General features: G+C 47.0%; 6 protein-coding genes, 1 non-coding gene and 1 pseudogene across 17 annotated transcripts; 5 read left to right on the forward strand and 3 right to left on the reverse strand.

The window, feature by feature from the left end:
• The first annotated feature begins 8,757 nt into the window (after nucleotides 1–8,757).
• LOC113910161 lies at nucleotides 8,758–9,141 on the forward strand (annotated as a pseudogene).
• Nucleotides 9,142–9,718: 577 nt separating this feature from the next.
• On the reverse strand, nucleotides 9,719–19,500 carry LOC113909992 (purine nucleoside phosphorylase). The gene is made up of 6 exons (XM_027571717.2): nucleotides 19,321–19,500; nucleotides 16,039–16,208; nucleotides 12,199–12,302; nucleotides 11,825–12,000; nucleotides 11,512–11,702; nucleotides 9,719–10,737 (listed from the first exon to the last, which is right to left on the reverse strand). The coding sequence occupies exons 1-6, from the start codon at nucleotides 19,329–19,331 to the stop codon at nucleotides 10,520–10,522; spliced, it is 870 nt and encodes a 289-aa protein (XP_027427518.1). The 5' UTR covers nucleotides 19,332–19,500; the 3' UTR covers nucleotides 9,719–10,519.
• On the reverse strand, nucleotides 15,072–15,221 carry LOC113910825. Its single transcript, XR_003516304.1, has one exon. It is a non-coding gene; the product is annotated as a U12 minor spliceosomal RNA (small nuclear RNA).
• Nucleotides 19,501–39,808: 20,308 nt separating the features above from the next.
• On the forward strand, nucleotides 39,809–43,578 carry PIP4P1 (phosphatidylinositol-4,5-bisphosphate 4-phosphatase 1). 2 transcript variants are annotated; one of them, XM_027569348.1, is made up of 7 exons: nucleotides 39,809–40,275; nucleotides 40,597–40,787; nucleotides 41,158–41,264; nucleotides 41,704–41,809; nucleotides 42,013–42,065; nucleotides 42,167–42,257; nucleotides 42,736–43,578. In XM_027569348.1, exons 1-7 carry the CDS (start codon nucleotides 40,113–40,115, stop codon nucleotides 42,877–42,879), a joined length of 855 nt encoding a protein of 284 aa, XP_027425149.1. In that variant the 5' UTR covers nucleotides 39,809–40,112; the 3' UTR covers nucleotides 42,880–43,578. The 2 variants fall into 2 exon arrangements, with proteins under 2 accessions (XP_027425149.1, XP_027425150.1); XM_027569349.2 differs by having other exon boundaries at nucleotides 39,809–40,254.
• Nucleotides 43,579–43,666: 88 nt separating this feature from the next.
• APEX1 (apurinic/apyrimidinic endodeoxyribonuclease 1) lies at nucleotides 43,667–46,770 on the reverse strand. 2 transcript variants are annotated; one of them, XM_027569347.1, is made up of 5 exons: nucleotides 46,724–46,770; nucleotides 46,265–46,390; nucleotides 45,877–46,061; nucleotides 44,702–44,894; nucleotides 43,667–44,432 (listed from the first exon to the last, which is right to left on the reverse strand). In XM_027569347.1, the coding sequence occupies exons 2-5, from the start codon at nucleotides 46,320–46,322 to the stop codon at nucleotides 43,915–43,917; spliced, it is 954 nt and encodes a 317-aa protein (XP_027425148.1). In that variant the 5' UTR covers nucleotides 46,323–46,390; nucleotides 46,724–46,770; the 3' UTR covers nucleotides 43,667–43,914. The 2 variants fall into 2 exon arrangements, with proteins under 2 accessions (XP_027425148.1, XP_027425147.1); XM_027569346.1 differs by having other exon boundaries at nucleotides 46,693–46,760.
• Nucleotides 46,771–46,890: 120 nt separating this feature from the next.
• LOC113908836 (O-sialoglycoprotein endopeptidase) lies at nucleotides 46,891–52,465 on the forward strand. Its single transcript, XM_027569345.1, has 12 exons — nucleotides 46,891–47,091; nucleotides 47,309–47,431; nucleotides 49,301–49,420; nucleotides 49,604–49,779; nucleotides 50,267–50,362; nucleotides 50,498–50,547; nucleotides 50,694–50,772; nucleotides 51,334–51,399; nucleotides 51,513–51,603; nucleotides 51,842–51,917; nucleotides 52,017–52,115; nucleotides 52,258–52,465. The coding sequence occupies exons 1-12, from the start codon at nucleotides 47,046–47,048 to the stop codon at nucleotides 52,295–52,297; spliced, it is 1,062 nt and encodes a 353-aa protein (XP_027425146.1). The 5' UTR covers nucleotides 46,891–47,045; the 3' UTR covers nucleotides 52,298–52,465.
• On the forward strand, nucleotides 51,890–73,952 carry KLHL33 (kelch like family member 33). 6 transcript variants are annotated; one of them, XM_027569340.1, is made up of 6 exons: nucleotides 51,890–51,917; nucleotides 52,017–52,115; nucleotides 65,283–66,038; nucleotides 70,076–71,000; nucleotides 71,116–71,283; nucleotides 71,389–73,952. In XM_027569340.1, the coding sequence occupies exons 3-6, from the start codon at nucleotides 65,291–65,293 to the stop codon at nucleotides 71,939–71,941; spliced, it is 2,394 nt and encodes a 797-aa protein (XP_027425141.1). In that variant the 5' UTR covers nucleotides 51,890–51,917; nucleotides 52,017–52,115; nucleotides 65,283–65,290; the 3' UTR covers nucleotides 71,942–73,952. The 6 variants fall into 6 exon arrangements, with proteins under 6 accessions (XP_027425141.1, XP_027425143.1, XP_027425142.1 ...); XM_027569342.1 differs by lacking the exons at nucleotides 51,890–51,917; nucleotides 52,017–52,115 and adding exons at nucleotides 57,351–57,805; nucleotides 58,460–58,519; XM_027569341.1 differs by lacking the exons at nucleotides 51,890–51,917; nucleotides 52,017–52,115 and adding an exon at nucleotides 57,351–58,519.
• A 10,295-nt stretch (nucleotides 73,953–84,247) lies between these two features.
• Nucleotides 84,248–121,208, forward strand: TEP1 (telomerase associated protein 1). Of its 4 annotated transcripts, XM_027570722.2 has the most exons (55): nucleotides 84,248–84,306; nucleotides 87,027–87,797; nucleotides 88,887–89,069; nucleotides 89,378–89,512; nucleotides 90,242–90,403; nucleotides 90,827–90,988; nucleotides 91,310–91,387; nucleotides 93,362–93,486; nucleotides 93,676–93,833; nucleotides 97,101–97,210; nucleotides 97,720–97,810; nucleotides 98,044–98,230; nucleotides 100,562–100,730; nucleotides 101,362–101,520; nucleotides 101,700–101,777; nucleotides 102,756–102,886; nucleotides 103,191–103,250; nucleotides 104,156–104,314; nucleotides 104,914–105,090; nucleotides 105,314–105,434; nucleotides 106,029–106,153; nucleotides 106,415–106,528; nucleotides 106,623–106,740; nucleotides 106,899–107,093; nucleotides 107,212–107,387; nucleotides 107,486–107,642; nucleotides 107,756–107,935; nucleotides 108,364–108,456; nucleotides 108,753–108,885; nucleotides 109,039–109,189; nucleotides 109,442–109,575; nucleotides 109,796–109,884; nucleotides 110,149–110,263; nucleotides 110,691–110,931; nucleotides 111,130–111,253; nucleotides 112,109–112,233; nucleotides 112,360–112,459; nucleotides 112,672–112,827; nucleotides 112,973–113,185; nucleotides 113,443–113,596; nucleotides 113,699–113,911; nucleotides 114,501–114,661; nucleotides 114,901–115,014; nucleotides 116,181–116,288; nucleotides 116,655–116,787; nucleotides 116,882–116,958; nucleotides 117,065–117,197; nucleotides 117,337–117,473; nucleotides 117,619–117,743; nucleotides 118,805–118,948; nucleotides 119,090–119,189; nucleotides 120,123–120,228; nucleotides 120,334–120,539; nucleotides 120,659–120,763; nucleotides 120,983–121,208. In XM_027570722.2, exons 2-55 carry the CDS (start codon nucleotides 87,051–87,053, stop codon nucleotides 121,103–121,105), a joined length of 8,070 nt encoding a protein of 2,689 aa, XP_027426523.2. In that variant the 5' UTR covers nucleotides 84,248–84,306; nucleotides 87,027–87,050; the 3' UTR covers nucleotides 121,106–121,208. The 4 variants fall into 4 exon arrangements, 3 of the variants coding, with proteins under 3 accessions (XP_027426523.2, XP_027426526.2, XP_027426527.2); XR_003515754.2 differs by lacking the exon at nucleotides 120,983–121,208 and having other exon boundaries at nucleotides 120,356–120,539; XM_027570725.2 differs by lacking the exons at nucleotides 84,248–84,306; nucleotides 87,027–87,797 and adding an exon at nucleotides 87,820–88,148.
• The last annotated feature ends 3,227 nt before the right edge of the window (nucleotides 121,209–124,435 follow it).

A 124,435-nucleotide genomic window follows, 5' to 3' on the forward strand; every position in this document is an offset into this window, starting at 1 on the left:
TGCTTCAACACTTCAAGAATACACCTCGACAATTTTTTTTTTTTTTAAGATTTTATTTATTTATTTGACAGAGAGAGACAAGCGAGAGCAGGAACACAAGCAGGGGGGAGTGGGAGAGGGAGAAGCAGGCTTCCCGCAGAGCAGGGAGCCCGATGTGGGGCTCGATTCCAGGACTCTGGGATCATGACCTGAGCCGAAGGCAGACGCTTAACGACTGAGCCACCCAGGCGCCCGACAATTTCTTTTTAATGGAGGTCCTCACAAACTGAGTGGAATCTCTCTGTTCTAGTCTTAACTCTCCAAAGCTGCACAGAATAAATTTTATTCTTCTACATCGGTATCAACAACGCTATTCAGACAGATGACTGCTCCTCACTGCCCCATTTCATCTCCATTTGCCATCAAGCTTAAGTCCCTTCATACCTTTCATATTTGAGCTAAACATGTGATGTGTTTCCACACAATAACCCCCACAAGTCATTCTCTGTAGATGCAAAGGTACGGAGATGAAAGTCCTGAATCTGAGTCCTGGATTAGCCATTTCTTAGCTGTGTGATGGTGGAAAAGTCAGGTGACCTTTCTCTAAGCCTCTCTTTTTTCATCCGAAAAGTGAAAATGAGAATAACATCAGTGATATTTACTAATGGTCCCTATAAATATCAAAAGGAAGAAAGACAAAGAATGTGAAATCTTTTGTGGGCTGGAAGGTCCTGTGTACATGTTACATGCTGTGGTTATTCACATTCAAGGTCAGTCATAGCTGGGGTGTCTTCCTCCCACCATAGATTAGGTCTTGGCTTTTTTTTTCTTTTCTTAAAATTTGTCCACACACTTTGGACGTCAGCATCAGCGTTTCTTTTGGAATGATTGTGGCAGTGATTACTCCAGGGGAATCGGGCTGTTTATAAAAACTATGGTCCAGCCTCAATTTATAAAAAAATGCTTCACCATAATAGCTACAACTTCCCTCTCTACTGGCCATTCCTCCACACTCAGTCAAACCATGTTTCTCACTTTATAATTGCTTCCTTCCCTCCACATCTCAAAGCCTGGCCACATTTTTCTCAAGTATGTCCCAAAGTCTGGAGACTGTGGGGTCTCTAAACTGGATTTGAGTGTTGAGGTTCCGAGGAGGACAGGTTGCATTCCCTTGAGTATCTTTGAAGACTATGTGACAGAGTCATTACCTGGCAGGACCACCTTGCAGAACCTTCTCTGCTGCCCTCTTATGTAGAGGTATGAAGTCAAGCCAAGCTCCCAGGGTGGACTCCTTTCCTTTCACTATCAAGGGACCCTACTGCACAACCCAGTTGTAACTGTACTGTCGTGTAACTGTAGCAAGTCATAAGGCACTGTATCAATAATCAAGTAAAGGTCCCATTTAACTCCCAGACAATAGTACAACCCATCTTGTCGCCTCCCTCATTATACCCAAGGCCCATTGGATTCTTTCCATTTCAAGATGTCTCCTATCATCAAAAAAAATGATTTTTTAAAAATTTTAAGCCCCTTGCCTTGACCCCCACATCCTTCCTCCAGCCAACCACTTCCCTACACTGCAAAATTTCTCAAAGGGTTTGTACATGTTGTCTCTACTTCCTCATCTCTCATTCTTTCTGATGTCCCCTCCAACCATGATGTCATCCTTGTTGCTGCACTGAGACTACTTTTCAAGCAATGACCTTGACCACTCTCTTCACTTGCCCTCTAAGATAATCCTGTTTCTGATTTTTCCTACTACCTCACTAATGGTCATTCTCAGCTCCTTTGCTGGATCCTTCCCCTCATCCTAATTTCTGTCCCTATATGATATCCAGATCATTTGCTTTAATGCCGTCTATATGCTAATGACTTCCAAATTGATATGTCTAGCTTACATCTTTCTTTGATTCCAGACTCATTTATCCAACTGCATACTCCTCATGTCCACCTGGAGGTCTAGGCTTTTCAAACTTCACAGCTGTAAAAACAAATTCTTGATTACCCACCCAGATTGTTCCACTCTTTTTCTTTTAATTGTTATATTAATCACCATACATTACATCATTAGTTTTTGATGTAGTGTTCCATGATTCATTGTTTGTGCATAACACCCAGTGCTCCACGCAGAACGTGCCCTCTTTAATACCCATCACCAGGCTAACCCATCCCCCCACCCCCCTCCCCTCTAGAACCCTCAGTTTGTTTTTCAGAGTCCATCATCTCTCCTGGTTCGTCTCCCCCTCCGATTTACTCCCCTTCATTCTTCCCCCCCTGCTATCTTCTTCTTTTTTTTTTTTGTTAACATATATTGCATTATTTGTTTCAGAGGTACAGGTCTGTGATTCAACAGTCTTGCACAATTCACAGCGCTCACCATAGCACATACCCTCCCCAATGTTTATCACCCAGCCACCCCATCCCTGCCACCCCCGCACCACTCCAGCAACCCTCAGTTTGTTTCCTGAGATTAAGAATTCCTCATATCAGTGAGATCATGATACATGTCTTTCTCTGATTGACTTCTTTCACTCAGCATAATACCCTCCAGTTCCATCCACGTCGTTGCAAATGGCAAGATCTCATTCCTGTTATGGCTGCATAATATTCCATTGTGTATATATACCACATCTTCTTTATCCATTCATCTGTTGATGGACATCTTGGCTCTTTCCACAGTTTGGCTATTGTGGACATTGCTGCTATAAACATTGGGGTGCATGTACCCCTTCGAATCCCCACGTTTGTATCTTTGGGGTAAATACCCAGTAGTACAATTGCTGGATCGTATGGTAGCTCTATTTTCAACTGTTTGAGGAACCTCCATACTGTTTTCCAGAGTGGTTGCACCAGCTTGCATAAACTGTTCCACTCTTTTTTTTTTTTTAAAGATTTATCCATTTATTTTTGAGAGAGTGAGAATGAGAGAGAGAGAGTACATGAGAGGGGGGAGGGTCAGAGGGAGAAGCAGACTCCCTGCTGAGCAGGGAGCCCGATGCGGGACTCGATCCCGGGACTCCAGGATCATGACCCGAGCCGAAGGCAGTCGCTTAACCAACTGAGCCACCCAGGCGCCCTAAACTGTTCCACTCTTAAGGGTCTCATCTCAGTAAAGGAAAAATTTTTGGCCTGCTGTATTAGGCAGGCCAAAAATTTAGGAGCAATTCCTGATTCTTCTCTTTTTATCACACTCAGTTCCCAATAAACTAGCAAGTCCTATCTGCTCCATCTCCAAAATATCTCCAGAATCTGACCTATTCTTACCACCTTCATCACTACCACTGGCAGAAGCCCAAACTAACTTTTGGCCTTGTCTACTGCAGTTAGTCCCCTATCTGATCTCCCTACTTCCATTTTTGCCCCATACAAGTGATTTCTTAAAAAATATTTCATTTATTGGGGTGCCTGGGTGGCTCAGTCGGTTAAGCGACTGCCTTTGGCTCAGGTCATGATCCCAGGGTCCTGGGATCGAGCCCTGCATCAGGCTCCCTGCTCAGCACAGAGCCTGCTTCTCCCTTTCCCTCTCTCTGCCCCTCTGCCTACCTGTGCTCTCTGTCAAGTAAATAAATAAATAATATTAAAAAAATGTTTCATTTATTTATTTGAGAGAGAGAGCATGAGCTGAGAGGAGGGGCAGACAGAGAGGGAGAAGCAGGCTCCCCACTGAGCAGGGAGCCCAACCTGCACTGAAGGCAGATGCTTAACTGACTGAGCCACCCAGGCACCCCTTAATGGTCATTGATTTTCTACAAAGTAGGCAGTGAGGATTTTGTTTTTGTTTTTTAAGGTAAACCAGTTAAAAATCCTTTCGGTAGACTTCATGCTCAAAATAAAACCCAAACTTCTTACTGTGCCCTACAACACCTGCTTACATCTTCAACCTTACTTCCCACAATTTCTGTTGTTCACTCCACTTTAATACCATGGCCTTTTTGATGCTCCTAAATTCTAAGTCTCTTTGGACCTTATGCTAGTTGTACTTTCTGTTTCTACACTCTTCCCTAATCATTGCATTGCTCACTCCCTCATTTATCCAGGCCTCTGGTCAAATGCCAGCTCCTCAGGAACGCCTTCCCTGCACTAACCCACTTGAAGTATCTCGCCCCTTTATTACTTTCTTTTTTAAAAAAAATAACCTTCTGAGTTTATTTTACATATCATAAAATTCACCCATTTCAAGTGTACAATTCAATGCCTTTAATAAGTCATTTTAGGGGTGCCTGGGTGGCTCAGATGGTTAAGCGTCTGCCTTCGGCTCAGGTCATGATCCCAGGGTCCTGGGATCGAGTCCTGAGTCGGGCTCCCTGCTCCTTGGGAGCCTGCTTCTCCCTCTGCCTCTCTCTCTCTCTCTCTCTTTCTGTCTTTCATGAATAAATAAATAAAATCTTTAAAAAAAATCATTTTAGTAACTCAGTGATGCACCCATCACCATAAATCAGTTCTGGAACATTTTCACCCCCTAAATAACATCCCTTATGCCCATTTCATTTCCATTTTCACCTTGAGCCCCAGGAAACCACTATCTACTTTCTGTCTCTACAAGTCTGTCTTTTCTGGACATTTCATATAAATAGAATCATAGAATACATGTTCTTTTGTATCTGAATTATTTTACTCAGTAGGTTCTTGAGGTTCATCCATGACATGACAGTGTTTGTAGTTTGTTTCTTTTTCTAGCTGAATAGTATTCCATTGTATGGATATATATATTTTGTTCACCATTTGTTTCATTTTTTGGTTATTGTAACTAATGTTGCTGTGAACATCTGTGTGTAAGTCTTTGTGTGGATGCAGTTTTTTTTTAAACATTTTATCTTATTTTATTTAAAGATTTCATTTATTTATTTGACACAGAGAGAGACTGCGAGAGAGGGAACACAAGCAGGGGGAGTGGGAGAGGGAGAAGCAGGCTTCCCACTGAGCAGGGAGCCCGATGCAGGGCTCAATCCCAGGACCCTGGGATCATGACCTGAGCCAAAGGCAGATGCTTAATGACTGAGCCACTCAGGCCCCCCCATTTCTCCCTCTCCCTCTCCCTCTGCCTCTGCCCCCCATTTGTGCCCAAGAGTCAGATGCTTAACCGACAGAGCCATCCAGGCACCCCAATTCCTACTAATCTTTTATTGTAAAATCATTAGCAGGAGCTCAGATAGAAATAGTCCAAAATAAAATAGGAAAATGGAAGGCTAAGGCCAAAATCAAATAGCCAACAGACAAAATGGCATAAAAAACATGAATAAGGGCACCTGGGTGGCTCAGTTGGTTAAGCGACTGCCTTCGGCTCAGGTCATGATCCTGGAGTCCCGGGATCGAGTCCCACATCGGGCTTCCTGCTCAGCAGGGAGTCTGCTTCTCCCTCTGACCCTCTTCCCTCTCGTGCTTTCTATCTCTCATTCTCTCTCTCTCTCAAATAAATAAATAAAATCTTTAAAAAAAAACAAAACAAAACAAAACAAAAAAACATGAATAACAGGGCGCCTGGGTGGCTCAGTTGGTTAAGCGACTGCCTTCGGCTCAGGTCATGATCCTGGAGTCCCGGGATCGAGTCCCACATCGGGCTCCCTGCTCGGCAGGGAGTCTGCTTCTCCCTCTGACCCTCTTCCCTCCCGTGCTCTCTATCTCTCATTCTCTCTCTCAAATAAATAAATAAAATCTTTTAAAAAAACCATGAATAACAGAGAAGACAAAGAAAAAAGAAAAAGAGATTGGCAGTTGAGACAGTAAGCTTCCTATAATGAAAAAACTCAGAATGGAAGTGAATATGAAAACCAAATGGAAGGGGTGGGGGAGATCTTTGACCTAAATACCAGGGAATAAGGATTCATTCCAAACAATATCAAATCTAATTGAGCCCAAAACTAAAAATCTGGCAAAAAGGTTAAGGACTGGAAATTTTCCATTTTCATTAAAGTCCAAATCTACAATAACAGAAACACCAGGCAGAGAGCCAGTGTTTGTTCAAAAGATATCCTTTAGAAACACAAAGTAGTTATGAAAAGCAGATGCCAGTTTACAAAGAAAAAAGGAATGCAAATCTAAGCCAAATCAGATTTAGACAGAGGACACAGCACAGAAAGAACAGTTCTGCTCTCCCCCACCTTCTTGTTTTAAAGGGATGTCAGGTGGTGTTATCTCTGGCTCCTAATGGCAATCAACAAATGGACTGGGCAGTGGCTAAAGAACATCAAGGCCATATTCCTCCTTTGCTTCTAAAAAACTTGAGGTGACAGATGTGTATCCTTGACAGAGCCAACCTAAGTCATCAAGAAAGCACACTAATATACGATGCAAAACGTCTCCAAGACATAAAAGAAAATAACAATCTCTCTCTCTGACAAATAAATAAAATCCTAAGGGGAAAAAAAAGAAAATAGCAAGATGCAGGACAACACATATAACGCATTAACTTCCATGAATAATAAGAGGCAAAATAAGAACATGTATTTGCATTTTTTTTTTTTTTTTTATAAATCCTGGAAGAATGCACAAGAAACTATTGAGTGGTTACCAGTGAGGTGGGGAAGGAAAGACAAGACAGATGGACAGGATGCGAGGGAAACTTCATTGTATGCATCTTATGGTGCTTAAGTATTTAACTATGTGCTCAAAGTTTTAATCTAAAAAAAGTGAAAACCACTAATTTGACTTAAGTTTATATTTTCATTTCTAAATTGCTTGTACTTTTGCCTTTACATTTTATTTTATAACAGTGTATTCTTTTAAGCACTACAAAAGACCAACCTGATTAAAAATTAAATAATGCCACCAAGATGGCATTGTATTCAGCTAGCTTGGGGTGAAAGTGTTTCTACCATCAAAACAGCCCTTTCTGCTTCCAGTTTGGTTTCTATCCATCAAAACAGTAGCATGATTTTCACCCATCAGTCCCTACCTAAAAAGCTTCAATGGCTGGCCATTTTGCCTAAATGTTTTCACCCCTCAGCCTGGGATCAGATCCTTGAACAATCTAGCCCAGTCCCACCCTATCTCCCACGGCTCCCATTCAAGATTTCTTTAATCTTGCCATTTTGTTCTGTTCAGTGATCAAACATTCCTCAATTTGCCTGCATGGAGTGTCTTCCGCTGTATCCCCTTTACCTATTTTTCCTGTGAGGCCTAACTCAAGTCTCACCACCCCTTCCCACTCCCCATCCCCTGCTGGTTCTCTTTGAATCCCTGTAGCACATTTTATCATTGGCACTTAGCATATGCTACTTTTCACACATTATTCCTTTTTCAAAAATGTTCCAAATGGTGACAACATAGGAAAAGACTAAAAGCAGGTGTAGAGGGCACAACTGATTCACCTTTTCTTTTATGCATGTATCCTGTCTCCCATTTAGATTGGAAGCCCTTTGTCTTTTTACTAATTTACTTTATGGTTTTTAGGACAATACAAAGTACATGATTTTTTTTTAAAGATTTTATTTATTTATTTGAAAGACAGAATGAGAGAGAGAGAGAGCACATGAGAGCGGGGAGGGTCAGAGGGAGAAGCAGACTCCCCGCTGAGCGGGGAGCCCGATGCGGGACTCAATCCCGGGACTCCAGGATCATGACCTGAGCCAAAGGCAGTCGCTCAACCAACTGAGCCACCCGGGCACCCCAAAGTACATGATTAATAAACATTACTGGTATTGATAAAGATGACCATGATAAGGCCAGGGCAGAAAGCCTGCCTTGAAGTGTATGTTTGACACCTATCCTGAGATCCAAGAAAATCCAATTTGGCAGGGGGGGAACCTGGGTGGCTCAGTCTATTAAGCATCTGCCTCCGGCTCAGGTCATGATCCCAGGGTCCTGGGATTCCTGGTTTCGAGCCCTGTGTCTGCGAGCCCCGTGTCTGCATTAGGCTCCTTGCTCAGCAGGGAGTCTGCTTCTCCCTCTCCCTCTGCCCCGCACCCACTTCTGCTCTCTCAAATAAATAAATAAATAAATAAATAAATAAATAAATAAATAATTTTTTTTAATCCATTTTGCAGGCCCCTCTAGGGAGCAATAGTCTCATCACAGGCTGTTTTCAAGAATTACCCTTCTCTGGGTGCTCTTCCCAGACCTGTCTCCCTTGACTTGCTTTTATTTTCTTGCTCACCTAAACTGATACATTCAGTTTGAGTTGAGTTGGTTGGCATTTTGACGATACTTGAAAAAGGCAGTGTATCTATGCAATGGAATATTACTTGGTTATAAAAAGAAACAAAGTACTGATACACGCTACAACTTGGATGAACCTTGAAAACATGCTGAGGAAAAGAAGTCAGATACAAAGTCCACATATTCCATATACGATTCCCTTCATATAAAGGTCCAAAATACTTCTATCTATAGAACAGAAAGTAGATTAGTGGTTGCTTGGGGCTAGGGAGTGTTGGGGGCAGAGTTACTAAAAGGTACAAGGTTTCCTTTTGAGTTGATGAAAATATTCTAAAATTTACTGTGGGGATGATTACACTTACCTGTGAAAATACTGAAAGCCATTGAATTATTTACTTTTATTTTGAATTATTTACTTTAAATAGATAGATGTTATTGTATGGAAATTATCTCAATAAAGCTGCTTTTATTCTTAAGATGTTATTCATTTGAGAGACGGGGGCGGGCGGCAGAGGGAGAGGGAGAAGCAGGCTCCCCGCTGAGCAGGGAGCCTGATAGGAGGGGGTGGTCTCGATCCCAGGACTGGGATTATGATCTGAGCCCAAGGCAGACACTTAACCAACAGAGCCACCCAGGTGCCCCAATAAAGCTGCTTTTAAAAAAGAAACTGAGGTCCAGGTCGAAAATGGCGGCGGCGTCTGTGTCCCGGCTCTCTGGGCTGCTAGGTCGGTCCGGGGCACAGCTGGGGCGGTCCATGTCGAGTGGCGCCCACTGCGAGGAGGGCTCAGCTCACATGTGGAAGGCTCTCACCTACTTCGTAGCGCTCCCTGGCGTGGGTGCTGAATGTCTTCCTGAACTCGCGTCACGGAGAGCAGGAGAGACCCGAGTTCGTCGCCTACCCCCATCTCCGCATCAGGTCCAAGCCCTTTCCCGGAGGAGATGGTAATCATACTCTATTCCATAACTCTCACGTGAATCCACTTCCAACCGACTATGAAGATGAATAGAGAGAACCTGGACCACCACCCAGTGGGGACCACAGCACTGCTTTGGACCATGACTCTGCACACGGACCACAAGTCTATGGGACCTTAAGCTCACCTTCCTTACTTGGTACCAAATGATGACCAGTATACTGATCTTCCATCCCTTTGCTTATGGCAGGAGATGGCTTAAATAAATAACTTAGATTGGTCAAAAAAAAAAAAAAAAAAAGAAGGAAACTGAAAGGGGCACCTGGGTGGCTCAGTCGTTATGCGTCTGCCTTCAGCTCGGGTCATGATCCCAGGGTCCTGGGATCGAGCCCCGCATCGGGCTCCCTGCTCCACGAGAAGCCTGTTTCTCCCTCTCCTGTTCCCCCTGATTGTGTTCCCTCTCTCGCTGTGTCTCTCTCTGTCAAATAAATCAATAAATCTTAAAAAAAAACTGAAGGCATTTTGTGTTAGTGTTTTCTCTCCAACCCATACACCTTGAACTTGGTACTCTAGTGAATTTAGAATACTCATTATATGTGATTAAATAGTACTTGCCTATAGTATAGCTATTATCCTTATCATACCTTAGTTTTACTATAAAGAATGTAGTTTTGTTTTGTTACCATGAGGGTATATTTAATGTCCCAACACGAATATAATAAACACTTGTATAAAGTCAGCAAATCCTATTTTTCATACTTTAACTTAGCAACTGTGGAACAGCTGAGACCAGTGAAGCAATTCAGATATTCGTGAGAGTACAGACAGGGCGTGAAACAATCAGAAGGCAAAGGCCAGAGGCAAGACTGGTCTGAGGAGAGGGGCCCTCTTGCACCAGGCGTTAGCCCTTCCTTCTTTATCTTCTAACATCTGTATCTTTCATCCTTCCGTGCATTCACACACCACCTCACCAGTTCTTAGCTGTTTGTCTCAGAAGCAGATAGTCACACAAGACAGGGGATCTCAGTCTTTCATGCCAAACTCGGCCTGTGCGCCTCCCCTCATCCCAAACTGCACAAAAAATATATTAGTTCATCTTTCTTTTTATTCTCAAAATAGGGTAATACAAAACTTCAAGGGGTATCGGACTGGGCTAGCCCTCGTGTGGGCTCTAGTGCTTTGGAGGAGGCAGAACCGAGTCCCCAGGAATGTGAAAGCATTACATCAAAAGGACAGCAGTAGCTACTGGGCCAAGTTCAACAGCCCAAGTCACACCCAGGCATAGGCACAGCAGGGCTTGGGTTCTAGCTCTTGGGCTGGGGGAGGAGATGATAACTGCTTTGAGATAACTGAGCAGCAGAAGAGCCAGTGCAGAAGGGTCTGGTGGAAGAAATTGGGAAAGCTGAAGGATAGTGATATTCCTCTCTTTCCCTACTACTGAAGGGCAGAGGCAGGTGACCCCAGCAAGGGGCCGAAGTATGTAGTAGCTACTTGGATCCCATTATGGAGAGGCCAGACCACTCCAGGGCTGGTTAGCTGGCTTTGGCAGGTGGTGGAATACTGGTCATAAGAATAGAGACAAACTGTTCCAATTTTTGTGCTGCTTGTCTCCCAGCCTCTAGTACTTCCTCATGATTGACCTTCTCCTTGGCTTCATAATCCAAGACGACTTTGTTAGTGATGAGGGAGAAGCCAAAGACTCGAAGTCCACAGTGCCTTGCAACTATAACTTCTGGTACCGTGCTCATGCCTGATGAGGAGAAAGAGGAAATCAACCATCAGGATCCTCAAAGGACTCTTCTTCACCCTTTGGCCTCATCTCCATTCCTTACCTCACTGACAATGTAACATCTCAAAAAATCATCCACAGAGGGGCACCTGGGCAGCTCAGTTGTTAAGCATCTGCCTTCAGCTCAGGTCATGATCCCAGGGTCCTGGGATCGAGCCCCACATCGGGCTCCCTGCTCGGCGGGAAGCCTGCTTCTCCCTCTCCCACTCCCCCTGCTTATGTTCCCTCTCTCGCTTATCTCTCTCTGTCAAATAAATAAAATCTTAAAAAAAAATCCAAAGTAGCAGCTAATTTCCTGTCCAGCTTAGGTTGTTCTGTATTGCTTCAAAGAGTTGGGCCTCAGAGGGCCTTACACATTACTTAAAATATTATCATTACTTCTACATCTGTTTCTGGTCATTTTGAAGTCAGTTCTAAGGATGCAGCTCCATCTTCCAGCCAGAGGTACACAAAGTGGCTATAATACTATTTTTTAGAATAATCCTTAGAAATAGTATGGAATCATGGATGGGTCATTAGCATTACAGCTATTAAAGCCCTAAGGGCTGGGTGGGGAGGTTTGATGCTCCCAACACATCAAATCTCAACACCTTTCAAATCAGTTTAACTCAATCTTCCCTTAAGTTAGATCCTCTCTCAACTTACCATCCAGGTCTATAATCTTTGACCCCTTTCCATCCCAATTTTTACCACGTCCCTCCCTCTTCAAGCCTCCAGCCACGTTCCCCTTCTCACCAACAGCATCCGCGCCCAGCTTCTGCAGCAGCCAACATTCAGCCACAGTCTCAAAAGACGGGCCTGCCAACATCACATAGGTGCCTTCCTTCAGCTCTCTCTGCTCCCCCATCTGTTTCCAGGCCCTGTGAGCGTTCTGCCGCATATCCCGGTCATAGGCATCGGACATGGCAGGAAAACGAAGTCCAAACCTAGGGCACAGGTTGGAATCTCAGGTTATTGCAACCACATGAGCCGTCTCCTGACTCACAGACAAGTCCTTAAACCCTACCCAGCTGTAAAAAAAAAAAAAATTAAAAGGCAAGATACATACCTTTCGTCATTGGGCCCTATGAGAGGGTTCACACCACTGAAGCCAGGAAAGTTGATGTGATCACGGATCAGCATGATATCTCCAACCTCAAACTCAGGGTTGAGTCCTCCAGCTGCATTGGTGACCACTAGGGTGTCCACGCCCATAAGGAAGAAAACCCTCACTGGGAATGTTACCTTACAAGCCCAAGATAAAAGATCAGAAAGTGTTCTTTAAAATTTCATCAATCCACCCACAGATATGCAAGATATAGATCAGGAAAGAAGAGAAAGGAGGGGACCAAAATCTATCTAGCCCAGGTAGCTAGGCAATAAAATAGGACGGAGAACTCTCCCCCTTCTTCCAGATCCATCCAAGCTATGCCCCTGATTTACCTTCCAGATCGGGTAGCCTTCATACATGTGGAACCTGCCCTGCATCATCACACAGGCCTTGCCATTCAGGAACCCAAACACCAGTCGACCAGCATGACCAGGCACTGTAATGTAAAATAGAAAGGAGAAAGAATGGGGTGATGCTTTCATAGAACACATATCCATTGAGCACCCACTACCAGCCAACTCACTGCGCTCAACATGTGAGGCCATAATTAAGCCAAAGAAACATTATTATTATCTCTGCTTTCAGAAAGTTGAAGTCTGGTGGAGACAGAAATAAATCAATCATAAGCCTACAAATAAGTATATAAGTACATCCTGACACTGGGGCTATGTGAAAGTAAGGATGTTCAATGTGAACCATATATCAAGGCAAAGGAAGGAGAGGTTTTTTTAAAGAAACTTCAAAAGAATGAGAAAGCCATACTACAAGAGAATGAAAGTGAGTAAAAAATAGAATAAGCGGATAATAATAATTGCAGTGAATGTAGTCATTACAGATCACTTTTCCAAAAATTTTAAAATTCTCAAAATGTATAATCTTATTTCTTACTCTTAACTAAACCATGTGCCTCCTCACTCTTGAAAGGGAGCTCATGGTATATTCTGGCTTCCTAAAGAGACTACTGAACGGCGGGCAAAGGGGCTGAGTTTGGACCCATCTAAGTCTCCTCCATTATGACCCACAGAAGAGTCCTGTAGGAATACATGCCACTGATGGCGCCTGCATGTAGGAGGGCAAAATAACTCTCCACACAGGACATAAGAACCACTATTACCAGTTCCCTTCTCTAGCATTTCTCCTCTAATGGACCGGACCACCTATCCCAGAGGGAATGTGTGGTGTGAGAGAGGGACCCAAATCAAGAGAAAGAGTTGAGGGATGGTCGGAGACAAAAGAGCTTATTAAAAAAAACTGCCAGTGGGCGCCTGGGTGGCTCAGTTGGTTGAGCGACTGCCTTCGGCTCGGGTCATGATCCTGGAGTCCCGGGATCGAGTCCCACGTCGGGCTCCCTGCTCAGCAGGGAGTCCGCTTCTCCCTCTGACCCTCTTCCCTCTCGTGCTCTCTCTCATTCTCTCTCTCTCAAATAAATAAATAAAATCTTAAAAAAAAAAACTGCCAGTAATAGAGCAGAGATAACAGAGTTAGGAAAATGAAAAGTATAAAAAAATAGGTCGATAAAGTTTAAAAATTAATCCACTAATCACTTAGTGCAGCACCCTTCTTAGGATGGGAGAGGACAGGCGGAGCCAATGTCATTGCTATCTCCCTTAGAAAACTTTTTTTTTTAAAGATTTTATTTATTTATTTGAGAGAGAGAGAATGAGAGATAGAGAGCATGAGAGTGAAGAGGTTCAGAGGGAGAAGCAGACTCCCTGCTCAGCAGGAGGGAGCCCGATGTGGGACTCGATCCCGGGACTCCAGGATCATGACCTGAGCCAAAGGCAGTCGCTTAACCAACTGAGCCACCCAGGCGCCCCTCCCTTAGAAAACTTTGCCCTCACTCTCTGTCTCTCTTTTTTTTTTAAAGATTTATTTATTTGAAAGAGAGAGAGAGAGTGTGCGCACAGGGGGAGAGTCAGAGGGAGAGAGTCTTAAGCAGACTCCCTACTGAACACCAACAGGATTCTTGGGCTCCATCTTACAACTCTGAGATCAGACCTGAGCTGAAACCAAGAGTCAAGGGCTCTGAGCCACCCAGATGCCCCACCCTCCCCCTCTTTTTAATACTTCTTTCCCCAACCCCGACTCCCACCTCCCTGCTCTGGTCTCCCAATCTTGCTCCATAGGGTTTGAAAAATATCTGTGCAGGGGCGCCTGGGTGGCTCAGTCGTTAAGCGTCTGCCTTCAGCTCAGGTCATGATCCCAGGGCCCTGGGATTGAGCCCCACATCGGGCTCCCTGCTCCGCGGGAAGCCTGCTTCTCCCTCTCCCACTCCCCCTGCTTGTGTTCCCTCTCTCTGTCAAATAAATAAATAAAATCTTTAAAAAAAAATCTGTGCAAAGTATTAACTCTCTGGAGAAAAGGGGAAGGTAGAAATTTATTTATTTATTTATTTTTAAAAATTTTATTTATTTGACAGAGACACAGCGAGAGAAGGAACACAAGCAGCAGAGGTGGGAGAGGGAGACGCAGACTTCCCGCCAAGCAGGGAGCCCGATGCAGGGCTTGATCCCAATCAGGACCTGAGCCGAAGGCAGACGCTTAACGACTGAGCCACCCAGGCGCCCTGGTAGAAATTTATGACATTAATAAATAAACCAATGGATGTTAGTTATCTGAAAATTAATAAGTAAACCAAATAAACTACCCTTGCCCTTATTTTACCTGGCCTCTCCGCCCTCCCCTCCCTTTTTCCCCAGAGGACTGGCTAAGGCCATTAACCTAAGGTTCATGAACCATAGGTAAAAATACAGTTTCATAGGTGGTAAATAGAAAAATGTCAGTAGGGGCGCCTGGGCGACTCAGATGGTTAAGCGTCTGCCTTCAGCTCAGGTCGTGATCCCAGCTTCCTGGGATTAAGCCCCACATCAGGCTCCTGGCTCAGCGGGGAGTCTGATTCTCCCTCTCCCTCTGCCTCTCCCCCGCCCTGGCTCATGCTCTCTCTCTCTCTGTATCTCTGTGTCTCAAAGGAATAAATAAAATCTTTAAAAAAAAAAAAAAAAAGAAAAATGTCGGTAAATTAAGAGATTCAGCCAACATGGGAGAGTAGTGAAGGGAAGTGCGGGCTGCTCTGGGGGTTGCCCACAGGGGGCCCATAAACCCCGGAGTTAATCCAGTTTATTACTTATAGGAAATAGGCACTTCCCAACCTCTGGGAGTCGCGATCTGCTCCTGCTCACCCCGCTATCACACCGGGGGACGAGCAGGGGCAGATCGTGACTCCCAGGCTTCTCGCAAAGTAGGCAGGTCACCTTAGAGGCAATCCTTACCCGCTCAAAAATTCATCTCACATTAGCAGTGAGGATTCGGGCGTCACCTCAAATCGTTATTTTCCTTATTCATAAATTGAAGGTATGGCTCTCTCCCCCTTTTTAAGTAAACTCTACCCCCAACATGGAATTTGAAGTCCCAACCCTGAGACCAAGAGTTGCATACTCTACCCAGTGAGCCCACCAGGTACTCCCTACCTGCCTCTTTTCTAAGGGGTAGACTTAGAGTCTTCTAGCTGCTATTAGGATACTGGATATGCTATCCTCAGATCCCACAGAGCTCCATGTGCATAGAGGCCATCTGCTACTTTCCCCCTCCAAAGGGTCAGTGTGAATCAGGTCTTGCGCAGCCATGCATTATCTGTGTATTCTGTCTACAAGAACATGGCAGTCTGTGTGTTCATTTATTGCTGTGCACTCGTGTGTGCCTTATCCTGGGACGTGAGCTAGAGCTGGGGAGATTGGGAATGGCGGGAAGACATAGAACAGGGCTCGCCTGACTGTCCCGGGAGGTTACGGGCACTTCTTTTTCCATTTAATCTGCAGACTGAAGAAATGAGAGGGGCTGTGTAGATGTGGTGACTACATGGTGTGTGGCGGGGAACAGCACGGGAGTGAGGTGCTGCAAAGCTTTATGGAGTTCAGAATCATTACAGCACTGGAAATACGTCATCATGTGTTACTACTACCGCACACATACCCGTCTATTATGAAATTTCTACTGGGGGGATTTCTAAAGTCATTCTGATTCGTGGTGGTCTTTTTTCCCCCCTCTCATAAACAAGCTGTCTTGAGTCAAATGCTGTACAGGCCAAGCGGGTGCAGGCACGAGAGAAGCATGCCTTCTCATCGGCATCCCATCAGTATCCTTTGGTCCAATCCTTCACTGCCCCCCGCCAGTACCTGTACTTCGGGGAAAGTTTGGAATCTCGCTGTAGTCAAAGCTCTGGCTGTCAGTTAATTTATTAACCAGATTTCCTAACCCAGAGCCACAGATGACTGCCACTTGAGGTCGGTGCTTGGTGTGGCACAGAAGCCATTCACTCGTGTTCTGATAATCATCATACGTAAATCTAGGAGAAAAGTAAAATCAAGGTAAGTTTCTCTCCCAACCCAAGGGCATCACAGACTGATGACCTTCAGTGCAGAAAGGCTGGGAGGTGTGCCGGGGTGGTAGGGCACACAGAAGCTAGCCAAAAAGCTGCCCCAGAGAGGAGGATCCTTGCTCTCAGGAGGCACCACACTAAGCTCATCCACCCACCCACTCTTCTTTCTGAATCAGACCCACCGAGAAAAGACTGCTGGGAAACTCCCTCCTCATTCCAGAGCCTGGCAAAAGTTAATGATACCTATGTTTCCACCTCCCAGCCCCAACTTCAGTTTTGCTATCACTGGCAGGTTTATTATCTCTCTTAATGGCAAAGATTTATTTATTTATTTTTTAAGATTTTATTTATTTATTCATGAGAGACAGAAAGAGAGAGAGAGAGAAGCAGAGGGAGAAGCAGGCTCCCCACTGAGCAGGGAGCCTGATGCAGGAGTCGATCCCAGGACCCTGGGATCATAACCTGAGCCGAAGGCAGACGCTTAACCATCTGAGCCACCCAGGCGCCCTTAATGGCAAAGATTTAGAGAGGAAGGGCCTATAGGGTCTACAGAGAAGTACAGTGAAATAATCAAATCAAGGAGGCTAAAAGGGTCGGGTTTCAGGATTAAGACCTTCTTTAGGGCAATGACAAGCCCAATGCAATTCTCCACTCAAAATATAATTAAGACTACCCTGAGAGCAGGAATAAACCCAATTTCCTTTTGGACCCTTACCCTCCACATCCTCCCTCAAATACTTTTTTTGGTTAACCCCCCCCCCCAAAAAAAGGCAATGGGAACACTCCTAGTAGAAATCTATGTGCCAGTTAGTACCCCCACATCCATATTTCTGATACACCCAGACCTAATACAGACCCTGTCATATATAACTGCAAAGGGTAATTCAAGACCAGCGACCAGGTAAGCACAAAAAAGCAGAACTGGTTGTCAATGGCTGAAACAGAACTGACTGCCTCAAGTTTCTCGGCAGCAGCTGGTTAAAAATACAAATTCTAGAGCCCACCCCTAGAGATCCAGAATTCTGGGGAGAGTCCCGAGGACCTGTATTTTTTACAGAAGTGTTAGGTAATTCTGATTCAAAAACCAGGTTTAGTTATTTTTGGTCTAGAGGAAAGTTGTCTTTTTAAGCAAATAACCTGTGTTTCAAAGTCTTTCCTCAAGTATAAAGCAAAGGAACGTCATCAGCCCCACCTACCTTATAGGTGCAGTTTGAAAATGAATTAGAAACTTACCTGTAAGTTCCAAAGACCTTAAGCTCCACAAATCAGTGTTCAGGTCCACAGTACTTGAACCTTTTTCCCACCTTCACCCCTGCCAGTGTTCTCCACCCTGCTCTCTCCTATCTCCCTTCTCCTTCAAGGTTCTTTGCTCTTTAGAGACCTAACCACCGATGCTTACCCAGAACCCATACGTCCCCAAGAACCAACTCAGAGTTTTTCTCACAATTCCAATCCAATTCTCAAACACCCATCTGGAAAAACCAAAGACTGGGGGAGAGAGAGCGGGACTGAGATGTGACAAGAGCTGAAGACAGCTAACCAAACCTCCAAAGGAAATCCTTTCCTTCAAAAGCAGAGGCTTTGAAACCAGATGACTCTACAGTACAACAGGCTACCCTCAGGGAAGTAGTTGGGTAAAGGGACGGGGGTGGCGACAATGGAGCTGGGGCCACAGGATGATGCAGAGAAGCAATGAAATGGTAAAAAGTTAATCAAATAGCATCCCCAAGAGATGCAAAGGAAATGAAAGAAGTGAGAAGCCCTGGATACCTAGCATATCTAGCAACAGCTTATTCAACTTCTTCATGGGCCATCAGTCTCCCAAAAACACCCTGGATCCTGGTGCATCCAAGAGCTACCTACCATGATCCCTAAAGCCAGTGACTTGGAATGGGATTTCTGGAACCAAAGCAGACAGAAGAGTTTTCAAAGGTGTGAAGTGAGAGGAATGCGCAATCTTTTGCTCAGTTCAATAAATAAGGATTTCCTTCTCTCCTTGGAGACTCCATCCCCAACTTATTTAAAAAAAACAAAACAAAACTGGGGCGCCTGGGTGGCTCAGTCGTTAAGCGGCTGCCTTCGGCTCAGGTCATGGGGATCGAGTCCCACATCAGGCTCCCTGCTCGGTGGGAAGCCTCCTTCTCCCTCTCCCACTCCTCCTGCTTGTGTTCCTGCTCTCGCTGTCTCTGTCAAATAAATAAATAAAATCTTAAAAAAAAAAAGAATATGGAATGCCAATTCACAAACATGTTAAAAAAAAAAACTGGGGGGGGGGGGTGGGCGCCTGGGTGGGTCAGTCGGTTAAGCGGCTCTCTTCGGATCATGAGGCTCAGGTCATGATCTCCGGGTCCTCTAATCGAGTCCCTCCTTGAGCTCCTTACTCAGCAGGAAGTCAACTTCTCCCTGTCCCTCTCCCCTCCGCCCTGCTCCTGCGCGCATTCTCTCTCAAATAAATAAATAAAATCGTTAAAAAAAATTTTTTTTTAAATTTTAAGTAGGCTCCACGCCCAAGGTGGGGCTTGAACGCACGACTCTGAGGTCAAGAGTCACATACTCTACGGACTGAGCCAGCCAGACGCCCCGACTCCAACTTATTTTAATTGAATCTCCAATTCGGAAGGAAGGGAAGGTGTTGTGTGAGACTTCAGCTATCTCTCCTCTGAATGAAATCTGAAATCTCGCCGCTTTACCTAGACTCTACATCCGGAATCTGTGACAAGCACACGGGGTGGGAAGACCTCTTCCCTGTATGCGTGTCGGGGTGGCTGGGGGATATAGGGAGTAAGCCTACCCCCCGACACCTGAACCTCAGTGCGCGCGCACACACACAAATACACCAGCTCCTACACCATACTACACGGGTCCCCTTCCTGCTCCCATGACGCCAGCCCTGCTCGATTCCTGCCGCCCCACTACTCTGCCGCCCTGCCCCGACACCTGGCTCCCCGCCAGGCCTCTCTGCCTCTCCCGGACACTCGTTCCCCCTCTTGGCCCCTTGGGGGCCCGGTACCGGCCTTCCAGGTCTCGGTGACAACCATCCCCCCGCCCCCAGGTTCCCCGAGCCGGGTGCCCGCCTCACCGGTTTTCCATGGTGCCGCCGCCGCCGCCCTCTCGAGGAGCCCGCCCTTGGCCTCTAGGATCCGGTCCGCTCAGCCGCGCTGCGCAGAGCCGTACTGGAGGCCGGGAGCGCTGTGCACAGTGTATGCACAGTTACTCGCGGCTGGCTTCTAGCCCAGCCCCGAGTCCCCAGCCAATGGCAAACGAACACGCAAGCCGGCCCCCATCTCCATGGTGACACACCCAGATTCAACTGCCCGAGGCTGGGCTAACAACTTAATCTGAGTTCTTTCTGACGCTGGAACCCGACTCGGACCCCACCCCACCCCCTGGAGGCTTCTAGCACTGCATCCCTGCCCTCACTTCCGTTTGCAAGGCCGGGGTTTCCCTGAAGGAAGCCTCTGCGAGAAGAGGGCTAGAAGCCGGAGGAGAGCCCCGAAACCTTTTCTCTGTAACCCCATTCCCGGTTGTGTCTAGAGCAAACCGCGAGATTTGAAAATACAAAAATTTAAACCTTATATCTTGCAACTGCAGAATAAAATTAAGTGAGCCCGTGTCTGAGTTGTGTCAAACAAAATTTGCAATGAGGCTGCAAGGCAAACACAAATTTATTTGGGGTCTTAGGAACTGCAATTTGGAAGACTTGGATTCCGGAGGAAAACCAAATTGTTTTCCCCTCCGCTGAGGCGAAAAGGGTAAAAAAAAGGCGGGCGGGGGGGCGGGAGATTCCAAGAAGACTTACATAAGTTGTTTTGCAAAATTATGATTGGCCAAAAGAGTGTAATTTCCGTTGAATTTCCAGTTTGCCTTCCGGGACTACAAGAAGCCAAGATGTTGCAGTTTGGTAATGAACTATAAAGTTTAGGCTCTGTGCAGAGCCCCATTTCCCTAATAGCTTCCTGGCTCCGTTTTTCCTGATAGGAGTGATTCCGTTTCAGATTTTTCGCTTCATATTTTTCCCTTTTGATCAAGATCTTTCCTTGGAAAGCATTGATGATCAACCATAGGATCATCTGTTGTCCACCTAGCTCAGAAGGTTCATTCCTAAAAGGTCATGTCCCACAGAGGAGGGAAAGTGAAATGTTATGGATGATGAATGTCAGGGAGAGCATATAGTCACAGCAACAAAGAGGTTTTCAGGAAGCAAGTCTTAGACATTGTCCTCATCTTAAAAGCCCATGGAGTTGACTTGTCTTCAGGGATTGCCAATGGATAGCTGTGGTTGATCATTTTAAGCCTTTGTGTGACCATAATTTCGACATCTTGGATGGCCAAACAACAGCGAGAAATACAAAGCATCAGTAATTTAATTATAATTAAAAAGGAGCACACAAGTATAATAATAAATATGATTATTTGTAATCCAGATCTTAGAAGGGCTTCAAGTCCTATGGGAAGTCCACTGAAAAGGTCTGAAAACTTAAAATTAAACTGACTTAGAGGGCTGAAAGAAACTCCTTTTAACGATGGCAAATTTAAGTATTTTGGTGGTTTTCAACTGAGCCTGTTTGTGAGGTGCAGCAGGAAGTCTTAGGGATGGCACAGACTCCTTGAGCAGCCCCAAGTAATCCAAAGCTCTTCCGTTGTCTAGTACAAATCAAGCAAGGGAATCTAGAGACCTTTGCACTTTAATGGCCCTAGCAATGGATCTGGCTATTCTATTAACAGTCCAGGACAGATTCCATATCATGACCTCATTTGCAGCAGATCCTGCCAGAAAAAAGGATCCCAAAATTCCAAGGAGATCCATTCCTTCATTAGGACTGTATCCTGTGGGAGGTCACAGTCCTGAGATTGTCTACAGCGATTGTCTTCCTATTTGGAGGAGTCATCGTCTGGGTGGTCATTTATAATGGATAGAGCTCTCTTGTTTCTTTCTTTTTTAAAGATTTTATTTATTTATTTGACAGAGAGAGAGAGAGAAAGAGATCACAAGTAGGCAGACAGGCAGGCAGGCAGGCAGAGGGAGAGAGAGAAGCAGGCTCCCTGCTGAGCACAGAGCCTGATGCGGGTCTGGATCCCGGGAGCTGGGAATCATGACCTGAGCTGAAGGCAGACACTTAACAGACTGAACCACCCAGGTGCCCTGAGCTCTCTTGTTTCTTTGGTGAGTGTCTTTAGGGCAGGAGAGATCCCTGTGACCAACTGAAATACAGTGAAGGGAGAAACTGCATATTCTAGGAGACACTGTCCTGTCATTCTCTGACTATCTATGATGAGGGAGCAGAAGGCAAGCTGAGGACAAAGCACATGCTGACACCCCACAATGCAACCGCCCTTCCCCCAGGTGGGATCTGTGTGACGTTCCTCAGGCACTCCTGGCTGCCCTAAAACTAGGGGGAAAGGGAAAAACAAATGGCTAACTAATAGAGAATACAGTCCTGCAAGACATGAGTCTCCATCAGTTTACCAATGTCTTAGTGATTTACAAGATAAAAGCATTCTTATCAATAGCCTAACTCCCAGGGACCCATAACTCAATTTCCTGGAGCCCTAACATCACCCTCCCTTCCTTGAGTGATGTGGGAAACCGAGGCAGGAGGGAAAGTAAACTAAATTTCTTCATGACCTGAAGCCCATTGACAAGGACCTGAGAAGGGCAGAGTATGACATTCCTCCAGGAAGATCCCGTCTTAAGGTTGATGCCTTACTAGAAGGAAAAACAACCCTAGCTTGACAGTAGCAAGGCCTGTAGCATCCTGAGAGTCTTCTTTAGCATATCAAAGTCCTTTTGGACACCTCCCTTTTTCCTTACCTCCCCCAACTGCCAAATATATAATCAACCATTCCTCACAACCCCGGGGCAGTAGATCTTTCTGCCATGGATCCTGTTCCATTGCTTTCATAAAATCACCTTTTTTTGCACCATAGACATCTCAAGAATTCTTTCCTGGCCATTGGCTCCAGACCTCACCAACATTCAAAGACTACATCATCTAGGCAGTCAGATGTCCAAGGTTGCCCCTTGTAGGCATGGACAAAAAATATATCCTGTGGGAGCGCAAAATATTTCTTTTCAAGTCTGATTATAGACTCATCTGTAGGTATGGAAGGTAAGACAGGAGAAAACCAGGGGTCTATTTTGTTCAAGCAGCCAGATAACTGCTTCTTTTTTTTCTTTTTTAAGATTTTATTTATTTTTTTTTAAAGATTTTATTTATTTATTTATTTGACAGAGAGAGACACAGCCAGAGAGGGAACACAAGCAAGGGGAGTGGGAGAGGGAGAAGCAGACTTCCTGCTGAACAGGGAGCCCGATGCGGGGCTTGATTCCAGGACCCTGAGATCATGACCTGAGCCAAAGGCAGACACTTAACGACTGAGCCACCCAGGCGCCCCTTAAGATTTTATTTATTTATTTATTTGAGAGAGCGAGAGAGAGCACATGAGAGGGGGGAGGGTCAGAGGGAGAAGCAGACTCCCCGCTGAGCAGGGAGCCCGAAGCCGGACTCGATTCCGGGACTCCAGGATCATGACCAGAGCCAAAGGCAGTCGCTCAACCAACTGAGCCACCCAGGTGCCCCGATAATTGCTTCTTTTGATATCAAAGCTTAGTTGACTCTTTTGCAAAGGAGGGTCTTACAGCCGGAAATGTCTATTGGAAAACCAGTTGGGCTCCCATGTGTTTTTATGAGCCAAGTATAAGTGGCAGGTAATTCTTGAAGAAATTTAGAACAGGGATGGAGGGTGACTTTATCAGTGAGTTAGGCCAGTAAAATGAGATCCCCAGTCACTATGAAGTTCAGAGGGGACTCCCCAGGCAGGAAGAGTCTTTTCTAACAATATCTTGCTTACTGCTCTAGTGGTGGCTCTCCAACATGGAAATGACTCAGCCTACTGAGAAAACATACAAATCATTACTTATATCCTTGGGAGGGAGGCAACTGGCCTAAGTCGATTTGCTATACCTTGAAAGGTCCAGAAGGCAAAGGAAAATATCCCACATAAGTATGAATAGGCTTTCCAGGTTATGCTTTGGGCAAATCTGACAACTCAGGTATACCTGTGAGGTAATTTTTTTAAAGATTTTATTTAAGGGCGCCTGGGTGGCTCAGTTGGTTAAGCGACTGCCTTCGGCTCAGGTCATGATCCTGGAGTCCCAGGATCGAGTCCCAGGATAGAGTCCCGCATCGGGCTCCCTGGTCAACGGGGGGGGGGGGTCGGCTTCTCCCTCTGACCCTCTTCCGTCTCGTGCTCTCTATCTCTCATTCTCTCTCTCTCAAATAAATAAATAAATCTTTAAAATAAAGATTTTATTTATTTATTTATTTGACAGAGAAAGAGCGAGAATGGCAGGCAGAGAGAGAGGGAGAAGCAGGCTCCCCGCTGAGCACAGAGCCAGACGTGGCTCAATCCCAGGACCCTGGGATCATGACCTGAGTCGAAGGGATGCTTAACCGACTGAGCCACACAGGCACCCCTGATAATTTTTGGTGATGACTTCTAGTAGTATTGTTTACCCCATGAGACCACCTAATCAGTTTTCTAATGTGTCAAATCATACACATGATTTGACATATACAGGACCTATCTCTATAGGCAATCAGTGAGAATGAGCTGATTGTTAGGACCTATCCATAGATTTCATCTGGGTCAAATTTACAACATTGTTCTGCCTATTTCTTTCTAGTTTGCCAGTTAACTGTGGGGCTTCTTTTTTTAATTTTTTTTTTAAAGATTTTATTTATTTATTTGAGAGGGCGAGAATGAGAGAGAGAGAGCACATGAGAGGGGGGAGGGTCAGAGGGAGAAGCAGACTCCCTGCTGAGCAGGGAGCCTGATGCGGGACCCGATCCCAGGACTCCAGGATCATGACCCGAGCCGAAGGCAGTCGCTTAACCACCTGAGCCACCCAGGCGCCCACTGTGGGGCTTCTGTTATTTTATCTTTTTGATAGCAAATTCAGGAGACATGGAAGTTGCAGGTGATAAGTAATAAGGTAGGGACTGACTTAAAGCAGCTGGGTTAGTAGCTGCATCAGCCAAATGATTTCCTTTGCTTTTCTCCATGTTTGCCATAGAGTGTCCTGGAATTTTAATGACCGCCAAAGATTTGGGCAGTTGGATAGCATTTAAAAGATCTAATACATAAGAACAATTTTTTATTTTCTGTTCAGAAGCCAAGAACCCTCCTTTATTTCCAGAGCATACCAAAACCATGAGCAACACCAGAGGCCTATCTACTACTGGTATAGATGTTAGCAGCCTTATCTTTACCTAGAAAATAGGCTGTAGTTAGTGCCAGAAAGTTCTGCCTGCTGAGCAGAAGTGGCCTCTGGTATGGGTTTAGTCTCGATGGTTTCAGTTAAGGATATTATAACATCGGGGCGCCTGGGTGGCTCAGTCGTTAAGCGTCTGCCTTCGGCTCAGGTCATGATCCCAGGGTCCTGGGATCCAGCCCCACATCGGGCTCCCTGCTCGGCAGGAAGCCTGCTTCTCCCTCTCCCACTCCCCCTGCTTGTGTTCCCTCTCTCTCTGTGTCTCTGTCAAATAAATAAGTAAAATCTTTAAAAAAAAAAAAGGATATTATAACATCATTGGCTCAGTAGTGACTGGTTTCATCCTTTAAGTAGGATCTGTCAGTAAACCAGATTAATTCAGCATTCTTTTTTTTTCTTTTTAAGGATTTTTTTTATTTATTTATTTGAGAGGGAGGGAGAGAAAATGAGGGAGGGAGGAGCAGAGGGAGAGGAACAAGCAGACTCCAGCGCTGAGTGTGGAGCCCACTCCGGGCTCAGTCTCACGACCCTGAGATCACGCCCTGAGCTGAAATCAAGAGTCAGACACTTCACCGACTGAGCCACCCAGGCGCCCCTAATTCAGCACTCTTGAGAGGCATTTCCTGTTTATCAATTCAAGGGGTTAAAAGTTGGTCAGTCAGCGTTAAATGGTTTTCATCACTTGGCAAAGGAAGAGTGGCAGGGTGTAAAGTGCTACAGGAAGCAATGGTCATACTGGGTGGCAGGGGAGAGAAAGAATTGTTTAGGTTAGCCTGCCAGTAGATAAGAGCTGAGTGTGTGGAAAGTAAAGCAAAGCTTCCAGTGAGCTGGGCACACAGATGGTAAGTGGAGAGCCTATCACTGTTTCTGTTATGCGTTGTAGCAAGTTGGCTAGGCAGGAGTGGCAGTTGCCCTTACTCAAAGAGGGAAGCTCCTAGCTACTGGATCTAATTGTTGGCTCTAATATCCTATGGACCTGTGTTGATCCCCATGGCATTAAGTGCACCATTTCCCTTTATTTTGTGGACAAAAAGGAAAAAAGGCAACTTGTAGTTTAGGTGACCCAATGCAAGTAAGTCATGAAGGCTGTCTTTGATAAGGCTTCTTGGGTCTCTTTTGACCAGATGAGAGATTTGGTCTGATTAGCTATTAGAAGAAAGTATAACCACTGGGCTATGGGAAAAAAAAAATTTAGAATCCAGTCCCCGAAATCATCTGAGCTGTCTTTTTGTATTGGGGCAAGGAAAGGTTAAAAATGCCCTCACTCCCGTCTGGATCTAGAAGGAGGCCATGATCAGTAATTAGATGCCCAAGTATTTAACTTCAGGTTTGCAAATTGGAGCTTTTCTTTTAATACTTTATGTCTCTCTTTTGCTAATTCTCAGAGGAGGTGGAGACTATCCTCCAAGGATGCTTCCTTTGAGGGGGAACAGAGGAGGAAATCATCCACATATTGCCAAAGGGAGAATTCTGAAGAAAAAAAAAAAAAAAGGACATCAGCACTATCAGCCTTCAGAATCTGAGAAAAATAGGTGGGGCTTTTGGTATAGCCCTGAGGCATAACAGTCCAGCTAAATTGTTGATTTTTTTTTTATAATAGAGCTTTACTTAGATTTTATTTATTTATTTGACACAGAGAGAGAGAGAGAGAGAGAGTGAGAGTGCGTGCACAAGCAGGGGGAGCGGCAGGCAGAGGGAGAGGGAGAAGCAGGCTCCCTGCAGAGCAGGGACCACAATGAAATGCGATGTGGGGCTCCATCCCAAATGAAGGGCTCAATCCCAGCATTGACTGAGCCACCCAGGCACCCCCAAATTGTTGATTTTCCCATGTAAAGGCAAACAGGTATTGGCTTTCAGGGTCACTACAAAGGTCCATTACAGTGAAGGTTGTACTTTCTGGAGATATGGCTGAAAGTAGGGTATGAGGATTTGGCACAACTGGGTGCTAGGGAATAACTATATATTTGATAACTCTTAAGTCCTGAACAAACCTCCATCCTCCTCCATGGGGTTTTTGTACAGGAAGGATGGGGGTATTACAAGGGCTTGTACATAGAACAATTAGGCCTTGTTTCTTTGTTTGTTTGTTTTGGCATTGTTTAATATATTCCTCAGTTATGGGCTTGATTCTTTGAATAGCCTCTGTATTTAATGGATATTGGTAAATATTTGGCAGAGGCTTTCTTTTATCCACTAGAATTTTTGTAGGTGGTGCCGAGTGGATGTGGCCTTGGTCGGTGGCATTTTTTTGCCCAAAGTTCCTGAGGGATAGAATCTGGGAGCCTGTTAGGTATATGAGCTATGTTATTAAAGAACACATGGACAGGGGGCGCCTAGCTGGCTCAGTCGGTGGAGGTGGAGCATGTGACTCTTGATCTCAGGTTTTTTTTTTTTAAGATTTTTTTTTTTAATTTATTCATGAGAGACAGAGAGAGAGAGAGAGAGAGAGAGAGAGAGAGAGAGAGGCAGAGGGAGAAGCGGGCTCCCAAGGAGCAGGGAGCCCGATGCGGAACTCGATCCCAGGACTCCAGGATCATGACCTGAGCCGAAGGCAGACGCTCAACTATCTGACCCACCCAGGCGCCCTTGATCTCAGGGTTTTAAGTTCAAGCCCCACTCTGGGTGTAGAGATTACTTAAACGTAAAAAGAATCTTAAAAAAAAAAAAAAGGGTAAAGAACACAGGGACAGTAACCAAGATATCTTCTTGAGGTTTTTTCATCAGGTTCAAATGTAAAAATATTTCCCTCTTTTGGGAAAAAATATATGTGCCTCATGGGCCTCAAGGAAATCTCATCTTAAAGGATGAATAGCTGCTGAGGGACTAAAAGGAATTGGCGAGTCCCTTGGATGAGTCCCATCTGAAAAGGGACTGGTAATGATTTTAAAACAGTTATAGGTATATTAGAAACTCCCACCATTTGAGTAGTTCCAGTACTCTGGGGAAGAGGGTAGGGGAGGCGGGTGGGGTTAAGGACAGACAGTGTTGCCCAGTGTCTACAAGCTCTGGTCTCCTCATCTCCCACAGTGAAATCTATCTCCTCCAAAGGACTGATCTGGAGAGTGGAAGAATAAACAAACCAAAACCCTGTGGGGCTCCAGAGCAGCCCTAATATTGAAATTTGGCTTGTTTTCCTGGGAAAGTTGCAGTGAAATTTGAGGACTAATCATCTTGTCATAGCCTCTCAAGTTTGAGACAGGCTTTTTGCAGTAGTGGCAATCCCTTAGGGGTGATTTGCCTGGAGGGTTTTGGTAAGAAGGTTTAGTCAATTGCTGTTAATTGCAGGCTCATAACCTGGGTTGCTTATATTTGAGTATTTAGGGCTTGGGTGGGTTTCCTTTTTGTAACGTTTTGAATAGCCTGCCAGAGCTTGCCAGTGGTAATTAACTGGATCATGGGGTTGGTTGCCTAACAGCCCAGTTAAGTTGCAGTTTTTTTGATTTGAGTTGCAAGTTCCTCTTACAAACCTTCAGTAAAAGCAGAATTTAACAGAGTGGAAGTATGATGGTCAACTTTTTAAATGCCAGATGGCTGTTCAAAAATTTTCTCAAATCTTTCAAAATAATAAAGAGCCCATTCATTAGATCTTTGGACACATTTTTGAATTTTTTTTTCAGTCAGTAGTATGGGGGAAACCATTAGGAATCTTTTTGTGGAGTCTTTTGGCTAATTTTGAGGCTTCTTTCATGCCTAAGGCCTTTGTGTGGGGAAGTCCAATAAAGACTCCTTCAATCCCCCTTTTGCATCCATTCTCTGGCAAGTTTTTCGCCTACTAATATGTGAAAGAGCTGATAAGAGAAAAAGAATCCTGGCTTGTAAATTTGGACTACAATCAAGAATTCTCTAGCAAACCCAACAGGGTTTTCTTTAGGGTTGGGGAACTGCTTGGTAATAGCTCAGCGTTCAGCTTTAGTCCAAGGAGAATGAGACCTGGGGCCCTAAAATGTCATCTCCTGGCTTAATTTTAAAAGGGGTACATCGTGGGACACCTCTGTGGCTCAGTTGGTTAAGCGTCTGCCTTTGGCTCAGGTCCTCAGGTCATGATCCTGGGATCGAGTCCTGCCTTGGGTGCCCAGCTCAGCAGGGAGCCTGCTGCTCCTTCTGCTTATGCTCTCTCTCTCTCTCTGACAGATAAGTAAAATCTTTTTTTTTTTTTAAGATTTTATTTATTTGACAGAGAGAGACACAGCAAGAGAGGGAACACAAGCAGGAGGAGTGGGAGAGGGAGAAGCAGGCTCCCTGCGGAGTAGGGAGACTGATGCGGGGCTCGATCCCAGGACCCTGGGATCATGACCTGAGCCCAAGGCAAACGCCCAACGACTGAGCCACCCAGGGGCCCAAATAAGTAAAATCTTAAAAAAAAAAAAAAAAGTGTACCTCCTGAGGAGCCTCCAGATAATCATTATAGAAAGGAAGTTCAGCAAGCAAGGGAGATGGATGGTGGGTAGATAAGCAGGGGTGGAGCTGATGGAGGGAGGGATGGAGCCGCAGAGGATTCTTCTAGTTTAGTAGGTCTCTGAGACATTCAGAATTTGCCTTAGTTTGGAATTAGTATCATGGAAAGAAGCAATTTTTGAGTCATTAACACATTTTGAGGCCTTGAAATACTAATTAAAATAAGCTTCCTATTCGGGTTGTTGTTACCTTCTATCCTTTCTCTAATTGATTGCACAGATAAACTAACTTAGGAATCTTGAAAGAGCCCCAAGTTGGCCAATTAAATTTTAAATCATTCCGGGTAATCATTGTCCAGACAGACAGGAATTTGCAGGATGAGGGCCCATAATTCTCATACATAAAACCAGCAGGATTTCCAGAAGGCTGCCCAGCAGCCTATGCCTCAGAAAGCCAACTTCCCATTTTCAGGAGAAACTGAGTACTCACTCGGGCCGCAGAAATGAGGTCCTGAAAACAACGGCTGGCCACAGAGGACACTCCAATAAAGCAGAACCTCAAACTGGGAAGTTCAGATTACAACACAACTCAGCAGATTCTGACTGGGACCACTGGGGAGATGACGGGGCACAATGGACCATATAAGTACCTTATTCGAATCCATGGTAGAGCCAGAGGAGGGAGTGAGACACTGCAGGCCCACTTCTGACACCATGTAATATCAAACAAAATTTGCAATGAAGCTGCAAGGTAAACAAAAAATTTCTTTGGTAACATCCCAGTATGATGCGAAAAGGATATTCAATCATTCTCTTGCTTTGTTTCCAAGTTTGGGATAATTTTTCTTAAGAGCTCTCTTTCATTCTCCCAACATGTCCCAGTTCTGACAGTAAATTACATGGCTACCAAACGTATAGCACATCACAACATATTCTCCACCTTCCTGGCTTCCCTTCTCTTGACATATTCTTATCCAGGTTTATCCTTTACGATGTGGCACCCAGAACCAAAAACTAAAAATCTCCACATATGCCTTGAACCATGCAGGCTACAGAGTAATTCGGACATCCCATCATTTCTTTTTTTTTTTTTTTTTTTTTTTTTTTTTTTAAAGATTTTATTTATTTACTTGAGAGAGAGAGAATGGGAGATAGCACGAGAGGGAAGAGGGTCAGAGGGAGAAGCAGACTCCCTGCCGAGCAGGGAGCCCGATGCGGGACTCGATCCCGGGACTCCAGGATCATGACCTGAGCCGAAGGCAGTCGCTTAACCGGCTGAGCCACCCAGGCGCCCCATCCCATCATTTCAATACTATCTCAGCATCACACATGGAATGAACAAAGATCACCTTAGTAGCCACATGGTATCATTGGCTTATGTTGAGCAACTGAAATCTTCAAAGTCTTCTTTATCTAGAATGCTCCTTTTGTAAATATATTTTCCAAAATGCTGAATTTACTCTTCCTGACACATAAAATTGTTCCTCTCTTTTGCATTTTCTTCCACCTATGCGTCTCCTTCTATTAGAACTCAATTAATATTGGAACTCACCAGACTTCTAATATGCATTACTTCTGTTTGGCAAATATTGCTTATATGTTTTATAAAACAAATTGATGGGGGATGCCTGTGTGGCTCAGTTGGTTAAGTGTCTGCCTTCGGCTCAGGTCATGATCCCAGGGTCCAGGGATTGAGTCCCGCATCAGGAAGGAGGCTGCTTCTCTCTGCCTGCCGCTCCCCCTGCTTGTGTGCTCTCTCCCTCTGACAAATAAATAAGATCTTAAAAAAAAATAAATCAAACTGATGAACCATCCCTCTGTAACATAGAGTATGGATCCTAAATTTGTAAACTCTTTGAACCATGGCAATTATCACAACCTACCTACCCCACAACCCAGGCAAACTGTACCACAGCCACCTAAAGAGTAGCCTCATCGGGTACTCAGCACCTGGGCCATGAGTCTCCAGTTGCCCCATAGCCCTCTGTTTCGGGCACACTTTTGTTGGTTTTGCCTCCTAATGGCCACCCTAGCTCTGATGCTCAGTTATTTGCTCCTTGTTCCTGGCTTCTGATCCACTTCTCCTCTCCTGAATAATATTCCAGCCCTCTTACAGATCCATGGATAATGAGCCCTTCTTCCATCGGACCCCAGGTACTTCTGACTCCTGCCCTTTCAGGCCTGCAGACAAGCTTGGTGTGTCCCCTGCTGTGCTCTCCTCTTGATAATCCAGGAATAGTTGAGGCAGGCAGAGGATTGCCAGAACCTGTATCAGTTGAAATTCAAGGTCATGAAAACTACTCCCACCTTCTGCCGATTTCCTTTGTGAGAACTTCGCCATCACATTCTGAAACAACTTCATCCCACCCCTATCTCCCAACCTCTGTATCCTTTAGTTCATCCTCCAGACCAGAGCCACTGCCTGATTTTGTTAATAAAGTTTTGTTGAGGGTTGCCTGGGTGGCTCACTCAGTTAAGCATCTGCCTTTGGCTCAGGTCATGATCTCAAGGTCCTGGGATCAAGCCAAACCCCACATCAGGCTCCTTGTTCAGTGGGAAGTCTGTGTCTCCCTTTCCCTCTGCCCCTCCCCCCTCCTTGTACACACACACACACACACACACACACACACACACACTCTCTCTCTCTCTCTCTCTCTCTCTCTCTCTCTCTCTCTCTCTCTCTCTCCCCCTCTCTCTCTCTTTTTAAATCTTTTTAAAAAAGTTTGATTGGACTATGCCAACACCCCCCAAAAATTTATTTGGGGTCTTAGGAATTGCAATTTGGGAGACACAGATTGGGAGAAAATCCAAACAGTGCTCTGCTGATGGGTGAAAGCAGAGGGTATCTAAAGGCAAAAAAAGGAATTCCAAGAAGGCTTACATAGTGGTTTTGAAAAATTATGATTGGTTAGAGTCTGATTTCTGTTGAATTTGCCGCTTGCCATCTGGGGCTATAAGAAGCAGAACACTGCAGTTTGGCAGTGAACTATATTTAAAAGTTCATGTTCTGTGCAGGGGTAGACCTGCATAAGCCCCAATTTCCTGGTGGCCTCATGACTCCAGAGGTGCTTTCTTGACAGGATTGATTTCATTTCAGGTTTTTCCCTTCCGAGTTGCTTCCTGGACAAAGAAACGGTCAACCCTAGAAACAGTGCTGACCTGGAGGTTACAAAATTTGGGAGAACATCAGATCTAAACCCAGGCCCATATGGGGAGAAGAAAGAGTCTCAGGGAGAGAATTCCTGGATCCTTAAAACAAACAGAGAAAGGATGGGGATGAGGTGGAGATGCGGTAGGGATGGGAGGGGGAAACGCAGACAATCTGTTCATTGACAGCATGATTTTTTTTTTAAAGATTTTATTTATTTATTTGAGAGAGAGAGAATGAGAGATAGAGAGCACGGGAGGGAAGAGGGTCAGAGGGAGAAGCAGACTCCCTGCTGAGCAGGGAGCCCGATGTGGGACTCGATCCCGAGACTCCAGGATCATGACCTGAGCTGAAGGCAGTCGCTTAACCAACTGAGCCACCAGGCGCCCTGACAGCATGATTTTAAATGATGGATAAGATTAGTCCTAAGTAAAAATCAGCCCAAGGAAATATTTATCTATATTTGATTACTGAAAGTGTTTTTAAACCATTCCAATTTACAGAAAAGACAAGATTATAACATGATCATATTTAAGAAAGTACAAACTGAGTCGATCAATTTTAGGGACTCTGTCTAAAGTAAGTGTATGTAAACCAAAAGAAGATGGTCTGCAATAAATCTACAAAAAGGCAATCGGGGACAAGGCTCAATCTTCTGTAGCATTTCTTCAGTGTCATGTGGGGAAGAGTCTGCAGTATACATATATAAATAAACATCTTGGGCACCAAAGAAATGTACTGTTATATGACAGGCAAGGAGAGTTTACCAGACTGCTCCTTGGCCAGGGTGACATAACCTTTAGAACTTCACAAAATACTTTATTCTGAATTCAAGTTCAGCAACCAACCCCCAGTATAATCACTTAGACCTCCAATCTCATTGGATTCACCAGTGGCCCAGAGAGGAGTTTACCCTATGAGATTCAGCACTCCTCCTCAGACCAATCTTTATCTTGTGGTCTATCCAACAAGAGGGCCCAGGCTCCGGGTTTGCATCAAACCCTACCTTGAATCCCAACCTGCCCCTAACCTTGGTTGGTTTACATCCCTTACTGCTTTCCTCACAGGTTTTTGACCTTTAAAGGGTATAGACTAGACTCAGGCATTTTGAGTGTGTATATCTGCTGCACTGTGAATATTGTTGTACAGTAGATACTTAACGGTTGAATATATGAAATGTCTGGTATTTCTCTTTAAGCCATCTCAAGCCAACTCCCCACACTCTTCCTTTATACCATTTTGATCTGCTTTCAACATCCCAGGCCAGACATTCCCAGTTTCTCTGTTTATAGTGCACTTAGTATCTCAGCAATTTTTTACAGCACCTGTAGGTCAAAATAAATACCTAACACATCTACTTTTTAAGTATCTCATTCCTAACAACTTAGCAACCATTTGGAAAAAATAATACACACCAGTTGAAAGAAAAAATATATAAACAAGTACTTGTTTATATATTTTTTTCTTTAATAACCACAAATAATGATTAAGGGGATGTGTGTGCCTGTTGGGCACTGCACAACTTCTCAAACCTTGGAATCCAACACTGCTACCCTCATTACCTCTTCGGGGCTGATTTTCACACAGTACTTACTTTTTCATCAGAGGGACCTCCTAAAACCCAGCTTCACAAAGATATTTTGTCATCAAAAGGACTGTTGCAACAATCTAATGTTCATATTATGAATTAGTTTGAGCCAGTAGTTTGCATAGTATACAAGAGATACTGAATGCGGCTGTGTTTTCCTTAAAAATTTAAGACATCCCAGGGCGCCTGGGTGTCTCAGTCGGTTGAACATCCCACTCTTGGTTTTGGCTCTGGTCAGGATCCTGGGGTTGGGATCCTGGGGACCTGGGATCGAGCCCCATGTCTGGGCTCAGCACAGAGTCTGCTTCTCCCTCCCCCTTTCCTCCTCCACGTGCTCTCTCTCTCCCCCTCAAATTATAAAATCTTAAAAAAAAATTTTTTTTTAAATATCCCATGGTATCCCTGAGAATTTGCACCTTGGCACAGTTTGGGAACTATGGCCCCAGTCACTCCATGCCCACCTCTATTCCTGAGTCTATGTAGTGTAGATGAGTAGACTGTGTAATCAAAAAAAAAAAAAAAAAAAAAAAGGTGTAGTAGGAATGAAGTTGTGCTAGTGCTGGAGCCTAGGCCTAAAGATGTCTTACAACTTCTCCTTTCACCCTCTTGAACCATTGCCCTAAGTAACACCATGCTATAAAGAAGCCCCATCATTGGTACACCTGGGTGGCTCAATCAGTTAAGCATCTGCTTTTGGCTCAGGCCATGATTCCAGGGTCCTGGGATCGAGCCCCGTGTTGGGCTTAGCAGGGAGCCTGCTTCTCCCTCTACCCCCTGCTCATGCCCTCTCTCACTATCTCTCCCTCAAATAAATAAATTAAATCTTAAAAAAAAAAGAAGCCCCATCAAGCCAGCACATACTGTTGCTAGACATGTGAGTAAGGCCATCTTGGACCATTCAGTTATTTCCAGTCACCCACTGTGTATTCATGAATGAACCCAGGTGAGACCAGTGAAAGAACCATCAAGCCAACACGCAAAAACGCAGGAAAAAACACATATCACTTTGTTTGGGGGTTATTCATTATGTAGTAATAGACAACTGAAGAGCAGAAGACGTATTCCTCTCCTCCATGCTGGTAGGGTTTTTTCCTACCTCTTTTATGGCCCTTCTCACAAATTACTACCTTGATTTCTGGGTATGTATCTTCTGACCACTACCAGACTGTAATATCACTGAGGGTGAAACAATTTATTGGCCTTAGAGTTCTCCTAAAGTACTATACTCAGAACTGTAGGTAGTAGATGATGAGTCCATTTGCAGAATAAGTAATGGCTCCTTGGAATTCAAGTCCCAAAGGAATTTATTATAAGGCAGTTTTCATTGTGAGAGCACTTAGAGAGCCACTGTCCTTCCTTAGTTCTGTCCCACATGTATATGGGTGGAGGTGAGTCTAGCATTGAAAGGGATCTCTAACAGGACATATTCAGGGATTATTCCATCATACCTTTCGTCAGTGCCTCACATTCCTGTCCAACAGAACATGCTTCTCATTGGTTAATATTTATGTCTCCTTTTGCTTCTCCAGGCACACATCCCTATATATAACCTAAAATGAAAACATCACCAAGAGCCCAAACTACTAAAAACATGAGCCATTCTACTCATCCATCCCTTTAGGATCCTTAGTACTCCATCCCCCTCTCCTTCTCTCACACATTTTCATAAAGATAAAACTAGATTTATTTTTTATTTTTATTTTTTTATTTCTTAAATATTTTATTTATTCATTTGTCAGAGAGAGAGAGACAGAAAGAGCACAAGCAGGGGGAGCAGCAGGCAGAGGGAGAAGTAGGCTCCCCGCTGAGCAAGGAGCCCGATGTGGGACTCGATCCCAGGACCCTGGGATCATGACCCGAGCCTAAAGCAGACGCCTAACCGACTGAGCCACCCAGACGTCCCAAGATAAAACTAGATTTAAATAACACCAAAGGAGGTCCATATGCACCCCAATGTTCACAGCAGCAACGTCCGCAATAGCCAAACTGTGGAAAGAGCCGAGACGCCCTTCAACAGACGAATGGATAAAGATGCGGTCCATATATACAATGGAATATTGCTCAGGCATCAGAAAGGATGAATACCCACCATTTGCATCAACATAAATGGAACTGGAGGGGATTATGCTAAGTGAATTAAGTCAATCAGAGAACGACAATTATCATATGGTTTCACTCTTATGTGGAACATAAGGAATAGCACAGAGGAGCACAGGGGAAGGGAGGGGAAACTGAATGGGAAGAAATCAGAGAGGGAGACAAACCATGAGAGACTCTGGACTCCAGGAAACAAACTGAGGGTTACAGAAGGGAGGGGGGTGGGTGGATGGGGTAACTGGGTGATGGGCACGTGTTGTGATGAGCACTGGGTGTCATACGCAACTAATGAATCATTGAACATTCCATCAAAAACTAATGATGTATTATATGTTGGCTAATTGAACATAATAGAAAAATAAAATAGACACCAAATATGGCTTTGGTGAAGGTGGAGAGAGTCATAAAAGGACAGGTTTTGGAATGTAAGTGTAACCAAGGTACAAATAATGAGTGCTGCTCCACTCTAGAGTGAACATTTGCATTTGTGTGCCAGGAATACTAGAAAGAGCTGCAGAGTGGCCTGTCCCCCTGTAGAGCTACAAACCCTTCCCCATTTTGTATCCAGAGGTTCCTTAGTTCATTAGGTGTCTGTGGGACCTAGCTGGTGGAGGGATACCAGCATCTAAGTAGAAGCTGCCCTGGGAAAGTTGTCTAACAATCAGAACCCAGGGGAAGTCTCCAGCCCCTGTAGCAGCCACAAGTGCTAGACAGCAGCAATTCCTTTATCATTATATATTTGGGGTGGGTTGTACTTCCTTCAATATTAGGCTCAGTGGAGAGGCTTCTGGCTAAACTGGCCATGGTCCTTGGAGTTGTCTTTTCAGTTCCTTGTTGCCTCCCAGATGGAAGGCAGTTACAGTTTGAGCTATGACCTGGGGAAACCCCAGGTGTGGTTTAGACTCCCATAGAGACCACATGAGATTGGAAAAGGAGGCTGGTGGGGACACTGTCTGCAAAGGTTGGGTTCGGAGGTTACTAGTAGACATCAGAGTTCTCCTTTGGTTTCTGGGAAGGGGGTAAGGTAGAACCCTCATCTGAAGGGTTCTTCAGAAAAAGGCAGCCATTCCAGCATTATTTCCAGTCAAGGAGCCTCTACATTTAATAGACCTGAGCTAAAATGGCCTGTTTGGGGGCGCCTGGGTGGCTCAGTCGTTAAGCGTCAGCCTTCAGCTCGGGTCATGATCCCAAGGTCCTGGGATTGAGCCCCGCATCGGGATCCCTACTCGTCAGGAAGCCTGCTTCTCCCTCTCCCACTCCCCCTGCTTGTGTTCCCTCTATCGCTCTGTCTCTCTCTGTCAAATACATAAATAAAATCTTAAAAAAATAAATAAATAAAATAAAATGGCCCATCTGTCTCAATCAGATTTTTACAATGACCATGAGCTGGAACCATCTCCTTGTACCTCCCAGTAGTTCTTTTTCCTATGACAGTGGGGTCCTTCCCAACTGTACTTGCTTAATTAGAGGAAATTACTTCAGTAACATCTAAAACAAAGACAATCTCTTTAAGGTGACTCACTTTTATTCTATCATCCATCATTAATCCCAGAATAATAGTCTACTCATCCTACACACACATAATTAAGGAAATCCTCCTAATTATTCTTTACATAACAAGGGGTCATTCACCTTGACTACTGACCCTGCCCAACTTGAAACACCTAACAAAGTTGAAAGAACAAAGTTCCCTAAGTGGGGGGGGGGGGATCCTACACATTTTATCTCTGTCTAGGTACCCATTTAGTCGAGTACTTTGGTAGACTTGAAAATTGCAGGTATCCCCTACTTTTTGCAAGTTCAAGATATGCCACTTTGGTTTTATGAAAGACCTACATTAGTACAGGTATACGTCAAAAATATTGTGGGTTCAGCTCCAGACCACTGAAACAATGAGAGTATCACAATAAAGTGATGCAAGTGAATTTTTTGGTTTCCCAATGCGTATAAAAGTTATGTTTACACAATACTGTAGTCTTTTAAGTGTGCAATAGCATTATATCTGAAAAAAGTACTTACCTTAAATACTGCTAAAAAATGCTAACCATTAATAAAAAATTAAAAAAAACCCAAAGATACATACCTTGTCATCACTGTCTGCAAAAGAAGATACAGATGGACATAAAAATTTAAATGTAATATATTTTTGGAACAACATGGCCTAGTTGGAGATAGAAAGATATAATCCAAAGGAGGTGAAGCCAACTCAAATGTGCATTCAAGGAGCATAAAGAAGTAATTTAATATTCCTAGGATCTGTTTCCACCTAACAAGCAGCTGAGAAGGGAAAAGCCCTTGGTATACGGACCCAAAATATTTCTGTAATGAGGCTTACTCATTTGTTAACAAGTAACTCATGTTTTTGAAAATTTCAAAATGTCATAATTTATTAGTGTTGCTTTTGGAAGGATTTCATGAGGCATCCAATTATGAAATAAAATTTCCCACCTGGTTGAGAAAAAGGCTAACCCATCATCTGCGCTTTCAGCAAGTTGTAATCACTGATCACAGATCCCCACAACCAACATAATAATAATGGAAAATTTTGAAATATTGAAGAATTACCAAAAGGTGACTCAGACACGAAGTGAACAAATGCTGTTGGAAAAATGGCGCTGATAAAGTTGCTTGACACAGGATTGCCACACCTCCAATTTGTAAAAACCGCAATACCTGCAAGGAGCAATAAGGCCAAGCGCACTAAAACAAGGTATGCCTGTAAATGTTTCCCTAAGAAATCTGAAGAGGATTTTCACTTTAAAAAAAAAAAAAAAAGCAAAATAGCTTTCACTGTTTTGCCCCGAGCTCCGGTGGAGGCAGTACGCCTTGGAGAAGGGAAAGTGGCACCACCCAGCTCCTTCCCTGGGAACTACACTCAGCATGAAGCCGCCATAGATTTGAATTGTGTCTTTGAACATCTGTGCTTTCTTTCTCCATGTATTTTGTTCATCTCTTAACAAAATGTGTCCTAAGGTATCAGAAAAGCCTAAGAGAGATTATTTTTCGGGTTTGGGACCACTCAAAAAATTTTCCATAATAATTAACGGTAATTGTTTCTTCCCTTTATTCACTTCAGCTGAGGAAAGACTTCATAGGACTCTCTCCTTTTCGGATATGGGTGTATGCGGGGAACTTGTAGTCTTATCAGCTATGCAAGTTGAGTATGGAGGAATAGGGATGAACAGGAGGGTGAGTAGGATTGGCTCTATGTTTAAACGCCCGAGCTGCTCGTGAGCTTTTCCAGTACTTGTCAGAATAATCTCCATTAGCAGTATCCTGGTTGGGGCGAAGTTGTGACTAGTCTAAAAATTGTCTCATCTTGTCAAAGTAATTAAAAATATTCTTATACTTAATTGGTTAACTCATTCAAAAAGCACTTATGCATACGTATTTAGGATTGGGAGGAGCCAAGAAATTAAGTTAAACATGAGATATCCTTGTAGTGGTAGATCCAGACTCATTAAAAAGGTAATTTCATAACCAGGGATGGGAGTGGGAAGGTGGAGTCTGCAGGGCAGGTTCCTGGAGAAGCCAGGCTTGGGTTCTGTTCCAGAAGTGACTCCAGCGAGAAAGGTTGGGTGATAACCTTAACGTTTCAATCCATTTCCTACTGGTACACCTTTACTCCAACTTTTTACAGGTTCTTTTTTTTTTTACAGGTATTTTTACAGGTTGGTTACACGCCGTCAACCTATCTCCTTTCGCTACTCCGCCCAAGCTCCGGCACTTTCACTGCCCGCTCTTTCAGCCACGCCCCCTGCTTCTGGACCTAAGTTCGGACCAATACAGTTGCACCCCACGGGTCACGGGACCAGAGAGGCCAGCCAATTGGAGACCAACTATAACCGCAAAGAGGAGATGTCTTTTAGTGGTACCTTTGGACCAATAAGGAGCAATGATTATGCACCCGCCCCGGGCGCGTAACGTAGGACGCGCGGCTTCCTGAAACACGTGACCAGTGAGCTGAAGCAGCCTAGCCCCACCTCCTGGTCTGGAGGTAACGCGATGGGCCACGCTTCCAATCGCTCGCAGAACCTCTCGTCACGTGCAGTGTTTGCAGGCCCAGCGGCCTCCGGGAGGCCATGTGACAGTTGACGTTACCGCGGCGCTCCCCAATGGAAAAAAAGAGCTGCCTTGGCAGGACCAAGAATTGATTTGTCGCCACTAATAACAGCACGGCCGGGGCGGGGATAGCTTATCACGTGCTTGCGGGACGGAATCGGGCGGGGTAGGCCACTGGTTGCGGGGCAAGCTGGGCGCGAGGCGCGCAGGCGCCCTGGGCACCCGGTAGCGGCGGCGGTGGCTGCGGAGACGGCAGCGGCGAAGAGAGCCGGATCCTTGGCCGAAGCAGGAGGCGGTGGTGGCGGCCATGGCGGCAGACGGAGAGCGATCCCCGCTGCTCTCCGAGCCCATCGACGGTGGTGCCGGCGGCAACGGATTAGTGGGGCCAGGCGGGAGTGGGGCTGGGCCCGGGGGAGGCCTGACCCCCTCCGCACCACCGTACGGAGCCGGTAAACATGCCCCGCCCCAGGGTAAGCCGGGGTGGGTCCGAGGTGTTCCCGGGGGTACTCTTGAGACGCGGGAGGGGGCGGGGCCCAGGGCGGAGGCGGGGCTTAAGCGCCAGGTGCGGAGCAGTTGCACCTGTGACTGGGTGAAGCTTTCTTCCTTTCGCAATTGCTACGGAGCTTGGGAAAGGAAGGGGCTTCTGAGGAAGCTGATCGAAGCACAGATTATAAGAAGCCCGCCGAGCTAGGTCAGAAGGGTTGAGGACCAAAAAGAGTTCCCTGACCCTTTGGAGCATCAGTGGGGGTGTCTGCAAGTGATGCCACCCTCCTTTATACTTTCCTCTCCAGCATTTCCCCCGTTCCCTGAGGGACACCCAGCCGTGTTGCCTGGGGAGGACCCGCCCCCCTACTCACCCCTGACCAGCCCGGACAGTGGGAGTGCCCCCATGATCACCTGCCGAGTCTGCCAGTCTCTCATCAACGTGGAAGGCAAGATGCATCAGCATGTAGTCAAATGTGGCGTCTGCAATGAAGCCACTGTGAGTTACACAAATCTATGAAATGGGCCCTTTTTCCTAGATCCTCTTTCTGATCCCTCGATTCTAGACCCTTGACCTTCAGATGTTAGCCCAGTGGTAGTCATGAAACCCCGGTTTCAGTTTCAGGAGTCTCACACCGCCATTTCCCCAGAAGCCATGCACCAAAGCTAATGTTTACCGTCCTGCACCTTCACACCTGGATACTTAAGTCTAGTCTTTATTTGCAAATCTCATGCTGTATGCTTTTCTTTCATCTCTCTGTCCTGGCTAAGACCTTATCTCTCTGATCTCTCCTCAGAAGATGTTTTTGGACGAATTGGAAGGGATTGGAATTAGAGGTTTGCTTACAAATGTCCTCATTATTCTCTAGCCAATCAAGAATGCACCTCCAGGGAAGAAATATGTTCGGTGCCCCTGTAACTGTCTTCTTATCTGCAAAGTGACTTCCCAACGGATTGCCTGTCCTCGGCCCTACTGGTAAGAGGCATAAGGTGGGGAAGGGCGTCAGTGGGAAAAATTGGAAAGCCCTAAAAAAGTTGAATATTTGCAGAGATGTAAAGGTGAGAGAGCCGGGTGTTTATTTAGAAGGAGAAAAGACTGCAGACCATTGTACCTTTAGAATGCTATAGCCATCTTTCTCATCTCACAATAAAAAGATTGGGATGAAATGGTGTCTTATAGGAAATAGAGAGTCTAAGGGGCTGGGTGAATTATCGTGAGATAAAAGGGAAATTAGATACCTGAAGTTTAAGCAGTGTTATTCCTCAATTCCCTGGAGGTAGTGTTGGGGTGGGGCGGGCTACATTACATGGACAGAGAAGTAGAGGAATTTAGGAGTGGGGGGTGTGAAGGAGGGATAGTGTGGGAACCTTTAGGATTAAAAATTATTTAAACATAGTCATTTTCTCCTTTACAGCAAAAGAATCATCAACCTGGGGCCCGTGCATCCAGGACCTCTGAGTCCAGAACCACAACCTATGGGTGTCAGGGTCATCTGTGGACATTGCAAGAATACTTTCCTGGTGAGGAGTATTGGGAAGCCTTGGGAAGGAGGGGGAGAAACAGAAGTAATCATAAATGTATTTCTGAGTTATGATAATGAATCCTAAGAAGGCTTGTTCTAATTTCCCTTATGTTCCATTTCCTACCCTCCCCTGCCCCAGGGCCTTCACTGGACATGACCCTGCTTCTATTAATTGGTTTCTCCCTTTTTTGTTCTCCATAGTGGACGGAGTTCACAGACCGAACTTTGGCCCGTTGCCCTCACTGCAGAAAAGTGTAAGTGATTGGAGAGTGGCATTGTTGAGCTAGTAATTGTTAACATGTTCAGCAAAACCTATAGGGCCATTGCAAACATCCGTTCATTTGCCGCCCCACAGGTCATCTATTGGGCGCAGATACCCACGAAAGAGATGTATCTGCTGCTTCTTGCTTGGCTTACTTTTGGCCGTCACTGCCACTGGCCTTGCTGTGAGTAACCTTGATCCAACCCCTCTCGTTCTTCAGCCTCATCTCCACAGCCTAAGATTTGGGAAATGGCTACCCTAAAAACAGTGAAAGAAACTGAGGGGTTTTTGTTTGTTTTGTCTTGTTTTAATGTCTAGGTGAGCCGAAGTCAAAGGTAATGGATAATTTTCATTGTTACTATGGGAGTAAACAGCCGTCTTCTTTATGCAGAAGATAGGGCAATGGAGAAGTGTGTTAAATTAAGAGTTGCTGTTAGGAAATCTGGCTCACCTGTCAGACACTAAGAAAAACTGACAGATGTGTGGGATTGTATGACTTATGTACTTGCCTAGGGGAAGGGAGCAGAACTGGGCCTTTAAGAAGGTCCCTGAAAATGGATACGCATGGATAGGGGACCAGGGATTGAAGCTTCCATTCTGTACTGGGGTTTCTGGAAAGTGGTCAGAAATCAACAGTAACCCCATCTTTCTTCCCTCGTCAGTTTGGCACCTGGAAGCATGCACGGCGATATGGAGGCATCTATGCAGCCTGGGCACTTGTCATCCTATTGGCTGTGCTGTGTTTGGGCCGGGCCCTCTATTGGGCCTGTATGAAGGTCAGCCACCCTGTCCAGAACTTCTCCTGAGCTCCACAACGACCCACAGACTGTGCCTGGCCCCTCCCTGGTGGGGACAGTGACACTACAAAGGGAACTGTGGTAAAAGGCTCCCTCGGCTTCTGTAAGGAGAGCCAAGCAGCTGCCTTCCTTTTCCCTGGGGAGAGGTAGGAAGGAACCAGGCCCTCAGGTTTGGAGGGGTAGAGAAGACCACTGCTGGCCATCTGCTTTCCTCCAAGGGCTGCTGTGTTTAGGGTGAAATAGGCACAATGTTGCCCCTAAACCTGGGTCCTAAAAGAGGGTTCTAGCCTTGTCCTTCCTAATATGCTCCCTGAGAGCCATTCCTGTCCCTTAAACATTCCAGGGCAGGGTGGCTGTGGGTAGCCCTGGGGGTTCCCTCCCTCTTGTGCACCATTAGGACCTTGCTGCTGCTATTGCACTTCACCAGGGGCAGGCTCTGGCCTCAGTACCCTCAGTCTCCTCTCCCCCCATTCCGTGTCCTGGGGGGGTGGGGTCAGCCGCTGCTCTGTACAGAACCACAGGAACTTATGTGTATATAACTATTTAATGTGGGGTATGTTCCCTTAGTCCTGTATTTCCCTTAATTCCTCCTTCCAACCTTACCCCCTAGTTGCAGTGTTTAACTGGGCTGGGTAGGGTTGCTCTGTCTTGGGGGAGGGAGGCTAGGGATTCATCCTGTGCTTGTAAATAAATAAGGTCATGACTATCCTTTTCCAGTTGTTTATCTTTGTATGTGAAAAAACAAGGAGGGGAATTTGTAGCCCCACAAAGGGGTAGAATACAAAGACAGCAAGGCTGGAACTATGGCTCTTTATTTTCATGTGGACAATTCAAAGTCATCAGTAGCTTTTGTTTAATGTAAAAAAAAAAAATTGGGGTTTAAAGAAAAGCATCAGTAGGAGCCTGGTTGAAGGATTTTTAGAAGGGAAATACAGTGCAGACATCTCTAGAGAGCATTTTTAAAGAAGTTTAGGGAGGTTAAGTTTTAAAGCTAGCTTGGGGCCAAGGCTTATTTCCCAGGTTTAAAGTAATTTGGGGGCCGTGTCACAGTGCTAAGTATAGAGTGATAGGACAGTGGTCACTGCCCAGGGCCTTGGAACGGATCTTGCTGTCACACAATGCAGGTAACAGCGAGTGAGACAACAAAAAGTAATCAAGGCGCCAACCAACATTTTTGGATCGAGCATTCATCATGTAGGTCCAAAAGGTATAGGCATAAGCTGTGTTGGGGTAGAGGTGCCGGAAACTGTCAGCCAGTGGCACAGCCTGTAGTAATTCCCCAAAGCCTTGACGCTCTTGTGGAGTGAAGCCAGCATTCTTTTTGTTTCCCTTGGGGTTGCGAAGGTCAATTTCTTCATGAGCCACATTGAGGTCCCCACATAGCACAAGGGGCTTGCGGGAAGCCAAACCCTTCAGGAACTTGCGAAAGGCTTCATCCCAGCGCTGCCGGTACTCCAAGCGTACCAGACCTCGGCCTGCATTAGGTACATAGGCTGTTACTAGCACAAACGTGTCAAATTCAGCCACGATCACTCGGCCTTCCTGATCATGTTCCTCCTCACCTACAGAAACGATGAAACAAAATCAGCATAAAAAAGTGTAAGGGGTGCCTGGATGGCTCAGTTGTTAAGTGTCTGCCTTCAGCTCAGGTCATGATCCCGGGGGGGAGGGGAGGTCCTGGGATGGAGCAACACGGGAGGCCTGCTTCTCACTATCTCTCTCTCTCAAAATCTTTTAAAGTACAAGAAAATGGACAGTAAAGAAACATTAGGGGCTGGAGTTGGGTATTAGCAATTGGTTTGGAAGAGTTCAGGGATTAGGAGCATCTCACCAATGCCATAGGAGACTTTGAGGGGGCACTGGCGGGAGAGCAGGCCCACACCACTGTACCCTTCCTTGTCTGAAGGAGCTGACCAGTACTGATGGGATAGTCCAGGTAACTCTTGAAGTTCAGCTGGTAGTTTGTTCTCCGAACATTTGGTCTCTTGGAGGCAGAGGATATCTGGGGCTTCTTCCTTTACCCACTGTGAGTGAAATGAGAAGTAGAAAAAGTACTGTCAATTCAGACATTTACTGAAGACTCTGTGCCAAGTACTAGAGCTACACTGCTTAGACAAAGTCACTGCTTAAGTTTAAGAGTCTAGTAAGCATGGGGTGCCTGGGTGGCTCAGTCGGTTAAACGTCTGCCTTCAGCTCAGGTCATGATTTCAGGGTCCTGGGATGAGCCCTGGGTTGGGCTCCTTGCTCAGTGGGGAGTCTGCTTCTCCTCCGTTTGCCCCTACCCCGCCTTGTGCACTCACTCTCTCATAAAGTATTAAGAAAAAAATCTGGTAAGCACAACATCTCAACAACTGGAAAAAGATAAATGTTACATTCAATACTGAAGAGATTGTATTTTTTCATAGGCAATAGATGACACGTTAAGATTTTTAAGCAGTATTTTTACAATTTTAAGTAAACTTCGGGCCACATGTGGGGCTCCAACTCATGATGCCCCAACTGAACCAGCCAGGTACCCCTAAACAGTAGTTATTTAAATGAGAAATATACTGGAGATGAAATGAAACAAGTCCAATAATAAGGTTTTTGTAATATGCTGGGGAAGAGATGAAGCCATTAATTAAAACAATGGAAATGGAGTTGAAAAAATGGACACTTCAGAAATACAGTAGTTCTGGGGCGCCTGGGCGGCTCCGTCGTTAAGCGTCTGCCTTCGGCCCAGGGTCCTGGGATCGGGCTCCCTGCTCTGCAGGAAGCCTGCTTCTCCCTCTCCCACTCCCCCTGCTTGTGTTCCCTCTCTCTCTGTGTCGCTATCAAATAAAATCTTAAAGAAAGAAATACAGTAGTTATAACTTGGTGAAGCCCCCTCCTTTTAACTCTTACACAAAAAAACTACAAAGGAAAAATAAAACCTACATGGGACTAAAATGGGAAAAAAAGGTGGTTAAATCACAAGATCATGCAATACTAAAGAATGTCCCTTCCCACTCCCTGTATTCCACTTACATCTAAACCTTTCTTCTTAATCCAGGCCCGAAGCCCATCCACATTCCAGGAGCAGATCTTGAGGGTGGCCGATTTACCATTGGGCGAGGTTTTCTGATCTGGGGGGTCCTCATACAGGACTGGCCCCTCTCCTGCCTCTTTTTCGTTTTTCTTTGTTCCCACCTTACTCTTCTTGGCTTCTGGCTCTATAAGATAATATACATTGATAAAAAGTTGACAAAAAGCAACTTTGATCCCATTTACTATAGACCCACTGAGAGCCTAAAGTTGCTGCGACTTTACAAACTGCAAGAACACAAAGTAGGTTCCCACTTCCCGTTCACCGAAGGAATCGGAAACACCCCCTCCCGGCAGTCTCTAGGGAGAGGGGCTCATTTCGTTCTCTTACCAATCTTGGGTTCTTCCCTGTCTTCTGCCACAGCTCCCTTTTTCCCACGCTTCGGCATCACTGTAACGAATGCCCTCCTGAACCTGTACCACGTCGCCCACCGAAGCAGTATTTTTACCGCGTTACCTGCAGACGAGAGGCCGTGAAACCAACTAAGGCTGGAGAAAGACTCCTCCCTCGGGCGCCCCGAACTAGGTACCACCTTTCAAACCATATTATCTCTGAATCCTTTCCCCGCCTCCAGGCACCACAGGCCCTCCAGCCCCTCACCCACAAGACTAGATCATTTCAGGGTGCCTTGAGCCGTCCTCGCGAGATCTGCCCTCCGGCCAATCGAGGGCCTTAATTTAGGGTTCTGATTTAGGCTTGCGAATCAGACGTCCAAGAAGCCCCTCTGCTGGGCAAACAAGAGCAACCCTGTATCTGACCTGCTCGGGACTCAGCCTGGCTCCTCCTTACCCGAGCACAAAGAGTCGTGCACGCTGTGCCCCACGTGGGTAACTGGAGTGGTCACGTGACACGAGGCGATCCGCCTCAGGTGGAGGAATGCGTGTGATTGGCCTGTCTGTGACCACGTGACTGAGAGGCTTGGCCTTCCCTGCTCCCCTCCTCCAAGTCTCCAAGGGACTGAAGGCCCCAGCCTTTCATTCTTGGGCTGTTTATCGGTGTGCCAGATGAACGACTCATTCTGCCACCCCGACCGAAGATTCCCAGTGCTGGGCAAGAGGGAAAAAAAATCAGTGGAGATGTCTGGGCTGAACCACTGGAGAGAAGTAAAGGAATGGATAGGAATATAAGGAGCAGATGCCGGCTCAGCGTCCCTGGCGGTTAGGAGGACAGGTTCTTGAAGGGGCCTTGACGGGGGCGGGGCTGGCGCGGGCGCGCGACCCGCGGGAGTTCTCTGGGGGTTAGTCTGGGGCGCGCTGGTGCCCGGCACCTGGGGCTTGTAGTCTTTCTGTGCGTTCCGGAATCTGCGGCCCGGCGCGGCCTGGTGAGGGCTCCCCGGCTCCGGTGGTACCTAGCCCTGCGGTTGTTTTCTCCCAGGCTGGGCCATGCCGGTGGTGCTGGGGTTTGAAGGCAGCGCTAACAAGATTGGTGTGGGAGTGGTCCGGGATGGCACGGTGCTGGCGAACCCGCGGCGGACTTACGTCACGCCTCCGGGCACAGGTGCGTGTGTGGGCAGCTTAGAGTTCACCGCGCGCTTCTCCGCACGGCAGCACCTTCCATCTGCCTAAACGCTAGCAAAGTAGGGCGTGGAGCGCATTGTCCCCTCGTAGAATTTTTGATCCGAGTCTCTAAGATTTATGTGACAGTATTAACATCACAAGGCTGATGATTAGAAGAGTCGCAGGCACTTGGACCTGTATCTTCTGGGTTTGTTTTGCTTTTATTGAGCGCCTTTTATATGCTAATCGGCTGCTGGATACAAAAGTAGATGTTACTAACTGCTATAGAGTCGGACATACAAGCAAAACTTTACAGTAGGAACAGTTTAACGTAGATGCAATCAGAATTATCTAGAATGAGAAGTGTAAAGACTTCCACCTTGGGGGTTAGGAACAGCAATATTTGTATTCAGTATTTGGTTTTGGATTTACGTTCCTTACTCTTTAAATGTAAATAATAATACCTGCATTATTGGGTCTTGAGAGATAAATGAAATTACCAAACATATTACGGCTTTTAACAAATGTTATTTCTAAGTTATTAGGTTGTATTTTGTCTACCCTCCCTTAAAATCCCTGCATATGAAGGAGAAGACAACTGACTAGCTTATACCTGAAAAGCCTCCCTGAACAGGTGGTGTTGTGACAGGTTACTCGTTAGAAAAAATATGTATCTTATGTTTAGCACTCACTCTTCTAGGCATTTTGGCACCAGGAATACAAAGATAAATAAAATAGCCAGTGTTTTATGATGCTCATGGTAACTGGGAAGCTACAAATAATTTTCTAATTCTTATATATCTAATACAATGTTTAAAGTATAATCATGTGAACATGCATGGGGTTTGTAGGGTCACAGAGATCACTAAAGGGTATTAGGCAGGTATCACTCGAATTGAGTCCTGAAGGCTGAGTAGGAGTTGGGTATGAAGAAGGGCATTTCTTTCTTTCTTTCTTTCTTTTTTTTTTTTAAAGATTTTATTTATTTATTTGACAGAGAGAGACAAAGCGAGAGAAGGAATACAAGCAGGGGGGAGTGGGAGAGGGAGAAGCAGGCTTCCTGTTGAGCAGGGAGCCCGATGCGGGGCTCAATCCCAGGACTCTGGGATCATGACCTGAGCCGAAGGCAGAGCCACCCGGGCACCCCAAGAAGGGCATTTCTGAGAGCCGATAAGCCTAGCCGAACAGGCTAGAAAGAGTGTATCTGAAAACTTGAAAGACAAGATGCTTGAGGAGGGTGAGAGGGACTCTTCTACACTGTGTAAATGTTAAAAACAAAATAGCCAGTTGTTTTACCAGGAAAATGGGTTTATTCAGGAATAGTAGAGAATTGCAGTTTGGATCAGGGAATCTATGGCAAAACCATGGACGAGTCTGGAGAACGAGCAAAAGGGGTAGTTGGGAGGGGCTCTAATTTTTAAAAAGTCCATTGATGGGGTGCCAGGCTGGCTTAGTCAGAAGAACATGTGACTCTTGATCTTGGGGGTTGTGAGTTTAAGCCCTATGTTGGATGTGGAAATGACTTAAATAAGACTTTAAAAAAAAAGAAAATCTTAAAAAGTCCATTAAAGTAAACTCAGAATTCCAAGTGTAGTGGCTTTTTATTGGCTGGAAAATCTCTTCCTCTTGCTGGGGTGGTAAGTTATAGGCTTCTTCCTGTTGGGAATGCAAGGTGTGTTTTCTTCCCATTGGGGTCTGCAATTGAGAAGGAGTGGTAGGGTGTGAAAGCTTCCCCTTCTGGCCTCCTGACTCCATTTTAGATGAGATTTCTTTTACTCTGTTTCACAACTACTTAAACAGCTGCTTTTGACTTCTACCTACCTTTGCTATAGAAAAACCCTATGATCTCTGACCTGTGTCCATCTCCTAGGATTCCTTCCAGGTGATACTGCTAGGCATCACCGAGGTGTTATCCTGGACCTGCTACAGGAGGCACTGACGGAGGCTGGATTAACCTCCCAGGATATTGATTGCATTGCCTACACCAAAGGTATAACTGGGAGAGTGGTTGACAATGGAAGACTATACCTGGAGCTTGGCTAGGTTAGAATAGCCCGCTGCTCTCCTCTCCTACCACCAGTACCCCTACTTCACCTCTCACATCCCTTACTTTCCCCAGCTCTGGTTTTCCCATTGTCCATAGGATTCTGACTCCCATTTCTGTCCCCCCTAGGCCCCGGCATGGGTGCCCCACTGGTTTCTGTGGCTGTTGTGGCCCGCACTGTGGCCCAGCTGTGGAATAAACCATTGCTGGGCGTGAACCACTGTATAGGCCACATTGAGATGGGCCGCCTTATCACTGGAGCCACCAGCCCAACTGTGCTGTATGTCAGCGGAGGAAATACACAGGTATTTGGAGTACTCCATCATTCCCTCTTAATTTCTAAGGCACTGTACCAGCAACTTTCATGTGGTACCTCAGTGGTGGTAACTGCAAGAACAAAACTGGGCTCATCTGAACCTAAAATGTTATACGCCAGAAAACTCACAAGAAAGTTTGTAGTATTGTAGATTTGGGCAGGATGATCACAATGTTGGATGGCATTCATTCATTCATTTATTTATTTATAAGATGGTATTCATTTATTTGAGAGAGACCATGAGCAGGGGAGAGAGGCAGAGGGAGGGGAATCTGCTCTGGGAATCCTCAAGGTACATATAGGCTTCTGAGATAAGAGCTATGAGAAAGTACCTATTCGGGGTTTGGGTGAGTTCTTTTGTTCCATTTTTTATTGGAAGCTGCAGCGGCATATTGATCCTCTGCTGTGTTCTTCCCCAAAGCCAAATACTCCTCTTTACAGACTTGAGGTTTCATGGACATCCTCATTACCCTTAGGTGATTGCATATTCAGAACATCGTTACCGCATCTTTGGGGAAACCATCGATATTGCTGTGGGTAATTGTCTGGATCGTTTTGCTCGAGTGCTGAAGGTAAGCCACGGGGGCTAGAGAAAACATAAGGTGTGGTTAAATTCTGGGGAGCCATGGAAATGGAAGTAGAAAGTAGTAAATTAGCTTCTTTTGCTTCCTGGATATCTGACTCCTTCCCCTTTTTCCTTCTGCTAGATTTCCAATGACCCAAGTCCAGGCTACAATATTGAACAGATGGCAAAGCGGTAAGGGGTTATAAGGTGGAAGGAGACCGACTGGTGGGGCTTCAGGGATTTCCCTGTATATACAGTAAGGAGGTTTGGGAGGACTTTGGAAGGTGAGCAGCCAGCTGACTAGAGGCTTAGTGCCTTATACACTCACTCCCACATAGAGGCAAGAAGCTAGTTGAGCTGCCATATACAGTAAAAGGGATGGACGTCTCATTCTCGGGGATCCTGTCTTTCATTGAGGTGAGTGTGGGACAGGTGAAGAGAGAGCACTGTCATGCTTTTCAATGAGGCATATCTGTTTTGTTCACCATTGTATTTCCTGCCTATAGTTTAGTTCTGGTCTAGGTTGGATGCTGAATAAATTCATTTAGCAAATATTTATTAAACATTTTCTGTGTGCCAGGCACTGTTCTAGGCAATAGCAGTACAGGATAGAGCAAAATAAAAATCCCTGTGTACTTGGAGCTTACGTTCTAATGAGGGAGGGGGGTGACAAAGAAACAAGCCGGGGGAAATAATAAAAAGGGTCAGCTAGTGATAAGCGTTATGGAGAAAGTTAAGCCGAGTAAGGGGTTGGGGAATTGTGGGTGCCAGGGCAGGCATTTGTAATTATTGAATCCCGAATGAATGTTGCCCGTTCTATAGCTCAGTGCCAGTGAAGAGCAAAGTGTGATGTAGACACACCGGTAAGTTGAATTGTGGTGAGACACGGTGATCCTCCAGGTGCACTAATTTTTGCTCTCATGTCATCCCCAAACCACAGCTCACTGTTTTATTTATTTTTTTCATCTTTAATTATAGGATGTAGCCCAGCGGATGCTGGCCACAGACGAATGTACTCCTGAGGATTTATGTTTCTCTCTGCAGGTAATGGGATAAAAAGCTGGGAGAGAAAGTTGGGACTGGAGGAGCTTTTATATAGTAGAGCAGAACTAAGCTGGCCTCTCCTCTGGTGTTCTCATTTTATCTGTCGCCCACAGGAAACTGTGTTTGCAATGCTGGTAGAGATCACAGAGCGAGCCATGGCACATTGTGGCTCCCAGGAGGCCCTCATCGTGGGAGGTGTGGGGTGTACGTATCATTGAACTGTGTCCCTCTTTTCCTGTTCTTGGACATTAGCGTCTCCCTCCTGCTAGTCTAAATCTCTTAAGGGTTTGGGGAAATTAGAAGTTTCTGCTTCCCAACCCTTGCTCCCTAAACCCCTACTTCATCTTTGTAAGTAGACACACATGAGGTGTGTTTGAGGTGTACAGCTGAATCATGCAGAAAGGGTTAAACCAAGCCAACCCAATCCCCTCCCTCTTCATAGGTAATTTGAGGCTACAGGAAATGATGGAGACAATGTGCCAGGAACGTGGAGCCCGGCTTTTTGCCACAGATGAGAGGTAAAGGTCCTTTCCCTTTCTTGACTTCTTCTTTTTTTTCTCCACTGACTATGATTCTCCACCCGCGAATTCCAAATTTCTTATCTTTTTTCTTCCCAGATTCTGCATTGACAATGGAGCCATGATAGCTCAGGCTGGCTGGGAGATGTTTCGGGCAGGGCACAGGACCCCACTCAGTGATTCTGGGATCACACAGAGGTGTGTACCCTTCTGGAGGGGGTAGATAGGATTATATGGGAGGTAGGAAAAAATCAGCAGGGAAGAGGGTCCAGAATCATGAGGGTAGAGAGGAAGAAACTAAGGGGTAACTGTCCACCAGGGTTTCTGTGTTTTTTCACAGGTATCGGACAGATGAAGTAGAAGTGACCTGGAGGGACTAATGAGGTTAACAGGATCAGAGTAGATAGTGCCCTAAGTGGAGCCTCCAGGAACTTGGGCCTTAATCTCTATCCTGAGCTGGGTGTCCTGGCAAGGCTGTGGACTCCTGTCTCCCATCCTTTGAACCTCAAGTTGACTCAGCAATAAAATAAAATATTTTTGGTTTTTTATGTTGGTAATTGGCTTGTGTTACTCAAGAATGATACAGAGTTGGCCCTGGATAAATTCCTGTTGATGGGGTGAGTGGATGAGGAGGCAGGGGTCAGAGCAGGGCCTTGGCTGACCAGGGCTGCTGCTCTGAGCTAAGACGGACAGGACATCTTAGATGCTCACCTAACATCCCCATAATAATAGCGTTAGCATTACTAGTACTATTTTAGTGTCCTGCTTTGTGCCAACTGCGTTGTGTTTGTCATCTCATTTACTTTCTCTGAAGTAGGTTCTCAGGACTTGCCTCAAAATAGCCTGGAGCCAGGTCTCATTCTGTACTAATTTATAACTGAAGAGCAAAACTATTCCTCCTCCATGCACTTACTCCTGCATACTCCTCCATACACTTCCAGGGGCAGGCTCGTGAGGGTGCCCCGAATCCTCCTGCCCTGTCACAGCTGCCGGAACTAATGTCATCATGGCCTTTATCTTGTCAGTCACCACCAGAAGTCCCAAACTACCACGTCACCTCCCAGCTTTGCACTCTAATAACCATTACTCTCCACCCCTTTTCTGTTCCTCCTGAAATTCTTCTGTGCTCTCTGGAACTAATAGCTGCTTATTAATAAAATTACCTGTATCCTCAACCTCTCTTCTGAATGTTCTCTTTACGTTCCTGCTCAGAGCCCCGGTGTCTCCTGAGGACTCTGCTTCTCCTACCGCCTCTAGTGGTGCCGTTTTCTCTCCCCCACATTCTCTGTACCCCTGGCCCTGGAGGTGGTGGTGTGGGTGTCCTCATTTTTAGTCATACTATATTCAGTCCGTTCCCTCTCATCCCTGTCACACCTTAGCTTTGAAACGTATCATTCTTTTTTTTTTTTAAGATTTTATTTTATTTTTTTTAAGATTTTATTTATTTACTTGACAGAGCACAAGCAGGGGGAGTGGCAGGCAGAGGCAGAGGGAGAAGCAGGCTCCCTACAGAGCAGGGGGAGCCCGATGTGGGACTTGACCCCAGGACCCCAGGATCATGACCTGAGCTGAAGGCAGTAGCTTAACCAACTGAGCCACTCAGGTGCTCTGAAACACGTATCATTCTTAAGACTATACCATGCCACAACTGCTCCTGTCAGATCTCAATTTTAGGGGCGTCTGGGTGGCTCAGTTGGTTAAGCATCTGCCTTCGGCTCAGGTCATGATCCCAGGGTCTTGGGATTGAGTCCCTTGTTAGGCTCCTTGCTCAGTGGGGAGTCTGTTTCTCCCTCTCCCTCTGTCCCTCCCCCTCGCTTGTGTTCTCCCTCTCTCTTAAATAAATAAATAAAATCTTAAAAAAAAACAAACCCAAATCTCAATTTTAGTACCTGTATGGATCATCCTTCTAATACTCTGGTCTCAGCTGTGTGCTCCTCCGGTGATCTTGTCCTCCGCCCCCACTGCAGCTACTCATTCCGTTGGTCCTAGTCTCAACCTGCAGCTCCTCCATATCTCGATCTCAGACATCCCTCCTATCCTTTCAGCTCATTCCCTTTAGTGCACTGAATCTAACAATTCTCTTTATCAGGCCCTGCCATCTGTTGATCTTCCTTTCCACTGACCTCATCCCCTACGTGTCTTCATTTCCCTCCAGCTAAACTCCAGTCATGAGCACTTCACTACAAACGCCTCACCTCCTTTGTCTTTCTTTTTTTTTTTTTTAAGATTTTATTTATTTAGGGCACCTGGGTGGCTCAAGACGGTTAAGCATCTGCCTTCAGCTCAGGTCATGATCCTGCGGTCCTGGGATCGAACCCCACATCGCTTCTCCTTCTCCCTCTGCTGCTCCCCCTGCTTGTACCTCTCTCTGTCTAATAAAAAAATTAAAAAAAAAAAAGATTTTATTTATTTATTTGACAGAGACACAGCGAGAAAGGGAACACAAGTAGGGGGAGCGGGAGAGGGAGAAGCAGGCTCCCCGCGGAGCAGGGAGCTTGATGTGGGACTTGATCCCAGGACCCTGGGATCATGACCTGAGCCGAGGGCAGTCGCTTAACCGACTGAGCCAGCCTTTCTTGTTTTTGTCATGCTTCAGCTCTTCACATACTTGATTCCTAGAGCCACGCAGCTGAAAGGGCTAGCGAAAAACAGGCTGACTCGTCTTACGTTAAATCCGTCATCCTAAAACTTAGGCCACCTTGCAATATTCCCTAGTCCTTTCAGTTGCTCTCTTTCCAATAACCGTTTTATACTCTCTGTCCCCTCAAATCTATATCTTTCCTGATTCTCACTCTTTGGCTCCTATTTTAGTGAGAAAGAAGCAATCAGAGAATATTCACGAGCTCCCACCAGTATATCTAGCTTTTTATATTCCTGCTCAGAGAATGTACTTATTTATTCCAGTATTTATTCCAATGTACTCTGCTTTCCCTTCTGTTCCTGTATTAACAGTATGCTGTTAATACCTGTTACTGTATACTCAGTTGGGATTTATTTTGCTCCCCTGAGGACATTTGGTTGTCACAACTGGGAGACAGGGCTGCTGGGTAGAGGCCAGTGATGCTGCAAAATACCCTGCAGTGTACGGAACAGCTCCCCACACAAAGAATTCCTTAGGCTAAAATGTCATTGGTGTCAAGGTTGAGAAACCATGCCATAAACAAACTGTCCATGCTCCTGTCCGACTACTTTTTTTTTTTAAGATTTTATTTATTTATTTGAGAGAGAATGAGAGCCAGAGAGCACGAGAGGGAAGAGGGTCAGAGGGAGAAGCAGACTCCCTGCTGAGCAGAGAGCCCGATGTGGGACTTGATCCCGGGACTCCAGGATCATGACCCGAGCCGAAGGCAGTTGCTTAACCAACTGAACCACCCAGGCGCCCCTGTCCAACTACTTCTAAGGTCCATCCCATCCTCTAGCCTTTCAGGACATCTCTCAACAGTTCTCTCTCCTCTTCTGTAGAGTCCATATTTCCCTTTCTTTCCTACATCTTCTCAGCACACAGTTACGCTTTCATTTTCCTCATCTTAAAACACACGATTACCTCTTGAGCCCATTTTCCCCTTTCAGTTGCTTCCCATTTTTCTGCTCCATTTTATAGCAAAACATCTTAAGTTGTTCCCAGTTCCTCTCAGCCAACTCCCTATGAAGTCCACTCCACCAAGGCTGTTCTTTTTTTTTTTTTTAAAGATTGTATTTATTTATTTGAGAGGGAGGGAGAAAGAGCACACGTGTACATGAGCAGGGGGAGGGGCAGAGGGAGAGGGAGAAGCAAACTCCCCGCTGAGCAGGGGCTAGATCCCAGGACCCGGAGATCATGACCTGAGCCACCCACCAAGGCTGTTCTTATCACGGTCACCAATGACTTCACATAGCTAACTCTAATGGCATATTCAGCTTCATCCCGTGTAGGCGATCAGCAGCGTTTGACACTCCCTCTTTGAAACATTTTCTTTACTTGGCTTTAGGACACATTCTCTGGTTTGCCTCCTCGCTTACTGACTGCTCTTTGTCTCCTTTGCCGCTTTCTCCTCATTTCCACAAGCTAGTAACTCTAGGGTTCAATCCTTGGACCACTTCCTTATTTACACACACCTTCAGTGATTTCGTCCAGTCTTATACATTAAAAACCATTTCTTTTTTTTTTTTTTTAAGATTTTATTTATTTGACAGAGACACAGCGAGAGAGGGAACACAAGCAGGGGGAGTGGGAGAGGGAGAAGCAGGCTTCCCGCAGAGCAGGGAGCCTGATGCAGGGCTCGATTCTAGGACCCTGGGATCATGACCTGAGCCGAAGGCAGGCGCTTAACCAACTGAGCCACCCAGGTGCCCCACATTAAAATCATTTCGATGTGGATGACTGCTAATATTTTAGCCTTAACCTGGACTTCTGTTCTGAATATCTAGCTGCCGATTGGCATCTCGACTTGGATGCCTGATAGGCATCTCAAATTTGGCATACACAAAACTGAGCTTTTTTTCTCCCCATCTTCATGCTGCGGACTTCCCTATTTCAGTGAATGACAACCCCATTTTTCTAGTTGTTCATGTCATTGTTCATGTCAAAGCATGCTGGTGTTATCTTGCACCTCTTTTTCATCTCATCCAATTCATCAGATCACACCGACTTTACCTTCAGAATATATCCAGAATCCTGTTTCTTAACTTCCACTTCTGCCACCTTGGACCAAGCCAGAATTCTCTGTCTCTGAGATATTGCAGTAGCTGGTGTATCTGCTTCTCCCACTGTCCACTTAAGGTCTGTTTTCAACACGGCAGCCAGAGTGAATAGTGTTACTGTAGAAGCCAGATTATGTCACACTGCTGCTCAAAACCCTCTGTGTCTTTCTATATTGGAGTAAAAACTAGAGTCCTTCAAAGGCCTGTGAGACCCTCCATGATCTGCCCTGCCTCTCTCCACTTACTGTTTTGATCTCATTTCTTGCCACTCACCTTGTTCACTCTGCTCCAGCAACAGTGGCCTTTTTGTTTTTCCTTAAACACTGAAGATGTGCCAACCCCTCACGGTCTTCGTACTTGTTGCTTCCTCTGCCTTGAAAGCTCTTCAGCTAGAGCTTGTTCCATCAGTCTCATAATCTTTGTCTTTGCTCAGTGTTTTTTCTGTTTCTAGTGAGGCCTTCCTGACAACCCTACTTCAAATTACACTCCTCCAGCACTTTCGAGCCCCCTTCCCTGTTTTATTTCACTTCATAGCACTTACCACCTTTTTTTTTTTTTTTAAGATTTTATTATTTGACAGAGAGAGATCACAAGTAGGCAGACAGGCAGGCAGAGGGAGAAGCAGGCTTCCCACCGAGCAGGGAGCCCGATGCGGGACTCGATCCCAGGACCCTGGCTTCATGACCTGAGCTGAAGGCAGACGCTCAGCCGACTGAGCCACCCAGGCACCCCTACGCTTACCACCTTCTAATCTAATAGTTTTTTTTAATCTTAAGTTTTATTTGTGTTTGTTGTTTGACTCCTCCCATTAGAATACAAACTCCATGAGACAAGAGATTTTTTTTTTGTTTTATTCATTGCTGTGTAATTTCCCAGTACTTAGAACAGGGTGGATATTCAGTTACCATTTGCTGAACGAACAGATAAATTGATGTGGAGGTAAACCAGAGATAAAGACTGTTAAGTAAGAATTGGGCCAAAAGATAAAAAGAATTGGGATTATATGCACTTGGGAAAAGAGTAAGTTTCTGGTTACTTACTCTTTTTGGTTAAGTAGAAAATGCTGATAAACACTTTCTTCAAAAACAAAACAAACCCACACTTTTTTCATTGACAAAGGATAGACCCATAAATGGGTTGAAAATACACTAAGACATGGACGTTTACAATCAAATTTTGGGGTGGAAGATAGAGTGTTTGGGATACAGGTAAAAAGATAAATTCTTCTTGAATATATTTGAGAACAAGAATGATCTCTGCCTCTCTAGGCTTGGGGAGTTAATTTTGTAAATGGGAATCAAGCATGTTATTATGTAAAAGCCTTGGGCATTTATTTGTAAGTTTTTTTTAATATTATGGGATGGAATGGATCTTGGAGGGAGGACCTTCTTTAGCACCGTAGACCCAGCTGGTACTGCTTAGTAGGAGACTTCTTTCTTTAGGGAGCTTTGGGCTCTTGGCTGAGGCTTCTCAAGATAGTCTTCACAGTTTTATAAAACCAAGAGACTAAAAGCATGGCTCCTTGAGTCCTAAATGGTGGACTTCTCCCCCTAGCTCAGTCTCTCCCGAGTCTCTTATTGGCAGTACAGGGTCAGTGTGTCCTGCTGATTTCCACGAGTGAAGGCACTGGGGGATTGTCAGGCCCCTGGACAGCATCCAACTGAATCATATATAGGGCCCCAGGGCAGGCTGATTAAAGGATCTGAGAGGCTCCTGTTACAGAAGGCAGTGTGAGGAAGGGAGCCTGTTCTTCAGTTTGCCTAGCCATTGGACTAGCTGTACCCCTGGGATCTTTGCTCTGTGGTTTGGAATTTCCTCCAACTCATGACTATGAGGGCAGCATCTTGGGATTATTGCCGTAGGACTTCATGAAGATACATGCCACTCAGACTACACGATTAGGAAGAATGAGCAGAGGAGAGGTGAGTATCATGGTCAGTTCCTACTCTGGGACATTTTCCCCACTTGCTGGCCTTGTTCCTGAATACCTGCTTTTGATTTGCCTGTAAGTCCTGCTCAGGCATGTAGCCTGAAGGAACAAGAATGTTGAAAGAAGTACATTTAGGGTTTCCCCTTTGGTGGTTCTTCTGCTCCTCTGGTATAAGGCCACCGTATCTTCAAAAGCCTTTCGGCTGCAGAAAAAAACCCCAGATTCAGCAAGGAACAGAGATCAGCTCCTCCCCACCCATTGGGGGATTTTAGAGAGGATTTTAGGGAGAAACCAAGAATACTAGGCTTTTCCATCTCACAGCACAACGAGGGAGGCTGGGAACCTTGATTCCTGTGGCATCTGCTCTGCCATGGAGCATCCTTCCCCAGGGAGGCCTACTTTGTCTACCCTGCCCCTCCTGGATTTGGGGGAGCTAGTTTCCTTTTATGGCTAGAGCAGGGATTGAAAACTCAAAAGCCTGTAAGAACCAGACATATAATATCAAAGACTGAAGTGGACCAGGTGGGAACCCTGTGGCAAACGGAAGAATACGTGCCCTGTCCCATGGGACAGCAACTTACTTGGCTCCAGCTGAGTGTGTCCTTTGGGATGGAGGCCCCAAACTACCAGATGCATGTTAAATATTGGTAATCAATGTTAAAAATTGTAAATTCTGTACAATCTGAACTAGTGCAGGTAAGATCCAGTCCAGAGGCCACCAGTATTCAATCTCTGGTCTAGAGACTCCCTCACCAGAAGTTCTTGACATGGTTCTGCACATTGATCAAGCTTACTGAATAGGATAGTGCCATGTGATAGATGCCCACCTGGACCGAAGAGCTCCAGTTCACATCTGCTGAGAAAGAGGGTGCAGGATGACTAGAGGTGGGGCCTCATTTCTCAGGCAGGAGAGGAAATGAGTTACTGTTGGTAGTGCTGGGTTTCTTATGGGCGTCGGCCTTGTGCTGTATCTCACGTCCTCATTCCCTCACCTGCCTGCCCACTTACCAGGTTTCTTGTAGAATGTGTAGAGCAGTGACAGAAGGATAACAACATAGCAATGAGTGCTGCCCACCAAGTGAGAAGGAACATGGTGAGCAGGCAGAGCGGAGAGCCCAGGAGGGAGAGCCAGGGGCTGTACCAGTGGAAGAAACGGCACCAGAGTGCAGGGGATGGTGAATGCAGCCTATCTCTTGTCCAAGCCTCAGTACCATCCACTCTTGCACCCCAAGGGTGCTCCTCCAACTCTCCCACGTCCTCCCAAACCAGGGCCTGACCCCATGCTAACACATGCCCACACTAACCAGGCAACCACGTAAGGGAGGCATGGAAACAACCAAAGTTGACAAGGGCATAGGAGCAGAGGAAAAAGTTGGAGATGATGGGGCTGGTGTTCACATCAGCTTTGGGAGAGATGAAAGGTCAGGGGGTCGGTCTTCAAATGAGTCATGGGTTTGAGGTCTAGAGAGATAAGGACAGCAGATTCTGGCTTCCTTCCCCCATACTCTAAAGCCCTAAAAGTCAGAGGTAGGGCAGTGAGGGGCACGAGGGGAAAGGTGATTCATGAAGGCCCGTGTAGGGGTGGAGGAGGAGCACTCACTGATAAGGATGAAGGGGCAATTAAGGAATGTGAGCAGAGGGCCTCACAGGTTCATGTTTCCTGCCTTAGCCTTTCCCAAAAAAGCCCATAACTGGGTACAGTTTGTTCTGGCGCAGCAACTCTTTTTTTTTTTTTTTTTTTTTTTTTAATTTTTATTTATTTATTTGAGAGAGAGAGAATGAGAGATAGAAAGCACGAGAGGGAAGAGGGTCAGAGGGAGAAGCAGACTCCCTGCTGAGCAGGAAGCCCGATGTGGGACTCAATCCCGGGACTCCAGGATCATGACCTGAGCTGAAAGCAGTCGCTTAACCAACTGAGCCACCCAGGCGCCCATCTTTTTTTTTTTTTTTAAAGATTTTTTTATTTTATTTATTGACAGAAAGAAAGAGAGTACAAGCAGGGGGAGCTGCAGGCAGAGGGAGAGGGAGAAGCAGGCTTCCCACTGAGCAGGGAGCTCGACGTGGGGCTTGATCCCACGACCCTGGGATCACGACCTGAGCCGAAGGCAGACGCTTAACGACTGAGCCACCCAGGCCCCCTGGCGCAGCAACTCTTAAGAGGGCATGGCAATTACTGGGGAACAGTCCCTGGAAGAGGGAGAATGATTGCCTCCTCCTCCTCTCGAGAGGCAGGAGGGAGTGAGGAGCACAGAGGAAAGAGCTGAGGGAGCTTAGGGGTCTTAACGGGCAGAACAGATGACAGTAGAGTGCAGTGGGACGCCTGGTAATATGGGATGGGAAAACAGGGGAGGCAGGTGGAAGAGAGATCCCCTCCCCAAGTTTTGCTTGATGTATAGGCGGACTTTGAATTTTGCTCTGTGAGCTTGGACTGTCTCTTACATCGGCCAGCCAGTCATCTCCACCTCCCTACATCATCATCTACCTCCTGGTTGCGGAGAACGGAGCCCTCTTGTACTCCTCCTCCTCCAAAAATTATACTCTTAGGATGGCCCTAGACTCTACCTACATTTTCTCCTTTTCCCCCCAAGCCTCTTGGTAAGATACCAACTAACCTGGAAGACTTTGGGTGTTGAAACAAAGCAGGAAAGGGCAGAGGACAGAATGGCACTGAAGATTCTGGGCAGACATCAGGGGGCTAGAGGCAGACACCGTGCTCAGTGCATTCCACTCATGTTTTTACCTAGCTTTCCCACAAGTTGTTAGACATATTAAATTTTATCCTGTCTTTGCAGGTTTTACCCCGCCCACATGAATCCCCTTAGGTCATTTTTGTTTTTTGAGCATCTACTCTGTGCCAGGCAATGGGCTAGGTAGGATTTACCTCTCTCATCTTCCCCTTTGGTTCACTCACCTGGTGGTGATCAGAGAGGGCATATAGGCAGGGCCCTTGTTTTGGACAACTGTGGAAATCCTAGCCGTACTGATACTCTGGCCCCAGGCAGCTCCCATTCTGCACACCCATGTTAGTCCTATTTCCTGGATCTTCTCCAATCATACAGGAGCCATGGGAATGAGATTGGGAACACATTCCTTCGTGGGGAGAGAACCACATCGCAGAGCAGTAGGACTATCTAGGTACCATCAGTGCTGAAGGGCAGAATGGAAGTTTGTATGTAAGATGGGAGGGGGGGAATGCCAATTTTTTTTCCTTTTTTAAAAAAGATTTTTATGTATTTGAGAGGGAGAGAGCCTACGAGGAGGGGGGAGGGGCAGAGGGAGAAGCAGGCTGCTGAGCAGGGAGCCCCACGCAGGGCTTGATCCCAGAAGCCTGGGGCCATGACCCAAGCTGAACGCAGATGCTCAACCCACTGAGCCACCCAGATGCCCTGGGAATACCAAATTTGATAATCAAAGAACACCACACAATTTTTTAGTGAAATGAGGTATGGGGAGAAATGGTGAAAGGAGGTGAGGGGCTACCTGCATGTAAACTACTTCTAATGTGATTGATGAAGTCTCTTGCTCATTTCATCACCTATATCCTCAGGCCTCAGAGAGGCAGAAAGCAGGGTTCCAGGTCATTCTGCACAGAAGGCTGGAGTGGAGGGCCTTACCGCTTGTGGCAGAGATCCTCAGGTAGGAGAGTGTGTCCACGTGATGGCAAGGATATAGCTGTAGCAGGGTCCTGGAAACAAAAGTGGAATCATTAGTAGTAAGAGAAGGGGGCAGATGACGAGTATACTCCATACCAAGGGGAGGTGACATTCTGAGGCATGCATCCCTTTAATACATTTCTCAGCCAGCTTCCCTGGTCTCACCTGGGTACTCAAAGAAGCAAGTGGCTTGTCAGCTGGGGTTTGTGAGGAGGAATATTCTAGCAGATAGTTGATAAAAGAGAGGATTGGGGGTTGCCTAGGTGGCTCAGTCAGTTAAGCATCTGCCTTGCATTCAGGTCATGATCCCAGAGTCCTGGGACCCAGCAGGAGAATCTGCTTCTCCCCCTGCTCCACCCCCGCCCCTGCTTGTGCTTGCGCGCTCTTTCAATCTCAAATAAATAAATAAAATCTTAAAAAAAAAAAAGGAGGGGATCAGGAAGATCATTTGGAGAAATACCATGAGTGACAAAAAAAAAGTGGAAGAGGAGAAAGAACTCCTCCTCCTCACTCTATTCTCCATCCTCTTAAGTTCCCTTTCCCATCAGCCTCTTCCCAGAAAGGAGTCTGGCTAAATGGGTCTTTTTCCTTCTTGCCTCAAATTGTAAAATTTCCCTTCCCTTGCCAGAGGGGTGGATCTCAAGATTGTAAATATCTGAGATTTCCATTTTCTGGAAATGCCATTTCCTGGAAATGGCATTTCTCATCTGATAGCCTTGTCTAGTGCTCATCCCAGCAGATCCCTAGAATGAGTCCTTATTTTTCCCTTAAAGAGTTGACATATGGGGTCTGTCCCGGCAAATCTGTCCATTTTCAGGTTGGGTCTCTGAGAACCTGCTCTGCCAGCTACACGTGCGTGCGCGCGCGCGCGCGCGCGCGCACACACACACACACACACACACACACACACACACACACACACACACTTCCACATCTCCCCACATTTGGGTCTCTGAGAACCTGCTCTGCCAGCTACACGTGCGTGCGCGCGCACACACACACACACACACACACACACACACTTCCACATCTCCCCACATTTGGCCCTTTCCAGATCTGTCCAGCTCTCAACGGCCATCCCCTCAGTTACTCTTACCCCCCACCTTGACTCCCTGGCCACTGCCTTAGACATCCACTCCACACTGCCCATTGCCAAGCACAGAAGAATGGTCATGGTCACCATGCCCACCAACCCTAACTTATTTTCCAGATCTATGTTAGGTAGGTGCACCCATGCTCCCGGAAGGGCAGCACACAGAGGTAGTGGGTTACAGAGACTTTAGTGACTGATTTGATGCCTCCACCTGATTCTTAAAATGACTTGTCCAGGCCGGAGTCACAAAAAGTACAGGCTGGTGGTCATCGGACTTGGGAAAAGAGCGTATCAAAGGAGGGAATGAATATTACTGGGAGCAGGTTTGAAAAACACCTCTGTGCGGGGCGCCTGGGTGGCTCAGTCGCTGGGCATCTGCCTTGGGCTCAGGTCGTGATCCCAGCGTCCTGGGATCGAGCCCGCATCGGGCTCCTGCTCAGCGGGAAGCCTGCTTCTCCCTCCCCACTCCCCCTGCCTGTGTTCCCTCTCTCACTGTCTCTCTCTCTCTGCCAAATAAATAAAACTTTAAAAAAACAAACAAACAAAACATCTCTGTGAAGCCTGCGTTGTGCCTAGTCAGGGCTCATTAGCCAAAGCGAAGATGATCCAGGTGGAACTGCCAAGTGCTGGACCCAGGCTTCTTGAAACAGGAAATAGTGCCACTGAGAGGAGAGGAAAAAGGAACCCATCTGGTCTCACCCCTCCCCCACGTGAACACCACCCTCTCACCCAAGTGTAAGGAACAATCGTGCTTAGATCCCCGGTTAAGTCAGCCTGTCGGGTCAATCTATCCAGCCTGGACCAATCTTTTTATTGGCCAGGGAATCCACCCCAGCAGCCCCCAGCCTGTCCTGCTTTCCAGGGAGAGGGGAGAAAAGAGGCATTGCTGTCCCAGTCCCTAAATTCCTTCCTCGTGAAGGTACCTAGAACTGCAGCAAAACCCCCAGATTTAGGGAGTCTCAGAGTAAGAAAGAGGTGTTATCCTGGGTAGAGGGAGCAACTGTTGGTGTCCTGCCTCAGTGAAAATGTTCATGGCCCCCTAGGACTTTGGTCCCCCCAGCAGTGGAGATCACCCCACCTTCTACAGTCCTCATCCCACAGACCTGGGTGAGGGTTAGACTCACCCCGACTCTCTGAACACACAGGGTTTGGCTTCTCTTCCTCACCACTGACCCCACCTCGGGAGGGAGGAAATACTGAGCTGCGGGGTGGATCACCTGTGGTGCATAGTCCTGACCCCTGCCCCCTCACCTGTGCCCTGGGTGGATCCAGCCTGGTTATGTGTGCATATCATGTCAGTACTGTTCCCTCAAGGGTCTCAGCTTTATCGTGCACAGGAAAACCAATAATCAAAGCCTAGATCTGACCCCAAATACACCCTTCCCTCTTCTGGCCCCATGCTCCCTCCGGTCTGCGCAGACCAGACTGCCTTCCCCCTCCCCCGCCAGACCCGCTCACTCCCCCAGTCACATCCTCCTTGGCTTCTGAATTTGCCTCGCTCAGCACAAGGACGTGACCTACAGGTGGAAGGGAGGAGGTCATCTCGGGACGAGGCCCAGGGATTGAGTGTCAGAGTTTGGGCACCCGGAGCCCAGTCCTCAAGCCCGCCAGCACCGGCTATAATTAGGTGGGGCCACTGATGCGGTTAAGGAGCAAGTTCCCTCTGCCACACGGTCTGGGTCCGAAGCTGAGAAGGTTCAAGTGAGAGGAGGAACGCTGGTGTTTCCGGAGGGTGACTATCGGAATGGGATGGGGGCAAGCCGGGTGGGATACTCTCGGGGTACTGAGTCCATACACAGGCTTCTTGTATGCTTCACCGCGCTTCGTGAATCCCAGAGTTGGGCAGTATAGCCTAATGGCTCGAGCCTTGGGATGGGGGTGGGGAGTGGGGTTTGAAGTAGGGAGAGGGGCTGTCATGTCACTGGGCTGGAGGCAGGGGTTCCTCCGGCCTCTCTGGGTCCAGCACTGAACCCCTCCTCTCTTCCCTCTGTTCACCTGCGGCAAAACAGCCAACTGGATGATGAGCGTCTCGGGCTCTGCACATCGTCCCTCTGACCCGGGGAGCGTCTCTCTTCCTGCCCAGAAGGACCGCCTTGGCCTCCCTTTATCCGACCGGAGAATCCCCTCCTGGCCTCCTTCCCCAGACGAGGATCCCAGTTTGCCCCCTTTTCCTCTGGAAGAGCCTGTCCCCAGGCCTATGGCCCCAGGGAACCTTCCGTCGCCAGCCTTGTCCCTAGAGGAGGAAGAGAATGAAGACGAAGAAGACGCGGCAGAGCCGGAGGGACTGCACAGCGAGGAACATCCGAGCCAGTTTTTCGCTGAAGCACAGCGGCTTCGGGAGCAGAGGTTGTTGCTGGACGAAGAGGTGTCAGTTGGGGGACGAGTATACGGGGTGCATCGGGTAATCTTGGCTGCAATTAGCAGCCTTTTCCGAGACAGGCTGCTGGGCGGCAGAAGTCCACGACAGCCCCTCAGCCTCAATGTGGCCGCCAGGGCCTGGGAGGCCGTGCTGACCTTTGCATATGAGGGGTTGCTGGGCCCTGCCCCGTGGGGAGATGTGCTGGTCGTGGCCGAGGCTCTGGGAGCACCCCGGGTGAAGGCCGCAGCCCAGGGGAGACGCAAGGGGGCTGGAAGCGCCAGGGAAGATGAAAAGCAGCCCAGCCAGGGAGAGGAGCTGAGGGAGAACCTGCGTAGCATCGAGCTCCTATACAAAGAAGGCATCGGGTGTGACCTGGAGCTGGAGGCAGGCGGCTGCCGGCTGCGAGGTGAGGACGTGTGGGGCATTACCTTACTGCAGGTTCAAATATGTGTGTGCAAGCTGCAGGTGGTTTGATCCCTACCACAGCGGTTTTGATCCCTGCCGCAGTCAGAATTTCCGTGGGGGTGGCCTTTGGTGCCTTTCCTGACCCACTGAGAGGCATGCGCAGCTGAGTTGTTTTCCTGGGAACACTGACAGATTTAAGATGACCCCGTGGCTTTCCCTGGGGCCAGGAACAAGAAATTTCCAGCCAGCTGGCTGATGTTAGGAGTATAGTCTAAGCCAGGAGAACAAGCAGAAAGTGATTGACTCAAACAGGGATTAACCAAAGGCCCTTCTTGGCATTTTCTATTTAGGATACAGGAAAGCCAGAGGAATATGGTGGAAAAACTCACCATGTGTCCTCTCACCTAAGGATGCTTGACACCATGGTAGATACGAGTCCTACAGCTAACGAACAAGGTCTGCTTTTGTTTTGCCACAATCTTTTTTTTTTTTTTTAAGATTTTATTTATTTATTTGACAGAGCCACAGTGAGAGAAGGAACACAGCAGGGAGAGTGGCAGAGGGAGAAGCAGGCTTCCCGCCGAGCAAGGAGCCCGATGTGGGGCTCAATCCCAGGACCCTGGGATCATGACCTGAGCCGAAGGCAGACGCTTAACGACTGAGCCACCCAGGCGCCCCTGTTTTGCCACAATCTTAAGACCACCAGGACATGGCACTTTGAAGTTAACTGTGCTCATCACCAGGAAAGCTAAGGAGGGTTGAATAAGTTGAGTGTTACTCAGATTCTACTAACTTAATGAGGTACTGGGGTCCAGGAATTTTTACACACCTCATCTCTTTTCATTCTCACTGCAAACTAGTGAGGTGGGTACCATTATTCCTAGATGCAGGGTAAGAGCGGTAAACTCAGAGATGTTAACTGGTGAGAACCAGGATATAAGCCATTATTCACTAGCCCAGTCTGCTTTCACTAGGCCATGCATTCCCTCCTAAGCAACCAAACCAAAGACACAAAGGATCTGACAAATGGGAGTTGGAATGCAGGCACATACAAATTTAAAATTAAAAGATACTGATTCAGAGATTGTCTACTTCAGCTTGTATACTGATAAAGAGAACAGACTTCAAGACGTCCAAAGTCACATAGCTACTGCTCATTAGAATGACTGAAACCCAAAGTGCTTCTGGGACTCCCAGAGGAAAAAGCATCTTGTCTTAGCTTGGACTGCTTTTTTTTTTTTTAAAGGATTTTATTTATTCATTTGAGACACAGAGATAGAGAGAGAGAGAAGAGAAAGCATGAGCAGGGAGAGAGGCAGAGGGAGAGGGAGAAGCAGGCTCCCCGCCAAGCCAGGAGCCCGATGCGGGGCTCGATCCCAGGACCCTGGGATCACGACCTGAGCTGAAGGCAGACACTCAACCATCTGAGCCACCCAGGCGGCCCAGCTTGGACTGCTTTAACAAAACATAGACTGGGTGGTTTCACAACAGAAATTTATTTCTTACAGTTCTGGAGCCTGGAAGTCCAAGATCAGGGTGCCCCTATGGTCAGGTTCTGGTTAGGGCTCTCTTCCTGGTTTGCAGAGGGCCACCTTCTCGCTGTATGCCCACTCGGTGGAGGGAGAGTTATCTTGCTCATGCCTCTTCTTATAAAGGCAGTAATCCCATTCACGAGGGTTCCACTCCCATACCTAATTACCTGCCAAAGACCCCACCTACAAATATCACCACACTGGGGACTATATGGCTTCCACATATGATTTGAGGGGAGGGGAGACATAAACATTCAATCCATAGCAGGTCTCTAAAGTGCTTGTTATCATTTCTGATAGTAGCAGATGGAAGGGGGATTTACAATTTCATAGTTATAAAATTCTCTCTAGGGTTTGGAATTTAAACATACTCATATCCCTGCTTTCATTTCCCTAAGAAACATTCCAACTTAATGGTGGAAACCTGCCGGGTAAAATTCTAAGGGAATACTGATGAGTAGGAGGGAGAATACAAGTGGCTGTGACCCTTTCCCGGTGGCCCTGAGCTGTAGGTTGGTTGATTATATGGCAACTGAAATGGCTTACCTGCTTTGATGAATGCAGATTTTCTCAGGCAATATGTACTTGAAAGCTGTCACTGATAATCACTTCTTGGGAAGCACCGAGGCGCTACCGACTGCTTAAAAAGACAATCACCTGGGGGCGCCTGGGTGGCTCAGTCGGTTAAGCGGCCGCCTTCGGCTCGGGTCATGGTCCCGGCGTCCTGGGATCGAGCCCCACATCGGGCTCCCTGCTCGACGGGGAGCCTGCTTCTCCCTCTCCCTCTGCCTGCCTCTCTGCCTACTTGTTCTCTCTCTGTATCTCTCTGCCAAATAAATAAATAAAATCTTTAAAAAAAAAAAAGACAATCACCTGTCCTTTGAGAGAGACCAATGTGCCACAGTTGGTCAGAGCAGCTGGGGGTTCATAAGCTTCCCCAGGAGTTCGGCCCTGTTAGCTGCCTGAGAGGACTTCCAGCAGCATTTCCCCCTTTTTGGTTACGAAGCACTTCAAACACGCAGCAAATTAAGAAAATATTATGAACACTCAAACACCCATCTCCCAGAGTTAACAGTTAACATTTTTATGATATTTGTTTCGTCTCTTTATTTTAGTTATCACTGAAGTTTAAATCTGTGGCATTTTGCTGACAAATACTTGGGTCTGTGTCTCTTTAAAAGAGGACATTACCATAATACCTTCCTCATGTCTAACAAAATGAACAGTAATTCCTTAGTATTACCTAGTCCACGTTGAAATTTTTCCACTTGTCCAAAAAAATGTCTATTTAGCGCTGGTTCATTCAACCCAGGACCCACTCAAGGACTATGCTGTGCTCAGATATATGTCTCTTATGCTTCCTTTACTCTTGTATGGTCCTCTCTCTCCCTTTTTATGATTTGACTTAATTGAAGGAACAAGATTAGTTATCTTAGAATGCTCCATTTTCTAGATGTGTATGTGTTTTCTGTCATGGTTTTAACTTGTTCCTTTAGCCTCTCAATTTCCTATAAATTTGAATTGAGAGCTAAAGGTTCAATTAGATTTAGGTTAAATATTTTGGTCAGAATACTCCATTCTGGATGCCAAATATCTCAAATTGAGTTGCATTGGGAAGCATATTAGTTTAGGGAGTTAGTAGCATTTGTTAACCGGATAGTTTCAGTGTCATGAGGGCCATGCAGACAGGAAGGGCACTGATAACGCAAGTATGCCCCTTGCAGCCTGACATCAGTGCCAGTGGGTGGTGAAGATCAGCTCAGACAGCCATGGAATAGAAAATAAATCACTTCCTTTCTCTAGGACTCAGTTTCCTTCTCTTAAAAGGAGTGATTGAAGAGGATGATTTTGAAGGCTTCCAGTTTAAAATTCACGACTCCAGGAATTGTACTGAGATGGGGGCAGGGTGCAGAGAAAAGCTGCACACGGGAAATCTTAAGCAGGAGATTGCGCTTAGAGGAGGTTAGGTCACAGCCATTCCTGAGTGTGGTACCATTTTCCAAGTAAAACTGGACTAACAGAATGGCTGAAGCCAGTGGCTCTTACAATGGCAAAGGAAAGAACTTTATTTTGTGCACGACAGAGACGTATATAAGTTGCACATTGGTCTTTGCAGTTTATTTTTTTGTGCCCCCTTTTAACAAATGCTGTCTAGAGCATCTACTCAACTTGATTGATCAAGGCTCTTTTTCCAGTTGACCTGGATCAAAAAAACTGAAGCAGTGTTTATCACGGTGTCTTCAGGCCACTAACATGAGATTCATGCAGGGTGCTTGAAAATGTTAAGATACAAATTTCTGGGGTCTCCATCCACACCTACTGAGTCAGAATCTCTGGGGGTGGGTCCCTGAATCCTGCATTTTAACAAGCACCCCGTGGTATTCTGTTGCACACCACAGTTTGGCCTGGGGCCTTGGGTGGTGGGCCCAAGTTGGGGGTGTGAAGCTGGGATTGTGCCTGGCAGTTTGCAACACTCTGGATTCCCGTCTGCTTCTCCTTCTTGCAGTGCACCGAGCAGCCCTGGCCTGTGGCAGCGAGTTCTTTGGCGCCATGCTCCTGAGTGGGATGAGGGAATCCCAGGGCACAGAGGTGTCTCTGCACACCATCTCTGCCCAGGACCTGAGACTCCTCGTCTCTTTTGCCTACGCGGGTGCTGTGCGGGCAGGGTGGCCAGGACTACTGAGAGCTGCCCAGGCTGCGGTGCAGTACCAGAGCTCTTCTTGCCTTGCTCTGTGCCAGAGAGCCTTGGCACGGGGCCTGAGCCCCGCACGTTGCCTGGCCCTGTTCCCCATAGCTGAAGCCCCTGGGTTAGAGAGGCTCTGGAGCAAAGCCCGTCACTACCTCCTCACCCACCTGCCTGCCGTGGCTTTGTGCCCCACTTTCCCTTCTTTACCGTCTGCCTGCCTGGCTGAGCTCCTGGAGAGCGATGAACTACACGTACAAGAGGAGTTCGAGGCCTTCATGGCCGCGTGGCGTTGGTTAGCTGCCAACCCCGAGACCCAGGAGTCAGAGGCCAAGGCCCTGCTTCGGTGTGTTCGCTTTGGCCGCATGTCCACCAGGGAGCTGCGGAGGGTACGGGCCGCTGGGCTGCCTCCACCCCTGCCCCCAGACTTGCTGCATCAGCTCCTGGTAGAAGCTGCTGTTCCGGGTCAAGAGAGGCGGAGGGAGCCTGACCAGGCACTGGTAGTGATTGGCGGGGATGGGCTCCGATCAGACATGGCCAGAAGACAGCCCTCCCGAGGAGTGTGGTGGGCCCGGGCCTTCTGCTGCGGCACGGGACTCGTTCGAACCGTGGAGTGGGGACGGCTCCCTGCTCTGCCTGCCCCAGGGCGCTTCCGGCATGGGGCTGCGAGCCCGGCAGGAAGCCAACTCTACGTGTGTGGGGGACAGGATTTCTACGGCCGCTCCAACACCCTGGCTTCGACTCTCAGGTATGGGCCCCACAGAAGAGCAGGCCCCAAGGTGGGCAGCTGAGGGAAACCGTTGGCCCGGCCACCGACAGAGTCCCAGGGTCACTCTTCTCTTCTTTTGTTCTGCTGTGTCCAGGTGGGACCCTGGTCAAGAGGACTGGGAGGAGATGGCGCCTTTGTGCCAGGCTCGGAGCTTTTTTCCCCTGGTGGCCCTGGATGGACTACTTTATGCCCTGGGTGGCCGAAATGGTGATGTTGCTCTCAACTCTGTGGAGGCCTATAACCCCGAGCTCAATGTCTGGAGGTGAGCAGGGAAGGGGCTGTTTCTAGACATCGGGGAAGGACTAGGGGACTTGGAAGAGAAGTCGAAGAGGATTTTTGCCTGATCACGTGCCCTGTTCTCCCTTAGGCCTGCACCTGCCCTTCCGGCACCACGCTTTGCCCATGCAGCTGCTGTTTTGGAGGGCCGATTGTACGTGAGCGGAGGCTGCAGCGGCACTGGCCAATACCTGGCCTCACTGCTGCACTATGACCCCAAGCTTGAGAAGCCAGGGACACTTCTGAGCCCTATGGGGGTACCTCGGGCTGGCCATGTCATGGCTGCTCTGGGTGGCCGGTTGTATGTAGCAGGTGGGCTAGGCGAGACGGGGGACCTACTGAGCTTTGAGGCCTATGAACCGAGGACTGATAGCTGGACTCATCTGGCACCTTTGCCCTCCCCCCATGTGGGGGCTGCAGGTGCTGCACTGCAGGGGGAGCTACTGGTGCTGGGGGGCTACAGCCACCGTACTTATGCCCTCTCCCACCTCATCCATGCTTACTGTCCTGGCCTGGGCCGATGGCTCTGCCTGGGAACTCTGCCCAGGCCTCGGGCTGAGATGCCTGCCTGCATCCTGACGCTGCCCACTGTGCAGCACATAGCTTTGGTTCCCACACGGCACCAAACCAAACCTGCTGGGTGAGTGGGGAGCAGCAGTGGATGGGGGTGGGGGGTGGAGGAAGGGATCAGAAACATCATGAGAGAAGGACAGAGATGATGGGGGGAGAAAGAGAAGGCTTTATTCACGATAGCATTTTATTCCAGCACAGTGTTTTATAACTGACAAACTGCTTTTGTATATATGATCTTCATTGAGCAAAAGGTAGCTCCAGAATTCCTGGAAAAGGCTGTTGGAGAGGGGGAAGCAGCTGAATGCCTGGATATGGCGAGGAGGCCCAGGAGCCACTCTACAAGGTTTAGGGACCCTGACACCGTTGTTGGTGGGGCAGGTGCATCTGGCTGGGAAGATAGTTAAGAAGGTCCAGTAGTCAATGTGTAGGGGCCATGAGAGGACAGTCAGAAAAATGATGATTCTGACTCATGGATCAAGATGAAAAATGTGGAAAGGCCACCCTTGAAAGAGTTTGAGAAGTGTGGGGGAAAGGACTGTAATTGTCACGCTCTTCCCTTTTTCAGGACTTGCTCCTTTCTACTCTCTAATCCCTGGGACACCTAAGCCCTCTTGGCAATATTCTTTCTCAGGTAACTTGCAGGCTCGGTCCGGCGTTTCCTCAGCCCACGCGCTGCAGGCTGCCCCTGAGAGCCTCTTGGCAGAAGCCCTTGTCCCCACCCGGCGCTGCACAGGGGCTTGAGTCGCCCCGGTGAAGAGGTGGGAGTGCTGCGTGTGGGGAAGAGGCGGAGGGCCAGGTGAAGGAGTGAGGCGTCTGTAGTGGGAAGGGGGTGGGATGAGGTTTGAGGGGTGGGGTGGAAGAAGCCGGAAGCCTGGCTGCCTTCTTTCCTTCCTTGGGGGTGGGTTCAGGGGTCAGGATTGACAACAGGACAGTTGCTGTGTGAGGTCCGACCTCAGTTGTGAGAGGAGTTGTCAGAGGAGGCCGCAGAGAGAAAAAGTGAGAGGCAGAGAGGACTCAGAAAAGGGTTTTCCCTCTTTTCTTTCCCTTTCCTCTAGGGTTTTTAAGATCCATTTCCCTTTTCTTGGCCAGGCAAAGTTAAATCAGATGCTTCCTCTCCCCCTTCCTCCACCCTGTTCTTCCTTCCTTTTTCCCCCTTTTTTCTTTTCACTTCTCCCTTCTCCCACACAGTGACCTCTCACCTACTATGTTCCAGGCACTAAATGAGGCCCTGAGGACACAGAGATCAGAGAGCTCCTGACCAGCAGGTGGACTTGTCAGTGGACTTAGGAGTATGGCCACTTATCTCATCCTTCTTACCCCTCGCTCTTAGAGGTATGACAGCGCAGACAAGGGAGGAGTGAACTCGGCCCAGGGAGGGCTGCTGCTAAGGAAGTCATCATCAAATGGGTGTAGTTTGAGTTGGATTTTGAAAACCCCTTGGAAACTGACCAGTCAGAGAAGGAGGAAGGCATTCCAGTCAGAGAAAAGAGGCAAGTGGGACATGTAGTGCCCTGTGTCTCTCTAGCAAAGGAGAAGTCAGTACTCCAGAGGGTCCTTCGGAGGCTTCTGCTGCTGTTGCCAGCCCACCCTCTTCTCTGGAGCTTTTCTGAAGACAGTAGCTTTCACTTAATTGTATATTCCCTCCATTCACAATTCCCCTAAGTCTTTCCTGTCTGGTATTTCCATTTCTGAGCAGCTCAGGGCAAAGAAGGGCCAGTTCTTTGTATAGGTCAGTTTTCTATTACCATTGTTTATTAAGATTCTCGTGCTCCTAAGGGTGAGATAAAGGAGCCTCTCTTGTACCTTTCTTCGTCCTGGCCGGGAGGCGCGTGACATACTTTTGTTTATATTTTTGAGATTTCGTTATTAGGTTCTTTTTCCCCCCGTATCTCTCTGTTTTGGAGCGTAGATGAACATGAGGAGGGAGAAGTGGGATATATATGAGCAAAGGGAAGAAAGATTGAAGAAACCAGAGAAGAAGGAATTCGAAGGTCCTGAGGAACTGTGAGGGTTGAGTCTCTAGGATGAACTTCTGTGAACATGTTCTTTGCGATTTGTAGGCAAAGACGGGCTTAAATAAAGGTTTCATCATTATCGAATGATTCTTGTATGAGTTTCTTTATTATAAAAGGCATGTAAAAGTCTCCTGTAATTTGGCTCCTATCTCCATCACACTATTGAAACCACCCTCCCTCATTGTCACCATGACCTGCTTGCTTCTCACCGAATAATCTGAGGCCATCCTCATTCTTCTTCATCTTTCTGCAGGATTGACTGGCTTAAAATTGGCTCTTACCCTAAATATTTCTCCTCCCCTGGCTCCAGAGAATGCATTCTCCTGGGCCTTCTCTTATTTCTCCAATCCAAAGAGGTGGCAGAGGGGGTGCCTGGCTGGCTCAGTCAGAGGAACATGTGACTCTTGATCTCGGGGTTGTAAGTTCAAGCCCCATGTTGGGTATAGAGATTACTTAAATGAATAAATACATAAATAAACTTAATTTTTTTTTTAAACCCAAAGGGGTGGCAGAAAGCTATATTGTCCAAAAGGGCATGGCTCCATCCCAGGTGGAGCTGACAGCCAAAGGTCCAAAAATATGCAGATAAGAGTAGTTAGTTACAGAAGTCTCTAGCTTTCATTATTTAGGGTTTTTGTTTGTTTGTTTGTTTGTTTGTTTTTAAATGTAGGCGTCACACCCAGAGTAGAGCCCAATGCAGGGTTTGAACTCATGACCCTCAGATCAGGAGTATGTGGCACAGTCTGGATAATGAAGAGGAAAACTTTTTATGAGAGCAGTTTCCAGGTGACATATCTTTACATGAGGACCAAGAGGCTGGCTTGGACAAGCATCACAGTTTAGGCCTATAGGCAGGAAAGTCTTAACTACTCTTTCAGGGCCATAGACTATATTCCAAATCCTGGCTACCCTCTGGGATCAAGGGGCTTTATGTGGAAGAGTATGAATTTATCACAGTTCGTGGTAATACAGGACAAAATTACATACACACACACACATATATATGCAGGGATATATGTGTATGTCACTAGCAGTGAGATTATAGTCTTTTTTTCTCTAAGAAATAGGATGTTCATGATATTATTGTTATAGCTGATAATTTAAGATGTAATCACCTGTATTTCTGATTAGAATAATTAAAAGAAAAGTGCAGCTTGAAAGTGTACTGAATTAGAATCAGTCACTTGGGTTCAAGCCCCAGATCAATTGCTCCTTTGGTAATTGTGAGTCCCTTAATCACTTTGAATGGCAGTATCTTAGTTCATAAACTAGGGATCATACCTGTACCATAAACATCATAGTGCTAGTAGAGTCGTGAGCTCCAGAGCTTGAGATAGTCTTAAGGACCTCTAGGCAAATCTGGAACAGTATGCCCTGGTAGCCTGTAAACCAAGTTCCAAGGCCACATCCTTTTTGATCAGTGAACTAGATGATGTCAAACAAGATAGTCAATGTGCTCTACAGTCCCCTGAGACCATGAGTGCCACACAGAGGGTTACGAGGTATATCCCCAGCTACTCTGGCCTAAAATTGCTCCTAAGATAGGGGTGTGGGTTCATCTGGACTCTAGCTAGGGCCAAGGCATTTAGAGGGTTAGGGTCTCCTAGCTATATACCAGCTTGAGTAATCATCGGATAAGAAATGTGAACCCCAATGCATACTTTTCAAGCAAACTGTCACTGATGAAAGCCAACTCTCTCGTAACAAAGTAAAAACTACTTGTTTTATAGTGCTTGCTATGTACCAGGCAGTGTGTTAAATGCTTTACATACATTATCTCATTTAAATGTCAATACAACCCATAAAAAGTGGATGCTATTATTATCCCCTTTTTACAGATTAAAAAAACTGAAGCTTAGAGGAGTGAATTTATTTACCTAAGTTTACATAGTTTGTAAATGTTGAGTGTATATTCAAACTCAAGTAGAAGGATTTCAAGCCCACTGTCTTTCTTTCTTTTCTTTTTTTTTTTAAGATTTTATTTATTTGAAAGAGAGAGAGAGAAAGAATGAGTGGGGTGGGGAGGGGCAGAGGGAGAAAGAGAAGCAGACTCTCTGATGACATGGGTCTCCATCCCAGGACCCCGGGATCATGACCTGAGCCCAAGGCAGACGCTTAACTGACTGAGCCTTAGGCGCCCCTGAGCCTGCTTTCTTTGTTATGCTACCTCTCCAGTGTAGATCCACCTCCAGGGAGTGGTGCACTTTATTCATGAAACTCATCATTGGAATCTACAAATGGGAGCAATTAACAGAGAGGCTTAGAGACATAGTCCTGAGGAGTCTGATATACAACTGCTGTAACACATACTAGTTGTGAATTTCAAAGAAGCTCAGCCAGAGCAAGGGGCTCTTCCTCCCAGTAGTTTGTTTAATTTGCTAGGATGTGTTGAGCCAGGGATTGTTATGAGTACAATATATCAGGTGAAACTTTTCAAAATAAAGGACCTTGACTGGCCCCTTTATCTTATCATCTGGACTTACTGCAGACTCAGAGACCAGTCTCTTACTCAGTTCAGGGTTTATGAGATTATTTACCTTATTTTCTTCTGCAGCCTAGGTCACACAGCTCATCAATAGCAGAGCAGAATTTAGACACAGATCTGTTGGACTCCAGAGTGCACATTTAGTTACTATACTATACCATCTCCACCCCCATCTTAGATTACTCTAACATAGTGGCCAAGTATTCCACTCTTCCTGGGACTATCCTAATTCCCATGTTTGATTTCATTATTCCTACAAGCCATTAAAAGATTCCCCTAAGTCCACTATTTTTACATCCAAAGTTTACTTTGAAATGCCCCACCCACCCAGAAGCAGCACTCAAGTCCTATGTGAGATCAGGTGTCCTGATCATGTTTTTAATATGATTACTTCTTTGACATGAGTCTGTACGCCTCAGGCAGGTCCCATCTTCCAAGACTTATGGACTACTGACATAATCTTTTAATGTGTTCATGAAAAGGGCCTCCAGGGGCACCTGGGTGGCTCAGTCAGTTAAGTGTCTGCCTTCGGCTCAGGTCGTGATCTTAGGGGCACGGGATCAAGGCCCACATCAGGCTCTCTGCTCAGCGGGGAGTCTGCTTCTCCCTTTCCCTCTGCCCCTCCCCTTGCTCATGTTCTCTCTCTCTCTCAAATAAATAAATAAATAAAATCTAAAAAAGAAAAAGAAAAAAGCCTCCAGGGCAACGGTTCATTTTAACAGTGGCCTTTTGTAGGCAATAATGCGAAAGACATGTCAAAGGGAGCAGATTACTGTGGCCAAGGTCTGGACTGGGAATCAAGAGACTTGTGTTCTAGTCCTAGCTCTTTCTCTGACTGACTATTTCAACCTGGACAAGTCATTTGAGTACTTTGGACTGTCAAGTGAGAAATTAATGAGTAGTTAGGAAAGTAATAACAGCTGTTTTTCTCCAACTGCTAAAATGTGGCTAGCAAGCTATAGGCAAGATTGTCCAGCCCTGTTTAGAGCCTCCAGGATAACTGATCCACAGCACGGACTCCTCTTCTCAGGCCCTCACAAGGAGCAGTGTTATGGGATGCAATGCCAAGTGCTAGAGTACCTGGCTATAGTAACTTCTGTAGTGAATTTGGGTAAGTTTTTGTTAGGGCTGCATATCTAGAATGTGGCTACCCAAAATGGCCTCTAACCACTTGTGTAGTCTGTTCAAAGACATGTTTGCTAATATGCACAGAGCAGGTGTTGAAGTTACCTATTAAGTGAGTTTTAGACAGCAGGGATTATTTAGTGCTAATACTCTTTAACAAATATCCCAAGACGTCATGAAAGTCGATATTATATTTTTATGCAAAAGGTGGAAGAAGGTGGAACAATATATTAAGTCTGTTCACTGTCTTCTGTCAAGACCTCTTCCCAGTACCCCTCTGTAGGCTGGGAAACAGGTCCACTTCCCTGACCACAGTGACTAGACAGATACTAGGGCACAAGGGTGGGAAGGAGTGCTGAATCTGATAGATCACCAGAGTGTCTCCTTGGATTTGTTGACTACAACTCTGGGGCTGTACAGCTATTAGGGAAACATGACTTGACTGCCTACATCCGAGAGGTTGGTTTGGATGCTGATTAATTTGATGTCAATGAATAAATATTTGTTGAATGAATGATGAGGGATTGTAGCCAGTTCCATAGATATGAAGCTCCTTATCCAGGCAGAGATGCTTGCCACATGGATTGGCATTTACTTTAGCTAACCTACCTCCCAGGATGAGCAATTCTACTACAAGGAACTATTGCACAAACCAATGTGTTACGAAGTGATTTAAAAGGTTTAAGGACGGTGGATTGACTACTACAATGTAATACGATGTAAACTAGCCTTAAATGTTGCAGGTCTGGTGTTCTAATTATCCAATTATGCACAACAAACTACCCAAAACTTAGTGACTTAAAACAACAACTATTTTACTATATTTCTCATGATTTTATGTATCATTGGTTTCACTTAACTTTAGGGAGGGTTTAGCTAGATGAGTTTTCTGTTCTATGTTCATTGATGGAAGTTACTTGGTTGTATTCAGCTGATCAGTGAGCTGGCCTGGAGTGCCCAAGACAGCTGGGTTCACATGTTTGGTGCCCTGGTGGGGGTGGTTGGAAAACTAAGCTCAGCTGAGATTGTTAACTGAAGCACCTGTATGTGACCTCTTCCGTGTGGTAGTCTAAGGGCAGTTGAACTTACTCGGCAGACTCCAGAGGGAGTATTCCAAGAGTCCTGGATGGAAGGTGTGAAGTGCCTTTGACCTAGACTCAGAAGTCCCAGAATGACACTTCTGCAACATATATTGGTCAAGCAAGTCACCAGGTCATCCCAGATTCAAGAAGTGAAAAATCAGACCATTTCTCAGTGGCAGGAGAAGCAAAAAAATTGTGTCTACTTTAATCTGCCATACCTGGTAAGGAAGACTAGGCAGAGAGGGAGGGCTTACAATGGGAATCATCCCTTGAAGGAAGGTGAAGAGAGGTGTTAATGTTAACAGGCCAGAGACCAAATGCAGGGTTGTTTTGAGTTAGAGGAGTCAGAAGGAAGAATGCCCTAAAGTTCTTGCCACCTGCTGATGTGGCTTTCAGATGTTCCAGAAGAGCTGCTTAGGGATGTCAGGTGTTACCGAATAAGTGCTTGTCCATGTATCACAACTTGCATGATGTTTCGAAGTTGGCAGTAGTTAGACTGAACAGAAACACAAGCTGTAAATCTAAAGGTTATTATTCACAAAAGAGAACAAATCCATTGAAACCGGTGGCCTTTATATTCCCCAGGCTTTCACTCCTCTCAGCTTCTTATCAGAGGAGGCCCGGCCTTCCCAGTTCAAAGTCCTATCCCTCCGGAAGTTACTCAAACTCCCTTCCCCACATAACCCTGTAGTTTGTTCCCTAGTGGAATATAGCATGTCTCATAATCCGCCTATTATTTTTGTGACTTCTGCATGTGTCTGTCTCCTTCTTGAGATCGTGAAACCTTGAGGAGAATGCATGTTTTATACATTTTACAGGCTATCATTTGAACTTGGTAGATGCTTAACAGATTAAACAATATTTTAATTGAAGTGTAGTTGACATATAATATTATAGTGAACAGGTGTTTGTCGAATCAAAATGGGGGAGGACAAGAAGTGTGCAATAAAACAGATGAGAAGAGATGAACAATTTTCATAGGTGGTAGGGCCCTTAATAAAGGGGCTTCAAAGGGTTGAGAGGATGGCAGAAAGGAATCAGCCTGGACGCTACAATCTGAAGAAAGGTTGCTTCAACTCAAGAGAGTGGCTAATTTAGAAAAGCAGGACTCAAAGGAACAAATATTGGCAATGTGCATTTACAACTGTCCACTGGAGAGAAAAACTAAATTTGGACTTTGTAAACTTTTTGCCAGTCGAGAGATTTTCTGTTACAAGGCAGAGATAGTTTATCTGGCTATCTCAAAATCCAGCTGAAATATCTCTTAGGGATTGGTCAGTGGCTCTCTAACTGGGACAGACTCAAATTGGGCCCAATAAATATAAAATATGTATATGAAATTCAGGTGTGGCAGGGGCTTTCCTTATTAAACTGCAGTAGGGTAGGAAGTTACTCTCTCTCCATCTGGGGAATCACTCTAGACCAGTGGTTTTCAAAATGTGGTCCCAGGATCAGAGATCAGAATCAACATTACCTGAGCAATACTTGTTAGAAATGCAAATTTTTCGGTCCTATCCTAGATCTACTGAATGAGAAATTTTCAAGGGGTGGGGAGGGTGGTGAGCAGCAACCCCAGTTTTAACCAGGGGTTATTAAACTTCAGTGTATATCAAAATCACCTGGAGAGCCTGTTAAAACACTAGTTGCAAGACCTTGGCCCCAGGATTTGGGTATGGAGACTCCAGGGCCCATTCCACTTGTCAAGATTAGTGCTTCTCAATGTTTAATGTGAGTGGGAATAATCTGGGAATCTTGTTAAATTATAGTTTGTGATTCATAGGTTGGGGGGGAGGCTGAGAGTCTGTGTTTCTAACAAGGTGACGCTGATGATGGTGGTCTACAGCCCATAGTTTCATTAGCAAGACCCTGGCGCAGAGGTTCCCAAACTTGTCTGCACATTAGTATCGATCTAGGGAGCTTCAAAAATTACTGGGGTCCGAGTCCTACTCTGGAGACTGTGATTTAATTGGTCTGGGTTGTGGCCTGGGTTATGGAATTTTTAAAAAAGATTTTATTTATTTATTTATTTGAGAGAGAGAGAGAGAGAGAAGAAAAGACTGTGTGAGTGTGTGTGGGGGAAGGGTAGAGGGAGGGAGAGAGAGCATCTCAAGCAGACTCCCTGCTGAGAGCAGAGCCTGCCACTGGGTTGGATCTCATAACCCTGAGATCATGACCTGAGCCAAAACCAAGAGTTGGAGGCTTAACCAACTGAGCCACCCAGGCGCCCCCGGGTTATGGAATTTTTAAATTATCTCCAGTGGTTCCAGTGTTTAGGCTTTGCCGGCCTTGAATTTCTTTGTTGCTACAGCTAACCAGAAAGTAAACTCTAGACATTCCTAGTAAATCAGGAAGTGGGGGTCCCTGTTGCTATTCTTCGTGCATCATTAGTGTTCTCTGATCTGAGGCTTCAATGCTCATTGGATTAAGTTGGAAGGGCTTGCATATCTTGTTCTTTCACTGGTAAGGCAGATAGTTCCCACAGAGAGCTACAGAGGAGGAGGCCTTGAGGTAGGACAATTATCTAAGGTATCTCCCTTATTCCAAGGGGAGGAAGCCTTGGAGATTTAGGCCTTCAGAAGGAAGTCATATGTGTAATCCACTCTTTTCCTCTCTTATTTCCTTCTCAGTACGTCACCATTGCAGTCTTCTTGCAGGACCTCTTCTTTCCTGTTTCCTGTTTTTTGTTTTGTTTTGTTTTGTTTTCTCTTTTTTTTTTTTTTTAGAGAGAGAGAGAGAGAGAGAGAGAGAGTGCTTGGGCATTAAGGAGGGCGGGGACGGGCAGAGAGAGAATGTTAAGCAGGCTCAATGCCCAGTACAGAGCCCGACCCAGGGCTCCATCTCATGATCCTGAGATCATGACCTGAGTGAAGTTAAGAGTCGGAGGCTTAACCGACTGAGCCACCCAGGCGCCTAATGGGTTTCCTAGATCTGGTGTTCCTTCACCAAACTCTTCTCTTTCCCCTATAGACGGACCTCCAATGAGCAGAAATGCACCTAGGGAGTGGATTCAAAAATTTGTGGAGGCTTTTTTTCTCTCATAATTATTAGAGTTATCTGTAGACATTTAATGGGCAGGATTAATGTCTAGCCAAGATTGCTAGACATTCAGCAAATGTGCAGGGCCCTCCCACATAATAAGGGACATGCCTCCATCACTGACAACTTTGAATGATTTGCCAGTCACTCATGTAGTTGAAAACTCATTGTAATTAGGGATCTGATTTTATTTTAAATATAATCATAAGGCATCTTATATATGGTTTAATATATCCTGAGCTTTCCAGGAATGCCACTACTACAAATATCATGGGATGATCACACCTTGTTTTTTCTAAAATTTGCCAGAAATTGTCATTTTGGAAAATCATGCCACATCAGCACCTCTATTCATGGTATTTGAATCACCATCGTAACGTCCCCATATCATGTTGCATTTGTAGTTGTTACAGTCAAGGTAGTTCTATATAGAGCTGCATGTATCTGAGTACTACATTGTCTTCTTGAATGTTGTGCCCAAATATTTACATATATAAACACATAGTATTTTATTTATTTAAAAAAATTTTTTTTTATTCATTTGAGAGAGAGAGAGAGACAGAACACAAGCAGGGGGAGAGGCAGAGGGAGAGGGAGATGCAGACTCCCCGCTGAGCTGGGAGCCGGAGCCCTGGGCACTGAGAGATCATAACCTGAGCCAAAGGCAGATGCTTAACCTTCTGAGCCACCCAGGCGCCCCCACATAGTGTTTTATAATAAATCATCTTCCTTCTATTCTTTTATATCTCTTTAGATATTTTATAAATTTTTAAATTGTGTGTGTAGGTAAAATACATTTTTTATACATTGTAGTTCATCATTATAAAGGTGGCGTAAAAATATTTGTTATAAGAAAGGCGTGTTGGGACTGATAAGGCAGGTAGCGAGGGAAGCATCTAAGGAAAGAAACTGGAATCTGGCTCAATAATTTGAGAAGATAGGATGCCCCCAAGTCAGAGCTGAAGCTCAGGTGTTTACCTGAGAATGAAGGGTATCTCCCTAAGGAAGGGGATATTTTCCAGAAGACAGATAATCTGTCTTACCCAAGGTAAGCATATTTCTCCTGCAACTATCTGTTTGGCTCTGCTCTTTATGAAATGGTAGTAGCAATACCATCCTAAAGGTCACTTGTCTCTTTTCAGAGCCTGGTCCTACCTTCTGGGAAAAATTCTGCTTAGCCTTTCAGGATGGCTCCATATAGATTCCTTGTAATCCACGGCTCTCTCCCAGGTGGACATTGGCACACTCTCAGTTCCCTCTGCCTTCATTATTCCATATCTACACCTGCTTACAGGCCACTGCCTTTCACCTGGTTACAGACCATTAGACTTTCTCTCACCTTTTATTTCCACTTTCACCAAGTAACTTTAGGAGGAGTTAAAAGTCCAACTATCTTTGACACCAAGAGAAAAGGATCCCAGATAGGTAGAGAACATGCCAAAGTCCTTCCCAAGAAACGGAGTTTGAAGATGCAACAGGAGAAAGGAGGCAGGGGTGGGGGGTGGGGAGGAGGGACTGGAGTGGGGCGGGGACTAAACTCAGGTCCCGGAGAGGCTGCAGCGTCCTCTACGGGTTCTGATCGCGGCCGGCAGTTCAGTTCCCCGCGGCCCGGTGCTCGCTGCCAGCACTGTGGCCGCCGCGCCCGGGCCGCGTCTCCGCCCGCTCCTCCTCGGGCTTCCACTCTTCCCACTGGCGGAGCTGAGACCCCGGCCCCGGCTGCCTGCTACCGAGAACCGTCAGCCAGCGTCTTCAGCCCCGTGGGTTCCGGGGACGGTCCGGGTGCAGGTAGAAGCCCGCGCGGGCCCTGGGTCCGGGGCGCTGGGCTCGGCAGCGGGGAGCCGGCGGGAAGGGCCTAGCGCGGCCACTTCGGACGCTCGGGAGAGTCGGGAGGGCCTAGCGCCGGCAGGGAGCCTCTGCCCGCCGCGTCCTCCCGGCTGCTCGGGACGGGGTGTGGGTGTGAAAGGAAAAGTGGGGGAGCCGGCGGAGACCGTGAGGGAGAGGGAGGGGCGGGGGATGCAAGGACACGGAAGGAGACCCAGTGAGAATGAGTCACTCCTCTGCTCTGTGTGCTTCTTGGAAGGGAGAGTGGCTGCCACTACCGAGGAGTAGGTGGTGTGCGCACTGCTTCTAATAACGGGGTGTGCTGAAGCAGGAGAGAGTATCAGCCAGCTTAAAAGCGGGTGTAAATGTGTTTACCCGGCAAGGTCTCCAAGATATACTAAGTGCAGAATAGTGTCTAAAGTGTGGTCCTCTTTGTGGAATGCAAAGAAAACGGGGGGGGGGGATAAACTTGTAATTGTATATGTATAGAAAAGTGTCTGAAACTGTTCCTTCAGAACTGTTAGCAGTGATTATCTCTGGAGAATGGAACTGGAGATGGGATTTTTGCTTTTCGTTTGTAGTCCAGCTGAATCTCCCTTCACAAACTCCAGGGTGCAAAAAAATATTTAACTGTATTTTTCTGTTAACTTAGTTTTTATTGTAAGACTTTTTAAAAATTTATTTTTTTTAAAGATTTTATTTATTTGTCAGAGAAAGAGAGAAAACAAGCAGGGGGACCAGCAGGCAGAGGGAGAAGCAGACTCCCAGCTGAGCAAGGAGACTGATGGAGGGACTGGATCCCAGGACCCAGGGATCATGACCTGAGCCAAAGGCAGATGCCCAACTGACTGAGCCACTCAGACGTCCCTATCGTAAGACTTTTTGTTTTATTTTGCTTTGATATATCTTGAGTCAGTTCTGAGATTTCCCACTCCTTTCCCTAGGGGCTTATATAGTACAAAGACCCGAGGGAAGTGTATAGGAACAGAGGCCATCATTCTTGTTGTAATTTGTTCACACTGATGCACTAGTGTCTGGTGAGATATCATTGTCTTTTCTAGTTTTGGATTGTCAATCTATTCAAGTCTTCTTGGAAGTGTTCTGCATTCCTGTCCCTCAGCTCTTGTATATTAAGATCTAAGTGATTGACTTAACAATGTACTTATTCCTAAAGTACTTAAACATAAATGGGAGATAAGCACTTGTCCAAATAAGTAAATACATTCCTAATGATATAAATTTAAGCATTTTCTCAGGCAGAGGTTCTTAATTTGCAGTTAATGGGGATTCTAGGAGATCCATGAATGGATTCCCTGAAAATTGTGTGCAAAATGGTATGTACTCATGTTTTTCTGTGAAAAAGTTATACAGCTTTCACCAGATTCTCAAAAGCCTCTAAATCCCACTGACGAGGCATTATAGAGAAAATGGTGAACAAAGTGAAAAGGGTCTCTGTCCTCAGGAACTTACAGTCCGGTGGGGGAAAGACAAACAGACAATTACAATGTAAGAAATGTGTTCTGTGATAGAGGAGGTTTGCTGTTGGTGAGAACATAGAGAGAGCCACGTATATTAGACTAGGGCTGCCTGTCAGCAAAGGCTCCTTAGAGGAACTGACTACTAAACTGAGGCCTGCAGAGTGGCAGGAAAGTAGAATTTGGACTGCTAAAGGGGGGGGCTGGGGAACAAAGTGCTCTTGGTAGAAGGAAGAGTGTTTTATTTTTTTATTTTATTTAATTTTTTTATAATATTTATTTATTTGAAAGAGAGACAGCAAGAGCGAGAGGCGGAACACAAGCAGGGGGAGTGGGAGAGGAAGAAGCAGGCTTCCCTCTAAGCAGGGAGCCTGATGCGGGGCTCGATCCCAGGACCCTGGGACCATGACCTGAGCCGAAGGCAGATGCTTAACGACTGAGACACCCAGGTGCCCAGGAAGAGTGTTTTAGGCATCTGCCTGTGTGAAGATCCTAAGTCAAGAGATACCTTGGCAATTCATAAACTTAAAAGAGTGTGTATGACTGCAGTTTGATGGGAGTAGCAGTAAGAGATGAGGCTGGGAGAGGATCAAAAGTCAGGTTGTGTGTGTGATGCTGGCCATGCGGAGGTGAACCAGACAGAGGAGCTCCCTGACTCTCAGGGAGTTTTATTTTGGTAAGGAGAAACAGGAAACAAGTAGGCAAGTAAGCAAACAAAATAATTTTTTTATCATGGTAAAATAAACAAGGTGATGTAGTAAATGGTGGCTGGGGTATATACCGAGGAGCTGCTTTAGACAGATCTTCATACTGTGTGCCACATGGTTAGGAGGGTTTCAACAAAGGCGGTGGCCGGCAGAATGGAGAGAACTGGATAGATTTGAGAGACATTGAGGGAGTAGAATCAATAGGATTTGGTAGTTTACTGGATGATAATAACAAATAACAATAGCTTCCATTTATTGAACACTTACTAATTACCAGGCACTGTTCTAAATGCTTAATACATTTTTATTTATTCCTATAACAACTCTATGAGGTAGGCATTTATCTCAATTTTGTAGATGAGGAAACTGAGGCACAGAGAGTTTAAGTAACCAGCCCAAGTAAATTCTGGGTCCCATCAGGATTCAAACTCAAGTCTATTTCACTCCATATCCCTGTAAGGAGACTGGGGAAAGGAGAGGGAATAGAGTTGAGGAAGAGTGGGAGAAAGGATACATTTGGGGTCTGGAGTTTTGGGTATCTTTGGGTCTTCCAAGTGGAGATGTCCAGTAGGCAAATGGGTAAATGAAGATGAAGCTCAGATGAGATCTAGGTCAAAGAATAAATTTGTGAGTTGCCAGCACAGAGATGTTATTTGGCGCCTATCCTGGGAAAGTATACAGGATTAGAATAGAATTCTAAGGAGCTTCAGCATTCAAGCGATAGTGGGAAAGAGCCTTCATGAAGAGGGGGTCAGAGATATGAGGGAAACTAAGACAGTGGCACCAAGGCAGCCAAAGAGAAAAGAGAGTTTCAATGAAAGAGTGAGCAACCGTGTCATATTCTGCTTGAGAAATGAGGTTAGATAAGGGCCAAGATGTGCCTGTTCTATAGTAACAAGAATGCCGTTGGTTAACCAAGAGGACAGCCTTGAAAGAGTAGGGAGGACAGAATCCCATTTAGTTGGTTGAACAGTGAGTAGGAGGCAAGGAAGTTGAGGTTGGTGAATATAGACATCTTGATCAAAATATTTGTTTCTCTAGAGCTAAGAATCTAGAGTTCACAAGTGTGACCCCTATACTTAGTAGGAATCACGTTAACAGCCCTAGGAGGCTCCTTTACCCCTTCCTGAGGAGACATGTCCTTTTCGTCTCCAGCACTTTTTTTTTTTTTTTAACTTCTCTGCTCTTCAGCTTCTGCCTTATCTTTTCCCTACTCCTCTCACTTAGAATGCTCCCTGCATTCTCTCTGTATAATATTTTCTTTATACATCCTTAGAATGAACCCACTCCTGGAAAAAGAAATATTGGTTGTTTCCTGTCTGCTGGTTACTGGCATTACCAGGAGGACTATGGGAAAGACATACTCCCAGTGCAGCCAGGAGCTCTTGACCTGTCTTTCTCTCCTTCTAGGCATATACTGGTTGGGGTCCAGCTATGGAGAAACTCCATGGGCATGCGTCTGCCCACCTGGACTTTCTCTCCTTAGAAAACCGGTGCCTGGCCACACTTCCTGACCTGAAGACCATGGAGAAACCACATGGGCATGCGTCTGCCCACCTGGACATTCTCTCCTTAGAAAACCGGTGCCTGGCCACACTTCCTGACCTGAAGACCATGGAGAAACCACATGGGCATGTGTCTGCCCACCCAGACATCCTCTCCTTAGAAAACCGGTGCCTGGCCACACTTCCTGACTTGAAGACCATGGAGAAACCACATGAGCATGTGTCTGCCCACCCAGACATCCTCTCCTTAGAAAACCGGTGCCTGGCCACACTTCCTGACCTGAAGACCATGGAGAAACCACATGAGCATGTGTCTGCCCACCCAGACATCCTCTCCTTAGAAAACCGGTGCCTGGCCACACTTCCTGACCTGAAGACCATGGAGAAACCACATGGGCATGTGTCTGCCCACCCAGACATCCTCTCCTTAGAAAACCGGTGCCTGGCCACACTCTCTGTTCTAAAAAGTACTGTGTCCACCAACCCCTTGCTTCACTGTCTCCAGAGAGCTCACCTGGTGCAAGCTGATCTGCGTAGCCTGAACATCAGCAACTGCCCACTCTCTGAGCCTCCAAACTGGAGGGCCCAGGGCCTCTCTGAGGGGCTAGGCTGTCCCAGCTGCCCCAGGGCCTTGAAATCCGTCTCTGCCACAGAGAGAGCTCCTGAAACAGCTTTGGTAATAGCTCCCGGCACTCATCCTGACTCCACCCATGTCTGTTGGATACTCTAGTCCCGAGCCTTTGGTGCCACAGTTTCCCCTCTGTGCTGCTCTGTGTCTGTATAACTTCTGTCCTCAGAGCTTCTTCCTGAGGTGCCCTTGACTCTTGGGCTGTCTTCTTCAGCGTCATTACTTTTATTGCATATCAGGTTCAGATATTCTGGACAACAGAGCCAAAACAGGCCCTGTCCTTAGAAAGCCTCTGCTCAGGAGCAGGGGCAGCATGATGTTGCAGTAGCAGCCAATCAAGCGCTTTTAAGATCTTATGTCAAGCAGGAGATGCATCTGCTATACCGTGCCCACTTCCCTGTATGTACACATGTAAACGTATGTCTACTTGTACACATCTATACAAACACACTTAGCACACAGGGCAGAATCAGTAGACAAACACACATTCCTTCTGTATGGACTTGGGATTCAGACTGAGGCAAAAGCTATACTGTCTCGGCCAACTATAAGCCGTACAATCTTGGCCAAGACTTAACCTTTTGAAGCTTTGATTTCTTCCCCTTTAAAATGTGGTCAATGAAAATCTATCTCAGAGGGTCATTGTCAGGATTACTAGTGCCATCTTACATTTGTTTAGGGTTTTGCAATTTGCAAAGAGCCATATATATATTATCCGTTTAATCTTCTAATGACACTATTAAGTAGGTAGTAGGAAGTGATGAAGCTGAGACTCAGAAGTTAAGCAGCTCACGGTTGCTGGGGGATTGATCTGGGACTTGGCTCTTTTTCTTCTGAATCCAGAATATCTTAATAGTATCAGAGGTGTGTTGTGAGGGGCCCCAGGCTCCTAGGCTGTGGCATCAGTAAGGAGATGACAGCAGGGGAAGATCCCAAAGCGTCTGAGCAAAGGCTCAGAAGGTTGAGTTGGGTGTGTGTGACAGTGAGGTGTCACTCTGTCAGCCAGGAGAGGTGGATGCTGGCGTGTGAAGGGGGAGGGAGGAGGAGTTTCGGTGCTGGAAGATAGATGTAGACTTCCTGTGCCTGGGGTCTGCCTTCAGATCTGTCTATGTGATTAATAACTGCCACTGTCCTCAGGGTCATTGTTCCTCTTCAGAAGAGAAAATGCCGGAAGAGAAGGAATGGGTAGAGGTTCAAATGCCTTTTTATAATCTAAGCTTGGGAGAGGAGGAAAAGGTAGAGGAGCCTGTCCTGAAGCTCACCGCCGGGGACTCTGAATCTCATCCTGGGCCCACTGACCAGGCCCTTAAGGACAAGAAGGTAAAAGTTCCAGAGTTGGGGAGAGGTTGATGATGGTGGAGAGAAGGGTGTGAGGTGGTGTGGAGGGGTGGTGACTGAAGGCTGAACCAGATCCCCTCCACAGATGGAAGGGGAAGGAGGGGGCATCACCCAGCTCTTATTTCTCACTCCCTAATCACCTTTTCTAACCTTGCAGTTGGGCAAACATCTTTCTGAATGTGGGGTCATTTCTCTCTGCTCTTGATTTCGTAAATCGGCCTGAGTGGGTGCCTTGAGTTGGTCCTCATTACCTCTTTCATCCTTTCTCCCCTCTCTTTCCTGATTCTCAGATGGTTCTCATAAGCTTGCTGTGCTCCACTCTGACATCAAAGGTAAACACAGAAGATGCAGCTGACCTGACCTCGGGTATTCTCTTTGAAGTCTGTAGTGAACTTGCCCCCTTGGAGCCTGAGTTCATCCTTAAGGTACTGTGGTGTGAAGGAGGGGATGGATGGGAATGGGAAGCTGGGAGGTAGGAACTGTGGCCATGCTGTGGGAGGAGGATGGTGGCCAGCTTGGTGGGAAGGGAGTAGCATCTCTGGGTGAGTCTGAGGGCTGGTCCCTGGGGTTCTCTGAGGAGCAGGGGAAGATGAGATTGGGAAAGAATATACTAGGGCTCATTTGTTTAGTAAGTACACAGGCTAAGTACACAAAGCTAGGCCTTGAGGGTCATTTCAACAGATATAATGAAACTTGGATCTGGCTTTTAAGGAGCTTATGATATTGTTAGGGAAGCAGAACACTCCCAAGTATCACATAAATGCAAATGGAGTAGTAGGTAGTGAATGTTTCAGAAGCAGAGAAATGGTGGGGGAGTGTTCTCTATGAAGCTTTGGAAGATGGCAGGTTTAATCAGCAGTTTGAACCCTGGGTAGTTTTCAATAGACCTTGATGGTGGGAAGCCTACTATGTACCTGGTTGACTTGGGAGGTAATCAGTAGACTCAGAAGAAGCCATGATGCAAAGTTGGATAAGGGCTAGATTATGGGGGATGTAGCATGCCAAGCCAGGAGGCTTGCGCTTTCTATTTTATAGACAATGTGAAGGGGTCAGGGAAGGTTTTATGCAGGCGGATTAGGCGAGCAAGTTAGTTTAGGACATGATGCTATGGAACAAGTGGCTGAGATGCCAACTCTCCCCACCCTGTGCCCTAGGCATCTCTGTACGCCAGGCAGCAGCTGAACATCCGGACTGTGGCCAACAAAGTGTTGGCCATTGCTGCCTTCTTGCCACTCTGCCGCCCCCACCTGCGACGCTATTTCTGTGCCGTTGTCCAGCTGCCTTCTGATTGGATCCAGGTAGCCCAGTTCTACCAGGTATGGCACTCCGTTCCCTGAGCTTTGGCTCTTACTGGTTGCCTCTCCTTTGCTCATTGCATCCCCGTGGAAAATTCTCATCTAGTTTCGCTTCCCCTCCGCTGTCTTCAGCTTTGCTTCCCAGACAGGACAGCTTCTCCCCGGATCAGGTTGGGTTGCCCAGTAGGGAGAAGACAACTGAGAAGAGCTGCACCACAGTTGGAGAAAAAGTGGTCTTATTCTGGACCTCGTGTTTACGATGTAGGAGATGAGAATCGAAGTCTGCCAACTGGCCCAGGATCATGGAAATGATCACTTTAGAGCTGGGGCTGGAAACCACCTCCTTCTTCTCTGCTCTCATTTAACCCCGTGAAGTAGTCTGACCTTGTTTTAGAGGGTTGGTTTGTGTCTCACTCCTGATGGTCTTTCCTCCCTCTCTGGTAGAACCTAGCTGGAGGAGAGGAGGACAAGCTGGTGCCCTTGCCTGCCTGCCTGCGTGCTGCTATGACTGACAAATTTGCCCAGTTTGATGAGTACCAGCTGGCTAAGTACAACCCTTGGAAGCACCGGGCCAAGAGACGCCCCCGCCCGCCTCCCCGCCCTCCAGTCAGTCCCTGCTCAACCTGGTCATTCATAGGCCAGGCCCCTTCTCTCTGGAAAGGCGGGGTCGGGGGGGGCGGTCAAAGGAACATGCTGACCCTGGGGGATTGCACACTAAGCATCTTACATGTTCCTTCCACCAGAAATAAGGGAGTCAGAGAAAGGCAGAGGAGCCGAGTAGAGCTCAGGAGGCAGCGAGGGCAGGGCCTGCCTCTTTCTTGGCTGGCTTCCTTTTTGGTAGAGATGGGCTTTTGGAAAAATTGGAGTGGCTCTCTCCAAGGATGAGTTCCTTTTCCCATTTTGAAATTGCTTCTCCTGTCCCTACAGAAGACAGGGCGCCCATTTTCTGAGACACAAAAATATTTGCCAAGGTACCTTAGGCCTCTTAAAGATGAACAGAAGAAGGTGAGTGCCTTGTTCTGGGGTTCCATATGTGCATGTAAAACCTTTTCTGAGCTGATATTTAGACATGGAGTTCCATTTGGTTTAGAAATACTAATGGTTGGGGTGCCTGGGTGGCTCAGTCGGTTAAGCGGCTGCCTTTGGCTCAGGTCATGATCCCAGGGTCCTGGGATGGAGCCCCGCATCGGGCTCCCTGCTCGCAGGAAGCCTGCTTCTCCCTCTCCCACTCCCCTGCTTGTGTTCCCTCTCTGGCTGTCTCTCTCTCTGTCAAATAAATAAAATCTTAAAAAAAAATACTGATGGTGTGGTACGCACATGCCAATTTCCTACCTGGCGAGTTTTCAGTTGTGATTGTAGGGTCAGGTTTGAGAGCACTGGGAAAGGCTCCTTTTATATCCCATTTTGCTCCCCTTGGTATTTACTGACAGACGGCATGTCCAGCTGGATAAGTGAGTTAAAAATGTATGAAATAGGAGCACATGGGTGGCTCAGTTGGTTAAGCATCTGACTCTTGATTTTGGCTCAGGTCATGATCTTGGGGTCATGGGATCGAGCCCCGTGTGTTGGGCTCCTCACATAACAGGGAGTCTTCTTTCTTTTTTTTTTTTAATATTTTATTTATTTATTTGACAGAGAGACAGCGAGAGAGGGAACATAAGCAGGGGGAGTGGGAGAGGGAGAAGCAGGCTTCCTGTCGAGCAGAGAGCCCGATGTGGGGTTCGATCCCAGGATCCTGGGATCATGACCTGAGCCGAAGACAGACGCTTAACGACTGAGCCACCCAGGTGCCCCAGCAGGGAGTCTTCTTGAGGTTCTCTCTCCTCCCTCTGCTTCCTGCCCACCCCTGCACATACACACACTCTGTCTCTCAAATAAATAAATAAATAATGAAATATCTACCTTCCATAGGAGGTTTTAAAACCGCACCAAACCTTTTGCATTAATGACAAATAAGGCACTGCACTTTGTGGTTAAGAACATAGAATCAGGATTTAGACCTGGGTTTGAATCCCTCCACCAGCACCACTTGCTGGCTATGCAACCTTAGCCAAATGACTTACCCTGTCTTACCTGAGTTTCCTCAGATATAAAATGGGGATAATAGCAGCACCTCATTGGGTACTTCGTTGGGTTTTTGCGAGGATTAAATCAGTTATTGAATTTAAAGTATTTTTTTTAAGATTTTATTTTTGTTAGAGAGAGAGACAGAGAGAGAGAGCACGAGTTGGGAGCAGAGGGAGAGGGAGAAGCAGATTCCTGCTGAGCAGGAAGCCCGATGCGGCACTTGATCCCAGGACCCTGGGATCATGACCTGAGCCACCCAGGCACCCTGAATTTAAGGTATTTCTAACAATACCTGGCACTTAATAAGTGTTAGCTATCACCAACATCCTTATTATTGAAATAGATTATTAGGAAAATAATATGGTGGTATTACAAGAGAACACATTCTCAATTGGTCAACTGATCTTTTCTCTTCATCCTAATAATATATCCCAAACTTAGCTCTTCTACCATAGAAGATTCTACCATAGAAGATACCATAGAAAGCCAACTTCTTTCAGTTTTTTCACTCCTCACAGCTTGTATTGTGTTGATACTTCCATTTACCTCCTCCTCCAAGTCTCAGTGATTTAAATAAAAGCTGCTTTTCCTTTCCCTCCCTCTAAGAGCAAGGTGTTCTCTGTTCATTCCATCCGCATCTTGTTTTTCATAAGCCAATTACCCCATGTTAACTATGAATAGTTCAATCTTGAAACATGAAACACAGTGACCCCAAAGAGCTACTATGGTATGCTCGCTGCAGGAGCGCTTGTTGCTGGAGACTTTTGCCCCCTATTCCTACTCTGCCCACATCTATTTTGGGGGAATAAATTACTTCATAGGTATAGGAGGTCTGCGGTTCTGATTTCTGAAGCAAGTGACTATGGTTGTAGATTAAATGACCACTGTGGGACTTGGGGGATATTTCCACAGTTTGAGGAGACCTACAAGGCAGTGCCAGAGAAAAAGAAGCAGCCAAGTTTCACTCTCAAGAAGCTAGTACGGCGACTGCACATCCGGGAGCCTGCTCAGCACGTCCAAGCCCTGCTGGGCTACAGGTGAGAAGACACACCCCGTACACCCCTTCCACCGGGGTGACCCCATGGCTTTTCAGCCTCCACGGCCCTGGCGCCTGTAGTTCTGACCCCAGCAACATTAGGGGCAAACACTGGCTTTGACCGACCTTTCCTTTTCTGAGTTATTTTCAGCTGGCTTTGAAATGATAAGCTTTTCCTCTTCTGTCCCAGGTACCCCTCCAACCTACAAATGTTTTCTCGAAGTCGCCTCCCTGGGCCATGGGATTCTAGCAGAGCTGGGAAGCGGATGAAGCTTCCTCAGCCAGAGACCTGGGAGCGGGAGCTGAGCCTGCGGGGGAACAAAGCTTCTGTCTGGGAGGATCTCATTGGTAGAGTAACTTTGACCACATATTCCCTCCCTCTCTTCCCCGTTCACACCTCTACATGTTGGACCCTGACTTAATTTCCATGGCATGATACAGTTATTCTCTTGCCTGGTGGTTGCCTCACTGAAAGTGATTGGATTTGTGAGGTTTGCCGTTGACCACGCCCAAGCGGACCAGTGGTGCCCGCTTTGAGTGGCACTGGCATCATAGGGAGATCATTATTCCCGATGTGGGTAGGTGATGCACAAGTCTTGATGAACGGACGAAAGTGGTACCTTCTCTCTGATTTCACCTGTATCATACTGGCTAAGTCATCCAATCAAGGGAGGACTGGCATATTGGAATCTCCACAGGAACCCGTAGTTAGGACATGGACATTTTAGGTAATTTGCCCATACTGATAAAGAGAAAAAAAAATTAAATCGGGAGGCCTAAGTTATTTCAGTCTTCTGTTTGTCTCTTTTTGTTGTTGTTGTTAATTTATTTTTAACTCTACAAGGCTCTTTTCTGTTCTGTCTTTTTTTATGTCCTCTTACATCTTTAAAAATTTCAAGTCTAGTTCTATCTGTTGAAAAACGTCTTGCTGTAGAGTTTGTGACTGCTTGAGTTTTGGAGACTTCATATTTTGGAGCTTCAGAAGCCCCGTTTTTTTTTTTTTTTTAATCTCTTTCTCTGCAAACTGCCACGTGCAGATTGTGCTCAGGGCAGCCTGAATTCTCAGCTGCTCATCGGTCACTGCCCTCACTCTGTGGTTGTCGCTGGGGGTGTAGGCATCAGAATCACATGGGAATTAAAACACACACATGCACACACCCATGCGGGACAGCCTCTTCCCGAACATTTGATGCCTTGGGTGGAACAGGATAAAGTAGCAGGGATGGCAGCCAGGATGTATAGCTGATCCTGGTATGTGTCATCTCTACTTCCTCCCTCTGCCCTTGAAAATTAAAACTGTGTCATTTATCTAAGCTGAGTTTTTTTTTAACTTCAATAGAGCTTTTATTTTATTTTTTTTCATTTGCATGTAGTTTAATATTAATGGAATCATAAATGTTCTAGGCAGTAAAGATTTCTTTTTTTTTATTATGTTCAGTTAGCCACTGTATAGTACATAATTAGTTCTTGATGCAGTGTTCAACGATTCATTAGTTAAGTGTAGGCTGAGTCTAATGCCCGTAGTCTAATCCACTGGTCTCCAGAGTTTTTTGATCATATATTGCAAAAAAAGTTTTGGAATTCATCAGAAATGTATATATATAATTTAAAGGCTTTTATATATGTACTAAAGAATTATGTACTTTAGGAAATACATAAAATATAATTATATAAATATAGATCTGAAAGTATGTATAAGTAAAATATAAAAAATATAAATATATGAATAAAATATAAGACAAAATGTAGTTAGATATACAGACCCCTCTTTGGAGACCACAGGGCTCATTAATAACTCATTAACAGTTTTTTTTTATTTTTTAAATTTATTAATTGCCAGAGAGAGACAGCGAGAGAGGGAACACAAACAGGGGGAGTGGGAGAGGGAGAAGCAGGCTTCCAGTGGAGCAGGGAGCCCGATGCGGGGCTCGATCCCAGGATCCTGGGATCATGACCTGAGCCGAAGGCAGACGCTTAACGACTGAGCCACCCAGGCGCCCCTTATTAACAGTTTTTTTTGAATGAAATCAGTGAACTCAGTCTGAAGGATAAATGTTCAATTTATTTATATGATATTGGACTTAATTTCTTATCTAAATGATCTAGAACACCTCTCATACGTAGCAACAGTTGAGAACAATTTATGAGCTGACAAAGGATGTAATAGTTTATGAGTTGTCACCCATCATTTACATGGTGTACACAACCTAATTGTTCTATACAGTTTGTGAACAGAATTATGACTTGAGAACCGCAGGACTTCCAGAAGGCTGGAAGCTTCTAGCTGTAATTCAAATGAGACTTACATCACCTTAAAAAAAGGCACCACCATTCTCTTGACAAAAGCTGCTGCTAATGCCTGGGGTTGGGGCTGGGGACTGATAGGCCATGTCTCTACAGTGGTCCGAATGCACCTCTGGGGGTACCCAGGAAAAATATCACACCTCCTAGTTATGGTTTCCCTCGTCTAAAAGAAAGGATTTCCTCAATATTTAACCATATAGATCGCACCCCTATGGTCACTTAGTCCGTGTATCGTATGGTACACGGCACATATGAGAGTTCAGGTTTGTGGAGGAAGAGTAGGGGTTCCACAGTACGAGGGCGTCCATAGAGCCCCTCACTCTTTTTTGGTTTCTGCATAATGACTTACCAAACTTATCCTTGAATTATAAGTGGATTTAGAATTATTATTCACTCTTAACTAAACTAACCATCTAAAATGGACATAGGCCTTAAAGACATTATTATTAAACTATGATTTGAAGATGATACTAACATCACAGAACAAATGGACAATATGAAAGTGATGGGGTGAAATTCTGCTTTAGCACAAGTCTTTTTCGTTTCAATGAAAAATAATGACTATTTAATCAGATCTCACAAGAAGTTTGCCAGAAAACTTAAAAATTACCAGGAAGATTATTTGAAATATGAATTTACATACACTGTTATTAAAGGTGAACCTAACCTTAGGTTATGTTGTGCCTCGAAATATTAACCCGATGATTACACTTCACATATACAAGTTATAAATAAATACACATACACTAGGAAATTTCACGTTTCACCATCTAAAATGTTTGGAAATCATTACTCTATATTAGAGAACTTTTTTTTAAAGATTTTATTTATTTATTTGAGAGAGAGAATGAGAGAGAGCACATGAGAGGAGGGAGGGTCAGAGGGAGAAGCAGACTCCCTGCTGAGCAGGGAGCCCGATGCGGGACTTGATCCTGGGACTCCAGGATCATGACCTGAGCCGAAGGCAGTCACTTAACCAACTGAGCCACCCAGGTGCCCTAGAGAACATATTTTGCCAGTTGAACCCAATCTCGTGGCTGGACCAGCAGACAAAATAGTAATAGGAGTTGTTTATTCAATAAACAGCCATCTCGTAAACAATGTTCTATAAATCTTGCTCCACACTTTAGACCAATCCTGTTTTTTATCTTTCCAGACCTCTAAAACATTTTGAGTAGGGTAGATCATATGTTAATACCTCACTCCCTCCATCCTGAATTTTCTGTGTGGCCTCTGAACTTCTTGCTCTGGTCTGACCTCTCTCACTCATCCTTTGTCTGCTTTCCTCACCCTGTGCCTGACCTTCCACAGACCACGGGAAGCTTCCCTTCATGGCCATGCTTCGGAATCTGTGCAACCTCCTGTGGGTTGGGATCAGTGCCCGCCACCACGAGCTTGTACTCCAGAGACTCCAGCATGAGGTATGTATGAGGGGCAGGGGGACTGGAGGTGGGTGCGGAGATGCTGCTGCGTCTTCCTCGTGGCTGGGGAAGGTCATGGCCACGAGCTGTTTTCCATGTGGGCTGTAAACAGGTATGGAGATATGGACAGGGGGGAGACAGATCTGGGGAGATAAGCCCCAGAGATTCAAGTATAAGAACTTCCTTTGGATCACTGATTTACCAAGAAGAGGCACTTTTGTGATGTAACTGACTTCAGAGGGCGTCTGATATAAAAGAAACCAGTCTCCTTCCATTACTTGCTCTCCCTTCTTTCCCTCTTCTCATATTCTCACCTGACAGCTTTCTTTTTTCTTTCTTCTTCTCCACCTTTCTCTGTATCTCTTCTCTAATATCCATTTTATCCTTCCTCACTTTCCCACAAATCTAATAGAGTGGTTATCTCGTATTCTCGGTCCCCGAAGGCCCCTGAGTAGCCCCGCCCCCATACTCTCTGATATGTTGCTCATGACCCCACCCTTGCTTTCCAGAATTCGGTGATCCACAGTCGGCAGTTTCCATTCAGATTCCTTAATGCCCATGATTCCATCAATAACTTTGAGGCCCGACTCAAAAGTAAAGGTATTATCATCTATCTTCCGAATCCTGTTTATCTCTTGAGTCTGAGAGTAGATGAACTAGGAGCATTGGTATTTTTCAGCCTCTTGCCTTCCAGTCTCAGGGTGTGGGGTGGGCAGAAGTCAGACAATTGCTAGCTCAAGGGTCAGGGCTTAGGACAGGTATTGGTGGGAGAACATAAGGAGGGAACAGAACCTGATAGACATTGACTCACTTACTTACCTGTTGCCACACAGCATTGCCACTGCCTTCCAATACAAAGCTGATACGTTTGATAATGACTAGAAACGCAAAAAAGGACAAGAATTGGACATATCGGAGGTATCCTTACAAACCAAGTCGTCGGCAACTTCGGACAACAATGATGATACCGGTGATATATGAACAGCTCAAGTGGGAAAAGCTGAAAATACAAAAGGCCAGGTGTGTGCATGTGTGTGTGCGTGTGTGTGTGCGCGCGTGTGCGTGTGCATGCTGTCCTATCTGGGAACAAAGGGTGGGCAAGAAGAGGTGTCCTTACAGGGCTTGGGAGTCATCTGGGAACCCCGACTTTTATTCTGTGAAGACATGCTTGCCCCAGTGGCTCACTGTCTTTGTATAGCAAACCTCGCCTTTAACATTGTCCTATGGAGAAATCATGAGAAAAAAACTATATTTGGGCCTCCAGTTTATTATCTGGGATTGTTTTATTGGTTTCTGTGGGTTCTGTGAATCTGTGCAGCATTCTCCTTTCTCTTAGTGTAGGCTGGTGTTCTCTGCTCCTGCTATGGTTCTGAGTCTCTTTCTTCTCCATGATATCTGTTCTTTTTGTTTCTCTCTCTCCGTGTCTTTATTTTCTGACCCATTTGCTTTCTTTCTTTCTTTTTTTTTTGTTTATACATATAAAGATAGTTATGACCGAGCAGGCTCAAAGTCAGACATAAAACCTGTTCTGTAAGGTTGATGAAGTCAGCACTCTGTCCTTTAGATGCTTCAACAGGATCTTCATTCCAGACAAATGCAGGGCTCATCTAACCTACTAATGAATCCGTGGCTGAACCCAGGGCCACTTAAAAGTCAGGCCTGGGGTCCAGTCCAAACAACATGCCTTCTCTGGCCAGTTCAGCAGCCACTAGCCACACTTGGCTATTTGGAACTGAGATGTGCCAGATTTTCAGGACAGTATGAAAAAGGATGTGAAATATCTCCTCTGTAACTTTTGTATTAATTACATGTTAAAATGAAAATAGCTTGATATGTTAAATCAAATGTCATATTAAGTTAAATTCTCCTGTTTATTTTTACTTTTTTCCTCTGGCTACTAAAAACTTTTATTAGTTACATGTGTGATTTTAATTTTGTTTCATTAATTGTAACTTAATTCTATTGGATAGCACTGGCAGAGAATACTGAATTTTCTAGGTTAAAAACATTATTATGAAAAAATTTTAAACATGCACACAAATAATGAGAATAGTATAATGGACTCCCATAAAACTGTTAGCCACATTCAGTGATTATCTAGATTTTATCACAGTTCTTTTAGTGGTCCCTTTCTTCTTTTTTCTGGGAAGGTGTTTTTAAGAACAAATGCCGAATAATATGATACATTTTATTTCATCCCTTCTTATTTCACACGTGTCTCTTAATACATTTTATTATGTAGTTAGAATGTCATTAATATACCTAGTAATTATACTAATAATTGCTTGGTATTATCCTTTATTATCTAGTCCATATTCAAATTTCCCAATCATCTCAAAAGTATGATTTCACAACTTTATTCAAATCAGAATCCAAATAAGGCATACACATTACATTTGATTATTAAGTCTCTTATATCTCTTTTAATATTTTCATTGTCTTCATGCCCTTGGCTTACTGTGGAAACTGGCTTCAGGGACCCTGCAGAGTGTCCCACATTCTGGATTTGTCAACCTCCTCATGGTGTCTTCTAACTTGTTTCTCTATTTCATGTGCTGAGGGCATTAACTCTGAAGGCTTATATAGCTTCAGATTTCACTTTTTTTTCCTTGCAAGAATATTTCATAGGGGATCCTCTGTACACTGTGAGACCACCAGACTTTTTTTTTTTTTAAACCTCATAATAAGATACAGGATCAGGAAGCACCAAAGATCGGGTGGTCCTACTTGTCGTGATGCTAAGACTGATCCATTCTTTTAAGTGATTATAGCCTGATCTCTTCACTGTAAGTTGATGGTTCATCCATTGGTGATCTTTGCCTGAACCGGTTCTTTTATTAGCAGTTCTAGAGTGGGAGTTTTCTATCATTCCCCATATTTACTAGCTGGAACTCTAGAAAGAACCTGTCCTATCAACTTAAACTATTCAGTTACCCTGAAGTAAAGATTCTACTAGAAAGGTGGGATGAATGTTCCCTTCTTTCCTCTTTTAATTTCCAGTTTTCAGAATAGGAGTTAGTATTTCTTTAAAATACAATTAAAGAATATGGAGCAGTTAAGTCTTGCCTCATGAAGTAGGTATGGATTGATGTGGGAAGTGTGGCAAATGATTTCAGAGAGTGAGTCTCCAGATGACTTCCCCTCTTCTGCCATGAGAATGGGTTAGTAGAGGCCTTTGTAATGGAAGCCCGGAAGCTCTGCCCCAGTACCCCCTACCGGCCGTGGGGGTGGGCTGTGGCAGGGGCACGAACGCTCGGTACTGGAGTGCCAAGTTCTCATCTTCCCGTCTGCCTCAAGGTGGCAAACAGAGAAACTCCTGAGCCCTTCTGTCTGTGCCTTTTCTGCCGGCAGACGGGGAAAATACGATAGTGAGATGTTGGCTCGGTACCGGCAGGCCCTGGAGACAGCTGTGAACATCTCCGTGAAGCACAACCTGCCGCTATTGCCCGGCCGCACCATCTTGGTCTATCTGACGGACATGGGGACGGATGAGCTCTGTCGGAAGAGTAACCTACAAGGGGTAAAAAAAAAAAAAAAAAAAGTTAAAAGGTGGGGGGTTAGTAGGATGCTGGGGATCCTGAAAGCTCTCTTGTTCCCAGACACGGTTTTCCCAAGGAAGTACTCAGAACTGAAATAAATGGCATGCATTTGCTTCTCAGTATCGGACCTTGGTTTCTAAGGACAGTTCCTAGAATGTGGTCTCAAGCCTGTTCATGGATTATCATACTTCTGTATTTCACATTTGGCTGGTACTTAATTCTCTCTATATTTCTGTCACCAAAATATATCTCATTTTTATTTCCCTACATCCCAGTGTTGAATGTGGGCAGGAATCCTGGCCCTTCTCCACCTTCCTCCCTGGCCAGCTCATCCTGAGAGCTGCTGAAGCTGTCCCTTCCTAACTGGGGATTTTGTCCCTTTTCCCCAACCAGTGGAGGTATTTGACCTCCAGGGCTGGATGGGCAATGGTGGGTTTCAAAATAGAGGAGCTGGGGCTCCTGGCTGGCTTGACTGGCTTAGTTGATAGAGCATGCAACTCTGGATCTCACGGAGGTGAGTTCAGACCCCATGTTGGGCATGGAGCTTACTTAAAAAAAGCAGGGGGGAGGGGGAAGGGGAGCTGTATTTCACTGTGATGTTTGTCCAATCAGCCCCCCATAAACTATGTGCTGCTGCTGATTGGGATGATGATTGCACGGGCGGAGCAGGTGGATCTCTTACTGTGTGGAGGAGGCACTATGAGGACTGCAGTTCTTAAGGCAGAAGAAGGCATCCTGAAGACTGCCCGCACGCTCCAGGCTCAGGTCCAGGTCAGACACCCACCCCCACCATACAAAAAGGCAGGAAGGACCTGGTGCTGGACACAGCCAGATAAATCAGGAAAGGCTTGGATATAGACAGTTCTGAAGATTTCCCAAGCAGAAAATGGTGTTTGTTGCTTACTGACCATCTCCTGTGCCAGCAAGGAACATGAGACTCTTTCCTTCAGGATTTGGGTGAAGAGGGTGAATGGTCCATGAACACTTTTGGGAAGTACCTGCTGTCTCTGGCTGCCCAAAGAGTTCCTGTGAGTACTTCCCAGTCCCTGAGAAACCCTTGCCCCCTTCTCACTTTGCCCCCCACAACTGATGGCTCTGATTTCTCAGAGGTTGTCTTTCAAACTACGTACACTACCCACCTCCACTCCCAGCTGGTTGTAGCACCCTACCCAGTGGTACGCTGCTAAATGCTTCACAGCCAGCTCTCTGGAAAAAATAAGCTTTGTTTAATAGCATTTGCTAATTTCTATGGTGTTAAATACTCCTATCATAGCTGAGTTCAAGCTACCAGCGTGGTATCAGTGAACAGAGTTGGGAAGTGATGCTCAGTAGCACACATTACATGGTATTTCTATGATATAGATACAATAGATGTTAAGTAAGACCAAAAGTAGATAATGGTAAAATGTAGTAAAATAATTAGGAAGTGATGAGTTCTGAATATTTGTTGCCTTTATTTTTTATACAATTTAATGTTTAATAGTGGCCATGTTTAACAACTGGCTCACAAAATTACTAAAAAATTACTTTAATATTTTTTTAAAAGGATTTCACTTATTCATTGTTCATTTGAGAGAGAGAGAGAGCACAAGCAGAGGGGAGAGGTAGAGGGAGAGGGAGAAAGAGAAGCAGACTCCCCGCTGAGCAGGGAGCCCAATGTGGGGCTCGATCCCAGACCTGCAGATCACGACCTGAGCCGAAGGCAGACACTTGACCATCTGAGCCGCACAAGCGCCCCCCTAAAAATTTATCAATCAGCTTCTGTGAGCCTGAATGAACCAGCTACAGCACACCACCTTCCTTCCCTCCACTTTCTTGCCCCTCTGTGTCAGGGTGTAGTGATTTCCTCAATCCTAAATGCTCTCTGGAGAGACAATTTCCATTCCCCTCGGAGCTGTCCCAACCCCCTAATCCCCAGGGAGCTCTTCCTTTGATATCCTGAGTTTATTAGCATTTCTTCTGTCGCTTTGCTCCCTGATCTCAGCCCCTTCCTTTTCATCTTACAGGTGGACAGGGTCATCCTCTTTGGCAACACTATGTGTGACAGACTGGTAAATGAGGCCAAGCAGCTTTTCTGGCAGCATGTGAATTCCAAGTGCCTCTTTGTTGCTGTCCCCCTGGAAAGGACATGTAGCATGTAAGGATGCTCAAACTTCTTGTCCAGTGCCAGAAGATAGGTTTCCAGACTTCCTCTCTACCCCTACTGTAGTTTGGGACGCTCCCACTCACTAGGCACGTCCCTGTGTCTGCCTCTTAAGTACTAGAACCTTCTCTGCAGTCTTCAGCCTAGCTCCATGCCCCTTTGTGAGGATCCACCCCAGCCCTAGCCTAGCACGTACCCCTATTAAAAGTGCAGAAGTGGGGTATCCATCCTAGAGAGCAGTGACTCTGTGTTCCTGGCACGGTTTCTGATGGGTAGTGGCTGCTTCTTCCTTTGCCAGATTACCAGATTCGAATCCCAATAACGTGACACTCTCAGGCTACACTGACGGGATCCTGAAGTGAGTACAGAATGGACACTGAAGGGATCGGGGGTTTTGTTAGAACATCTTTCAGAGATTACCTGGCTTCTACTCCCTTTACTTCTCTTTTTAAGCAAGATAGAAGCTTATTCCTCTTTTGCAGCTGTGCTGGTATAGCAGCAACAGTGCTAGAAGGGCCCAGGCACCTTCTATCTTCTTGCTCCATCATCCTCAAATACTCTGCTTTCACCTCATGGCTCAAGACAGCTGCTCCAGCTCCAGCCCTCATTTTTATATGACATCTAGTATGAAGAAGGAAAAGGGACAGGGGAGGTTGCACTGTTTGCTTTTAAGGGAAAAACTCAAGAGTTGGTCACATTATTTCTATTCATTTTTTTAAAAATTTCTCTTCATTGTTTGTGGCCTCTGTTCCATTCTTGATCCAGAGGAAGTCTCATGCTAAATTTATTTATAGACACCAAATTTACAGAAATCTTTTTGCTTTGTCTTTCTCTCCATGTTCTCTCATTTACTTGTTTTCTCTCCTACCTTTTCCTTTGTATGCCTCCATTGCCCCAGCTGCTATTATCATGCGCATTCCTCCTTCTCCAAGGAACTTTTATGGCTGATACAGAGCTGATGGCCTTAATCTTTAACCTTTAATCTTAACCTTTGCCAGCCTAATTGCCCCTGACCCAAAGAAAGCCCATGATAAGCATGCATAGCAGGAGGGACTAGAGCTGGGTTTCTTCCCTCTTCCTTCCCCCCTTGGTTCTGCATTCTGGTTTATTTTAAGTCTACATTCCCTGCTTATGGTTGTTTCCTTAAGGAGCTCCAGTTAACTGGGTGACCTTCCCTAGCTACATCTTTGTCCCCTGACCCCTTGGAAGATCTGTTTCTGCCACTGGTATTCGCTCTTATTTATTCGGTCACATTTATGTCAGGTTCATTGCTGAGCGTGGGGCCTCCCGTCTTCTAGAACATGTGGGCCAAATGGACAAAATATTCAAGATTCCACCACCCCCAGGAAAGACAGGGGACCTGTCTCTCCGGCCACTGGAAGAAAATGCTCTAAGCCCCTTGGCTCCGGTTTCCCAGCCTGGGTTAGTCTATGTTTCTTTGCCTTTGTGAATTGGGAGAGGCTATGGGCAGGTGGCTGCATTTCTGGCTGTTGAGATGCTGCTTGAGGTATGCTTCCTCTTTCCCAGGTAGGGATTTCTCTGACAGAGGAAATTGTCACATTGTGAGCATACTCCTCTCTCTACTGGGGAAGGGGGTCAGTCTGTGAGGCGGGCTCAAGGAGAGGGCTCAGGAGTATAGGTTCCGGCTTTCTCATCACAGCTTTGCCAAATAGTAGCTTGAATCTTGGGCTAGTTGGTTTTCATTTCTTAAAGCTTTAGTTTTTCGATTAGTAAAATAGAGATAATGATTGTGCTTTCCTCACCGTGTTGTCATGAGCACACCGTGGGCAAATAGTAAGTGTCTAATAATCAGCTGACCAAGGAGGGTGCATGAGAAATGGCAAGTAGGGTTTAAGCTCCAGGGCTGTGCAGTTGAGGCTCTGAGGCCCACTGGACACCCCCTGCTGTCCGTCATACCTTACTTGTGCTGGCTTGTGCTGAAGGGTGATCACAGGCGCATCTGTGGAATTGGGTTGTGAGGCCCATCCCTAGACTGAGCCTAGGCCTCTGCTTACCCCCAGATGGCACAGCATCCGGCTTTTCATTTCCTCCACTTTCCGGGACATGCACGGGGAGCGGGACCTGCTGCTGAGATCCGTGCTGCCAGCGCTGCAGGCCCGAGCGGCCCCCCACCACATCAGCCTTCATGCCATCGACTTGCGCTGGGGCGTCACTGAGGAGGAGACCCGTAAGAACAGGTGAGGGGGCCACAGAGAAGAGGAGCCAGGTCAGGGACGAGGGGCTTGAGTGGTAGAACTGACATGCGTAGGGTGGAGGCTGCAAGGAAGGCTGAGAGCCTAGGGCTCTTTGGATGCTAACAAGAGCAGCCTGTCTCCGCTTTGCTCAGTTGTGAGCCATGGCCCTGTCTTCCTATGTGTACCTGTATCCCCTGATCTGATGCCTCCATAACCATGTCTGCAGACAACTGGAAGTGTGCCTGGGGGAGGTGGAGAATGCACAGCTGTTTGTGGGGATTCTGGGCTCCCGCTATGGCTACGTTCCCCCCAACTACAACCTCCCTGACCATCCTCACTTCCGCTGGGTAAGGCAGACAGCAAGGTTGGGAGCAGGGTCTGGGGAGGAAACAAAGGTTGGGGCAGGGGTGCAGAGAAGCCCCAGTGTGTCAGGAACCTTGGGACTGTGGACAGGCAGCTCCTTGACACTTGAAGTGAATCCCAGGCAGAAGATTGTGCAAGTGGCCAAGTCCCAGATGAAGGGATTCCTTTGAGAAGTATCTTTCAGTTGGCCAAGGGATGCGAGAGGTAAGAGTGTAGGTCTGTTTAGGTTTTGCTTTCAGACATATCTGAGTTCTGATCTCCCTTCTGTCATTTACAGATTGCCTGACTCTGTGGGACATGGCTTATCCTAACCCAGCCTTAACTTCCCCATGTATCAAAGAGGAATGGTGGTGTCTATCCTGCAGGGTTACTGTGAGAATTGGAAACCTGTTTTTAAAAATGCTCAATGCATGACAGGCGTTCAGTAAATGTTAGCTATTAGCTGTGTTTTATTGGCTTGTGGCTGGGGGGAGGGATCATTACTGAGATGCAGGAGGCCTGGGACCTTTGCAGGTCTCGAGGGAGGGGTTAGTGTGACCCGGGACCGAACCCATCTGTCCTCTGCCTTCTCCCCGCAGGCGCAGCGGTACCTTCCAGGCCGCTCTGTGACAGAGATGGAGGTGATGCAGTTCCTGGACCGGGGCCTGCGCCTGCAGCCCTCTGCCCAAGCTCTCATCTACTTCCGGGATTCCAGCTTCCTCAGGTACTGCTGTCGCCTCTGGGCCTCGCGGCTCGGTGGCCATATCTTCTCTCCCTGGCATTCAGAGTGTAGGAGGGAGGAGGCTGGAAGAGAGCACAGGGCTCAGAGAGCTGCCTCGTGGCACCAAATCAGCCTTGCTGCTGAAGCCAGCAGATCTCCCCACTTGTGGAGTTTCGGGGAACCACAGCCAGGTCTGATGGTTGGGGTTGAAGAGAGGCTGGGGTCTGAGCGTAGCTCCACTCTTGGGTTATCTTTGGGGGTCAGCTCTGTGCCGGATGTATGGAAATCTGACTTTACTTCTGAGTCTGAAGAGGCTGCACGTCGGATCTCAGAACTGAAGAGCTTCCTGAGCAGGCAGCAAGGGATTACCTGTCGCAGGTGAGCTAGGGGAGGTAGAGAGCCCCTGCAGGGAGAGATGTGGGGAGGGGAGCCAGGTGCAGTCTGACTCTGCTTGTGCTCACTTTGCCCACAGATACCCCTGTGAGTGGGGGGGTGTGGCAGCTGGCCGGCCCTATGCTGGGGGTCTGGAAGAGTTTGGGCAGTTGGTTCTGCAGGATGTGTGGAATATGATCCAGAAGCTTTACCTACAGGTCAGCAGGAGCACCCATGGCCAGAGGAGTGGAGAGGGGGTAGGGTGGTCTGGGTAGTCCTGGGTGGGAAGTAACTCAGTGGGGGTTCTGTGAGTTTTCAGGCCTGGGGGTCCTAAGGGCATGGAAACATTGTCAGTTACTGTCCCATTTGCCCTCAGCCTGGGGCCCAGCTGGAACAGCCAGCGTCCATTCCAGATGATGACTTGGTCCAGGCCACCTTCCAGCAGCTGCAGAACCCACCGAGTCCTGCCCGACCGCACCTTCTTCGGGACACGGTGAAGCAGCTAATGCTGCACCGAGAGAGGCTGAGCCTGGTGACTGGGCAGTCAGGACAGGGCAAGACGGCCTTCCTGGTACATAATCTCAGAGCCCTGGGCAGGAGGAAGGAAAGGTTGTGTGGGCGAAGGAAGTGGGCCACATGGGGTCGTGCATGGAAAATGTGACCGTGTTTTCTCTTTGCTTTCCATGCAGGCATCTCTTGTGTCAGCCTTGAAGGCTCCTGATGGGGCCAAGGTGGCCCCCTTAGTCTTCTTCCACTTTTCAGGGGCCCGCCCAGACCAGGGTCTTGCCCTCACCCTGCTCAGACGCCTCTGTGCATATCTGCATAGCCAACTGCAAAAGCCAGGTGCCCTCCCCACCACCTACCGGTGCGTATCCCCCATTAGCCGAGCCTTGTTGATGCCACGTGACACCACCCATGTATCTCCCTCTCCTCCTGACCCCGGTCCTTACCCTGCACACACAGGGGCCTGGTATGGGAGCTCCAGCAGAGGCTGTTGCCTGAGTATGCTCAGTCCCTGAAAAGTGGCCAAACTCTGGTGCTGATAATCGATGGGGCTGACAGGTTGGTGGGTCAGCATGGGCAACCAGTCTCAGACTGGATCCCGAAGAGCCTTCCCCTGGTGAGTGTGAGAAGGAGGTGGGGGTGGGATGCAGTAGTGGGGAAGGGGGCCTCTCCCACATTGTCCTTCTCTTTTTCCTTCTATCTCCTTCTCCTTTTGCCCAAATATCACAGCGGGTGCATATGGTACTGAGCATGTCTACTGATGCGGGCCTGCGGGAGACCCTTGAGCAGAGCCAAGGTGCCCATGTGGTGGCCCTGGGGCCTCTGGAGCCGTCTGCCCGGGCCCGGCTGGTGAGAGAAGAGCTGGCTCTGTACGGGAAGCGGCTGGAGGAGTCACCTTTTAACAACCAGGTTGGATGTAGGCCAGGGCCGGTGGGTGTGAGGACCCCGTGCAGCCCTGCTCCTTCATTTCTGAAGGAACTCTGTGCCAGGGGGAAGCTGTTGATAAGATAACTGGGAATCCTTATAATACCAGGCAGCCTTTTCCCCCTGGTGAATGGCCTCCCAGGGCCTGTCCCCGTGAGGGGAGGCGTAAGGCTGTGGTTATTGGGTGGGGTAGGCTGAACCATGGGAGCTTTCCGGAAAGAGGCTGGTTGGCAGAGCGGTGGAGGGAAGGGATGGCTGTGTTCTGAGGTGAGGCCATCAGGTGATGCCTGCTGGGGACTCTCAGAGGAGTCACTACCCTGCAGTGGGCTTGGCGTTCGCGGTGGAGCTCGGGGCTGAGGGCTGGCTGTGGCAGGCTCTCTGCTCCCCGCGCTGAGGCCCCTTTGTCTTGTCAGATGCGGCTACTGCTGGTGAAGCGGGGGTCCTCCCTGCCGCTCTACCTGCGCTTGGTCACCGATCACCTGAGGCTCTACACGCTCTATGAGCAGGTTGGTTGGGGACGTAAATCCTCACCCCTCATTTTCTCAGTCCTAATCCACTTCCCATTCTTCATTCAGCTTCTTTCACCCCCATCCCTCTACTTTTCCTACCCTCATCCTGCGCCACCTTGCGATCACCATTCCCCATGCTCAGCTCACCCCTACCCCCTTCCTCCCCCACCCTTTCTCTTCTTTTTACATCCTTTCCCATGGTTCCTCCTGCTGCCCACTCCCCTCCCCACAATGAAAGCTGCCTCTTCTCCTCCCCGCCCACTGACTGAAGCCCAGTCTCCCTCCTCTCCCAGGTGTCTGAGAGACTCCGGACCCTGCCTGCCACTGTCCCCCTGCTGCTGCAGCACATCCTGGGCACCCTGGAGCAAGAGCATGGCCCCGATGTCCTTCCCCAAGCCTTGGCCACCCTTGAAGCCACACGTAGTGGTCAGTGGTTGGGGTGGGATGGGAGACCGAGAGCGCAGGTTGGATGACATTGGCTCATTTGGGGTCTCAGTGAGTGGCGTGAGGAGGACCAGGTGTCATGGGATGGGTATGCTGTGTGGTTTGGTGAGAGCCTCAGAGAGCCGCGGTTTTCAGGTCTGACTGTGGACCAGCTGCATGGCGTGCTGAGTGCATGGCGGATACTTCCCAGGGGGTCCAAGAGCTGGGAAGAAGCAGTGGCAGCTGGTAACAGTGGGGACCCTTACCCCATGGGCCCATTTGCCTACCTCGTCCAGAGTCTGCGCAGGTACAGCTGCCCCCAGTTGAGCTCCCACCAACCTCCTGTGCCTTCCCGTCTTTGAGCCAGGGCCCCATGTGATCCTTTATTCATCCCATCGTTCCCTGGGTATAGCCCCTGACACCTGTCTCCCAGGACCCGAATGGGCTGCCATTCAATTTACCACTCTGTGGGTGGGCATGGGAGCCCACAGCTATGCCAGGTGCTCACTGACAGGCCTACTCCCCGCCTTCCTGTCCTCTTTCCCTCACATGAGGACAGTCTGCTAGGGGAGGGCCCCCTGGAGCGTGCTGGTGCCCGGCTCTGCCTCCCTGCCGGGCCCCTGAGGACAGCAGCTAAATGCCGATATGGGAAGAGGCCGGGGCTGGAGAAGACAGCACACATCCTCATTGCAGGTGATTGCAGCCCGAACTGGCCCAAACTGGCCCCAGGGCACTGAGAGTGGGGCCTGCACTTGGAGGCCAGGACCACCCACTGGTGCTCCCATTCGGCTGGCCCTCTTACCTGCCACTCCAGTGTGTGGATGGCTTTTGCTGTGACCTGTGGCATGCGATCTTTGGAGATGCTTTAGGGCTGAGCCCATCTCAATGTCTGTTCTGTGACCCACACCTGCAGCTCAACTCTGGAGGACTTGTGACCCTGATGCCTCAGGCACCTTCCGAAGTTGCCTCCCTGAGGCTCTGGCAGATCTGCCTTACCACCTGGTTAGTCTCGAGATCCCATAGGCACCTTCTCCCAAGCACTGCTTTGACTATTCTGAGACCCCAATCCCCCTTGACCACCACCACTGTCACCACTGCCATGACCCCTCCCTACCTTTCTCCGTCCAGTTTTCCTGCCCTCTCCCTCCAGGTCCTTTGTCCCAGCTCCTAGGTTGAGGTCCTGGCTGCACAGGCAGGGCCTAGAACTAGACTCTTCTTTCTCACCTGCTTCTTCACATCCTAATAAGTCCAATCTGACCTTCCCAGCTCCAGAGCGGGAACTGTGGCCTTCTTGCAAAATTCCTTACCAATCTCCATGTGGTTGCTGCACACCTGGAACTGGGTCTGCTCTCTCAGCTCCTGGAGGCCCATGCCCTCTATGGTGAGATAAGTCAGTGGCTTCTCTGAGATATTGGCCTCCTGGGTGTGTTCACAGGGGTGTGCTGGGGGTGGGGCAGGAGGTATAACGCAAAGAACAGTTAAATTTCTGTTCCAGGCTGAAAATGCCAAGAGGGTAAGCAGGTGATTTTCAGGGGGACCTTCTGCCCAGATCTCTTAGATCAAAGGTTCTCACAGGCATAAAATTACCTGGGAACGTTGTTCAAATTGCAGATCTCTGGGTCCCCAGATTCTGGTTCCCTAGGTCCAGAGTGGGGCCTAAAGCTTTGTACTTTTAACAGGTATTCCTGAAGTAGGGCCAGAAGGCCTCAAGACTTAACATTTTAGACACATCATATGACTGTATTTGGTCCTGGGGTTAATGGGCGTCCAGGCTGGTTCCCCAGTGATGGTCTGTATCTTTTCCACAGCTTCCTCAATCCCTGCAGACAAACAAAGTCTTCCTGAGGCTGACACTGCTGTGTTTCACTTGTTCCTGAGGCAGCAGGCTCCAGTCCTCAGCCAGTACCCCCTGCTCCTGCCCCAGCAGGCAGCCAACCAGCCCCTGGACTCACCTGTTTGCCTCCAGGCCCCACAGCTTTTCCGGCGATGGCGCCTCCAGCTCACACTACGATGGCTGAATAAACCCCACACTGTGGAGGGCCAGCAGAGGTAAGGCCCATGGGCCCGGATGCTGGTAAGCTCTCCAGAGAGCAAGCTACAGCCCTTTCTGAAACTGGAGAAGAAAAGGCGGACCAGAGTCCCCATCAAGAGCAGGGGGATTCAGGCACAGGAATGCAAACGTGAATTTCCGTTCCCTTCCTTCCCTGAATTCCTCATTTCCTTCCTTTCTTCCTACTCTTTCTCTAGCTCCAGCCTGTCTCTGGCAGTTTCCTCATCCCCCACAGCAGTGGCCCTCTCCCCCAGTGGGCAAAGAGCTGCCGTGGGCACTGCCAATGGGATGGTTTACCTGTTGGACCTGAGAACCTGGCAGGTAGGACACTCAAGGTGGGCAGAGTTTGTCTCCAGAAAAAGCCTCACAGATTGCCCTGAAGACCTTAGCAAGCCAGCCCCACCTGTTATCACCCTGTTTGATTCAGCAACTTGTATTTCCCTCACATCAGATCAAAGGTTTGGTGTTAAGTCAATCACGCCTTCCACAGTATTTGCTGAGCACCTTCCATTCAAGGCTGTACTAAGGCTGTACTGTATTAAGCATTGCAAAAACACAGGGCTAGGACTTTGTCTTTGCCCACCAAGTGGTCAGTTTTGTTGAAAGATATGACATGCAAGGTGAAAAGGAACCAAAACATAGCCATGTGACGTAGACAAGAGCTGAGTGCATTGGGTACTTCCAGGAGAACATGGGACAGGCAAGGGCATGCATTCTAGTTGAGTGAAAGGCAGAGGGGAGAATGTTTCCAGGAGATTGCTGGGAATGATTGCAGCAGAAGGTTCTTAAGGGAAGGTAACAGCAGATTAGGCTGGAGAGGTGGGTCCCACAGCCACAGCCACTCCCTCTCTCTGCCTCCCACCCATATCACGCCCTACCGCCATGTATATATGCATGCATACATACAGACCCATCAGAATCTTCTGTGACTTGAGGATGCATATGGGGTTGGGAGGAGGGGAGAAGAAGTGGCCCCACTTGAACCAAGGCTTGGCCTACATCTGGAGTGGGGTGCAAAGCTTTTCACTTTTAATAAGTGCTCCTGATGTGGGACCAGAGGGCCACCCTTTCTCCAGCCCTTCTTGCCTTGGCCTCCTTTTTGGTTGGAGCTTGATGTAGCTGGACACTGGGGGTCAGGGGAATGTCCTGAGCGTGCTTCCCTGCTCGTTCTCATAGGAGGAGAAGTCTTTGGTGAGCGGCTGCGATGGGGTCTCCTGTTGCTCATTCCTCTCAGACAGGGCCCTCTTTCTCACTGCCTTTGATGGGCTTCTGGAGCTCTGGGACCTGCAGCAAGGTTGTCGGTAAGGGGCCCCTCCCCCATGTCTTGGAGTGAGGGCCTTCTCTGCTTGTTGGGAGTCCCCCGGGGCAGGGGAAAGAGGTGGGAGGTCGGGGGGTCCCAGAAGTCTAACTTTGTCTACCTGGGATAGGGTGCTCCAGACCAGTGCTCACCAGTACCAAATCACCGGCTGCTGCCTAAGCCCAGACGGTCGGCTGCTGGCCACTGTGTGCCTAGGGGGATGCCTAAAGGTAATGACCAAGGGGCAGTGGTAGTCAAAGTGGCCCTAAATGCCAAGTCAGCCCCGTGAAGTTGTTCTCTTCGTGTGGCAGAGCTGTTGACTGCTTGGCCTGGGGAAGGCCTTTCCTGCTGAGGGCAGGGGACTGGACAAGGTGGCCTCCGGAACTGAGAAGTCAGGCATCTGTCCTGGGCACTTAGCTTTCTCTCCTTCTCTCTCCTTCAGCTATGGGACACAGTCCATGGGCAGCTGGCCTTCCAGCACACGTGTCCCCGGCCCCTGAACTGTGTTGCTTTCCACCCAGAGGGGCAGGTCATAGCTGTAGGCAGCTGGGCTGGCAGCTTCAGCTTCTTCCATGTGGATGGGCTCAAAGCCACCAAGGTGAGAAGGTCCTGTGTCGCCCTGGGGGAGGAAGCCCAAGAGGGTGGGAGCTGAAGATACGGGTTGACGGACGTCCACATTCTGTTTCACTTTGGGTTTGTGTTGAGAGTAGGTCCTCACGTTCCATTTCTGCTTCCTCGTGTAGGAACTGGGAGCCCCAGGGGCCTCTGTCCGTACCTTGGCGTTCAGTGTGCCTGGGCGGGTTGTGGCTGTGGGTCGGCTGGACAGCATGGTGGAGCTGTGGTCCTGGCTCGAGGGGGCACGGCTAGCTGCCTTCCCTGCCCACCATGGCAGTGTGGCTGCTGCCGGGTTCCTGCGTGCTGGGCGCCAGTTCCTGACGGCCGGACAGGATGGCAAGGTCTGGTGGCAGAGTGCTGGTGGTAGGTTAGGAGGAGGGGGGAGGAAAGGCCTATTTGGGTGAGGGTGGAGCCTTTGTGGGGGAGAGTGTGGAGGAGCTTCGCTGGTGCAAGCTGCAGGGAGAGGGTGCAGTGTATGCATGGGCCGCCCTCAGGAGAAGAGGGGCGAGGACTTTAGGGGGAGGAGGACTTTAATGGGGGTGGCTCTCACTCTGGGGGTGGAAGTGGTCTGTCTTTAAGTCCTGTTCTTGGCCCTCAGGTTCAGGTGTGGTCTGGATCTCTAGGTCGGCCCCGGGGGTGCCTAGATTCCCTCTCTCTCTCTCCTGCCCTCTCTGTGGCTCTCAGCCCAGATGGTGATCGGGTGGCCGTTGGGTACCGAGCAGATGGCATCAGGGTCTACAAAATCACTTCAGGTACTGGAGAGAGGATGGGGTGTTTGAGCCTTTGGAAAGAGCCTCCCCACCCTGAACTCCCTTTCCACGTGTCCCGCTCTTTGTTTCTTCCACATGCTCTAGGTCCCCAGGGGGCTCAGCGTCAAGCACTAGATGTAGCAGTGTCTGCACTGGTCTGGCTAAGCCCTAAGGTGTTGGTGAGCGGTGCAGAAGACGGGTCCCTGCGAGGCTGGGCTCTCCAGGAAAGTTCCCTTCAGTCCCTCTGGCTCTTGTCCAGATACCAGAAGCCCGTGTTGGGACTGGCCACCTCCAAAGAACTCCTGGCTTCTGCTTCAGGTACTGCTGGGCAGTGGGCAGCTTCCTTTTAAATATGCTCATACCTTTCCTCCATTTATATGTGTATGTGTACAGGAAACACACGTAATTATTTTTACAACTTTCAAAGTGCTTTTAAATGCATTTCTCTTGCATCATCAGTCTGGACTGTTTCTTCTTGTTTCCAAATCCTGATTCGGGGACCTCTTTGTAATCCCTGTAATCCTCTGAGTTTCTGCCTGGGTGGAGACTTTGCTGTGTATAGGGCTGGGTTTCCCTTACGTTGAGGGGAGAGATTTTGAGGTGAAAATGCAGAGTGGTCTTAGTCCTCTCTAGGTAGGATACTTGGTCCAAGTGATAGTGGTCACTTGAGAAGAGGAGGGTCTGGAGGTGTAGCAGGGAGTTAGACAGCTGAAGAGCCAGAGCTGGGAGTGCCTGGTGTCCCTGTCCCGTGACCTCATATGATGACTGACCCTTGTCACTCAGATTGTCCACAGCCTGTGACTCGCTGTCGTCGAATATCGTGCTCACCCGTGATTGCCTTTGTCCTTGGGGTCCCGTCTCACTTCCTCTTTCAGGGACTCTTCCTTTCTCCCTCTTTCCAATGCAGAAGATTTCACAGTGCGCCTCTGGCCAAGGCAGTTGCTGACACTGGCACAGAAAGCAGAAGACTTCCCCTGTGGCACTGAGCTCCGGGAACATGAGGCTGCCGTAAGCTGCTGTAGCTTCAGCACCGATGGAGGCAGGCTGGCCACTGGGGGCAGGGACCGGGTGAGCCACGGAGGTCCTCCCACCTTGAGCCCACAGCCCCTCTGGGCCCTGGATTCCTCAACAGTCCATTTCCCGTGGCTTCTGAGGCATTTTGGTTTGCCACACCTCCTAAGCTGCTTCTGTCCACCATCCCTTCCTTGATACTCCCTTTTCCCTTAAAATTTCTTGCTGGAAATGGCCCTGATGTTCCTACCTCCCTCCTATGGTCCTGATTGCTCCCTCTCTTGGGACCTATCCAGAATCTCTTCTGCTGGGATGTGCGGATGCCCAAAGCCCCTGTTCTGATTTGCTCCTTCTCTGCTTGTCACCGTGACTGGGTCACTGGCTGTGCCTGGACCAAAGACAACCGACTGGTAAGGGAAGGGGTGGGGGTGGGCAGAGCTCAGCAGGGTTCCTGGGGGAGGACCACACTGCCCATGTCATCCTGTTTCTGACACCCATTTATAGTAATAGTAATAGCTGACATTTATTGAGCACTTAGTATGTGCCAGGCATTGAACTAAGCTCTTCATATGTCTTGCCTCACTTAGTCTTCACAACTCCCTGTAAGGCAGACAGTACTACTATCTGTTTCACAGACAAGAATCTTGAGCTCAGATAGATTAAAGAACATTTCCAAGGTCATGTAAGTGATGAGGCTGAAACACTAAATATAAGAAAGCCTACACTCTTAACAAGAATACAGAACTGTCTCCCCAATGGTTTAGGGTACCCTCCCTGCAGTTAGAGGCTACTGCTGTGATTTCTTTGGTCCTAAGGCAAAAAAAAAAACAACCCTCAAATTATGCATTCAAGATTGGTGAAGCCTAGTTTCCCAGTGCACAGTCCCCACACTTCTTAAGAAGAGATGAGAAAGGAGTGAGAATCAGTTGACTAGAGTTGTCATAGTCTGCTCTCTACCCCTGCCTTCTTGGTAGCCGGATCTTTCCTTGGCATTGCAGACTGTTCACCTTTGTCTGGGTTTGTTGACTGACAGTATGTTTTTTTTTTTTTTTAAGATTTTATTTATTTATTTGACAGAGAGAGACATAGCCAGAGCAGGAACACAAGCAGGGGGAGTGGGAGAGGGAGAAGCAGGCTTCCCGCAGAGCAGGGAGCCCGATGTGGGACTTGATCCCAGGACCCTGGGATCACGACCTGAGCTGAAGGCTGACGCTTAATGACTGAGCCACCCAGGCGCCCTGACAGTATGTTAATAACAAGGACAATGGCCACTCTTTATGCAGTGCTCAGTATGTACCAGGCAGTCCTTCATGTAGGTGTTCCAGCCCCACAGCAGCCTTATCAAATAGCTACAGTGTTATTATCCTCATTGACTGGATGAGAATCCTTATAAGGCCCAGAGAGATGAACTTGCCACAGGTCATAAAGTAAAGAATGGTGGAGCTAGGATTTGAACCCAGGACAGCCTATGTTTTTAATCACAAGCCTTAATCCACCCCCCCCCCCAACATTATAAACCTACTGAAATGCTGGAGGCCTGCTGATAATCCCACTCCTCTAACCTCTGACTATGCAGGTCTCCTGTTCCAGTGACGGCTCTGTGGGGCTGTGGGACCCAGAACGGCAACAGCAGCTTGGCCAGTTCCTAGGTCATCAGAGTGCCGTGAGCGCCGTGGTGGCCGTGGTGAGGAGGCGGTGCAGAGCTCACTGGGGGCCCTGGGAGGGCTAAGGAGGCTTTGGGACCCTGGGTGCATTGGGTATCTAATCTCAAAGGCAAAAGCAGTATAAAGAATGAGGTGCCCGGGCCTGGATTAGAGCAGGATGAGGGTATTGAGACGGAGGGTTGGAGTGAGGGGAGGGAGAGGGCAGCTCGGTATCCGGGCCTCGTGGAGGATTGCAGTCCTGAGCCACCCAGCCTGTGTCCCTGGGTTCTCTGCACTCTTGGACATCTCCTAAGCCTTTAGTGCTCAGCCCTCACCTCAGTGGTAGGAGTCATACTCCCTACGTCCTGCTCAGTGCAACTCTGCTCTGATCCCGTGCTCTGGGGCAGGAAGAACACGTGGTGTCTGTGGGCCGAGATGGGACCTTGAAAGTGTGGGACCATCAGGGCGTGGAGCTGACGAGCATCCCTGCTCACCTGGGACCGATCAGCCACTGTGCAGCTGCCCTGGAGCCCCGGGCAGGTAGGGAAACATCAGCTCCCTTTTCTTCCCTTCTCCCCCAACCCCCACCCCCCGCTTCTCTCCTTCTTCTCACTTCGTCTCTGTGCCTTATCAGCTGGGCAGCCTGGGTCAGAGCTTCTGGTGGTGACTGTTGGACTGGATGGGGCCGCACGGCTGTGGCATCCACTCTTGGTGAGTTCCCTGAAAGGACTGGGGTGGACGGAGTGGAGAGGGCAGAGGGGGACAGCCTCCTGTGGCCTTGACCCCCTGTTGTCCCACCTCCATCCTCTCCTCCTAGGTGTTTCAAACACACACCCTCCTGGGACACAGTGGCCCAATCAGTGCAGCCGCAGTTTCGGAGACTTCAGGCCTCCTGTTGACCGCCTCAGAGGATGGTTCCGTCCGGCTCTGGCAGGTCCCTGAGGAAGCAGGTGAGTGAGGCATGGAGAGAGGCAACGTATGAAAGAGGGGTGTGTTACTGGGGCCATGAAGGTCAAGGGTGGCCTGATATCTCCTCTCATGTCTCAGTGGTGGTCCAGCTTCTAATGCATCACTTCCTTCCTTCTCCAGATGACACATATACACCCAGGAGTCCTGCAGCCATCACTGCTGTGGCGTGGGCCCCAGATGGTTCCGTGGCAGCGTCTGGGAATCGAACTGGGGAACTAACCCTGTGGCATGAAGCTAAGGCTGTGGCCACAGCACAGGTGAGTTGGGGCAACCTTGGTGCTTGTCTGTGTGACTTCTGCCCCAGCTGTGCGTGGACTGGTATGTTCATAGATGGCTGGGAGGGGAAAGGGGGTTAATCCTGGCTCCTCAGGAGGACTGAGATGGACTTGTTATGCTCACAAGGCTCCAGGCCACATCAGTGCTCTGGTGTGGTACTCGGCACACACCTTGATTGTTCTCAGCGCTGATGAAAAGGTCAGCGAGTGGCAAGTGGAACTGCAGGAAGGTTCAACACCCAGAAATTTCAGGTGAGATGGGGCAGCTGGGTTAATGTGATACATAGATGGTCTCCCTATACCCCGGATTTTGTGCAAATCACTCCACCTCTACTTCTGAACTAGGTCAATAGGATGTTAGTTAAGTGGGGAAAAGTCCTTGGGAAATTGTTTTTGACTCCCCAAAATAAATAATAATTATGAAGTGCTTCCTTTATGCCATAGCTCTGAGCCAGGCTGTGTGAACCAGATTGAAATTACCTTTTAATTTAGGAAGCACGGTAGAGGAATATGCACTTAAGTAAACCACCAGCAATCAGCAGAGTGATTAGTGCTGTAATGAAGAGAGAGGTCTATATAACTCCCAGAATTTGAGAAATTTATAAAAAGAGTTGCTATTTGAGGTTGGGCTTTAAGGATGAGTAGGACTTTTCTGGACCCATAAGGGAAGGGAATGGTGTTTCAGGAAGCGGAATTGGTATTAACCAAAGGCAGGGAGGCATGAGAGTGCATGGTATATTCTGGGCACAGCTGAGTAGTTGGGTTCTTGGTGAGAGTGGGGGCAGGGGGGTGGGGGAATTGGATTGAAAAGATAAACTGGGGGCAGGCTATAGAGGGCATAGTGTTAAGGATTTTGAGAATAATTATCTACACTTTGGGAAGAGGACTCCAGTGGCAGTATGGAAGATGGACAGTAGTAGAGAGATTTTAGAGGCAGGGAGACCACCTTCATAGCATTGCTCTAGTTCAGGGAAGACATAGTGTGGGCCCCGAGCCAGGCAGGGAGATGAGAAGGAGGAATAGAGATTTAGGCATGTGTTGGCAAGTAGAATCCACAGTGCTTATTGATCAGTTGGAGGTCAGGAGGGAAGGAAAAGACAAGAAGGTAAGAGATTCCTCGTTTGAGCAGGTAAGGGGATGGTGATAATGAATACTGATAGAAGAAAAACAGAAAGAGGAAGAGAATTTGTAGGGAAGGTCATTGATTGTGTTCTGTACTTCGCTCCTGAGGAATTCATGGGGAGCCGAGGAGTCTGAGAGAGGCGGACTAAAATAGGATCTTTCTTTGCCCTTGTACCTTTTGTGAGTTGCAGTCTTCACCTGAACCGAGTTCTGCAGGAGGACTTAGGGTTCCTGACAGGTGTGGCCCTGGCTCCAGACGGTCACTCCCTCCTCTTGGCCGATGCGGGTTTGCAGTTACAGTGCATGAAGCCAGGGGATGCTCCTTCTGTAATCTGGTAGGATCCAAAAAGCTGTTTCCTCTCAGGCTACAGAAAAAGGCAAAGTGGGTTATGAACTTGGGTCTAACTTAGAACAAAACACTGGGGTCTTACAGAGAGATGTTCATGGGTTCAGCCTCTTTCTTTCTTGTAAACCAGGAGCAGCCACTGTTCAGAATGTGCTATGTTGTTGTCCACCCATCAAGACTATGGTGTGTTTGTCCTGCAGCCAGTGGAACCTGGAGGCCTTTTTTTCTTAGTAAGTCCTATGTGAGTGTGTGTTACAACATTGGTCCAGGGCCAGTACTTTTAAAACCCTGGGGCCATGATTGAGGGTAAGAGGAAGGGAAGGGCACTGGTTGCAAATTCCTTTCTCTTCTGTCAACCGGAGCAGCTCTACTTAAGAGCATTCTATAGCGGGTTTCAGCTTCCCTATAAGATTTTATTGATAAAAAAAGGATTCCAGTGTTTAAAAAAAATCATGGGAAACCATCAACGTAGAAGTTTCCTTAATTGCATTTTTTTCTCATGTCTCTCGTCTTGCCACTGCGAGTACTAGAGTCTGGAACAATATAGACCCATCTCGTAGATGTTACGTTGGGTGAAAGAAGCCAGATACAAAAGAGTACTTACTACATGATTTCGTTCAAATAAAGTTAAAGAAGCAGAGCTAATATATGGTGACACAACTCAGAGTATTGTTAGCTCTGGGGGTGGGGGTGCTCTGGTATTGACTGGGAAGGGTCATGAAGGCACGTTTCTAGGGTGATGGAAATGTTCTACATGTTGACCTGGGCAGTGATTGCATGGATGTGTATATATATGGAAAAGTTCTTCGAGATGTACATTTAAGATGCGTGCACTTAGGGACGCCTGGCTGGCTCAGTGGGTTAAGCGTCTGCCTTTGGCTCTGCTCATGATCCCAGGGTCCCAGGATCAAGTCCTGGGCTTCTTGCTCAGTGGGGAGCCTGCTTCTCCCTCTGCCTGCCACTCCCCCTGCTTGTGTGCTTTCTCAATCTCTCTCTCTCTGACAATAAATAAATAAAATCTTTAAAAAAAAAAAGATTCACACTCTTTACTGTGTCTGAATTACAGTTAAGGAATTGAGCAGCTGAGAGCTGAAACCGTTGCTTTGGCTGGGTAGGGTCAGGTGCTATGACGAGGCTAAACAGAATGGGCCACTCTTTCGTAGAGGCAGAAGGAGTCAGGGGACTTTGAAGAGAAACTTGAGTTTCAGCTGGACTTGGAGAATCCTACTGGGACCTTCGTGTTGGTAACCCAGGCCAAACCGGAATCTGGTGAGTGGGATGGGAGGACCCACAGAGTCTGGAGATGCCTTGTAGGGAATGGTGGGTCTTATGAAGCCGGAAACCCAGCTCTAAGCTCTGTGCTTGAAATGGCAGAGTCCTCGTTTTTGTGTGCCAGCTCTGATGGGATGCTATGGAAACTCGCCAAGTGTACCCCTGAAGGAGAATGGGAGACAGGCAACCTCTGGCAGAAAACAGAAGTGCCTGAAACCCCAACTCCAGAGACAGCCTCATCTGTGAATGACGGCAGCACAGGTGGCTGGTCCCCACCCCCACGGCTGGCGACTCAGCAGCGCAGAAAGGTGAGTTGGAGGGATGGGTCACAAACAGAGGGGAGGAGACTCTCGGTCTGACAGGTGGATGCTTCCTTGACCGAGGAGGGCCCACTGAAAGCTCACCGCATCCCTTCTTCCCCTCCAAGATTCACTCGGGCTCTGTCACAGCCCTCCATGTGCTGCCTGGGTTGCTGGTGACAGCTTCAAAGGACAGAGATGTTAAACTGTGGGAGAGACCCAGTATGCAGCTGGTAAGTGTGTACGTGTGTAAGGAGGGCTAAAGGGATGCCACAGAGAGCAAACTTGGGCAAAGAATGTACAAAAGAGCAAAATTGTTTTCTCCTATCCTTGCTGTCATGTGCAACTAACCTGTTTCTAAATAAAAGGCATTGCTGCGAGAGAAAAACAAGTTAATAAGGAGGCCCTAGGCTTGTAGCCCTCATCTTGCTGTCTTTCGTTCCCCATTGTAGCTGGGTCTGTTCCAGTGCGAGGCGGCTGTCAGCTGCCTGGAACCTTGGCTGGGCCCCGGCTCTGCGCTGCAGCTTGCGGTGGGAGACACACTGGGCAACGTGTACTTTCTGTCCTGGGAGTGAAGATGCACCACCCACTTGTGCTAGAGATGCAAAGCCGGAAGATACCAGTGGCTACTTTCTTGATTAAATGTTTAAAATAAAGTGTCAGATAATCTCCAGTGCAGTCCTGCCTGTGTTCTGATGTGGATGTGGATCAAGAAGAATATGGATGTTCTCATGTTTCTTTTCTGATTTAACATCAATCCTTACTAGAACCTCAAGAAAGAGAACCAGCTCTTTAATAGATAATCTTTGAAACCAGGCTTTAGAAATCTTATGTCATTTGCTGGCCTGAGGGTCCTGAGTCGCCATTCCTGGCAGGGGGAGGAATGAGTGATGTTGGCCAGCGCTTAGTTGGAACAGAGCGCTGAAGACGTCTCACTTGGTCAAGAAAGAATAAGAGAAGGAAGTGTGGGTTGGCATTGCCCCCCAGGCAGGGCATTTAGAGAGAACATTAGGTTCCTCCCATAGAAACAGCCTCTTCTGTGCAGAACTAACTGCCCCGATGAGCCGAGAAGCCAGGGCGCTGAGTAGAACCAGACTCCTGGCTTTCACAGCCTCTGACCGAAAAGCACCAGCCACTTGACTTGCACATGTTTGTCAATATAGTAATTTGCATTACTGGAAGAAACCACAGAAGTGTAGCTCTCAAATTGAAGTTCACAAAGATTAAAATGCATGGAGAGATGGAACAATCCTACCCATGGACTCACCATGGACTGTGAACCGAATGGAGAGATGGAACAATCCTACCCATGGACTCACCATGGACTGTGATCCTTTTAAGTTCTAGAAACTTATTTTCCTGTAATTCTATCTTATGGGAGAGGAAGTTGCCTGAGGCTCTTTCTAAGGGTTAGGTAAAGGTTAAAAGTCTTCTATGTCCAAGAATTTAAGGACTTGTGTATGATAAGCCTTACAAGATTTTGTCCTAAGATGGTAGGCTTCTCTCAGAGAAATACCACTGCACTCTGATCTAGAAATGAGTTCTGAGGAATTGGGTTGTTGAGGGGTACTGAGTTTTGTTCTCACTTTGCCCTGGTAACAGGTTTTCATGGACAAATCACCTGAGGGACTTTTTCCTTTTTTTTTTTCCCTTATTTTTATCAGTGCCCCACCGTCTCCCTCAGCCAGAGGATAAATATATAAGAAATGCCATCAGCTGATGTCTTAATCATAGGTCATGCTTCTGTATTTTCTCATGTGTCTCATGCAAGGGCTCTAAAAATACCTTCTAGACCACCTCCTCCACATACCTTGTGACCAGAATCCAAATTAAGTTTATTTGAAATTTATGATTTATAATACTACCCAGAAATGCTACAGAGAACCATGGCATGGCATTATCCTAAAAGTTGCTGGTTTCAATCTTTTTGCCTTTTGCTTCCCTGAGAGCATGGGCCAAGGACAGGAGGAAGCCCTAGATGTCTGTCTTCTATGCTCTAAAAATTCTACAAAAGCACCTCATCTAAGGCTGGAGGAATGGGGATGGAGAAATTTAAGAAAAGGTTAACTTGACCTTTGCTCAATAGACTCAGCCTTGTTGGCCAGGCCCTCTTGAAGGGTTTTTTTCTGTCTTTCTTATCTTGTAGGTGTACAGCAAGGTCATAGTATAATTGCTGTGAGTGACAATTAAGAAGAGACTCTAGGTAAAAGTAAATATGTGTCCAAGGGAGTTGAAGGGAAAATTAATTTAGGTTGTAGTTTAAACATCTGAGATCGTTGTTTTTGTTTTTTTAAGATTTTATTTATTTGACAGAGAGAGAGAGCCAGAGAGCACAAGTTGGGGGGGGAAGGGGGGATGGCAGAGGGAGAGGGAGAAGCAGGCTCCCCGCTGAGCAGGGAGCCCCATGTGGGGCTCCATCCAGGACCCTGGGATCATGACCTGAGCCAAAGGCACCCGCTCAACCAACTGAGCCACCCAGGCGCCCCAATTTTGATCACTTTTAAGGGCAAGGTGGTTTTTGTTTTTTACTGTTATTTTTCCATACTCTGTTAGAAACAAGTCACTAAGCCCAGCCCCCACTTAGGAGGAGGAAGACTAAACCTCGTAGAGGGAGAGTCAGTGAAGAATTTATGCTATGTTAAAATTACCACAGTAATCGGTAAATCTTGAGGTAGGTTTTTTGAAACTATGAAAGTTATCCTGTTCCACTAATTTCAGCATTCATCCATTGATCTTGATTATAGCAATTATTCCCGAGCAGGCTCCATGCTCTGTGCAGAGTTGGATGCAGGGCTCAGTCTCACGACCCTGAGACCATGCATGACTGGAGCCGAAATTCAAGAGTCAGATGCTCAACTGACTGAGCCACCCAGGCGCCCCATTACTGTGGTTTTCTAAAGATTTATTTCCCTCAAGCCTTCTACATTAATTGAAATCCTTCTGAAAGGATTATTTATCCCTTCTTCCTCATTTTCAAAATGTATGGAGTCATTCATCCATTTCAGTCTTTCTGTGGGTTTCTCATAGATGTCCTTTATCAGGTTGAAGAAGTTCCCTTCCATCCTTTGCTGAATGTTTATCATGAAAGGGTGCTGGATTTTGCCAAATGCCTTTTCTGCATCCAATAAGATAGTCATGTGACTTTTGTCCTACACAGATGGATTTTCATATGTTGAACCAACCTCACGTTCCTTTGCTAAATCTCACTTGGTGATGGTGTATAATTCTTTTTACGTTACTGGTTTAGGCTTGGTAGCATTTTATTGCACATATGTATTCTTAAGGGACATTGGTCTAGAGTTTTCTTTCCTGGAGGTATCTTATAAGGTTTTGGTTTCCTCTTGCCTGATAGAATGAGTTGGGAAGTATTCTCTTCTACTTTTTGGAGAAGTGTGTAGTCTAGTTTTAACAGCAGCACAATATCTCAGTGAGTGGGTATATTTAACTAGTTCCTTATCTAGGATCTTTGCATATAACAATGCTGCACTGACATCAGCTATACAGACAAGTATCTCTGTAGTTTTTAGGTCAAAGTGTGTATTTTAAATTTTGATAGATACTGGTAATCTGATCTCTAAAAAGTTACACGCTACTGTTTTCATTTAAATAACCTTTACTGTTATCTAAGGAAGTATGGTGTACCTGTGTGTGTGTGTGTACGTACGTGTATTTGTGTTGCATGTGTTTACAAATAATCAGGAAGTCTTTGGATCTGACCTGGACTTTGGTACTTCTTAGGTGGAGCAGGGCATGTCAAAACTCATTCAATTTCTCTCCTTTCCTCCCTGAGATGTATTTAGGGTTAGTGACAAGTCCTCTAAGTGCTTCCAGATTTTTGGACATCTGCTGAACCCTAGGATAAGTGGTGGGAGACCTGGTCTGCAGTTGGTAAACAGGGTCAAAAG

Source organism: Zalophus californianus, chromosome 6, assembly GCF_009762305.2.
Source record: "Zalophus californianus isolate mZalCal1 chromosome 6, mZalCal1.pri.v2, whole genome shotgun sequence".
NCBI classification, from domain to species: domain Eukaryota; kingdom Metazoa; phylum Chordata; class Mammalia; order Carnivora; family Otariidae; genus Zalophus; species Zalophus californianus.

Excerpts from the sequence above, each read along its gene's own strand:
- LOC113909992 (XM_027571717.2), bottom strand. Across the intron at positions 11,703-11,824 it reads ATAGGGCCCAATGACGAAAG|GTTTGGACTTCGTTTTCCTG; the intron begins GTATGTATCTTG and ends CCTGTGCCCTAG. Across the intron at positions 10,738-11,511 it reads GCTGGGCGCGGATGCTGTTG|GCATGAGCACGGTACCAGAA; the intron begins GTGAGAAGGGGA and ends TCTCCTCATCAG.
- PIP4P1 (XM_027569348.1), top strand. The coding sequence starts at position 40,113 with ATGGCGGCAGACGGAGAGCGATCCCCGCTGCTCTCCGAGCCCATCGAC. Across the intron at positions 41,810-42,012 it reads ATTGCAAGAATACTTTCCTG|TGGACGGAGTTCACAGACCG; the intron begins GTGAGGAGTATT and ends TGTTCTCCATAG. Across the intron at positions 42,258-42,735 it reads TCACTGCCACTGGCCTTGCT|TTTGGCACCTGGAAGCATGC; the intron begins GTGAGTAACCTT and ends TTCCCTCGTCAG.
- APEX1 (XM_027569347.1), bottom strand. The coding sequence starts at position 46,322 with ATGCCGAAGCGTGGGAAAAAGGGAGCTGTGGCAGAAGACAGGGAAGAA. Across the intron at positions 46,062-46,264 it reads CAGGGAAGAACCCAAGATTG|AGCCAGAAGCCAAGAAGAGT; the intron begins GTAAGAGAACGA and ends ATTATCTTATAG. Across the intron at positions 44,433-44,701 it reads CAAAGTCTCCTATGGCATTG|GTGAGGAGGAACATGATCAG; the intron begins GTGAGATGCTCC and ends TCGTTTCTGTAG.
- LOC113908836 (XM_027569345.1), top strand. The coding sequence starts at position 47,046 with ATGGATAGGAATATAAGGAGCAGATGCCGGCTCAGCGTCCCTGGCG. Across the intron at positions 47,092-47,308 it reads CCGGCTCAGCGTCCCTGGCG|GCTGGGCCATGCCGGTGGTG; the intron begins GTTAGGAGGACA and ends GTTTTCTCCCAG. Across the intron at positions 49,421-49,603 it reads TTGCATTGCCTACACCAAAG|GCCCCGGCATGGGTGCCCCA; the intron begins GTATAACTGGGA and ends TGTCCCCCCTAG.
- KLHL33 (XM_027569339.1), top strand. The coding sequence starts at position 62,037 with ATGAAGTCTCTTGCTCATTTCATCACCTATATCCTCAGGCCTCAGAGA. Across the intron at positions 66,039-70,075 it reads AGGCGGCTGCCGGCTGCGAG|TGCACCGAGCAGCCCTGGCC; the intron begins GTGAGGACGTGT and ends TCCTTCTTGCAG. Across the intron at positions 71,284-71,388 it reads CCCGAGCTCAATGTCTGGAG|GCCTGCACCTGCCCTTCCGG; the intron begins GTGAGCAGGGAA and ends GTTCTCCCTTAG.
- TEP1 (XM_027570722.2), top strand. The coding sequence starts at position 87,051 with ATGGAGAAACTCCATGGGCATGCGTCTGCCCACCTGGACTTTCTCTCC. Across the intron at positions 97,811-98,043 it reads GGCCCGACTCAAAAGTAAAG|CATTGCCACTGCCTTCCAAT; the intron begins GTATTATCATCT and ends GTTGCCACACAG. Across the intron at positions 108,886-109,038 it reads CCTTGAAGCCACACGTAGTG|GTCTGACTGTGGACCAGCTG; the intron begins GTCAGTGGTTGG and ends CGCGGTTTTCAG.